The following is a 144,179-nucleotide window of genomic DNA, read 5'->3' as shown; positions in this document are numbered from 1 at the left end:
TCTTGCCTCTTTGTTTCCTGGTGCACGAGGAGAGGGGATTAAGAACTGCTTAACGGAGCACCAGAGACAGGAGAGAGACGCGGCTGTCAACGTGGACCCCACATACGGGCATAGGATGCTAAGGCTGCTGCTGCCGCCACAAAGAAGCCTGTGTGCGAGCACAGGTCACTCTCCACACCTCTCTTCCGGAGAGCCTGTGCAGTCAGCCACTGCCAGAGTCCCGGGGTCCAGGGACAACTTCCCCGGGAGAGCGCACGGCGCACCTCAGGCTAGTGCAACATCACGCTGGCCTCTGCTGCTGCAGGCTGGCCGGGAATCTGCACCCCTCCCTCCCCCTGGCCTGACTGAGCCAGAGTCCCTGAATCAGCTGCTCCTTTAACCCCGTACTGTCTAAGCAAAGAACAGACGCCCTCAGGTGACCTACATGCAGAGGCGGGGCCAAATCCAAAACTGAAACACGGGAGCTGTGAGAACAAAGAAGAGAAAGGGAAACTTCTCCCAGCAACCTCAGGAGCAGCGAACTAAATCTCCACAATCAACTTGATGTACCGTGCATCTGTGGAATACCTGAATAGACAACAAATCATCCCAAAATGAGGAGGTGTACTTTGGGAGCAAGATATATTATTTTTTCTGCTTTTCCTCTTTTTGTGAGTGAGGATGTGTATGCTTCAGTGTGAGATTTTGTCTGTATAGCTTTGCTTTCACCATTTGTCCTAAGGTTCTGTCCGTCCGTATTTTGTTTTCTTTTTTTTTCTTAATAATTATTTTTTCTTTTTTATTTCAATAATGTTATTTTATCCTTTCTTTCTTTCTTTCTTTCTTTCTTTCTTTCTTTCTTTCTTTCTTTCTATCTTTCTATTATTTTTCCCGTTTATTCTGAGCCATTTGGATGAAAGGCTTTTGGTGCTCCAGCCAGGAGCCAGTGTTGTGCCTCTGAGGTGGGAGAGACAACGTCAGGACACTGGTCCACAAGAGACCTCCCAGCTCCACATAATATCAAACAGTGAAAATATCCCAGAGATCTCCATCTCAACACCAAAGCCTAGCTTCACTCAATGACCAGCAAGCTACAGTGCTGGACACCCTATGCCAAACAATTGGCAAGACAGGAACACTGCCCCAACCATTAGCAGAGAGGCTGCCTAAAATCATAATAAGGCCACAGACACCCCAAAACACACCACCAGACATGGATCTGCCCACCAGAAAGACAAGATCCAGCCTCATCCACCAGAACACAGGCACTAGTCCCCTCCACCAGGAAGTCTACACAACCCACTGAACCAACCTTTGCCACTGGGGACAGACACCAAAAACAATGGGAACTACAAACCTGCAGCCTGAAAAATGGAGACCCCAAACACAGTAAGATAAGCAAAATGAGAAGACAGAAAAACACACAGCAGATGAAGGAGCAAGGTAAAACCCCACCAGACCTAAAAAATGAAGAGGAAATAGTCAGTCTACCTGAAAAAGAATTCAGAATAATGATAGTAAAGATGATCTAAAATGCTGGAAATAGAATAGAGAAAGTGCAAGAAACATTTAACAAGGACCTAGAAGAACTAAAGAGGAAACAAGCAATGATGAACAACACAATAAATGAAATTAAAATTACTCTAGGGCTTCCCTGGTGGTGCAGCATTTAAGAATCCACCTGCCAATGCAGGGGACACAGGTTCGAGCCCTGGTCTGGGAAGATCCCACATGCTGCAGAGCAGCTAAGTCCGGGCGCTACAACTACTGAGCTTGCACTCTAGGGCCCGCAAGCCACAGCTACTGAGCCCATGCACCACAACTACTAAAGCCTGTGCGCCTAGAGCCCATGCTCCACAACAAGAGAAGCCAGCGCAATGAGAAACCCATCGACACAACTAGAGAAAGTCCGCGCACAGCAACGAAGACCCAACGCAGACAAAAATAAATAAATAAATAAATAAAACGTAAAAAAATTACTCTAGAAGCGATCAATAGCAGAATAAATGAGGAAGAAGAACGGATAAGTGACCTGGAAGATAAAATAGTGGAAATAACTACTGCAGAGCAGAATAAAGAAAAAGAAAGAAAAGAAATGAGGACAGTCTCAGAGACCTCTGGGGCAACATTAAATGCACCAACATTCGAATTATAGGGATTCCAGAAGAAGAAGAGAAAAAGAAAGGGACTGAGAAAATATGTGAAGAGATTAGAGTTGAAAGCTTCCCTAATATGAGATCGGAAGAAGTCTAGGAAGCACAGAGAGTCCCATACAGGATAAATCCAAGGAGAAAAACGGCAAGACAAATATTAATCAAACTATCAAAAATTAAATACAAAGAAACATATTAAAGCAACAAAGGAAAAACAATAAATAACACACAAGGGAATGCCCATAAAGTTAACAGCTGATCTTTCAGCAGAAACTCTGAAAGCCATAAGGGATTTGCAGGGCATATTTAGAGTGATGAAGGAGAAAACCTGCAACCCAGATGACTCTACCCAGCAAGGATCTCATTCAGATTTGATGGAGAAATGAAAATCTTTACAGTCAAGCAAAAGATGAGAGAATGCAGCACCACCAAACCAGCTTTACAACAAATGCTAAAGGAACTTCTCTAGACAAGAAACACAAGAGAAGGAAAAGACCTACAATAACAAACCCAGAACAATTAAGAAAATGGGAATAGGAACATACATATCAATAATGACCTTAAATGTAAATGGATTAAATGCTCCCACCAAAAGACTCAGACTGGCTCAGTGGATACAAAAACAAAACCCATATATATGCTGTCTACAAGAGACCCACTTCAGACTTAGAGACACATACAGACTGAAAGTGAGGGGATGGAAAAAGATATTCCATGCAAATGGAAATCAGGAGAAAGCTGGAGAAGCAATTCTCATATCAGACAAAATAGACTTTAAAATAAAGACTATTCCAAGGGACAAAGAAGGACACTACATAATCATGAAGGGATCGATCCAAAAAGAAGATATAAAAATTGTAAATATTTATGCACCCAACATAGGAGCACCTCAATACATAAGGCAAATGCTAACAGCCATAAAAGGGGAACTTGACAGTAACACATTCATAGTAGGGGACTTTAACACCCCACTTTCACCAATGGACAAATCATCCAAAATGAAAATAAATAAGGAGACACGAGCCTTAAATGATACATTAAACAAGATGGACTTAATTGATATTTATAGGAAATTCCATCCAAAAACAACAGAATACACATTTTTCTCAAGTGCTCATGGAATATTCTCCAGGATAGATCATATCTTCGGTCAGAAATCAAGCCTTGGTAAATTTAAGAAAATTGAAATTGTATTAATTATCTTTTCTGACCACAACGCTATGAGACTATAACAACTACAGGAAAAGATCTGCAAAAAATACAAACACAAGGAGGCTAAATAATACACTACTTAATAACGAAGTGATCAGTGAGGAAATCAAAGAGGAAATTTAAAAAAATACCTAGAAACAAATGACAATGGAGACACAATGACCCAAAACCTATGGAACGCAGCAAAAGCAGTTCTAAGAGGGAAGTTTATAGATATACAATCCTACTTTAAGGAACAGGAAACATCTCAAATAAAGAACCTAAACTTGCAACTAAAGCAATTAGAAGAAAGAAGAACAAAAACCCCCAAAGTTATCAGAAGGAAAGAAATCATAAAAATCAGATCAGAAATAAATGAAAAATAAATGAAGGAAACAATAGCAAAGAGCAATGAAACCAAAAGCTGGTACTTTGAGAAGATAAACAAAATTGATAAACCATTAGCCAGAGTCATCAAGAAAAAAAGGGAGAAGACTCAAATTAATAGAATTAAAAATGTATAAGGAGAAGTAACAACTGACACTGCAGAAATACAAAAGATCATGAGAGATTACTACAAGCAACTCTATGCCAGTAAAATGGAAAACCTAGAAAAAATTGACAAATTCTTAAAAATGCACAACCTGCCAAGATTGAATCAAGAAGAAATAGAAAATATGAACAGACCAATCACAAGCACTGAAATAGAATCTGTGATTAAAAATCTTCCAACAAACAAAAGCCCAGGACCAGATGGCTTCACAGGGGAATTCTATTAAACATTTAGAGAAGAGCTAACACCTATCCTTTTCAAACTCTTCCAAAATATAGCAGAGGGAGGAACACTCCCAAACTCATTCTATGAGGCCACCGTCACCTTGATACCAAAACCAGACAAAGATGCCACAAAGAAAGAAAACTACACGCCAGTAACACTGATGAACATAGATGCAAAAATCCTCAACAAACTACTAGCAAACAGAATCGAATAGCACATTAAAAGGATCATACACCATGATCAAGTGGGGTTTATTCAAGAAATGCAAGGATTCTTCAATATACACAAATTAATCAACGTGATACACAATATTAATAAATTGAAGGAGAAAAACCATATGACCATCTCAATCGATGCAGAGAAAGCTTTCGACAACATTCAACACCAATTTATGATAAAAACCCTGCAGAAAGTAGGCATAGAGGGAACTTTCCTCAACATAATAAAGGCCATATATGACAAACCCACAGCCAACCTCATCCTCAATGGTGAAAAACTGAAAGCATTTCCACTAAGATCAGGGACAAGACAAGGTTGCCCAGTCTTGCCACTCTTATTCAGCATAGTTTTGGAAGTTTTAGCCACAGCAATCAGAGAAGAAAAGGAAATAAAAGAATCCAAATCAGAAAAGAAGACGTAAAGCTGTCACTGTTTGCAGATGACATGATACTATACATAGAGAATCCTAATGATGCTACCAGAAAACTACTAGAGCTAATGAATGAATTTGGTAAAGTAGCAGGATACAAAATTAATGCACAGAAAACTCTTGCATTCCTATACACTAATGATGAAAAATCTGAAAGTGAAATCAAGAAAACACTCCCTTTTACCATTGCAACAAAAAGAATCAAATATCTGGGAATAAACCTACCTAAGGAGACAAAAGACCTGTGTGCAGAAAATTATAAGACACTGATGAAAGAAATTAAAGATGATACAAATAAACGGAGACATATACCATGTCCTTGGATTGGAAGAATCAATATTGTGAAAATGACTCTACTACCCAAAGCAATCTACAGATTCAATGCAATCCCTATCAAACTACCACTGGCATTTTTCACAGAACTAGAACAAAAATTTCACAATTTTTATGGAAACACAAAAGACCCCGAATAGCCAAAGCAATCTTGAGAACGAAAAACAGAGCTGGAGGAATCAGGCTCTCTGACTTCAAACTATACTACAAAGCTACAGTAATCAAGACAGTGTGGTACTGGCACAAAAACAGAAAGATAGACCAATGTAACAGGATAGAAAGTCCAGAGATAAACTCATGCATATATGGTCACCTTATCTTTGGTAAAGGAGGCAGGAATGTACAGTGGAGAAAGGACACCATCTTCAATAATTTGTGCTGAGAAAAGTGGACAGCTACATGAAAAAGTATGAGATTAGATCACTCCTTAACATCATACACAAAAATAAGCTCAAAATGTATTTAATATCTAAATGTAAGGCCAGAAACTAGCAAACTCTTAGAGGAAAACATAGGCAGAACACTCTATGACTCAAATCACAGCAAGATCCTTTTTGACCCACCTCCTAGAGAAATGGAAATAAAAACAAAATAAACAAATGGGACCCAATGAAACTTCAAAGCTTTTGCACAGCAAAGGAAACCATAAACAAGACCAAAAGACAACCCTCAGAATGGGAGAAAATATTTGCAAATGAAGCAATGGACAAAGCATTTATCTCCAAAATTTATAAGCAGCTCATGCAGCTTAATAACAATAAAACAGCAACCCAATCCAAAAATGCACAGAAGACCTAAATAGACATCTCTCCAAAAAAGATATACAGACAGCCAACAAACACGTGAAAGAATGTTCAATATCATTAATCATTAGAGAAATGAAAATCAAAACTACAATGTGATATCATCTCACACCAGTCAGGATGGGCATCGTTAAAAAATCTAGAAACTATAAATGCTGGAGAGGGTGTGGAGAAAAGGGAACACTCTTGCACTGCTGGTGGGAATGTGAATTGGTGCAGCCACTATGGAGAACAGTATGGAGGTTCCTTAAAAAACTACAAATAGAACTACCATATGACCCAGCAATCCCACTACTGGGCATATACCCTGAGAAAACCGAAATTCAAAAAGAGTCATGTACCAGAATGTTCATTGCAGCTCTATTTACAATAGGCAGGAGATGGAAACAACCTAAGTGTCCCTCATCGGATGAATGGATAAAGAAGATGTGGCACATATATACAATGGAATATTACTCAGCCATAAAAAGAAACGAAATTGAGCTATTTGTAATGAGCTGGATAGACCTAGAGTCTGTCATACAGAGTGAAGTAAGTCAGAAAGAGAAAGACTAATACCGTATCCTAACACTTATATATGGAATTTAAGAAAAAAAATGTCATGAAGAACCTAGGGGTAAGACAGGAATAAAGACACAGACCTACTAGAGAATGGACTTGAAGATATGGGGAGGGGGAAGTGTAAACTGTGACAAAGCGAGAGAGAGGCATGGACATATATACACTACCAAACGTAAAATATATAGCTATTGGAAAGCAACCGCATAGCACAGGGAGATCAGCTCGGTGCTTTGTGACCACCTAGAGTGGTGGGATAGGGAGGGTGGGAGGGAGGGAGATGCAAGAGGGAAGAGATATGGGAACATATGTATATGTATTACTGATTCACTTTGTTATATAGCATAAACTAACACAGCATTGTAAAGCAATTATACTACAATAAAGATGTTTAAAAAAAAAGGAAAGGAAAGTAAACTTAACTGGGAATCAGAATATCTAGGTGTCAGTGCCAAGTTTGTCATTCACTAACTGCTTGAACAATTTTTCCATGTCTTTGGGTATCATTTGTAATCTTTAAAATAAGGGTGCTGGATTAGATCAAGAATTTTCAAGCTATTATGAGAAGCCCGCTCAAGGGTTGCCTTAATGTGGGCAAAAGGTTAGAATCTTTATTCTTCCTCTTTCAATCAGAGCAACTCTTCAAATATTTATTTTACATATTGAGCTATTGTAAGTGTGTGTGTGTGTTTGTGTGTGTGTGTGTGTGTGTGAGCGAGACAACACAGACAGTAGGGAGTTTTGTATTTAGTTTTCTGGAGTTTTTAGATAATCCATCTAGATTATCTCTGTGGAATTTTATGATGTCCTAGAATTCTACAATACCTAAACTTAGAAAGCAAAGACCTTCCAAGAGCTCACAATGTATCCTCCCTTTTTTTTCCTCTATCACATTTGTTGCTATTGTTGTCATATACTTCTAAAAGCCCTCCATTTCCATCTTCCTGAGCCTGAAGTCTTAAGACATTGCCTAAGGAAGGAGCACTGGCTCCTATTTGTAAATGGACCCTGATGCCCCCACAGGACTTACTTTAGACCTAAACAGATCCAGGAATGCCTAGGTAGTAAAATTTTGAGGAACTAGGATAGGAGGGTCAAATCCTTGTCCCATAGGTATCTGGATGAAGCTTGAAAGTCTTTTTTTTCCAGAGAATAGAACCTGTTGTTCCACACTGGGAATTTAGGCTTATCGTGCAGACCCCTATGGAAGAACGAACACTGACATATTTGCAGTCAGTTAGAAATGACTCTTGTACAACATGTTATATATGAAAGTTGTTAAAAGAGTAAATCCTGAGTTCTTAGCAAAAGGAAAAAGTTTTTCTATTTATTTAATTTTATAACTATATGAGATGATGGATGTTCACTAAACTTGTGATAATCACTTCATGATGTATGTAAATAAAATCATTATGCTGTATGCTTTAATCTTAATACAGTTTTGTCAACTATATCTCAATAAAACTGGAAGAAAAAAAAGAAAGAAAAGACTCTTGTCTGAGATCAAGCTTTTTTTTTTTTTTTTTTTTTTTTGTGATACGCGGGCCTCTCACTGTTGTGACCTCTCCCGTTGCGGAACACAGGCTCCAGACGTGCAGGCTCAGTGGCCATGGCTCACAGGCCCAGCCGCTCCGTGGCATGTGGGATCTTCCCGGACTGGGGCACGAACCTGTGTCCCCTGCATCGGCAGGTGGACTCTCAACCACTGCGCCACCGGGGAAGCCCTGAGATTAAGCTTTTTAAAAAATTTTATTGGAGTATAATTAATTTACAATGTTGTGTTAGTTTCAGATGTATAGCAAAGTGAATCAGTTATACATATACATATATCCATTCTTTTTTTAAAGATTCTTTTCTAATATAGGCCATTACAGGGCACTGAGTAGAGTTCCCTGTGCTATACAGCAGGTTCTTATTAGTTATCTATTTTATATATAGTAGTGTGTATATATCTATCCCAATCTCCCAATTTATCCCTCCCCCCATCCCCTGGTAATCATAAGTTTATTTTCTTCATCCATGACTCTACTTTTGTAAATAAGTTCATTTGTACCTTTTTTTTAGATTCCACATATAATTGATATCATATGGTATTTGTCTTTCTCTGTCTGACTTACTTCACTCAGCATGACAATCTCTAGGTCCATCCATGTTGCTGCAAATGGCATTATTTTGTTCTTTTTTATGGCTGAGTAATATTCCATTGTATATATGTACCACATCTTCTTTATCCATTCCTCTGTTGATGGACATCTGGGTGGCTTCTATGTCCTGGCTATTGTAAATAGTGCTGCAACGAACATTGGAGTGCATGTATCTTTTTGAATTATGGTTTTCTCCGGGTATATGCCCAGCAGTGGGATTGTTGGGTCATATGGTAGTTCTAATTTTATGTTTTTAAGGAACCTCCATACTGTTATCCATAGTGGCTGTATCAATTTACATCCCACCAACAGTGCAAGAGTGTTCCCTTTTCTCCACACCCTTTCCAGCATTTACTGTGTGTAGATTTTTTGATGATGGCCATTCTGATCCGTGTGAGGTGACACTTGACTTATGCTACCTCATTTCTTTCTCACAACAATCTTATAAGGTAGGTGAATTACCTATTGCAATTATAAGGACTCCATTATTTCTAACTTATTCTCATTACCATTACAAATATTATTATTGAAAGGGACTAGAATGGGGAAACTAGAGAAACAAATTTCACCTACTGCACAGTCCTGCTGTCATACTTCCTTAACGGCATAGAGTCACCTCTCTCTTTCAGGTAGTACCCTATTCTCTGCCAATATTACACTCTCTTGGGTGGGGGTGGGAAACTACTGTATCTACAGCATTTGCTGTTGAAACCTAACCCCCTTCAGTGACTCTTCCACAAAAGCTCCCACTGGTCTCACTACACTTCATTGTAGTAGGAGATACTGTGCATTAAGCTTAAAAAGTTACTGTTTCTCTCATCCAACATTTATAGCATGATTTGTCTTTAAAAAGCATTTACTATAATTTCCTCCATCAGAAATAAAAAATTAAATCAAAATGCTGTAATGTTTCTCAGGCACTTGGAAAAAGTCAGGCAAATCTTTTTCTTCTTTTAATATGTCCATGTAGAACACGAAACTGTCCCCTCCCAGCAGTAAGCACTAACAGTGTGTGTGGACTCTCATCTCTTATTTTACATTTAAACGGTGCTGTTAAGTAATCAGAAGGGATTTATTACAAGTGTTAACTATATTGGCAAAAAATAAATCTTTACCCCACCCCAACGTTATACGTGATGATTGATTTTTTACAATTGTGCTGATTTTTTAATAAAAAGAACATATAATAGTAGAGTCTTTAACTACTTACCAAATCTTTTCACCTCCTTTTAATCCTCATAACAGTCCTCTGATATAGTTGGAGCAAGTGTTGCTATCCTCATTTTCTAGGTAAGGACATTGATACTCGGAGAAGCAAAGTGCCTTGCCAGGCATTTAGTGAGTGGATGAGTTGGAACTTTATTAAAACACAAATCTTCTCATTGCAAATCCTCTGCTCTTTCTAGCTCTCTTTCTGCCTGTTTTACTGAATGAGTTGCTCATGTAACAGAATTAAAACAGTTTTATCTCGACACAATTACAATAAATGAAAAATTCTTTTAAAGTCCTCAGGAGACAAAACTTTCTCCCCAGCTCTTCTTCAAGTAATGACTTTATAAAATGGTACCTTCCATTTACAGCCTCTAGAATTCTTGGTCTTTTCCCCCTTATTTGTGTCCCTCACTATTCTCCCGCTGCCATCATGTTCTGCACCACTTCTCTCCCTCCACTTTCAACGTTTCACTCTGCTGTTTTAATCACCCTGGAAAAAGCAAAGGGTAGTGTTTAAGGTAGGGTTGCCATGTAAAATACAGAATGCCAGGATGCCCAACTAAATTTGGATTTCAGATAAATTAATAATGTTTTTAATATAAGTGTGTCCCAAATATTGCATGGGAATATATTTATGCTAAAAAGTAATTTGCTGTTTTCCTGAAATTCAAATTTAACTAGACATTTAAATTTTTTTATATGCTAAATCTGGCAACAATAGGTTAACAAAAGAGTTTCTGATGTCACAATGACTTGATTTGAATAATGACTCTTACTCTGAATAGCTGTAGGATTTTAGGCAAAAAAGTTTTAAGTCACTTTACTTTAATTTCCTCCTGTCTAAAATGAGGATAATGATATTACTTATCTAATAAGATTGTTGAAATAAATAAGATATGTGAGTAAAGTTCTTAGTAGAGTGCCTATCATATAATAGATACTCAAAATGGTAGCCATTGATATTACTAAATGACAATAACTAATAATAGCATTCTTCCTGTTAGGTAGATGGACATTTAACAGGTAATAAAATCTTCAGTTACATGGATAAAGCTCTATAGTAGAAATTTAGAGAACTTCACATAGACAGCCAGTCTTCTCAAGGCATAGACCTTTTTTATACTTAAGCTTTAAAGTACAATTCCTCCATGTCCAAAACAAAAATACCTGTTTTGTTATGACGCACAATGCAATATCAGTAGCTTTTAGGTCTGAGACAACATATAAAACTGGGGTAATAGAAAGTAGAATATTCAAGGTAATCAACATCTGACACCCAAGACATGGTCCTCTCTTTTGTGTCTTGAGTCACTTGATCTGGTCAACAGATGGCAAGCAATAATTTCATAAGTCACCCTCTATCTTGTTAGTATATCAAGAAGCAAATGACCTTAGAGAAGAACACAACAATAAAGATTCAAAGCAAGGCAAGAGAGAATCAAAGAAAATGACTAACAGTAAGGAAGGCCCAGTCAAAAGATTCGGTGTTCATGAATATATCGTCACTTACTTAAGAGTTGCAAGAAAAAAGCAGAGCCCAAGTATAGGAATAATAGTGTTACTGAGTGGGTTTTGTAACAGGAATCTCAATATTGAAGTAGGTACAAGCAGAAGTGAAGGTCAAAATATTTAATAACTCATATGAATAGGAAGTGTAGTAGGCAGCATTAGAGCTGAGTATTAAAGGCCTTTCATTTGTCTGTTTAGTTGCTGAATCATAAGGAGATACAAGCGTCCAGAGGGAGGAGTCAGAGTCACTAAGGTAATTATGGGGGCGGTAGGACTTGGAGGGGTAGCAGCTTCATACCAGTTGGTACAGAAATATTTCAACATGTTTAATAATCAGCAGAGGTACACTGTTGGATGACAACCAAATAGCAGCCCTGGATACAAGATTCAAACTAGAGTATGAATAGGCCAAGCAGGCAGAACTATGAGCAGAGATTATCTAGAGCTATATGTTATAACGTTCATGACCCTAAATTTGTATTGTGGTGGTTTACTTTTGTTCTTTGGTTCTATATCAACTGATCTGTAAAGTAGTAATGGTATCATTTTGTTCATCATTTGTCAGGATTGCCTATCACAGTGCTTAATAAATATTTGTTTAATGAATAAAGAGCCAGTCAGCTTCTCCAAGTGCCTGGAGTGCCCTGAGGATAGATCGTTCTAAAGGATGAAAAGCTCTGAGAATTAATTCTGACCTTGAACTGGACTTGGAGGTCTGCTCAAGACATAAGCTGGTCCCTATCATTTGAACTCTTGGATATCAATTCCTAAGGCTCACCTAAGGAGAACAATACCAGGGTGCTCTACAATTACATGGCTTCCCTAAAGCAGAGCTGAATATTTAAAGGAGAGGGGCAGAACCCAACAAGTCACTGGGATCCTGACCTATTTCTTAAACATTTTCAATTCCACTCAAAAGTCTATTTAGCAAATATGGGTCCAGTTTACAATGATAGAGAGAAATAAATTTCAGGAAAGAGCCTACTTTTGAACTTCAGTCACTCTCAGCTAAACCAACGTCTTATGACAATTTATGTTTCCCATGATAAACTGCCTCTATTCATTTGGGGAAGTAAAAACCAGAACTATACTGCAATTTTGTAAGCTAGAAATTTCTCAGCTTTAAATAGAAATAGCAGAACAATTCAAAGAATTAGCTGCCCATAGCAATGATTCAGTATTTTTAATTGATGTCAATAAACCTTATTTGGCTCTCATCATTTTTATAGATATGCTCATAAATATAATTATTAAAAGGCTATTTCAAACCCACACACATATGGTCACCCAATATATGACAAAGCAGGCAAGAACATACAATGGAGAAAAGACATTCTCTTCGATAAGTGGCGTTGGGAAAACTGGACAGGTACACAAAAAAGAATGAACTTAGAACACTCCCTAACACCATACACAAAAATAAAACTCAAAATGGATTAAAGACATGAATGTAAGGCCAGACACTATAAAACTCTAAGAGGAAAACATAGGCAGAACACTCTTTGACATAAATTGCAGCAGGATTTTTTTTGACCCACGTCCTATAGTAATGAAAATAAAAACAAACATTAACAAATGGGACCTAATTTAAAACTTAAAAGCTTTTGCACAGCAAAATAAACCATAAACAAGACCAAAAGACAACCCTCAGAATGGGAAAAAATATTTGCAAACGAAGCAACAGACAAAGGATTAATCTCCCAAATATACAAACAGCACATGCAGTTCAATAACTAAAAAGCAAACAACCCAATCAAAAAATGGGCAGAAGCCCTAAATATATATTTCTCCAAAGAAGACACACAGATGGCCAACAAACTCATGAAAAGATGTTCATCACTAATTATTAGATAAATGAAAATCAAAACTGCAATGAAGTATCACCTCACACCCCTCACAATGGCCATCATTAAAAAATCTACAAACAGTAAATGCTGGAGAGGGTGTGTAGAAAGGGAACCCTTTTGCACTGTTGGTGAGAATGTAAATTGATACAGCCACTCTGGAGAACAGTATGGAGCTTCCTTAAAAAATTAAAACTAGAGCTACTATATGACCCAGCAATCCCACTACTCGGCATATACCCAGAGAAAAGCATAATTCAAAAAGACACATGCACCCCAATGTTTATCACAGCACTATTTATAATAGCCAGGACATGGAAGCAACCTAAGTGTCTATCAACAGAGGAATAGATAAAGAAGATGTGGTATATATATATATATATATATATATATATATATATATATATATATACACAATGGAATATTCCTCAGCCATAAAATGGAATGAAATTGGGTCATTTATAGAGACATGGATGGACCTAGAGACTGTCATACAGAGTGAAGTAAGTCAGAAAGAGGAAAACGAATATTGTATAATTCCGCTTTTATGTGGAATGTAGAAATTGATATGGATAAACTTGTTTGCAAAGCAGAAATAGAGACACAGATGTAGGGAACAGACATATGGATACTGTGGGGGGAAGGGGAGGGTGGGATGTATTGGGAGATTGGGATTGACTTATACACTATTAATACTATGTATAAAATAGATAACTAGTGGGAACCTACTGTATAGCTCAGGGAACTCTACTCAGTGCTCTGTGGTGACCTAAATGGGAAGAAAATCCAAAAAAGAGGGGGTATATGTATACATATAGCTGATTCACTTTGCTGTACAGTAGAAACTAACACAACTTTGTAAAGCAACCATATTCCAATAAAAATTAATTATAAAAAATTAAAAAAATAAATTAATCAAGAAAAAAATAAAGGCTATTTCATAAAATTTCAAGTGGTGCTGTACATTTACACCATAATAAATATAAAACCAAAATTTTTACAAATTTCTACTAAACCTTGAAGAAAAGTACACTACATGAATGGGAATCAAAAGTCCCAAATTTCCAATGAACATTTTTCAAAAGGACAGTTATCTTTATTTTCTCATTATGAGAACATTTTTTGCCATAATTTCCTATTTTGCTTTCAAATATTATTTTGTTTTTCACAGATTTTCACACATACATAGATAATTGGCTAATTTTCCATGCAAATGACTAGTCATGAAAACTTTACAGTTTTCTTTCCTTCCTGTACTAACTGAAAACAATTGCCCACTTAACTGCATAATTATTCCAGTTTATTATACATACTAATTCTCATCAAGCCACCCCTCCACCCTTCATCCAAACACACATTATTTAGTAATGTTATATTAGTCAGATTACCTGAAAAGTAATTCATTTTATTTTAATATAAACATATATGTGTGTGTGTGTGTATATATATATATATATATATATGTATATATAAAAAAATAAAGATCTACTCTACCCTTGCCCTAAAGCAGCCCCACAAAAAGGATAATTGCAAGTGAAAAGATATCCCTAGAGAACTATTTATTTTGTTTCTTCACTTCCAAAAGCCAGTTTTAATAAGACCTAAATGTTAAGGGTAAGATTGGAAAGAGCCAGAAAGTCTGCTTACAACTTTGAATGGACCAGATTAGTATTATCTCTGGTCTTAAACCTCTGGGAAAAAAAAAAAAAGAACCTGAGGGAGACTGGTTTCTTTGGGCGACTAACCCATGAGACAGAGAGATGTAGCCTAAAAGTTCCAGGAGTCCAGTATAGTCTATCTCTTGAATTGCTTTTAATGATTTAAGGATGTTCCTGACAGAAAATTACTCGAGACTGGGTCAAACCCATTCTGGGCCCTATAATAGTGACCTGAAATCCAAATATGGGATATAAATTAAACTGACCTATACAGGTAGGGAGCAACATTATATTGGGCATCATTCTTAACCTGTTGAAATTCTTCCCTACCCAGAAGTGATGATCCTCCCACACTACTGAATCAATAACATTCTCCATTTTCATAGAAGCACAAAAGTAATACTTTCAACTCCCAAAAAAAGTGAGACAGAAAGAAATTTATCATTCCATACATTTTAAATAACATTTTAAAATGGAACTGCATGTCATGTAAGTGAAACCCATGATGAAAGATAGAATGAAGAATGTCTACTTAGGATCCAAACATGCTAAACCACAACCCCTTATGCATATTTCACCCAAGCATTGAAGGCAGCAAGTATGAGGTCAAGATGAAAATAACACTAAATTTATTATATTTCCTTGCTTAAATATCGCATTGAATTCTTAGGCTGTTTTAACAGTAAGTGAGTAATCTTTAGAAATTAAGAATTTTGATGACATAAGCAAGAGGGAGAAAATTGAAATATTAGAGTAATAATTAAATGCACTTCTAAATTTGGTACTAGCTAAATATTGTGTTTTTTAATATAATACTATGTAGTCTTAATACTATTATGAATATATCTTCTTTGTAAAGTATTAATACATATTACAATCTCTAAGAAAACTTCACACCAATAATGTTGCCCAATGACGTTTAATTCACTTTAGAAAAGATAAAGTTTAACATTAATATTTTATCATTTTGGTAACTCATATTAAAATGTACAAATTTAGCAATATATAAAACAATATGCACACAACTGTTTTTTCTGTATCTATAAGACATTAAGTCAGTTGTTCCAAAACCCTTATCCATTGTCTCTTCAGAATCAAATATCAGAATGGTGGAAATGGATTGGGAGGCTTATTGGAGAAGATGTTGGAGAAAGGACTGATAAACAGGAAACAAATCAGGGGTACTTATTATTAGATCATAGAAATTTGAAGACACTGAAAATAAACTAAAGATTGTGTGATCAAAAAGAGCAAATTGTAAGGGCATCTGGGTAATTTATTCTTTAAAATTTAATCAAAGACCAAAGAGATAATTGGAACAGAATATGTGAGTACTAAGGTACAAATCTTATTAATATATAATGCAACCATAACAATTCCATAACATAAATTCATACCATTTCATTTTACAAGCAAAATACATGTCAATCATTTTACTATACCTGGGAGAGAAGTGTGAGCTATAAAGTATAGGGTCTTGTTTCCAAGTCTGCAGTAAACTATACCATTCTTAGGTATGTTTTGTTAATTAATTAATTTAATTTAATTCCAAAATTGCTATAACTCCCTGCTTTTATCCTAAGCCAGGATCTTGATTGAGGATAATCTGAGAAATGTAAATATTGCCAGGAGATCCTCTTCATTTCTAGATGGTGGTTCTCTATGCACTTTGTTCACTCTACGTATATGCTTTCCTTCCTCCCATCGCTGAAAACCACCATGCATGACAGAGTGATATATAATAGTTGATGCTTGTCCCAAGAAAGTTCAAAAGCATCAAGTTCAATTGCAAATCTTAATGGCAAATTCTCCATTTTTCCTTAAGCCCTCCTTCCACATTTCTTTCAAATATCATTTAAATCCAACTTTTGTTTGAAGAATTTCTGATTGTCAGATTCTGTATGTTGAAAATAAAAAGAAAGATATTTAAGCACTACTCATATGTCTTTAAACAGTTTTATGGAGAAAGAAATGTCCCTGTCTGATACAGTTTCTAGTTGTCTTTTCAGTATCTGAGAGCAATAATTCTCTCCTCATCTCACTTTTATTTAATCACTTTTGTGGTAAATAAATCTGATGAGTGAGAGTGAGGTAATCAATTTGGGATGCTGCTGGCAATTAGATAAGCATATATGGAATATACAAACTTGAATGTAGCAAGCATTAAAGATGTCAAAACAATTAAAAATATGGTCATAAAACTCAATCATTTAAATTGTCATCTACAAGAATTCAGATGTACCATTGGTCAAATAATTTCTCGAAAAATGTAATAACCACAGCACAAAGGGGTCTTATGTGATACAATAAGCCAGAGAAGACTGCTGTTACTCCAGTCTCATAAGCTAGTCCAACCAACCTACAGTTGGTTCTTATTGCAGATGTAATACAAGTTCCCTACTTCTCTGGTTTGAAATTTGTAAGTTAGGAGTGCTAAATTCAGAACTATTTCCGTGGGAAATGTTACAGGGATTACATCTTGCTAAAGAATGTAAGAGAAATTCCCGAGCTTTCGATGCCTCTGTGTTCTGCTCTTGAGAGATTTGAAGACTAATCTGATTTACATTATTCATTAACAAATTAGAAGCCATAAGATTGGTTATGGAGCAGCACCTAGTGAGATTTTCTTCCAAAAACTGTTTGTAGAGTTCGTCCACTTTTTTCTCCATATAACTATTAAGCATAGAATTAGAGAGGGGCTGCTTATGAAACAACATACTTTTTTCTTGAATTTCATCCCCATTCAAAAGCTTTGAGGCAGGTAATTTCTCTAGAGGTTCACTGATGGGAGAATGACCCAATGGTACATCTACTGAAAGTAAAAGAGGACCGTTAAAAGCATCATCACGTATGTGTTCCACAAAGCAGCCGGAATCATACATGTTACCCACGTGGTCTCCTCCAATCTGCAGGTCCGGATAATTCTGGCAGATACTTGTGCATGAACAAGATCGGTATAAATCTAGTTGTTTTTCATCATGTTCTCTCTTTGGAATGGGTAACGCAGCAGACACATTTCCTGGAAGGGATGCACTTTTGCATTTTGCTACAGTTACCTCATCCACAGATTTTATTTTATTTTTATCATTACTTTGCTCTGTTAAACTTTCTTTCATGACCTTATTTTGATTTTCCATTTTATCAGGGGAAAGTGACTTATCTTCTATATCTAAAAGCTGCTTTTTCCAAGTTTCCTTTTCATCATTTGAGGTTTTCTTACATGTAAGTGGTTTTTTGTATAGGAGTTCAATTAGGAAGGCTTCTCCAAGCATTTTATTAGACAAGGTTTCTAAAGAGAAGAGTGCAATATATTCCTGTAATATAAAAAAAAACTCATTAAGGCAATGTACATTAAAATGTCTAATCAAGATTTAACTCCTACATGAAAACACAAATGATTTAGGGAGGCACTATTGCTCAAAGGATAGAGAATAGGAACAGGAGTAAGGAGACTTGGGTTCTGACTCTGTCATTAACTATTTACCATAAGGTAATTTATTTATTATTCCTGGGAAAATTCCTCAATTTTCCTATTAAGTAAATGGTGATAATAATGCTCCCCAGACTTTTTCACAAGGTTATTTTCAGGATATTATATGGTATACAAATGTTTTAAAAGTACAAACTTATACAAATGTATAATTATTTTAATATATTCCACTGTCATAAATGATTTATTTTAAAATTATTAGTTAAAGTGCTTAACCCTTTATCTTCAAATAGTCTGCTAAAAATCAAGTCTGTTTTCAAGGAATTGGTCTTAACTGTGTTTTAATTAATATTGTTTGAGTCATATTGAAAACAATTACTATACCTTAGAATGTGTTTGAGAGATGAATATTTATATATAGTTTGGATTTATGCAAACTGATTTAAACTATTAAGATACACACTGATTTTTCAGTAATCTAAATGCAAATAGGTTTGTCAAATTCACTACCATCCTTTTTTCTTTTTATTTTCTTTCCCTTCCTCTCTTCCTTCCCTCTTTCCTTCCTTCTGTTCTTTTCTTTTGGACTTAAAACTTAGTTCCCAAAGCACTTATGTCAGTCTTTTGCATTAATCTTTAGTACAATTTTAAGACTTCCAATTTTCCCTATAAACTCTACAAGAGTACAAAAGGAAAAAGTAGATTTGATTCAAGACACAAATTTCCTTTAATAGGTCTGTCGTGTCTACTATAAATGTTTCCAGGAAACCTACTTATTCATATTTAAAGGCTTTTGAGTAGAAAATAAAACAATACAAACTAAAATACATGAGAATTTAGACTTACCTTTTCCGAATGTCAGGATACCTAAAGAAAGATTCAGTCTTCTGAGATTTCAACAGTCCAAACACAGGAAAAGTCCCTTTTGGCTTGTTTTTTCTCAGTTCTTGCTTATACCTCAGAAAGATAACTTTAACCACACAAAATGAAACAGTTCTGCTTTCCATTCATACCTTAGGGCTGAACCAGCTAATAGGAGAATAATGTGGGTTGATCACATATATGGTATGGTAATGATCACATACTAAAAGAGGATCTTGAAAGTGTTTATTCAAGATGCAAATGAGAACGACAGTGGGAAATGTTAACAGCAATAGCTTTCTTCATTCAAATGAAGATAGAGACAAGCATATTTTAATTTTTTTAAGTAGAAAAAAGCAGTATGGTAACCAGCATATTTTGTAACACTGAATAATTAAAAATAACTTAAATGGCCATCAATAAGACAATGGTTAACTTATGATATATCTATTGTATGAAATACTAAACTGAGGATTTTTAATGATGGAATGATATTAAAAATAAGGAATTACTACATAACAGTCATTCTAAATGTTCTACATATATGACTTAATTTAAAACAGAAATTATTATCTCCATTTTACAGAGGAAAAAAGACAGAGGAAGGTTATATACTTATTGAAGTTCACAAAGTTAGTAAATGGTGGAACTAGGATTTGCACCAAGCAATTGGATTCAGAATCCATACTCAATCACTACACGATATTGCCGCTATGTTTATTGATGGAATGCAAGTTGCAGAACCATATAAACAGTACGATTCCATCATGTGTTGTGTGTGTACTATGTGCCAAACTCTTTTCTAAATAATTCACATATACTAATTTAATCCTGTTAACATCTATATAAAACAGATATGATAATTACCATTTATCTATGAAGAAACTGAGGGACAGAAAAGCTAGATAAGATGTCCAATATCACACAGTTCTAAGTGGTAGACTCTGGGTTAGAACCCAGGCAACCTGGCTTTAAATACTGTGTGCTTAACTTTCCTGCTACAACAGATTTTTTCTCCCTTTTAATTGACTTAATATATGTAATCATGTTTGTGGAAAAGAATACAAATCAAACTGTTAACCGTGGTTTCCTCTGGGAGGGGGTTGGCAGGGAGAAGTTGAAGGGTTAATTTTATTTTTTACTCCCTATACTTCTATACGGTTTGAATTATTCTACAATGCACATGTATTCGTGTATTATTTACATGATTGAAAAATTGTCCACATATATAAAAGGACAAGAAAAAAACAATGTTAATTTCTTTGAATGTATTTTCTCAATCTCACAGGAGTTTGACCCATTCTTTAGAATGATTTTAAACCCAGATACAAACTGCCAAAGTAGATTGGAAAGCATGAACAAAATTTCTACATAGTTGATGCTTTCAGCTATAATTATCAATACAGCTTTTGTTTTACAAATAATTATTTCAAAATAGTTATCACAAACATCCTACAGAATAGGTTAATTCTAATTTTGTATACCATACCAACCACTTTTTCTTAGGTTGTCAAAGACAACCTCTTGTAAGAAATAGTGTATTAATTTAGCATGGATGCGAGGGAATGGCTCACAGCAAAATGAGAAAATATTTCACAACCCCACACCAGAAAGATAATGGAAACAATTGTAAAAAAAAAATAGATTTTTCTACCACTGCTATCACAAAGGAATAGTAAAAGAAAATGGAGATCTCAAATTGTTTCTAACCTAAACTCCTTCACTTGTTACACCCCATTTCCTATGCCTTACTCATCTCTATATCTGGCTGATCCAAATTTTAGCAGTCCTCTGTCCTAAATATCTCTGACTTTCACTACTGTCATTTTGTTATTGGATTCTGCAGCTGCTTCCAATCTTGCCCCCTTTCAAATCCAGTTGACATGTTAGATTTATCCACCTTTTGCACAAACATGCTAAGTCCTTCAATGGCTTCTAATGGATTAATAATAAGAATAGATACAATATGTTGAGTGTCTCATAAGTGAAAGATGCTTTTAGGCAACATCTGCACTTATTTAATCTTCTCAGCAAATCTGCAAGTCATGATTTTCTATGTTTTTACAAAACAGAAAACAACCTGGAAAATGCTAAAAATCAAAAATCTAACATGAAACCTAAAGGTCTATGTGCTTTTCCCTGTTTACTTTCTTAACCTCTATTCCTCCACTTGCTCCCCAAAGTTGCAATTACCATGTTGCTTCATGACTTTTCCTTCTACCTAAAATTCCTTTATTCTTATAACTACCTTGCAAATTATACATCCTTCAGGTCAGTTTAGCACTCATTTCTTCAGATCCCTCAAGTGCCTTGACCCACCTAGCTTGGTTTAGATTTTTCTACAATGCATTTACCTCATCTCATCAGTTATCACTCTCGGAGTTCCTTGAAGGTAAATGTTTTTTTTCTTATTCATATTAATGTGTTTGTTTCCAAGCAGCATGCAAAGAGTCTGGCACTTATTATCATCAATAATTATTATCATTTTCTGAACTACCTGCTTGTCAGACCATATGCTAAACACTTTTACACACTCAGTTCATTTACTCCTCACAGATGATGCTGTCATGTAGGCATCACCTTTCTCACTTTAACAACAGAGAAACTGACATTCAGGGGAAATAATTTGCCCGAGACCCATAGTTACGAAGTGGAATCCAAATGTGCCTAACGCAAAAGCTGGTTCTGAGGTTTTTTGGCACTTCACTCTCAATTTTCATTACCCATTTTTGGCAAAGCCAAAAAATCCTGTAAATATTATCCTGATCTTCAACTACTGGAAAATATTAAAATGAGAATAAAGGTTGGAATACTGAGCTACAAAGGTATTGAAGGGAAAAGGGACATTAAAATGCGAGGTCATCTTTTTACACAGGGGGAGAGGAAGTGCTAGGACAGTCAGGGACTATTGCACCCACTAGCACACAAACCAAAAGGTTAATTCCCAGAAGAAAGGGGTGCCCTGCAAAGCACATCCTCGAGAAGGAGGAAAGAAAAAGTTAAAAAAATTGCTATGGTGGTCCAGTCCCGTCCAGGTAAGCATTGGCACCCTTTGCTCTGTTCCTACAAACCCAAGCAACATGAGTTTTAATTTATTTGTTTTCTTCACACTTCATTTTATGTTTTGGTCATTTTCTCCCTCAGGTGTCTTGGCCCTTCATTCGTGGCCGCCTTTGCCAAGCACTCACCACCATTCCTAAGCAAGGAGGTGGGAGAATGGGCAGCAGGAATGCAGAGTCCTTTGGCTCTTCCTGCCACTCCTCCCGTGAGCCGTGCAGATGAAGGAAGAGGCCTTAACTAGAGTTTATCCTCCTTGAGAGTTCAGCCCCTCCCCACAGGCCGGGCTGGGTGGGGGGTGCTATAGCCTCCTAGTCACTAGGCGCCCAGAGTTCCCAGAATGGGCGATCGCTTGCGCCACAAGGGCACTTGTTTACAAGCCAATCCTGAGCGCAGGGCCCCTGGCGCTTAGCAACAGCCCTGGAGAAGGGCCGGGCGTTGGGACACAGCTTCTAGCATTGGTGAGCAGGACGCAACGGTGAAGTGGCTGACTCCGGGTTACTTCTGCAAAGTAGCCTCGGAGTGAAAACAATGAGCTCCGTTAAAATCTATTACACCAGCGTGTTAGGGTGTAGGGAGGTGAGTGGAAAGAGAAAGGGCCTCAGCAGGCAAAAAGGACTAAAGTGAAGAAATTCCAGTTGGGGACTTCAGGATTGTGCTAAGACATTACCATCCCCTTCATGCCTTTCATTGTTCAGCTCCCTCCTCTAGGTTTTCGGGGTGGGAGGTGCAGGGGAGAATAGAGAATGTGGTTAACACCCTCACTCAGTTTGTGCTCTAAGAACTGATTGATCTTGGAGGTTTCTGTGTCTTGAGCTCAACTTCAGGGCTTCCAATAATTTTATGGATGTTTCAAATGGAAGAGGTAAAGAAACTTGTTTAGGATGAGAGGGGGGAAATGCCAGTGAGTGAATGGCCAAAATCTTCAGAGAAGTCTGGGCAACCCCAAAAAGAAAAACTGATTAATTTCAAAGAAGAAGGTGTATTTGCATAGATCAGACATTTCTTAGCTTAATTAGAGCTTAGATGAATTATTTTGACCAAGATGTAGGAAATATTATAGAACAATGTTTTCCAACAGCAATATATTGTGAGCCGCATATGTAATTTTAAATTTTAAGTAGCCACTTTTAAAAAAGATGAGATTAATTTTAATAGATTTCATTTAACACAAAATAGACTAAATGTTATCAATGCAACATATAATCAATATAGAAATAGAAATATTATATATTTTTTCATATTAAGTCCTCAAAATTCAGTATGTGTTTTGCATTTATTACACGTTTCATTTTGGACTGGCCATGCTTCAAGTGCCCAGTAGTCACATGTGGTTAGTGGTTATCACATTAGACAGCTCAGTTATAGAGCTGGCTAAAAATGGCTAAAACTTTCATTCAGCAAAGTTTTTGGAGAAGCATGAAAACTGATTTGTAATTGATTATATATGGTTGACAAACATTCATCACACTCCTGCTGTGTGTCAGATACCATGATAGGTGTGAGGAATGAGATTTGATCTCAGCCTAGAAAGAGTGGTTTGCTTTTCATAAAGCCTCATCAGGTAGATTAGGGATTTCAACTGGGTACTAAGAAACAATAGCAAGAAGTAGTTTAAAAAAGAAAATTTTATGGGCCATTTGACTAGTTTTTTTTTAAACAATGTGAATTATGTTATTGGATATGTTACTGAGTCTGTAAGAGGGAGTGAAATCCATAAGGACTACAGTGGATGGAGTAAAGGACTCACCCAAGTGTTGATCTGTGTCACTCAAACTGTAACATAAAAATAATCTAGAGGGTGTATTAAAACATTCCTGAGACCCACTCCCAGAGATTTTGACTCTGTAGTTTTGGGGTGAGGTAAGCCTGATGCTGCTAGTGTTATGAACCACACTCAGATTGGCACTGGTCTAAGCAACTGTTCTTCTCTTAATGGGTTCCTCTGAAAAGGTTTTAAAAAACCACTATAAAAATGTGAAAGTCACATGCACCATGCTTTTGCAATTTTAAAAACGAATGAGCCTCAGAAAGTGAAAATGTTGCATTTGGGAATTTCAGAAATTTCTCAGCAGTTGGAAATAAGCAGGGTTTTCCAAGCATGACCAGATTATATTTTCAAGTCATCAAACAAAAAGCCTACTCACATGCACTTTCACAGAAATCCCATTTGAATAAACTGGGGTTTGTACTTGTCAAAATGCTTTCACGTAAGTTTTCTAAGTCTAACATCACAGGTTTTATGTGACAAAAATGCCCAAGACTGTCATATGAAAATGTAGAAACCTCAAAGTTTAATACTTATGTTATAGCCATTAACAAAAAGTTGTAATTATAAAATATGCTTAAAAGATAACCAACTATTACAATTTTACTTTAGCGGTAATCTGTGTTTTGGGGGAAAAGACGATGTGGGGAAATACAGTACAGTAACAGATGACATAAATCTAACTGTTCATATGAGAGGACATAGCAAGAACTGGCCACTTTTATCCACTCACATATTTGTAATTTTAATCCCCTGGTGTATTTATTAATTTTGTCTCATGGATTATCTCTAAATTTAGGCATAGTCTGTGATTATAGTTTTATTTTATTGTTTATTTAAGTATAGTTGATTTACAATAATATATTAGTTTCAGGTGTACAGCATAGTGATTCAGTATTTTTTTTTTTTTTTTTTTTGTGGTAGGCGGGCCTCTCACTGTTGTGGCCTCTCCTGTTGCGGAGCACAGGCTCCGGACGCGCAGGCTCATCAGCCATGGCTCACAGGCCTAGCCACTCCGCGGCATGTGGGATCTTCCCGGACCAGGGCACAAACCAGTGTCCCCTGCAGTGGCAGGCAGACTCTCAACCACTGCACCACCAGGGAAGCCCCATGATTCAGTATTTTTATACATTATACTCCATTAAATGTTATTGCAAGTTAATTGCTATAATTCCCTGTGTTATAATTTCTTGTTACTTATCTATTTTATAGAGTGGTATGTATTTCTTAATCCCATACCCCTAATTTGCCCCTCCCCCTTCCCTCTCCCAGGTGGTAACCACTAGTTTGTTTTCTATATCTGTGAGTCTGTTTCTGTTTTGCGTATTTATTTTATCTGTATTATTTTTTAGATTACACATATGATTGATATCATACAGTATTTGGCTTTTCTGTCTGAGTTATTTCACAAACCATAATATTCTCTAGGTCCATCCATGTTGCTGAAAATGGCAGAATTTCCTTCTTTTTATGGCTGAGTAATATTCCACTGTGTTTATATCTATATATTTATATATCTACATATATATATATATGCCACATTTTTTACATTCATCTGATGATGGACATGGGTTGCTTCCATATCCTGTCTATTGTAAATAGTGCTATTATGAATATTGGGGTGCATGTATCTTTTCATATTAGTGTTACTCTTTTTTTTCGGGATATATACCTAAGAGTGGAATTACTGGATCATGTGGTAGTTATATTTTTAGTTGTTTGAGGAAACTCCATACTGTTTTCCATAGTGGCTGCAGCAATTTACATTCCCACCAACAATGTATGAGGGTTCCTTTTTCTCCATATCCTATCCAACAATGGTTATTTGTAGACTTTTTGAATGGCCATTCTGACAGGTGTGAGGTAATATCTCATTATTTTGATTTGCATTTCTCTAATAATTAGTTATGTTGAGTATAATTTCATGTGCCTGTTAGCCATCTATATTTCTTCTTAGGAAAAATGTTTATTCAGGTCTTCTGCCCACTTTTTGATAGGATTGTTTGGGATTTTCGTTTCATTTTTTTTGGTATTGAGTTGTATGAGCTGTTTATATGGAATGTTAACCTCTTGTTCGTCATACCATTTGCAAATATTTTCTCACATTCTGTAGGTTGCCTTCTAATTTTGTTGATGATTTCATTTTCTGTAGAAAAGATTTCAGTTTCATTAGGTCCAATTTGTTTATTTTTGCTTTTATTTCTTTTGCTTTAGGAGACAGATCCAAAAATTATTGCTATGATTTGTGTCAAAGAGTGTTCCACCTATGTTCTCTTCTAGGAGTTATATGGTTTCAGGTCTTGTGTTTAGGTCTTTAATGTATTTTGAGGTTATTTTTGTATTTGGTGTTAGAGAATGTTTTAATCTCGTTGTTTTACATGTGGCTGTCCAGTTTTCCTGGCACTACCTTTTAAAGAGACTGTCTTTTCTCCATTGTATGTTCTTGCCTCCTTTGTCATAGATTAATTGACCATAGGTGTGTAACTTTATTTCTGGGCTCTCTGTTCTGTTCCATTGTTCTAGGTATCTGTTTTTGTTCATGTACAATACTGTTTTGATTACTGTAACTTTGTAGTATAGTCTGAAGTCTGGGAGGGTGATACCTCCAGCTTTGTTCTTTTCTCAGGATTGCTTTTGCAATTCTGGGTCTTTTGTGTTTCCATATGGATTTTAGGATTACTCTAATTCTCTGAAAAAATGTCATGGGTATTTTGATAGTGATTTCCTTAAATCTTTAGATGTTTGGGGTAGTATGTCAGTTTAAACAATATTAATTCTTCCAATCCAAGAGCACAGGATATCTTTCCATTTCCTTGTATCACCTTCAACTTCCCTCATCAATTTTTCTAGTTTTCAGTGTATAGGTCTTTCACCTCCTTGATTAAGCTCATTCCTATGTATTTTATTATTTTTGATGCAATTATTTGAATTTTATTTTATTTATTTTTTTATACAGCTGGTTCTTATTAGTTATCTACTTTATAAATATTAGTGTATATATGTGAATCCCAATCTCCCAATTCATCCCACCACCACCAACTCCAGCCCCCACCCTACTTTCCTCCCTTGGTGTCCATACACTTGTTCTCTACATCTGTGTCTCTATTTCTGCCTTGCAAACTGGTTTATCTGTATCATTTTTCTAGATTCCACATATATACATTAATATATGATATTTGTTTTTCTCTTCCTCTTTCTGACTTACTTCACTCTGTATGACAGTTTATAGGTCCATCCACATCTCTACAAATGACCCAATTTTTTCTTTTTATGGCTGAGTAATATTCCATTGTATATATCTACCACATCTTCTTTATCCATTCATCTGTTGATGGGCATTTAGGTTGCTTCCATGACCTAGCTATTGTAAATAGTGCTGCAATGAATATTGGGGTGCATGTGTCTTTTTGAATTATGGTTTTCTCTGGGTATATGCCCAGTAGTGGGATTGCTGGGTCATATGGTAATTCTATTTTTAGTTTTTTAAGGACCCTCCATACTGTCGTCCATAGTGGCTGTATCAATTTACATTCCCACCAACAGTGTTAGAGGGTTCCCTTTCCTCCACACCCTCTCCAATATTTGTTGTTTGTAGATTTTCTGATGATGCCCATTCTAACTAGTGTGAGGTGGTACCTCATTGTAGTTTTGATTTGCATTTCTCTAATGATTAATGATGTTGAGCGTTCTTTCATGTGTTTGTTGGAAGTCTGTATATCTTCTTTGGAGAAATGTCTATTTAGGTCTTCTGCCCATTTTTGTATTAGGTTGTTTTTTTCTTTTTGATACTGAGCTACAAGACCTGTTTATATATTTTGCAGATTAATCCTTTGTCCATTGATTCATTTGAAAATATTTTCTCCCATTCTGAGGGTTGTCTTTTCATCTTGGTTATGGTTTCCTTTGCTGTGCAAAAGCTTTCAAGTTTCATTAAGTCCCATTTTTTAATTTTTGTTTTTAATTTCCATTTCTATAGGAGATGGGTCAAAAAGGATATTGCTGTGATTTATGTCATAGAGTGTTCTGCCTATATTTTCCTCTAAGAGTTTTATAGTGTCTGGCCTTACATCTAGGTCTTTAATCCATTTTGAGTTTATTTTTGTTTATGGTGCTAGGGAGTGTTCTAATTTCATTCTTTTACATGTAGCTGTCCAGTTTCCCCAGCACCACTTATTTAAGAGACTGTCTTTTTTCCATTGTGTATCCTTGCTTCCTTTGTCACAGATTAGTTGACTGTAGGTGCATGGGTTTATCTCTTGACTTCCTATCCTGTTCCATTGATCTATATTTCTGTTTTTATGCCAGAACCATATTGTCTTTATTACTGTAGCTTTGTAGTATAGTCTGAAGTCAGGAAGTTTGATTCCTCTAGCTCCATTTTTTTCCCTCCTGTCTTATTCATGAATTTAGAGGAAAGGCTTTCAACTTTTCACCCTTGAGTATGATGTTGGCTGTGGGCTTGCCATAAAAGGTCTTTAATATATTGAGATATGTCCTTCTATACCCACTTTGATGAGTGTTTTTTTGATCATGAATGGATGTTACATTTTTTCAAATGTTTTTTCTGCATCTGTTGAGATGATCATGTGATTTTTATCCTTCCTTTTGTTAATGTAGTGTATCACATTGATTGATTTGCAAATGTTGAGCCACCCTTGTCATGATGGAAAGAATCCAACTTGACCATGTTGTATGATCTTTTTATATACTGTTGGAGTCAGTTTGCTAATATTTTGTTGGGGATTTTGACATCTATATTCATCAAAGATTTTGGCCTGTAATTTTCTTTTTTCGTAGTGTCTTTGTCTCGTTTTGGTATCAGAATGATGGTGGCCTCATAGAATGAATTTGGGAGTGTTCAGTCTTCTTTAATTTTTTGGTACAGTTTGAGAAGGATAGGTATTAGTTCTTCTTTATATGTTTGATAGAATTCCACAGTGAAGCCATCCAGCCTTGGACTTTTGTTGATGGGAGTTTTTTTTTTTTTATTACAAATTCAATTTCACTACTAGTGATCAGTCTTTTCAAATTGTTTCTTTCTTCTTGATTCACTCTTGTCGGGTTGTATGTTTCTAGAAATTTGTCCATTTCTTTGAAGTTGCCCATTTGTTGGCATATAGTTGTTCATAGTATTCTTTTATTAATTTTTTGTATCTTTGTGGTATCAGTTGTTATTTGTCCTCTGTCATTTATTTTGTTAATTTTAACCCTCCCTCTTTTCTTCTTGTTGAGCCAGCCTGAAGGTATATCAATTTCGTTTATCTTTTAAAAAAAAAAAAAGCAGCACTTGGTGTCATTGATGTTTTCTATTGCCTTTTTTGTTTCAATTTTATTTATTTCCTCTCTGATCTTTATTACTTTCTTTCTTCTGCTGAATTTGGGCTTTATTTCTTCTTATTATTCTAATTTTTAGGTGATAGTTCAGGTTGTTCATTTGAGATTTTTCTTGTTTTGTGGAAGGCCTGTATAGCTGTAAACTTCCCTCTTAGAACTGCTTTTGCTGCAACCCATAGATTTTGGAGTGTTGTGTTTCCATTTTCACTTGTCTTGAGGTATTTTCTGATTTTCTCTTTGATTTCATCATTGACCCATTGGTTTTCTAGTAGCATACTTTATAGTCTGTGTACTTCCCTGTGTAAGTCTTCCCTGTGTAAGTGTCTATGGCTCAACTCAGATGCGGCCCATGGTCATGTCTTTTCCCTGATCGTGATTGTCCCAGTTCCAGTGCCACATTGATGCAGTCTGAGCAGGGCCAGAGTGTTTGCTCAGCTCAGGCTGGGGCTCACTGGGCTGGGGTATATGGTGAGGTGGTTGCTGGAAACCCAGCAGCCACTAGAGCAGACCTCTCACTGCCCTGCCTCAGGGGCAAGACCCCTTTGTCTCTCACAGATGATCACTGTCACCAGCTTCCACCACTCTCTATATGATGTGGCACTGCTCCACAGGGGAGCCAGACATTATGTGGTTTCTCTGTACGCATGGGGTGGGGGTGAGCTGTGACCAAGTGGTTACCATCAAAAATTTTGGCTGCTTCTGGGGCACCACTTTAGTAAGCAATAATGACCACCACGGCCCTACCTGGGCTCTGTCCTGGGACTGGGTCAACTCTGAGTTCCAAGTTTGAGTCTTTTCCCTGGTCCTGACCTCCCCAGATCCAGTACCACACTGTAGCATGGAGAGAGTGGGACTAGAACATTTGCTGTGCTCAGGGTGGGGTGTGTGGTGAGACAATTGTAGGAAACCTGGCAGCCACTAAAGTAGACCTTTCTCCACCTTGCCTCAAGGGCAAGTCAGCACACCTGATCACTCCTCACAATGGGTTCCTGGCTTCTCCTGCCTTTCTATCTGTCCCAGTGGTCCTTTAACCAGACAAGGGTGCTTGTCTCTTCCACATAGGACCCCAGGACCAAGAAGTCCAGTCTATAGCTCGACCCGCTCACTCCCCAGGGTGTGTTTCTGCTTGTGCAATCTTCCTTTTACACTGAGTCCCGTCACAGGGGCACAGGTCTTAACCTGATCACTTTTCTTCTCTTCCTACCCAATTAGGCATGTATCTTTCTTATAACCTTGGTTGTACAGGATTCCTGCCAGTTTCCAGTTAGTTTTCAGTGAGGATTGTTCTACATGTAAATAGATGTATTTTGGATGTGTTTGTCAAGGGGAGGTGAGTGCCACATCCTCTTACTCCATCATTTTGATCTCCACCAGCCTGATTATGGTTTTAGAAAATGTATTAACTTTCCCTCAAATTTAAAAACCTGGTATCGTGTCCATTTTCTACACAGAGTTACCACTGATATTAACATGAATTAATGCAGTGATGAATTCAAAAGCCTGCTTCAACTGTTAGCAGAATGTTCATACCACTTCATGCACAGTCTGAAAACAATCTGGTAAATATTTACAACCCATTAGAGATTTTCAGCCCCCACTGACACCTTACTGTAATTCTTCATATACATATTAAACATATTTATATATTACATACATACTGTGTGTATCTCTCTCTCTCTCTCTCTCTCTCTCTCTCTCTCTATATATATATATATATATATATATACATAAAACAAGAAAATTACTTAACTTTTGCTCCTCAAAAAATATTATACCATTAAAAGCTGTTCCTCATCCATAGAATAATGGACAGGGAAAATAAACATAAAACACTGAGATCAGTTGATTAATATCTTTCTATATCTTTGTCTATCTAAGTGAAATAGAGACAGGAAGAAGTTACCAGAATTTTAAATACTTACAAAATAAAGTATGAATTAATAGACATTTCTGTCAGTTTGAAAGTGCTTCAAGAAATGAGGATGAAGGTTTCCACCCCTAAGACTCTACATCTCAGATATTCAATGTCCAAGAATATTGTGGAGTAAGAATAAATATCCATATTTATTTTATTGTGACTTCATATTTTAAGGTCATGTACATGGGGAAATAATACATTTATGGGGTATGAAGAGCAGGTTTATCCCTTTGTGGAATAACTTAATTATGTTCCTGGAGACAAGGCACTTTGTACTTTATTACGAAAACATCATAAAAGGAAATTTTGTCATGCTGCTTGTTTTAGGATACTTATGTGGTATTTTTCATCATACATTATAGTATGAAATGACTGCTACTCTGAGGAGAATTTTTTATCAAACTTAGCTGGCAGCAGTTTGTGAAGGCCCAGGCAAGATAATTAACAAACTCACCTAGACACTTAAGTTTAGTGACTTCATAATTGGGAATTATCAACATTGATATTATAAGTTAATTTTAATTCTTTTTAGGATTTTGAAATGTTTCACAAGGCAAAGGAGAACAAAGAGATTCTGAAATTCCTGAAGATGGAATGAACGGGCAGCAATGACACAAAAGATGTTTACCAAGGTGGATCTACGTATACTTCCACATACATCAGTTACTTCTAATTATGACAATAGAACTGTTTCATTAAAGTTAATTGCTACCTAGACTAATTTGTAATCACTAACATGTGAGTCTTTCTATTTCCATCATGCATTAAAATCACTCTATTACATTGTGAACATTTTATAAAGCTGTGCAAAAACAAAAACTGTTAAATATCTATCAACATCAAACTTTTCTTTTAAGTCACTAATAGCTGTCAATTTATAGTCATGAAATAGACTTTTAATGTAATTTTCAATTTACTTTCAGTATTATTTTTTAACTGTTTCTCAGTATATTTAACAAAGGCCTGCATACTGTACTGGGGCTGTTTAAAAAAATAAAAGAAAAAAAAAAGATCACTGGACTCCATTCCAAATCCTCTCAAATGGAAATAAGGAGGGAATAAGAATTTGTATTGTTAACAAACTCCCCAGGTGACTTGTTTTGTTTTGGTACACTAAACTCTGGGAACCAATACCAAAGAATAACAAAAATTTTAGGTCATCCCTCCCTTGACTTCCACCTGTGCTATAAGGTAGTCTTCCTCCAAAATTTGTTTCTCCTCCTGTGGTTTCTATCTTGCTGAATGGCACCTCCATTCACTCAAACCCCAACTCCGAATCCTGAGTCATTCTTCTTTTTTTTCTCGGTACACGGGCCTCTCACTGTTGTGGCCTGTCCTGTTGCGGAGCACAGGTTCCAGACGCGCAGGCTCAGCGGCCATGGCTCATGGGCCTAGCCGCTCCGCGGCATGTGGGATCTTCCTGGACTGGGGCATGAACCCATGTCCCCTGCATCGGCAGGCGGACTCTCAACCACTGCGCCACCAGGGAAGCCCTGAGTCATTCTTAATATCGCTCACTCCCTCACCCCTGTATGCAATCAATCACCAGACTCTAGATGAGCTAGTCTTAATACCTCAGTTACTTCTCCAGCTCTCCAGCTATTGCCCTTGTTCCTGTCCTCATCACTCTTGTCATGCCATTGCAGTAATATCTTAACTCCCTACTTCCAGTTTTAATATTCTAATATCTGCCCTTTGCATTGCTGCTAAGTCAGGACTTTTCAACCTTTACTGAACTTTGGAATCACCTGAAGAACTTGAAAAAACATGTCTGGATCCCACCTTTAATGATTTCAATGTGAACCTAAACTTGTGAACAATAGAATTAGAGAGATCTTTCAAAACATAAGTTTAGTCAAGTCTATGTAGCCTGCAGCAAAATGTTTCTCATAGTTTGGTATAAGAAAACCACATTCCTCAGTATCATCTGGATAACTTAATAAATATGTAGATTCCTGGACTTTTCCCCAGACCTCTAAAGCTGGGCAAAGATATTTGGATTTTATATGAGTAGCTTCAGATACCACACTAATTTTTGAGAAGTGCTTATCTATAGGTTAAAATCTAAACTCCATATTCATTCTCTGAAACAAACTTCTGTAGATCATTCTTTTCACACTTTTTAGTTACATCCAACTCTCTCCACCATTAACCCTACTTACCTGTTTGTAGTTTCCTGGATGTATCAGCTTTGCATTATCTTGCCTTTTTTTTGTACACACCTGCAGGCTTACATCATCCCACCATCTGCTTGACAAATAATTACAGATATTTCAAATAAAACTCCTCTAAGGTGCCTTTTGTGACCTCTTCCTCCCTTAGAGAATGAAACACCATTTTTCTTTATGACCTAGATGACCTACTACCTATTTTATTGCAGCACTAGTAACAGTTTAGAACTTTCACCTCCCTTGAAAGTCATAATTGTCAATACTTCTTCAGTGTTCACAGTGTTCCAGACACTGTTCTAAAGTGCTTTATATGAACTTACCTTATTTAATCCTTACAACTCTATGAGATAGGTTCTATAATCATCCTCATTCTATGGATGAGGAAAATGAGTTTCCAAGTAGTAATTTTCAAAAAGCTACACAGCTAATAAGTGATAAACCTAGATTTTGGAGCCATTGCATTGACGAAGTAAAAGGCTCTTAACAAGAAGAGGATCTGAAAGAAGAGAAGGCAGCAAAAAAGTGAATCAGTGGTGTGGGTCCCTATAAGAGAAGTCCCACAGATTGGCCCTTCTTATGGTCAAAACCCCCAGAGAGATGGGAGATATAGTCCTTAAAACTCCCAGCTAGTTTTAGGGGAACCAGAAAACAGAAAAGAGTGGTAACTCTTATTTCTAAAGTTGAGCCAGAGAATTCTCACAACCTCTCACTGCACCACAACTGGGAAGTTGCAATTCTTAAGTGAGGGTCTAAGGTAATAGGATTGAGCGCAGCCTTGTAAAGCCTTACATTTCCATTACAGTGAGTGAAAGGGCACCCCAAGCTTCCCCATGCCTCTTATGGGAATAAACAAAGACCAACCAAATGAGAACAATTAAAAGTTATTCAGAGATTGCTATAACTAGTAGTCAGCCACCATCACTTACCTTTTTTAGAAGCTCAAAGGCAGGCAAAGGAGTGGGAAGGCTTTATAATGGAAAAATAGGAAGACTTCAGATATGTCCTGATTGGAAGCTGTTCGCCCTGGGGAAGCTGAAAACAGGCTAACTAGAAGCAGGGCATCCTAGATTAAATCTGTTAGGGGGGCATATTTGGTTTCCTCCACTTACTTCCAATTTGTAAGCAGGACCAAAATTAGGGAAGCTGGCAGTTTATCATGTTCTGGTCTTTTTGGACTGATTCTTACAGGAGGTTGTTTGACTTCCTGCACAGTTTACTGCAGAGGTTGGGGTTTGGCTTCCTGAGTTAGCTGTTGCAGGTTATGTGTTTCAGTTCTATTTTTATATGAGGACTGGCCTTTGTCTGTTTGTATATTCAGTTTCACATTCCACTCTAAGATAGGATCAAAGGTGGCTGAGTGTGAGCTAGCAGATATAGAAACCTTCAAATTCAGGAAATGGATGATGAGAGTTGTTATGAATCTGGTGACCAGAGAATAGAGGGATATAGGCATAACATCTGCAGTTTAAAATCAGTTTATTCTTTAAAACAGAGAAAATGCCTATTATGTGAAAAATGTTCTCTCCTTTAACACCTTATTCCTCCAGCTTTCAGGCAGAGACTAAGAAAACTGAGGAGGATTGTCATTCAGCATAACAACATTAACTGGAGCTGCCCAAAGGACTATTAATCTGGGTAGCATAAAAAGTGCACTGATTTTGCAGATACAACACCCTAATATCCATCCCCTGAGAAGGCATTTTTCTCATGTCCCCTTCTAAATCCCCTGTAATGGATTGAATGATGGCCCCTGAAAAGATATGTCCACATCCTATTCCTTTCAACCTATGAATATTAGCTTATTTGGAAAAAGGGTCTTTGTAAATGTAAGGATCTTGAGATGAGGAAATCATTCTGAATTATCCAGGTGAGTCCTAAATGTAATGACAATAATCCTTATTAGAGTGATATTATAGAAAGAAGAGAAGGCACCATGACCACTGAGGGAGAGATTGGAGTGATATGACCTCTTGCCAAGGAATTTCTGGAAACAACAGAAGCTGAAAGAGGCAAAGAATGGATTCTCCCCTAGAGCCTCCAGAGAGAATGCAGACCTGGTAACACATTGATTTCAAACTTCTGGCCTCCAGGGTAGTGAGAAATTAAATATCTGTTTTTTTATGTCACCCATTTTGTGGTAATTTGTGATGGAAGTCACAGGAAACTAATATTATGCCCCATGTGCAATTTCGCAAAATTAAGATAAAAGGGAATAAAACCATCTAGGGTCATGGGTGAAGTCAAAAGAGGAAGAGGTTTCCCCTTACTCCATTAGAGGATGAACACACGGATGCCACCAAGTTCACAATACAAATGAGAAAGCTAGTGGAATAAAGCAAGAGTCACTGCGAAGTTCCAAGTAACTTTTATAAATTCTGCAATGCAGATATTTTGAAAAGGCAAGTGGCTACACAATGAAATTAACATAGATGTATGCCACCAGCATTTCTTAAAAATGAAATAAAACACTAGAAAATACTATAGTGCATGACACATCTTTTTAAAAAGTTTTTAACTCAGGACTCACTCAGGATAGAAAAGCAGTGGGTATTGCTTGAAAACATTGCAAGGTGAATTAAAAGCCCACAGACACCTGGGGCAAAAATTATAATTAAGACATAGAATACATTGCTTAAATCTTCGGAGGAATACCTGAGGAATGAGTTTCTTTGGGGAATTACAGCATTCAAAAGTACCCATGTATACTAGGTAATTTAGAAAGGCAAACAATACCAAGGACAAACAGATGGAAAGTTATACTGTGTTCATGGACTGGAAGAATTAATATTGTTAATTCTCCCATACTACCCAAAGCAATCTACAGATTCAATGCAACCCCTATCAAAATAAGAAGAACAATTTTCACAAAACTAGAACAAATAACTAAAATTTGTATGGAAACACAAAGACCTCAAATAGCCAAAACAATTTTGAGAAAGAAGAACAGAGCTGGAGGAATCATACTCCCTGACTTCAGACTAAAAATGTAAAGCTCCAGTAATCAAAACAGTATGGTACTGGCACAAAAACAGACACATGGATAAATGGAACAGAATAGAGAGCCCAAAATAAACCCATACACTTATACTCAATTGATCTATGACAGAAGAGGCAGGTTATACAATGGAGAAAAGACAGACTCTTCAATAAGTGGTGCTGGGAAAACTGGACAGCTACATGTAAAAGAATGAGATTAGAACATTTTCTCATACCATATACAAGACTAAAGCCAAGTGGATTAAAGACATAAATGTTAGACCAGAAACCATAAAACTCCTAGAAGAAAACATATGCAGAACACACTTTGACATAAATTGTAGCAATATTTTTTTGGATCTGTTTCCTAAAGCAAAAGAAATGAAAATAAAAATAAACAAATGGGACCTAACTAAACTTAAAATCTTTTGCACAGCTAAGGAAGCCATAGACAAAATGAAATGAAAACCTATCAAATGGGAGAAAATATTTGTTAATGATATAACCAATAATGGGTTAATATCCAAAATATATAAACAGCTCATATGACTCAACATCAAAACAAAACAAAACAAAAAAACACCCAATCAAAAAATGGGCAGAAGGACTTCCCTCGTGGTGCAGTGGTTGAGAGCCCACCTGCCGATGCAGGGGACATGGGTTCGTGCCCCGGTCCGGGAAGATCCCACATGCCGCAGAGCAGCTGGGCCTGTGAGCCATGGCTGCTGAGCCTGCACATCTGGAGCCTGTGCTCCACAATGGGTGAGGCCACAACAGTGAGAGGCCTGCATACCACCAAAAAAAAAAAAAAATTGGGCAGAAGACCTGAATAGTCCTTTTTCCAAAGAAACCATACAGATCGACAACAAGCATATGAAAAGATGTTCATCATTGTGAATCATCAGGGAAATGCAAATTAAAACCACAGTGAGATATCACCTAACACCTGTCAAAATGGCTGTCATCAAAAAGACCACAAATAACAAATGTTGGTGAGGATGTGGAGAAAAGGGAACTCTCATACACTGTTAATTGTTAATTGGTGCTACCACTATGGAAAACAGTATGGCGGTTCCTCCAAAAACTAAAAATAGAACTAACATATGACCCAGCAATTCCACTTCTAGGTATACATCTGAAAAAAAAAAAAGACACATGCACCCCAATGTTCATAGCAGAATTATTTACGATTGTCAAGATATGGAAACAACCTAAGTGTTCATCAACAGAGGAATGGTTAAAGAAGATGTGGCATATAGATATAGATATAGATATAGATATAGATATAGATACAATGGAATATTACTCAGCCATAAAAAGAATGAAATTTTTCCATTTGCAGCAACATGGATGGACTTGGAGGGTATTGTGCTAAGTGAAATAAGTCAGAGAAATACAAGTAGTGTATATCACTTATATGTGAAATATTAGAAAAGAAACAAACTAGTGAATATAACAAAACAGAAACAGACTTAGAGATAGAGAACAAATTAGTGGTTACCAGTGGGGAGGGGGAGGGGGGAGGGGAAATTTTGGAGTAGGGGATTAAGTGGTAAAACAATTATGTATAAAATAAATACTATACAAGGATATATTGTACAAAACAGGAAATATAGCCAATATTTTATAATAGCTATAAATGGAGTATAACCTTTAAAATAGTGAATCAATATATTGTACTCCTGTAACTTATATAGTATTGTACATCAACTACATCTCTATTTAAAAAGAAGCCAGAAAATCATAAAAGAGAAAAACCACCTTCACCAGATAAACAAATGCTGAGGAATTTTGTTACCAGTAGACCTACCATACAAGTAATGCTAAAGGGGTTCATTCATGATAAAATGAAAGGACACTAGACAGTAATTCAAAGCCATACAAAGAAGTAAAGAATCACAGCATTGGTAACTACACAGATAAATATAAAAGCCAGTATTATTTTATTTTTGTTTGTAACTCCTCTGTTTATTTCCTATGTGAATTAAAAGATAATGCATAAAAATCTGTGTCATTGGTTACATAATAAAGATGCAATTTGTGATTAAAAAAAACAACATATAGGGGTGTTTGAAAAAGCTGTATAAGAGCAAATTTTTTATATGTTATTTCAGATAAGGTGGTATCAATTAGAAATATAGAAGGTCAATAAGGAAAAAGGGGACTTGAATAACAATATAACCTAAGCATATAAAGGACTCCACCCAACGGCAGCAGAGTACACCTTCTTCTCGAGAGTATATGGACTATTCTCTAGGATAGACCAGATAGGAAGAATAGAAAAACAAGAGAGCATCAATGGAACCAAAGTTTGGTTCTTTGAAAAGATCAACAAAATTTATAAACCTGTAGCTAGACTGACAAAGAAAAAAGCCTCAAAATATTAAAATAAGGAAAGAAGATGGAAACATTACTATTAATTTTAGAGAAGTTGAAAGAATTATAAGAGAATACTATTAATGATTGTAGAACAACAAATTAGATAACCCAAATGAAATGGGCAAAAATCTGAGAAACATGCAAACTACCAAAACTGACTCAAGAAGAAATTGAAAATCTGGAGAGAACTATATAAAGAGATTAAATCACTCATCAAAATTTTCCAAACAAAGAAAAGTCCTAGACCAGAAAATTTTAATGGTAATTTCTGCCAAACATTTGAAAAAGAATTAAAACCAATCTTTCTCAAACTACTCTGAAAAATAGAAAACAATGGAATGCTTTCTAACTCATTCTATGAAGCCAGCATACCCTCAAACCAAAGCTAGATAAAGACATCACAAGAAAGGACAATAACAGCCCAATATCTTTTATGAATATAGGTGTAAAGATATTCACAAAATTACTTGTAAACTGAATGCAACAGCATATTAAAATGATTATACACCACAAGTGAGACTTATCTTATGAATGTGAGTGGTTCAACATAAGAAAAGCAATTATTGCTATACACCACATTCACAGAAGGAAATAAAAAAACACATAATCATTTCAATTGATGCCAAAAAAGCATTTGACAAAATCCAATACCATTTCATGATAAAAAAAAAAAAACTCTCAGTAAACTAGGACCACAAGGGAAATTCTCCAAAATGATAAAGGGAATTTATTAAAAACAACAACAACACATTGTTAACATCATTCTAAATTGGTAGAGACTGAAACCTTTCTCCCTAAGATCAGAAACAAGACAAAGATGTCTGCTTTCTCCACTGCTATTCAACAATTTACTGGAAGTTCCATCCATAGAAATTAGATAAGAAAAAGAAATAAAAGGCATCCAATTTGGAAAAGAGGAAGCAAAACTATTACTACTCACAGATAACATGATCTTATATATAGAAAATCTCAAGGAATCCACAAAGAAGCAACTAGAGCTTATATTAATTCAGCAAAGTTGCAGGGTAAAAGATTAACAGACAAAAAGGCAGTTGTGTCTCTATAAAAGAGCAATGAAAAATATGAAAAAAAATTAAGACAACAATTCCATTTACAGTAGCATCCAAAAGAATAAAATAACTAAGCATAAATGTAACCAAGGAGATGAAAGACTTATACACTTAAAACTGCCAATTACTCATGAAGGAAATTAAAGACCTGAATAAATGGAAAAACATCCTGCATTCATGGAATGGAAAACTTAATGTTAAAATGGCAGTACTGTACCCAAATCAATCTACAGATTCAATTCAACCATATCACAATTCCAACAGCCTTTTCTTGCAGCAATGGGCAAATTGATCCTCAAATTCATATGGAACTGCAAGGAGCCCCAAATAGCTGAAACAATCTTGAAAAAGAAGAACAAAGTTGGAAACTCACAATTCTCAACTTCAAAACTTACTACAAAGTTACAGTAATCAAAACAGTGTGGCAATGGCATAAGGGTAGACATATAGACCAATGTAATTGAATTGAGGGCTCAGAAATAAAACCTATATATCTATGATCAATTAATTTTTGATGATGGTACCATGACTATTCACTGGGGAAAGAACAGTCTTTTTTTTTTTTTTTTACATCTTTACTGGAGTGTAATTGCTTTACAATGGTGTGTTAGTTTCTGCTTTATAACAAAGTGAATCAGTTATACATATAAATATGTTCCCATATCTCTTCCCTCTTGTGTCTCCCTCCCTCCCACCCTCCCTATCCCACCCCTCTACGTGGTCACAAAGCACCAAGCTGATGTCCCTGTGCTATGCAGCTGCTTCCCACTAGCTATCTATTTTAGGTTTGGTAGTGTATATATGTCCATGCCACTCTCTCACTTTGTCACAGCTTATGCGTCCCCCTCCCCATATCCTCAAGTCCATTCTCTCGTAGGTCTGTGTCTTTATTCCTGTCTTACTCCTAGGTTCTTCATGACATTTCTTTTCTTAAATTCCATATATATGTGTTAGGATACGGTATTTGTCTTTCTCTTCCTGACTTACTTCACTCTGTATGACTCTAGGTCTGTCCACCTCATTACAAATAGCTCAATTTCGTTTCTTTTTATGGCTGAGTAATATTCTGTTGTATATATGTGCCACATCTTCTTTATCCATTCATCTGATGATGGACACTTCAGTTGTTTCCATCCCCAGATCATTGTAAATAGAGCTGCAATGAACATTTTGGTACATGATTCATTTTGAATTATGGTTTTCTCAGGGTATATGCCCAGTAGTGGGATTGCTGGGTCATATGGTAGTTCTATTTGTAGTTGTTATTTTTTTTATTTTTTATTTTTTTTGCGGTACACGGGCCTCTCACTGCTGTGGCCTCTCCCATTGCAGAGCACAGGCTCTGGATGCGCAGGCCCACCACCCATGGCTCACGGGCCCAGCCGCTTCACGGCATGTGGGATCTTCCCGGACTGGGGCACGAACCAATGTCCCCTGCATCGGCAGGCGGACTCTCAACAACTGCTCCACTAAGGAAGCCCTATTTGTAGTTTTTTTAAGGAACCTCCATATTGTTCTCCATAGTGGCTGTACCAATTCACATTCCCACCAGCAGTGCAAGAGTGTTCCCTTTTCTCCACACCCTCTCCAGCATTTAATGTTTCTAGATTTTTTGATGATGGCCATTCTGATTGGTGTGAGATGATATCTCATTGTAGTTTTGATTTGCATTTCTCTAATGATTAATGATGTTGAGCATTCTTTCAGGTGTTTGTTGGCAGTTTGTATATCTTCTTTGGAGAAATGTCTATTTAGGTCTTCTGCCCATTTTTGGATTGGGTTATTTGTTTTATTGTTATTGAGCAGCATGAGCTGCTTATAAATTTTGGAGATTAATCTTTTGACAGTTGCTTCATTTGCAAATATCTTCTCCCATTCTAAGGGTTGTCTTTTGGTCTTATTTATGGTTTCCTTTGCTGTGCAAAAGCTTTAAAGTTTCATTAGATCCCCTTTGTTTATTTATGTTTTTATTTCCATTTCTCTAGGACGTGGGTCAAAAAGGATCTTGCTGTGATTTATATCATAGAGTGTTCTGCCTATGTTTTCCTCTATGAGTTTGATAGTTTCTGGCCTTACATTTAGGTCTTTAATCTATTTTGAGCTTATATTTGTGTATGGTGTTAGGGACTGATCTAATCTCATACTTTTACATGTAGCTGTCTAGTTTTCCCAGCACCACTTATTGAAGAGGCTGTCCTTTCTCCACTGTACATTCCTGCCTCCTTTATCAAAGATAAGGTGACCATATGTGCGTGGGTTTACCTCTGGGCTTTCTATCCTGTTCCATTGATCTATCTTTCTGTTTTTGTACGAGTACCATACTGTCTTGATTACTGTAGCTTTGTTGTATAGTCTGAAGTCATGGAGCCTGATTCCCCAGCTCTGTTTTTTGTTCTCAAGATTGCTTTGGCTATTTGGGGTCGTTTGTGTTTCCATACAAATTGTGAAATTTTTTGTTCTAGTTCTGTGAAAAATGCCAGTGGTAGTTTGATAGGGATTGCATTGAATGTGTAGATTGCTTTGGGTAGTAGAGTCATTTTTACAATGCTGATTTTTCCAATCCAAGGACATGGTATATCTCTCCGTCTATTTGTATCATCTTTAATTTCTTTCATCAGTGTCTTATACATTTCTGCAAACAGGTCTTTTGTCTCCTTAGGTAGGTTTATTCCTAGACATTTTATTCTTTTTGTTGCAATGGTAAATGGGAGTGTTTACTTGATTTCACTTTCAGATTTTTCATCATTAGTGTATAGGAATGACAGAGATTTCTGTGCAGGCCAATATCACTGATGAACATAGATGCAAAAATGATCAACAGAATACTTTCAAACAGAATCCAACAACACATTAAAAGGATCATACACCATGATCAAGTGGGGTTTATTCCAGGAATGCAAGGATTCTTCAATATATGCAAATCAATCAACGTGATACATCATATTAACAAATTGTAGGAGAAAAACCATATGATCTTCTCAATAGATGCAGAGAAAGCTTTTGACAACGTTCAACACCCATTTATGATAAAAGCCCTGCAGAAAGTAGGCATAAAGGGAACTTTCCTCAACATAATAAAGGCCATATGTGACAAGCCCCCAGGAAACATCTTCCTCAATGGTGAAAAACTGAAAGCATTTCCACTAAGATCAGGAACAAGACAAGGTTGCCCACTCTCACCACTCTTATTCAACATAGTTTTGGAAGTTTTACCAAAGTAATCAGAGCAATAAAGGAAATAAAAGGAATCCAAGTCAGAAAAGAAGAAGTAAATCTGTCACTCTTTGCAGATGACCTGATACTATACATAGAGAATCCTAAAGATGCTACCAGAAAACTACTAGGGCTAATGAATGAATTTGGTAAAGTAGCAGATACAAAATTAATGCAAATAATTGTCTTTTAAAGAAATTATGCAGGTACACCTGTCTATCTACATGGAAAATAATTAATATGGACCTCTATCTCAAACCATATACAGGTACAGAAATTAACTGAAAATGGACTAAAGACATACGTGTAAGATCAGAAACTATAAACCTCTCAGAAATAAGCATAGAGTTAGATCTTTGTGTCTTTTGATTAGGTAGTAGTTTCTTGCACCAAAACAGAAGCAACCAAACATAAAAAATAATTGGATTTCATCAAAATTAAAAATATTTGCACCTTAAAGGAGACTATCAAGAAAGTGAAGAAACAGCATACAGAATGGGATAGAATATTTGTAAGTCTTGTATCTGGTAAGAGTGGAGTATCTAGAATATATAAGGAACTCATAACTCAAAAACAAAGAGACAAACAATCCAATTAATAAATGGGCAAGGACTTGAATAGACATGTTTCCAGAGAAGATATACAAATGGCCAACACACAGGTAACGATGTTCAACATCATTAGTCATTTGGGAAATGCAATTGAAAAGCACAATAAGATACCACCCCACACCCATTAGGATGGCTATTATCAAAACAAAAAAAACAAACAAACAGATATTAACAAGTGTTGGAGAGGATGCGGAAAAATTGGGACTCTGTGCACTGCTGGTAGAAATGCAAAATTGTGTAGCCCTGTTGGAAAACAGTTGATCAGTCCCTCAAAAATAACATAGAATTATCATATGACCCCAAACATATACTCCTAGATATATATACATGTACTCACATGTTCATTGTAGCCCTAATCATAATAGCCTAAGGTGAACACAGCCCAAATGTCCATTAACAGATGAGTAGTTAAATTGGTATATACAAACAATAGAATGTTATTCAGTCATAAAAGATTAAAGTACTGATACGTGCTATATCATGAATAAATCTCCAAAACATTATGCTAAGTGAAAGAAGCCAGACACAAAAGGTCACATATTGTACGATTCCATTTATATGAAATGTCAAAAATAGATAAATCTATAAAGACAGAATGCAGATTTTTGGTTGCCTGGTGCTTGGGGGAGTTGGAATGGGAATAAACTGCTTAATGAACAAGGAGGTTTAATTTCATAAAATAAACAAATAAGGAAACAAACAAAAAGCTGCAGCATTACCTCCTATCTGAGTTTCTAGATTGCCAATCTGCTCTACAAATTCCAGACTTTCCAGTCACCATTATCGTGTGAGTCAATTCCTTAAAATAATTAATATATATTTATAATTCAGATATAAAATAATTCCTACATATATATAGGACATATATATATATCCTAGATATGCATATATATCCTATTTGTTCTTCTGTTCTGTTCCTCTGAAGAACCCTCACTGATAGAGATTTTGGTACCTAGAGCGGTTTTACAGGAACAGAACCTTAAAGATTGAGTTTTTTCTCTTTTGTTTCTGAGGTTTCTGCAATTGTCTCTCTAAACTTATCAGATTTAAATGCATTAATGACTCTATTTTCAATGGTAAAATAGGAATCAATAGTCCAGGAATTATGTGTTAATAGAGAAATGCAAAATATTGCCATTGGAACTCCTAATAAAATACTTATAAAAGGCAAGGTTCTGGGTGACTATGTATTTGATGCCTTAGAACATTTTTGTCAAACTCACAAATATAATGAGATTGGTAGACTCTTCCTAATTGCATTAGAGAAAGTGGGGAAAGGAAAAAAATACTCTTTTGTAAAATTTATTTTCCAGTTATAAACATATATGGAGAAATTGATTACATGTATATAAATGTGTATATAGAGAGATAGGTGTAGACAGAGGTGCATACACATATACATGTGTATTCATTTATTTATTATCATGATTTAGGATGTGTGTGTCACTGGAGATCATAACCAACAAAGTTGGAAAGCCATTATTGTAATGGGTTGAAACAGATGACCCAAACCTAAAATTAAGGCTTTTTTACATTCTTTTTTTAAAAAAATATACATTTTTTCAGACTGTGTGTGTATGTGTGTGTGTGTGTGTGTGTGTGTGTGTGAGAGAGAGAGAGAGAGAGAGAGAGAGAGAGAGAGAGGGAGAGAGAGTTAGAATATATCTCAAGTTAGTTTTTAAAAAACAGAAGTATTGTGTATAACATAGCATAAGTAAGCAAGGTATATTTCAATAATCTTACCTTACTTATACAGAGATAGTCTCCTATAGCAGCTTTGACCTGATTTAATTATCTAATATGAAGTCTGTTTATTAAATCAAGTACATTATAAAGATGAGTCATTAATAATTTGTTGGAATAATTTGGGGAGATAATCGATACATCAGTCTATGAGCCTTTGTGTTAAGAAAAGATATATGGTATCTGAGATGTGGAAATATATTGTAAAGTATGAATATATACAGTTAATAATTCCTTAGGCATAAATACTTGTTCCTCTAGTGCAAAGGCTTTCAAACTATTCTTGTTAGAATCTTAGGAGTTCCCTAGAATTATTTGATGTTTGGCAGAGTACGGGGGAGAAAGTAGAGCCAGCATGACTCATATTCCCCCAAATACAAATATAAACACACACCTATTTTAATCAGAAAAACTCCACGTGCATGTCTTCCATACCAGGCACCTACTTCATATTTACCTTGAAGAAAAAGTTTTACCGATCAGCTTTAAAAAGCACTAACTGGTGATTGCTTCGTAACCAGAAGTGATCAGTATTGGAAATAGAAATGCATGTTTTTGAAAAAAATATTGAAGTATGCCCTTTATAATGATTTTTTTGTCACTTCACCAACTTCTTTTTCAAGATGACCCTAAGAGAGGCATAGTAGAAACATCACTGGATTGAGTAAGAAACCCTAGACTCTTGAATACGTAACTTGCAAAATATTCTTATTTTGCAAGTTACCAGCTTTGTGTCCTAGGGTAAATCAATTGAGTTTTCTGGATTTCAATTTCCTTTTTGGTAAAATGAGGTTGGTTTAGAAAAGATTAAAGTAGCAAATAGGTTTTAACTCTTGTGCCAAATCTGGTGAGTGTTATTGCCTTTCTAAAGTAATGTGTTTAGAAGGATTCTGATGCACAGTAGGAAAGAGCACTATGATCCTTTAACAATATTTTCCATGGACAATGGAATGGGTAAGGAAAACTTTTGGGCAATTTATTTAACATCCCTGGGCTACACGATCTCTTAAAATCCTTTCCAATCTTAAGGAATGTAACATTTTTTTAAAAAAGTAAAAAAGTACATCAAGTAAAATGTAAAGCATATGAGTAAATGAGTAAATGCAATAAATTTCTGAGCAGATAGAAAATCGAATGACTTGAATGGGGCAGGGAGGGAGGGATGAATAGGTGGAAGAGAAGGGACTTTTAGGGCAATGAAATTATTATGTTACTGTAATGTAATGTAACATTATAACACTCTAATGGATATGACATTACACATTTGTCAAAACGCATAGGATTGTAAAATACAGAGTAAAGCCTAATGTAAGCTATGAACTTAAGTAAATAATAATTTATCAATATTGGTTCATCAATCATAACAAAATATACTCCAATAATGCAAGATGTTAATAATACTGGAAACTGGGAGATGGAGAGGAATATGTGAGAACGCTCTGTGCTTTCTGCTCAATTTTTCTTTAAACCTAAAACTGCTCTAAAAAGTAATCTATTAATTAATTTTTAAACTGAAAAAAATTACATGCACCACTCATTACAAAAGCAGACTGCCAAATAATGGCAGTAGGAAGTTTCAAAGAAGAATAAAAATATATTAAAGGGATTTCCTTGGTGGTCCAGTGGTAAAGAATCCGCCTTCCAATTCAGGGGACATGGGTTTGATCCCTGGTCCCAGAACTAATATCCCACATGCCGCCGCAGAGCAACTAAGCCCGCGCACCACAACTACTGAGCCCACATTCCTCAACTAGAGTGCCTGCGTGCAGCAAACTACACAGCCCGTGTGGTCTGGAGCCTGCACACTGCAACGAAAGATCCCACGTGCTGCAACTAAGACCCAACGCAGCCAAAACAAACAAACATATATATATAAGACTTGCCTACCTCCCTAGCTTCTTATCACAAGCACCCTCACATTTGTAATATGTGTGCTGACCACGGATAGTCTCTACCTTAGCCATGCTGATGTACTTACAGTTTCTTTAATGCTCCATGATGTCTCTCGCATCCAAGCCGGGGAACACACTGCTGCACTCCCCTTACTTTTATACCTAACTCCTTCTTAGCCTCTATGTCTTAGTTTATATATCACTTCCTATAGGAAAGTATGCCTGATCACCTCCTACATACAACACATAATGAGGTATCGCTCCTAAATCTTCTCTTAGCACCACTTACCTTTCTGTATTAGAAATGCCTAGCAATTTGTACATCATCCCACACTACACTATTAGTTTCTTAAAAGTAGAGATAATGTCTTGTTCATGGCAGTATTCTCACCCCTAAAAATGTGCCTGCTATCAATATACAGTATGTGACTAAAAATATGGGTTGAATGATTAATTATAATTACCCCTCATAGTAGCACCTTAAAATTTAGACATTATAAAATGTAGAGAAAAAGATTTTTAAAACAAAGTTCTTTGATGACCAGGAATGCATTTTTTATTTCCTCAGAGCATATCAAATCCATTGCAGCAAACAAAATATGTAGAATGGAGTTGGAAAGGCTATTTGCCATCAGCTACGTAGACTGATGTACCACTTGCTGAGGTGTCAGTCACTATACCAGGTGCTTACTTTGTGGTTTTTCCCACCTCCACTTCAAGCTAGTTATTATAAATTTAATGCACAGTCTTCTCCAATGCTTTCACTTAATATTTTACTAATACTTAGAAATAGCTAAAACCACATGTGATTTGCATATGTTTCCTCTATTGAGAGTAAAATGAAAAGAAATGGAATTATCCATAATTTATCCCAAGCTCCATCTATATGAACAAACCTGCTTGTTTTGACTGACTTAATCAATTGAAGTCAGGCCAGAAGCTGTCAATCCAATACCTTATTTGACTTTTTCACCTGAGTGAGCTGATAAAGTCAGCATAAGAATCAAAATGCTTTGTGAGTGAAGAGACAGATTTAAATTGGACAAGCAAAATCGTTGAAGTAAAATCTATACTTCCTCTTTGTTTTTCTAAATTGCTTGCATGTATTTGCCTCAGAATTCCATTTCACAGCTCAGACTTTATGCTGTCATAGCAACAGCAATATTCAGTAGGACCAGGATTTAATTTTTAAATGTAAGTAAATTTTACAAAAGTATTCAAGCCCCAGAATTTGACTTTATAGTCAATTTTTCAGAAATGTATTTATTTCATATATGGGCCCTAAGAGTAGAGATGGGCAGAAAATGAAGATTCCTTTCATGATAATTTTTAGGGTGACGAAAAACTACAGATGTTAGAGTTACTAGGACTTAGGTAACTACCATTTCCCAGCTGTGTGACCCAAGCAAGTTATAGAACTTCAGTTTTTCCATAAAAAATATGGAGATAATAATATCTACTGTATTAGTTAGGGTTCTCCAGAGAAACAGAACCAATAGAAAAAACACATACATCCATTTAAAATAATTGGTTCACGTGATTGTAGTAGTTGGCAAGTCTGAAAGTTTGAAATTTGCAAAGCAGGACAGCAAGCTGGAAATTCCAGCAACAGTTGATGTTGCAATCTTGATTCCAAAGGCAGTCAGGAGGCATAATTCCTTCTTCCTCAGGAGGTCTAGATCTTTTTCTCTTAAAGCCTTCAACTAATTGGAAAAGGTCTGCCCACAGTATGGAGTGTGACCTGTTTTACTCAGTCTGTTGATTTAAATGTTGACCACATCTAAAAAAATACTTTCATAGCAACATCTAGACTGGTGTTTGACCAAATATCTGGGAATTTTAGCCTAGCCAAATTAACACATAAATTTAACCATTACACCTACTTCTCATGACTGTTGTGAAGATTAAGTAAAATTATGTAGGCATATGACCTAGCAGAATGCCCAGAGTTGATTCACAGCCTTCACTATGCCCAGTCACAATCTAAATAATTAGGATTCAAGTGAAGAAAAAAGTGAAGAAGGAAAAGGTGCTCTATATGCTCTGTAGCTCTTTTTTCTTTACTTAAAAGTGGGAGAGTAGAAATTAAGTTGCTAAAACAAGTACCCACTTCTGTCTCTCTGTCTCTTCTCCTACATTAATTCAGCAGTAATGCAAAGTAATTACTCCAGTAGTAATATGAATTAATAACTCAAGGTCTTCAAGAATCTCAATGACTTGAACAATTTCTGAAATTGAGACCTTTTCTTTGTCCTTTCATTTTTAACTTTGGTCATGAGGTTAACCTTCCCACAGTATATTTTAATAAGAAACCTAGGAAGATCACCTACTTTTAAGGCTGTGTCATTTTGCTAAAACTTTGAGGAAACTTATTTTTCTCATAAATCCCATGGCATGATAGGTTGGAGGGACTGAAGGCATACTATATTTCCATGTACATTCCAAGCATGTTAGAGCCAAAGCAAACTAATGTTAAAATGTTTTAACTTGTGGAGGAAATGAGAAAATGAGATATATTTTATCATGAAAAACAATCATGCTGTGCTTTTGTAATGGTGTAGTAAGGAGTATGGCAGAAATTCCCCCATCAAAACAGCAATTTGACTGAAGAAAATTCAAAAGTAACTGAAAGTTCTGGAAGTTGTCCTAAGGGCATATAGCTATACTGGAATAAGAAATGACACCAGATGTTAACTTAATTCCACAGGAAGAAATAAAGAGACCCAAAATTATAAATAAGGTTAATATGCATATAAAACCCCTCTGTATTTATACAGTCCTCTTCCTTGGGGTACTAACATTTATCCCTTTGCATATAAGACCCCTCAACTGCAGGGTTTTTAGATCCTTTTTTTTTGTCCAGAGGAATCCCCTTTATATTTCATATAGTGGTTTTAAAAAATGAAGCATAAAGGTTATGGGGTGTCATAACAAGGGGACTGAAGAGCACTTCTTCTAGTACAAGTGACAGAAGTGGGATGGGAGAAACGCTTAGTGGTCTGTCATCTTATGCTGAAAATAATCTTAATTTAAAAGGCTGCCTAGCAGAGTAAGATGCCTGCTCCCGCTCTCCAGATACTTCTTGCATGATCACCATTAGGTTCCATAATCTGGAAGCTTGAATGAGCCATTAGGAAATGAAGGCATTTCCCACACCAGCTAGAATAGTCACGTGATACAAGGAATTCCATTCAATCCTGGGGTTCCTGCCTGTCAGGAGGAAGTTAGGAATTTTTCTCCCTGCTTCCAAAAACCTTTTCCCTTATAGGCATTTCTGGAAAACCTTAGTAGAGCAAAAAGAATTTTGCAATCCTGCTTAACTCCCTAACATACCCCAAGAGTCATAGTAGATGGTGCTGTGTGAATATATATATATATATATATATATATATATATACACACACACACATATACATACATATATATATATATACACACATATACATACACACACACACATCTGTATCTATATTGGTTTAATTTCATACATACAAGTAGATGGTTATATATTGTTCCCTAAATACTACTACTACTACTACTAATGAAGCTGTTTCTAAAGCTTCTTGTTTCTTGGTTCTGGAAACCAAGAGAGCTTTAACAGTGGGGAACCATGCTACTACCCTGCTTAGTGTGCTGCTTGGTAATTGGAGGGAACAGAGCAGACCAGCACACCGATGGAGGTGGAGACTTTGGGGAGTAGGTATCTCAGAAAATGAGTATACACTCCCAACCTCAGAAAGTTGAATCAAGAGCAATCTAGGAAAGCAGGGGCTCTGTTGCTCATGGAATACCAGAGACCCAAACCCCACCTTCCCGCTGCTTTGCTTTCAGGCTTGTGTACTGGTTTCACTGGCTTAGTTATTGCAGCTTCCTACTATCTCTTGGAGTTTAGTGTGTCTTTAGGACAGTGCAACATCTTTAGTCCTTCTTAAAAGAGGCCTCAGGGTCTTCCCTGGTGGCGCAGTGGATAAGAATCTACCTGCCAATGCAGGGGACACAGGTTTGATCCCTGGTCCGGGAAGATCCCACATGCTGCAGAGCAACTAAGCCCACGTGCCACAACTACTGAGCCTGCGCTCTAGAGCCCATGAGCCACAACTACTGAAGCCCACACACCTAGAGCCTGTGCTCTGCAACAAGAGAAGCCACTGCAATGAGAAGCCCGTGCACCACAACAAAGAGTAGCCCCCGCTCACAACTAGAGAAAGCCCATGTGCAGCAATGAAGACCCAACACAGACAAAAAATGAATAAATAAAATAAAAATTTTAAAAAGTGGGGGGGGGGCCTCAGCATAGCCTTGAAGGCAGCTCTCTAATATTCAGAATTTCACTTGCTTTTCTTGTATCTACAGGACATATAGTATTCAGCTGACAAAAAGAAAGATTTCAATTTGGCAAGACTCAATAAAACATTTTACTTTAAATATACATATATGCTAATTGTAAGGTATAGTCTAGTAGATATACACATCTCAAAAATGTCATCTGTTTTTAAAGAATGTCTATTTTTGACAGTGTTAACTTATTTGATATTAAAGTAAAAATGCCCACATAAAATATTGCAAGTATCATCATCTGCATTTGATATAGCTCAGGAGAAAATATTGAAAAATGTTTTAGCATTTTCCAGAATTTATTACAAGATACCTTGTTTACTTTAGAGTTCTCCATAGCATATTTTTGTACACAAAAAAATGGATTAGTTGTTTGATTCTAGTGTGTATTGCAAAATTCAGAGTCCTAAATAGGAAATTTAGAAAGTTTATTCAAATTGTTTTCTTTCTATTATTTTCTCTTTTCTCCTTCCCCACCATCTAAAAAATATATTACCCTTCTAAAATTATTATTACACTATTTAGAAACTCCATGAACACGAACACAAAAATTATGTTTCTGACAGTACTGAGTTTATTTTAAAGCATTGCATCATGTTTGAATCTCAGTAAACAAAGCCATGTCTTCATTGTATATTGATTTTGGCAAAGAGCACAGACTTGCATACATCAAATGATATGATAAAGTAATTTAAAGTAAAAGGTGTTTGCTTTTAGTAATGTGAAACTAAAGTACAATATTAATGTGGAACTAAAGTACAATATATGTGTCTTCTGGGTGATTTAGGCCATAATGTTTCTTATCTTCTTAGAAGTTTTCAAAATTAACATTTTTTAAATTGATCCTTTTATCTGATATTTACGCTATTCACTGGAATAGAGGCATAGAAAAGATTTTCTCTGCTTAGATTAATGTACTCATACAATATATGCCTAAGCTGAAACCAAAAGATCAAATATCTCAGAGATAGTGGCATTCGTGATCACAAGTGGTTTTAAAAGGGGAAAAATGAGTTCCAACCTATTTTAAAATATTTAATTAAAAGTCTGAGCTCTGGGGCTTCCCTGGTGGCGCAGTGATTGAGAGTCCGCCTGCCGATGCAGGGAACATGGGTTCGTGCCCCGGTCCGGGAAGATCCCACATGCCGCAGAGTGGCTAGGCCCATGAGCCATGGCCACTGAGCCTGCGCGTCTGGAGCCTGTGCTCCGCAACGGGAGAGGCCACAACAGTGAGAGGCCCACGTACCACAAAAAAAAAAAAAAAAAAAAAAAAAAAAAAAAAAAAAAGTCTGAACTCTTTGCAAAAGGATGCCGTTTTTAACTTTTTTGCCATCATACTTCCATAGCATACATATGCATATTTCACTGGGGCAAGCAACTTAGTAACATGATTGCATCATAGCTGTGTAGTTAAGCAAGAAATTTGTCAACTGAATACATCTTTATTTTGGTGGGAGGTCATCTGTTCCGATCACTGAAACATGCAATGAAAGGCTACATTTAGAAGCCTAGAAAACCTGTGGTTCAGTACATAGAAGTTTTAACTACAAAAGAATGTAAATGTTATAATTACCATCAGAAATTACAATGTCTGACATATCATAAACATTATCTGCAACTACTTTTTAATCACAATAATTTCACATCAAAAAGGTACATATTTTTGTTCACTAAAATTGAGGCAATTTGGGAACAAGAGACAGATTCTTTCTTTCTCACTCATCTTTTAAAGTTACTTAATGTAGAGTTACAGATATACTTAAGCTGCAATAATAATATCAAAAAAGGGAACAGGTGTTTGCTTTTTAAAATCACTGAAGTACATAAAATGCCTTAGCAGACAACAATACTATTCCATGACACCTCTTAAAATTTTAAGTTCATCTCCCATTCTCCTCATCATAATGTTCACATTTTAATTATGTATTCATTTTGATTGTTTGCATGTGAAAACAACAACTATCTATTATTTCAACATTAAGCCTATTTCTTTTGAAGCCAAGATAATTTTGCTATTTTATAAAAAGCAGTGGAGACTCCTTTGTCAGGATGCTTAAGGCAGAATGTTTAAGGTTCATGCTTGCTGCTTTGCCTGAGCTTCTGCTTCCTGAAATGAAAAACAAACAACACAGATTTAAATATCACAAAGCAGGCATCCGTGTGTATTTTGGTTAGACTATATTACCTCAAATTGCTAAGAATATTCAAAATCAGAAAAATAGCCGCCAGAAAAGACTGCTTAAAAATTCTTAATAGAAAAATTAAAAAATAGAAACTTCTGCCTAGAAACAGATGTCATAGAGGACTGTCTATAATTCCATAAAAGCAAGTGATTTACAATTATAGTTGACATTTTATTTAAAAGTAGCTAAGTTCCATTTTGAATGATTTTTCACAAAAATTAAGTGTTCAAAAACATTGTCACCTATAGTTACAGTCACGTGAGTTTTGTTTAAGGATTAAGCTACTTAGAAAATGTGTTATTTGCCAAAGTATTGTTGCTTTTAAATTTCATGGCAGTAGGCTCGAAGAGGTAAGGTTGTCTTTCTATTCCTGTGGATGGTGAGTACTTCTAGCATAGGAACTCTGACCTATAGGTGTGCTCTGGCACTTAACATAGTACTTGACACAAAATACACGTCAAGGAAAGTTTCTGGAAATAAGGATGGGTGGCAAGAGTGACTCTGGTGAAAGAAACCTCAGACTTGAGCTGTAGAAATCATGTATGCTAGACAATGTCACTCTAAACATCTGTCACTAATTGAGTACTTGACAGTCTCAGGAGGAGTGACAGCAGCTGCATATTCCAAAATAAGCCTCTAATGCTAACCCCAGAAGAAGGGGAAAAAACAAACAAACAAAAAGATGCTATATTTTTACCAAAAAAAAAGAGAGAGAGGTAGAAATGATAGAAAGAAGGAAACCAGAGGACAGTGTAATTCATTCTTAATACATCCTTAACAAAACATATGTAATACACTACTGACTCACCTTCCAAAACTCTTAGTCAAAAACCAAAAACAAACTTCCCTAAGCTCTTTTGAAATTTCTAACATGGTGTTTGGCTGTCTAAATGAATATATCTTAGACCCACATTATGTATTTTGTTTCATTTTATAGAACAAGCTTCCAAAAGCTTCCTCACACAACACAGTGAATTTTATACTAAAACCCCTCAGTGGGGCTTTCCTGGTGGCACAGTGGTTAAGAATCCGCCTGCTAATGCAGGGGACACGGGTCCGAGTCCTGGTCCAGGAACACCCCACATGCCGTGGAGCAACTAAGCCCATGCGCAACAACTACCGAGCCTGTGCTCTAGAGCCCGCAAGCCACAACTACTGAGCCCACGTGCCACAACTACTGAAGCCCGCATGCCTAGAGCCCATGCTCCGCAATCAGAGAAGCCACCACAGTGAGAATCCTGTGCACCAAAACGAAGACCCAACACAGCTAAAAATAAATAAATTAATTAATTAATATAAAAAATAAAAATAAATAAAACCCCTCAATAGCATAGCATATATAGGTGGGGAAGCAGTGGTATAAAAATGTGAACACATGATAATGTGAAGTCCTTCTTCTTATGAGCACGTAATGCCTCTGAGTAACTAGTATTTTGGAGACAGCCTAGTTCCCTAAAGTTACACTTATCAATCTTTGTTGTAATTTGTCATAAATTCCTTAGCTCTCACTTATCCTTTTTAATGGAAGAAATTACTAGCATAAAAATCCAAAACAAAAGGCAATTCAAACTTCTTTGTAATTTGTATTTAAGAATACATCATATTTAAATTATTTACTTTTCTAATTGTGTTTTATTCATCAAATATGTAAATTGTGCTACAAGCTTTATTATTATCTAAAAGTCAGTAGTCAGTATTTATAGTATCATGAGTTATTTAATCAACCAGAGAGCTCTAGAAACAGGCATATGATGTGTTCTCACCCTCTACTCCCACTATATACATCATTCTATAAATGCATTGGTTTTGAGTTAGATAATCCCGGGTTCAAATTCCATATCTGCTACTGAATTATTATGTAGCCTTGGACAAATTACTTAAATTATCTAATCATTAGTTTCCTCCTCTGTAAAATGGTATTGAGGACACCTAGCTCATAAGGACGAAGTAAAGATAAAATGAGATGAATGTGAACTGTGTAGCTCAATGCTTAGTCCATTGCAGGTATCCAGACTTCTTTCCTAACGTTTTCCTTTCCACTTTCTGCCTAGTCACTAAGACCAACACCACAGCTAAGTGTTATTAACATACAGTTTCTCTTGGAGATGCAATAAAATGGGATGGGCTTACTGGAAATAGGAATGCTTCAAATCTCACAGCAGAAGCAGATTTTCATGGCCCCTCCCTAAAGCTAGGTGGTTTAACCAAAGCCAATAAGAACACTTCTTTAACCAGCATGTTCTATACCCTCAACCTACTAGTGAACACGGCTTTTCCAGAGGAGTGGTATTCCTCTCAACATGAATATCACTGGATTTTTATTTTTTAGTAAAAATATATCAGTTAGAGAATGGAGAGGAAGATGGCGGAAGAGTAAGACGCGGAGATCACCTTCCTCCCCACAGATACACCAGAAATACATCTACACGTGGAACAACTCCTACAGAACACCTACTGAAGGCTGGCAGAAGACCTCAGACCTCCCAAAAGGCAAGAAACTCCCCACGTACCTGGGTAGGGCAAAAGAAAAAAAGAAAAAACAGAGACAAAAGAATAGGGACGGCACCTGCACCAGTGGGAGGGAGCTGTGAAGGAGGAAAAGTTTCCACACACTAGGAAGCCCCTTCGCGGGCGGAGTCTGCGGGAGGCGGAGGGGGGAGCTTCGAAGCCGCGGAGGAGTGCACAGCAACGGGTGCGGAGGGCAAAGCGGGGAGATTCCCGCACAGAGAATCGGTGCCGACCGGCACTCACCAGCCCGAGAGGCTTGTCTGCTCACCCGCTGGGGCGGGCGGGGCTGCGAGCTGAGGCTCTGAGGCTCGGGTTTCGGTTTCAGACGGAGCGCTGGGAGAGGACTGGGGTTGGCGGCTTGAACATAGCCTGAAGGGGTTAGTGCACCACGGCTAGCCGGGAGGGAGTCCGGGGAAAAGTCTGCACCTGCCGAAGAGGCAAGAGACTTTTTCTTCCCTCTTTGTTTCCTGGTGCGTGAGGAGAGGGGTTTAAGAACGCTGCTTAAAGGAACTCCAGAGACGGGCGCGAGCCGCGGCTAAAAGCACGAACCCCAGAGACGGGCGCGAGCCGTGGCTAAAAGCGCGGATCCCAGAGACGGGCGGGAGATGCTAAGGCTGCTGCTGCCGCCACCAAGGGGCCTGTGTGCGAGCACAGGTCACTCTCCACACCCCTCTTCCGCGGAGCCTGTGCAGCCTGCCACTGCCAGGTTCCCGGGATCCAGGGACAACTTCCCCGGGAGAACGCACGGCGGGCCTCAGGCTGGTGCAAAGTCACGTCGGCCTTTGCCGCCCAAGGCCCGCCCCGCACTCCGTGCCCCTCCCTCCCCGCAGGCCTGAGTGCGCTAGAGCCCCCGAATCAGCGGCTCCTTTAACCCCGTCCTATCTGAGCAAAAAACAGACGCCCTCCAGCGACCTACACGCAGAGGCAGGGCCAAATCCAAAGCTGAGCCCCTGTGAGCTGTGAGAACAAAGAAGAGAAAGGGAAATCTCTTCCAGCAGCCTCAGAAGCAGCGGATTAAAGCTCCACAATCAACTTGATATACCCTGCATCTGTGGAATACCTGAATAGACAACCAATCATCCCAAATTAAGGAAGTGGACTTTAGGAGCAAGATCTATGATATTTTTTTCCCCTTTCCTCTTTTTGTGAATGTATATGTGTATGTTTCTGTGTGAGATCTTGTCTGTATAGTCTTGCTTCCACCATTTGTCCTAGGGTTCTATCCGTCCATGTTTTTTTTTTAATTTTTTTTCTTAATAATTAATTTTAATTTTAATAACGTTATTATATTTTAACTTCGTTCTTTCTTTCTTTCTTTCTTTCCTTCCTTCCTTCCCTCCTTTAGACAACGAATCATCCCAAATTGAGGAGGTGGTCTCTGACAGCAAGATTTATGACTTTTCCCCTTTTACCTCTTTTAGTGAGGGTGTATGTGTATGCTTCTGTGTAAGATTTTGTCTGTATAGCTTTGCTTCCAACATTTGTCCTAAGGTTCTATCCGTCCCTATTTTTTTTTTCTAAATAAGAATTTTTTTAATTCAATAACTTTATTATACTTTATTTTATTTTTACTGTATCTTCTTTCTTTCTTTTTTCCTTCTTTCCCTCCTTCCTTCCTTCCTCCCTCCCTCTCTCCCTCCCTTCTTTCCTTCTTTTTTTCTTTCTTCCTTCCTTCCTTCCCTCCTTTCCTTCTTTCTTTCCTCATACTTATAATAATTCTCTCTACTTTTTCTCCCTTTTATTCTGAGCTGTGTGGATGAAAGGCTCTTGGTGCTCCGGCCAGGAGTCAGGGCTCTGCCTCTGAGGTAGGAGAGCCAACTTCAGGACACTGGTCAAAAAGAGACCTCCCAGCTCCACATAATATCAAACGGCAAAAATCTCCCAGAGACTTCCATCTTAACACCAGCACTCAGCTTCACTCAACGACCAGCAAGCCACAGTGCTGGACAACCTATGCCAAACAACTAGCAAAACAGGAACACAACCCCACCCATTAGCAGAGAGGCTGCCTAAAATCATAATAAGGCCACAGACACCCCAAAACACACCACCAGACGTGAACCTGCCCACTAGAGAGACAAGATCCAGCCTCATCCACCACAACACAGGCACTAGTCCCCTCCACCAGGAAGCCGACACAACCCACTGAACCAACCTTAGCCATTGGAGACAGACATCAAAAACAGCGGGAACTACGAACCTGCAGTCTGCAAAAAGGAGACCCCAAACACAGTAAGATAAGCAAAATGAGAAGACAGAAAAACACACAGCAGATAAAGGAGCAAGATAAAAATGCACCAGACCTAACAAATGAAGAGGAAATAGGCAGTCTACCTGAAAAAGAATTCAGAATAATGATAGTAAGGATGATCCGAAATCTTGGAAATAGAATGGACAAAATGCAAGAAACAGTTAACAAGGACCTAGAAGAAATAAAGATGAAACAAGCAATGATGAACAACACAATAAATGAAATTAAAAGTCCTCTAGATGGGATCAATAGCAGAATAACTGAGGCAGAAGAACGGATAAGTGACCTGGAAGATAAAATAGTGGAAATAACTACTGCAGAGCAAAAGAAAGAAAAAAGAATGAAAAGAACTGAGGACAGTCTCAGAGACCTCTGGGACAACATTAAACGCACCAACATTCGAATTATAGGGGTTCCAGAAGAAGAAGAGAAAAAGAAAGGGACTGAGAAAATATTTGAAGAGATTATAGTTGAAAACTTCCCTAATATGGGAAAGGAAATAGTTAATCAAGTCCAGGAAGCACAGAGAGTCCCATACAGGATAAATACAAGGAGAAATACGCCAAGACACATATTAATCAAACTGTCAAAAATTAAATACAAAGAAAGCATATTAAAAGCAGCAAGGGAAAAACAACAAATAACACATAAGGGAATCCCCATAATGTTAACAGCTGATCTCTCAGCAGAAACCCTACAAGCCAGAAGGGAGTGGCAAGACATACTGAGAGTGATGAAGGAGAAAAACCTACAGCCAAGACTACTCTACCCAGCAAGGATCTCATTCAGATTTAATGGAGAAATTAAAACCTTTACAGACAAGCAAAAGCTGAGAGAGTTCAGCACCACCAAACCAGCTTTACAACAAATGCTAAAGGATCTTCTCTAGGCAAGAAACACAAGAGAAGGAAAAGACCTACAATAACGAACCCAAAACAATTTAAAAAATGGGAATAGGAACATACATATCGATAATTACTTTAAATGTAAATGGACTAAATGTCCCACCAAAAGACACAGATTGGCTAAATGGATACAAAAACAAGACCCTTATATATGCTGTCTACAAGAGACCCACTTCAGACCTAGAGACACATACAGACTGAAAGTAAGGTGATGGAAAAAGATATTCCATGCAAATGGAAACCAAAAGAAAGCTGGAGTAGCAATTCTCATATCAGACAAAATAGACTTTAAAATAAGGACTATTAAAAGAGACAAAGAAGGACACTACATAATGATCAAGGGATCGATCCAAGAAGAAGATATAACAATTGTAAATAATTATGCACCCAACATAGGAGCACCTCAATACATAAGGCAAATACTAACAGCCATAAAAGGGGAAATCAACAGTAACACATTCATAGTAGGGGACTTAAACACCCCACTTTCACCCATGGACAGATCATCCAAAATGAAAATAAATAAGGAAACACAAGCTTTAAATGATACATTAAAAAAGATGGACTTAATTGATATTTATAGGACACTCCATCCAAAAACAACAGAATACACATTTTTCTCAAGTGCTCATGGACCATTCTCCAGGATGGATCATATCTTGGGTCACAAATCAAGCCTTGGTAAATTTAAGAAAATTGAAATTGTATCAAGTATCTTTTCTGACCACAACGCCATGAGACTAGATATCAATTACAGGAAAAGATCTGTAAAAAATACAAACACATGGAGGCTAAACAATACACTACTTAATAATGAAGTGATCACTGAAGAAATCAAAGAGGAAATCAAAAAATACCTAGAAACAAATGACAATGGAGACACAACGACCCAAAACCTATGGGATGCAGCAAAAGCAGTTCTAAGGGGGAAGTTTATAGCAATACAAGCCCACCTTAAGAAGCAGGAAACATCTCGAATAAACAACCTAACCTTGCACCTCAAGCAATTAGAGAAAGAAGAACAAAAAATCCCCAAAGCTAGCAGAAGGAAAGAAATCATAAAAATCAGATCAGAAATAAATGAAAAAAAAATGAAGGAAACAATAGCAAAGATCAATAAAACTAAAAGCTGGTTCTTTGTGAAGATAATCAAAATAGAAAAACCACTAGCCAGACTCATCAAGAAAAAAAGGGAGAAGACTCAAATCAATAGAATTAGAAATGAAAAAGGAGAGGTAACAACTGACACTGCAGAAATAAAAAAGATCATGAGAGATTACTACAAGCAACTCTATGCCAATAAAATGGACAATCTGGATGAAATGGACAAATTCTTAACAATGCACAACCTGCCAAGACTGAATCAGGAAGAAATAGAAAATATGAACAGACCAATCACAAGCACTGAAATTGAAACTGTGATTAAAAATCTTCCAACAAACAAAAGCCCAGGACCAGATGGCTTCACAGGCGAATTCTATCAAACATTTAGAGAAGAGCTAACACCTATCCTTCTCAAACTCTTCCAAAATATAGCAGAGGGAGGAACACTCCCAAATTCCTTCTACGAGGCCACCATCACCTTGATACCAAAACCAGACAAGGACGTCACAAAGAAAGAAAACTACAGGCCAATATCACTGATGAACATAGATGCAAAAATCCTCAACAAAATACTAGCAAACAGAATCCAACAGCACATTAAAAGGATCATACACCATGATCAAGTGGGGTTTATTCCAGGAATGCAAGGATTCTTCAATATACTCAAATCTATCAATGTGATAAACCATATTAACAAATTGAAGGAGAAAAACCATATGATCATCTCAATTGATGCAGAGAAAGCTTTTGATAAAATTCAACACCCATTTATGATAAAAACCCTGCAGAAAGTAGGCGTAGAGGGAACTTTCCTCAACATAATAAAGGCCATATATGACAAGCCCACAGCAAACATCATCCTCAATGGTGAAAAACTGAAAGCATTTCCACTAAAATCAGGAAAAATACAAGATTGCCCACTCTCACCACTCTTATTCAACATAGTTTTGGAAGTTTTAGCCACAGCAATCAGAGAAGAAAAGGAAATAAAAGGAATCCAAATCAGAAAAGAAGAAGTAAAGCTGTCACTGTTTGCAGATGACATGATCCTATACATAGAGAATCCTAAAGATGTTACCAGAAAACTACTAGAGCTAATCAATGAATTTGGTAAATTGGCAGGATACAAAATTAATGCACAGAAATCTCTGGCATTCCTATATACTAATGAGGAAAAATCTGAAAGTGAAATCAAGAAAACACTCCCATTTACCATTGCAACAAAAAGAATAAAATATCTAGGAATAAACCTACCTAAGGAGACAAAAGACCTGTATGCAGAAAATTATAAGACACTGATGAAAGAAATTAAAAATGATACAAATAGATGGAGAGATATACCATGTTCTTGGATTGGAAGAATCAACATTGTGAAAATGACTCTACTACCCAAAGCAATCTATAGATTCAATGCAATCCCTATCAAACTACCACTGGCATTTTTCACAGAACTAGAACAAATAATTTCGCAATTTGTATGGAAACACAAAAGACCCCGAATAGCCAAAGCAATCTTGAGAACGAAAAAAGGAGCTGGAGGAATCAGGCTCCCTGACTTCAGACTATACTACAAAGCTACAGTAATCAAGAAAGTATGGTACTGGTACAAAAACAGAAAGATAGATCAATGGAACAGGATAGAAAACCCAGAGATAAACCCACGCACATATGGACACCTTATCTTTGATAAAGGTGGCAGGAATGTACAGTGGAGAAAGGACAGCCTCTTCAGTAACTGGTGCTGGGAAAACTGGACAGGTACATGTAAAAGTATGAGATTAGATCACTCCCTAACACCATACACAAAAATAAGCTCAAAATGGATTAAAGACCTAAATGTAAGGCCAGAAACTATCAAACTCTTAGAGGAAAACATAGACAGAACACTCTATGACATAAATCACAGCAAGATCCTTTCTGACCCACCTCCTAGAGTAAATGAAATAAAAACAAAAATAAACAAATGGGACCTAATGAAAGTTCAAAGCTTCTGCACAGCAAAGGAAACCATAAACAAGACCAAAAGACAACCCTCAGAATGGGAGAAAATATTTGCAAATGAAGCAACCGACAAAGGATTAATCTCCAAAATTTACAAGCAGCTCATGCAGCTCAGTAACAAAAAAACAAACAACCCAATCCAAAAATGGGCAGAAGACCTAAATAGACATTTCTCCAAAGAAGAGATACAGACTGCCAACAAACACATGAAAGAATGCTCAACATCATTAATCATTAGAGAAATGCAAATCAAAACTACAATAAGATATCATCTCACATCAGTCAGAATGGCCATCATCAAAAAATTTAGAAACAATAAATGCTGGAGAGGGTGTGGAGAAAAGGGAACACTCTTGCACTGCTGGTGGGAATGTGAATTGGTTCAGCCACTATGGAGAACAGTATGGAGGTTCCTTAAAAAACTACAAATAGAACTACCATATGACCCAGCAATCCCACTACTGGGCATATACCCTGAGAAAACTGAAATTCAAAAAGAGTCATGTACCAAAATGTTCATTGCAGCTCTATTTACAATAGCCCGGAGATGGAAACAACCTAAGTGCCCATCATCGGATGAATGGATAAAGAAGATGTGGCACATATATACAATGGAATATTACTCAGCCATAAAAAGAAACGAAATTGAGCTATTTTTAATGAGGTGGATAGACCTAGAGTCTGTCATACAGAGTGAAGTAAGTCAGAAAGAAAAAGACAAATACCGTATGCTAACACATATATATGGAATTTAAGAAAAAAGATGTCATGAAGAACCTAGGGGTAAGTCAGGAAGAAAGACGCAGACCTACTAGAGAACGGACTTGAGGTTATGGGGAGGGGGAAGGGTGAGCTGTGACAGGGCGAGAGAGAGTCATGGACATATACACACTAACAGACGTAGTAAGGTAGATAGCTAGTGGGAAGCAGCCGCATGGCACAGGGATATTGGCTCGGTGCTTTGTGACAGCCTGGAGGGGTGGTATAGGGAGGGTGGGAGGGAGGGAGACGCAAGAGGGAAGACATATGGGAACATATGTGTATGTATAACTGATTCACTTTGGTATAAAGCAGAAACTAACACACCATTGTAAAGCAATTATACCCCAATAAAGATGTTAAAAAATATATATATATATATCAGTTATTTTATTCCATATCAAAACTATCAACTATACTGCAATATAAGAAATGCTAGTGCTATGAAATTATCTTCTGTATTAATAGAAGAGTAAAGAGCAAATATTTATATACCATGTTTAACTGCATCTAATATACAAAAGAATAAAAAAAATTATTTGTCTTACAGAGGATTCCTTGCCTTATAGAAATATTTGCCATTGGGTACTTTTAAATCAAGCTTTCCAGTGCACTGGCTTTCAATAATTTTTAAATGTAAAGAGAATGTATTCTAATTATTTGGAAAATAAATAAATGGAGAAAAAAGAAAAACATTCATATTATTAGCTATGGTTCCTTTCAGTCTCTTTTTGTCCTGTACATAGATTTTAAATGTAATTATCAATAGAATGCTAATTACACAGTAAAAACAGTTCTGTAGCTCATTATAATGTATCTTTTCACAAACTCTCATTTTTTAATGAGAGCATGAGTTCACTCAGTGGATAAATCATTTCTGTTGACCCTATTTTTAGACATTTAACTTGTTTTCAAATTTTTTAAGATTAAAAATAACATTTTGATTTATTTTTTTATCCATAAAGACTTTTCCATGTATGAATTATTTCATTAGGCCTTACTACCCAGTACAATTACTGGATGAAGAAGTATAAACATTTTTGAGGTCCTTGATATATATTTGCTATTTTGGTTTTCAAACAGTAGTACCAATTTATATCATCACCAGTAATATATGAGAGAATATGTTTTAATGCACACTTCTCAGCACTGAGCATTATCACTTTGTTTTATCTTTGTTAACTTCACAGATGAATATTGTATCTCATTTTATCACATTTCTTTTTATTATGAATGCACTTTTCCAATGCGGGTTAATTAGTTGTATTTCTTATTGTGTATACTTTCTTTTCAGCCAGTTCTTTCTGGAAGACTTATTGTCCTATTAAATTAAAGGGGAAAACTCTGAAAGCTGAGCTGAAGGATAGAAAAATCATCCTTCTGATATCAAATTTATCACTTTTAATCTTGGGGAAAACCTATTAAATACTAACATTCAAAATCTCCCTATTACCAATCCACCCTTCAACTCCACTGTCAATTCCAGACCTCTTTTCTTTATCCCGATCTATCAGCTCCCTCTAGTTCAATCCTTGATAACATCTGCTGTCCTTTTACTCTATTCCTACTTCTAGGGTTAAACAAGGATGAAAAAAAAAAAAAACACTGTAAACAAGCTGACTGGTTCCACTGTGGGCTCATCAACTCTAACTTCAACAGGGAATTTTATCTTGCTCAGCCATCCTTCCATTCATGATCTTCGCCTACTCTTTAGCTTATTTTCAGCAAATGCATCTTTTCAATTCTCAAATTTCCCATCACTCCTAGCAGATGATCATTCTTCTTACCTCATACTAAAGATAAGACATTTTCAAATGTGAACTTCCCTAACCTCCCCACACATTAAAATTTCTATTTTTATCCTTCTCTCTTCATTCCATCCAGTCTCAGAAGAAAACTGCATGCCCTCTCTTTTCCAAGACTAACTCCTCCCTTGGATCACTCACTTTTCTGTTTCCTCCATGACTTTTGCTTCATTTCCCTATCACCCAGGTTAGAAGCCTCAGAGATAGCTTCAATCCTTCCCAGTTCTTTCCATACATAAACATCTCATAAATTGCCAAATCCTATCACAAGTGATTTTTCTGTGTCTCCTAAATCCATCTTTTCCTTTCTGTAACTGCAGTCCCACTTTAGGCCTTCTCCATTGCTTTTCTGGACTCTTAAGGAACACTCTAATGGGTCAGCCCATCTCTAATATCTCATTTCTCCAATGTTTCACAATCCACACATCTGCCAAATTTATTTTCTTGAGACATAGATCAAATCACATCTTAAAATACAAAGATAATCACATCATTGTCTTCTCTCATTCCCTACCATGGCTTTTAGATGCCTAGAGAATAAAGCCGAAAGTATCTAGCACAGTATTCATAATCTGGCCCCACCCTACCTAGCCAATATTACCTCCTAATGCATCTCCCTTATTTAATATGTTCTATAGTAGATTCATGTTGCATTATACTCTGCTCCCTGAACATACCATTGGGTGCAGGTACATCCCAATGCAGTGGTTCCTATTGCAGCCACTGTGAAAGACGCCTAGTGTTACTTCAGTGTTTTAGAATCCGTAACAGCTCAAATGCCAATTCCTCTGTGGAACCTTCCCCAAACTCCTTAGTAGTAATTTATGATTATTTCCTTTGGATGCTTACTGTACTTTATTCATACCAACCATACAAAATTTACCATACTATATCATAATTATTTGTAGACATATTTGTTGTATAATTATTCATATACATGTTCCTCACTAGGTTATAAACACTTTGAAGGTAGAGATTATGTTGTATTCTCCGTATTTGCCCTATCATCAGTATCAAGTCAATGTTTGACACTCAGTAAATATTTATTGAATGAATAAATGAATGAATGGCTCATACTTTTCACTGAAGGAAAGAGAGTCATCAGTCACAGAAAACAGACTATCTTTCCTTTTATACTTCCTCCAATATGCACTGAAATCAATGACTTAACTTGGGTTTTACTAACTTGTTTAAATAAAAATGCCTTACCTAAGATTTCCTACAACTTAAATTATACAAAGCCTAAAATAAGACATTTTATCCATGGGAAAAGAAAGTTTGGCAAGAAAACAGAATTTCATAGTGACTCAGACAACAATGCCTCTAAACAGTCTCTAGTGAAAATACAGACAATAACACAGACTCTCAAAACTGGAGAAGGAGCTGGAGTTAGAAGAATCTGTTTAACAAAAATTAGCTTCTGAGAACAAAATGTAAAATGATAGAGCAGGGGACATACACTTTGATTAAACCAGCCTTTGTGGAGAAGAAATATGGTAAAAGGCAAACGTATATTTAAAGTCCATAGCTCTGAGACATTTTTTTAAACAGGCAACTTAATTTTTTATATTTTTCTTTGTATGATCTTCCCTGGGAACACCACCACTTGAAAAATTAATTTGTTGTTGGCAGGGGAAAAGCTCCAAATTCAGCCAGCAATTTAGTGATGAGTTTTGATACTCAAATGCTCTTAGTTAATTTGAATAGGTGACTCTAGCATTTGATGTCACACAAGGACAATAGATACTGACAAGAAGATTACTTTGAACTAAGATGCTTTCTGTCCACGTAATACCATACATGGCAACTGGAATAATGGTGTCTTTAAAATTGTTAACCACTTATTTGTGAATGGGTCAATGAGAAATTTGCTGCCTTGGGCAGCTTGATAGGGAAGTCACTCGGCCTACCTTCTATCCACATACTTTATGTATTTAATTATGCACATCTGTCTTCCCTACTAGGGATTAAGTGAATGCGGAGCAGGGACATTTCCTTTTAGCTATGTTGCACTGCCTCTGGCTTAATCTGAGTACTTAATAAAGTGCAAATCTTACTGATTAAAAAAACCCAGAAGCAATAAAATGGCCTATAAAGAAGGGGAAAAATGAATCATACCTTTGAACCAGGTGGGGCTGTCAAGCCTAAAAAGGCATACACTGCATTATTTTCTCTGGCTTCAAAGAAGGCATCATAGTCCTTGATAAAAGAAGGCAACAAGAATTAGCAATATACAACCAACAAAGGAAAGAAAAGGGGAAATTAATTCAAAATTATCTGACTGGTCAATATCTTTGAAGGCAAACAGGCTAGCTAACTTCAATAATGCTAGAATTCTGGAAGGCGTAGTAAAGAGTCAAGGCTCATTGGATCTCAACTAATGTGGGTTAGAAGATATGCTGATCTGTGAGACAGAAATAGCAAAAGGACTTATTTCATACTGCATAGAACTTAAATCTGCCTCAGGGCAAGCAGCTTTCTCCATAGCCCAAAGCAGCCAACTATTTGCCAGTAAGATGTTGCTTACTTTTGGGAGGAGGCTATTGTTCCAGTTTGCCATTATTTCTCTTGCATTATTCATTAAGGTAGAGATGCCCTCAGAACCTACAGCAGACCAGATTTTAGCTATCCCATGGCCATAAGAATAGTAAATCTGTGCTGTGTTCAGAGGAAGGGTATGAGATTTTCATGAAATATGGCTGGAAGAGCAAACAATCCGGGGATCCAATAAAAGCTTCACGTGACTAAATTCAGTTGGGCTTCCCATTGTCATCCTCTAAACCACCATGCACGCTCCAAAAGTAACAACCGAACTGCCTACATTTGACTATGACATATAATAAATAGCAAATATACTTAGAAAACACAGCCATTGTCTATACCTGGCCTTAGTTTGTTTGACTTAAAACACACAGAGAGGGACTTCCCTGGTGGTCCGGTGGTTAAGACTCTGCCCTTCCAATGCAGGGGGCACAGTTTCTATCCCTGGTCGGGGATCCCAAATGCCTCATGGCATGGCCAAAAAAATTTAAAAAATTAAAAATTAAAAAAATAATAAAGTGTTTCAAAATTTCTCTAAAAAAACGCAAAAACACAGAGATAAGCTTGGTATTTTGGCTGAGTTATTAGAGGTAAAATGAACTCATAATTTGCTGGCTTCTGTAGAGATTGCCTCACCAACAGATCACCAATTACAAGGTTCTTTTCTAGCATATATAGTTCCTGGTACTTGGAGGATCTGGAGGTATAAAGTTTACGGCCTCTCAAGCCATTGATGACCCTAAATCTGACCCCTAACTCAAGAAACATCAGAATTTCTCTCATTTAGGGACTCTTTTAACACAGTCAGTATTGTTTAGAGCCACAGAGATCTCCTCAAGGATTGTCTCAAAGCATCTTTTTGTGTACCCTAGATGTTGACAAAGGATTAAATCATAAACAACAGGCATTTATGACCAGCCTCCTATATTCTTTAAACTCACTATTCAAAAGTGAAACTAACTGGATCTTGATACAAAATCCATACTGAGACACATGACCTATAAGTTACTCAAGGTAAACAAGCAATATACATCATATCTATACTCAGCCACTTGGAAGTAACCTCAAAATGCTAGTTAAAAGAACGTAACAGTTATACAAGAGACATTTCTTACTATAATCAAATCAATAAAAACAGTCTGTGTCAATCTTTAAACTCATGTGAAAGAAAGTAGATCTTCAAATACATTGAAATCTGATCATAAAATACTATGTAGGGTAATCTAGTTATCTCTGCTTCAGGTGTTTGGGGAATCACAGTACATTATTTGTTGGCCCTGAACTTAGCACACAGAAACAGATTTGTAGCTCTGAGAGAAAAGAATATCATCTTCTCAATTAATCAGGATTAATTAATTTATTGTACAAATATGTATTGAGCACCTACTACATGCCAATCACTGTTCCTGGTGCTAAGAATACAAGAGTAAACAAAACATAGTCTGCTTCTTCTATAGGAATTCTCTTGAGGAAAATATACTTTATTTACATATTTGGGATTCCAATAACATTAATCCAGAATGTATTCTACCATATATTTGTATCATATTAATTATTTCATGAAAATGTGCTTTAGTTCTTCATATACACAGCATAAGCTCTTTCAGAACATAGATTACCCTTAAAAATTTTGTATCGTTTATAGCAGAGCTTCATTTATGTTGGCAGGGTAATTGTTTCAGTTACATCCTAATCTGGAAATAGAACCTAAGCTATAGCTCAATGATTCTAAAAAAGGAGGTAATTTTCCCCCAGGGATGTCTCGCAAAATCTGGAAACATTTTTGTTTTTTCACAACTGGGAGGGTGCTACTAGCACTCATGGATAGAAGCCAGGGATGCTGCTAAACATTCTACAATGCACAAGGGAGCCCCCATAAACCCAACATATCAGTATTGCCAAGGTTGAGAAACCTTGGGACAGTTTAAACAAGGGAATTTAATATGAAGAACCACTTACAAAAGATTAAAGAGCTGAAAGGCAGACAGGAGACGGTGAGGCAGCCCAGAGACTAGAAATAGCAGGAAGCTGCTACCACAGCTACTGCTGAAGGGAAAAGTGGAGAAGGTAGTATTACAGAGCTGGTACCACAAAGGAGATGTAGCCACTGTCATGGACACCTCCAGAAAAAGGGGGGATACCTTGGCTTTTCCTCTCCTCCTGCCCTCCACTCATCCAACCAGTGCATCCTATTACCGGCCAAACCTAATAGGCAGCCAGTTGGCAATGGACACTGGGAAATATAATTTGCTGAGGTCAGCCTCCCACAATACAGAATGAAACAAGAAAAGAACGAAGATGGGATCTTTGAGTAAACAGGAAAATTAACAGCACAGTGGTTTAATAGAATGAGTAAGAACTTCAGAATAAGACAGATCTAAGTTTAAATTCTAGCTGCATCACTTAATAATTGTATGATTTAGGAAGTTAGTTAACCTCTTCTAGGCCTCAATATCTTCATCTATGAAACAGGAATAACAATATCTACACCTCATGAGATTAGTATGAGAACTGATTAATATAGTACACATAAAGTATGTAGCACAATAGCTGACATATAATATGCTTTCTATGAACGGTTGCTATACACTTTTCTCCCTAACGTCTGTATAGGGACAAATCTTAATTATTGTTATGAAACTCCTAACTCAGTGCCTGGCACACAGCAGGCACTCAATAGAAAATGGATTCCTTTTCCATTAACAAATATTTGTTTGATTTGCATCTCACCTCCTGCACCTTCCTTTTCATCTTCCCATTTCTCAGTGATACTTGCCTTTTTTTCCATAACATACTCCATTCCCTTATAGTATGGCTTCCGAGGGAGAAATAAACCAGGTAAATTTGGCTTCTCAAACATCACCCTTATAACCCAAAATGTGTTTCTTTTAAAAAGTCAAACAAATTGAAATTCCTGCTTCAAAAAGGAGAGATTAAGACAATATATGCTGGCTTAGGTTGGACTGGATGACCTCTGAGGCCTGTTTCAGCCCCTGAGAGTTGACAATTTGCAGAAATTTCAAATATAGAAGCACTGAGGTTTCACCATCTAAATGAATAGCCTAATTGTCTTTTCCTTATCTACATAATATGTCTTTACACATTGGCCCTGTTTGCAGCAGCAGAAGAAATCTTCTGGCCCCTCCTCAGAAGTGACAAATTCAATTCACAGAGAAAATATTTTATGCTAATGAACTTCTCAATTTTGCCATACCCTCCCCTAGGTGTTCTCCTTCTCACTCCCATATAAACACATGAGTTAGAAGATTTGGATTGCTGGCTCTAAAAACATTTGTTCCTCAATTATGCTAACTCTGAGGACACAGCAAAGCAAACAGTTCTTTACTGGAAATTCCTATAGCCCTTACATATGCTTTCTGTACCATGTCATCACATGGATGTGGCCTCATAACCACTCTCTCTGTTTCAGGTGTGTTTGATTCTACCCACACAACACTCCCAATCAGCTCTTTAAGAAAAGAGGCTTTGTTTTATACATACTTGTACTTGCCATGGTACCTAGAGTGGCCACAGGCTACAAATGTTACTTAAATACACAGTGAATGAACATTGAAGGGAACTACTTCATGGTTTAAATGAAGGCTAACCAAGATGACAAACTTGAAAGCACCAGTCAAAAAGTAAAAACTCTACTCCTGTTTCCCTCATCCATACATTAGTTCAATTAGCTAACTCAAAATTTTAAGAAAATTCATTAATAATACTCAAATAAAAGTTTTACTACCTTGAAGCAGAAACTGAGATATTCCTCTTTTTAAACTAATTTTAATCTAAATAAGTAAAACAGCTCACCTGTTTTCAGTGGCTTCTTCATGGACATACCAGAAATAATATAAATGCTCTGGTCTGTACTTATACATTCACAGATAATTTTTTGGTGAATGACTCATCCATTTGCCTTCTAGTAGAAGGCAAAATACCCTAGCTGCCTAGGATGGATGTAGAGGATGAACAGGAGAAATGACTGTATGTAGATATGGGGTGGGAGTAAAAGAAAGTGGATGGGTTTGAGGCAATCCATTTTAAAAAAAAAACAAGAATTTTAATTGGTTCCTTACCCCACGGTACTGGCTTTCATTGAAAATTTGAGGTGGCAAGGGGTACCCTGTGGCTGGTCGACTGTTTTCAGGTACATTTTCTCTCATCCACTTCCGATTCTCTTCATTGGCTGCAATATCTTTTTCTTCAAATCCTATTTTGTTAGCTTCTAAGAAACCAAGCACATCTTGCTGTTTCTTCTTAATCTAGGGCCCAAAGGACAAGAAGTTATATTGTTGAACAAACAGCTTTTATTATTTTTATCATATTCAACAAAAAATGTGTTAATGAACTAGCAGAAATGAATTCAGACATGGATCAAGATTTGTGGTTTAACAGAAGATATATAGTTTTCCCTCTATTATTTTGTTGTTAATGTTGTCTCACAAGTGGATTGAAGAGCTTTCAGTTCACAGATCCTTTTATCAACCCAATTTTTCCTTTTTTTCACTGAAATGCTCACATCTAATCATGAAGAAGAAAAGATAGCTGATACATAGCAATAACCTCAAGTGCAATTAACTCAAAAGTTTGAGTAGTGGCAAGGTGTGTTTCCCGATTATCTACAAGCCTCTCTTAATTTTAGCCTTTGTTGAAAGTCATTCCAAACGACCTGAGTCTACTTCCTGTCTTAATAAGCATCATACAGTTAACAGAAATGAATATTTCCCTGAGAATGTTACAAGACTCTATGTGTCAATTTTCATCATTTGGAACAGAAACTGAACAAGTAAACAAGAGTCTTTTTCATGAAAGTGCTGAGCTACAACAACACATTTAATCAAGATGGGGCTTTGTCTTGTTTTATAATCAACCTGTCGCATTTTCTCAGCTAACACTTTATTGAAGATCAACAGAGGTTCCAACTGTGATGCACTAAAATCTAAAATGATTGTCCGAAACTGTATTTAATAGCTATTCAACAATATTTCTTTGGTGCCTCTTAAGTATGTAAGAAATTTATCAGGTTCTTTAAAATGTCTAAAGAAAAATAGCAGATTCCCTCCTAAAATTACAATCTAGAGGGAGGTATTAGACATAGATATATTAAAATTTTCAATTATAACATGGTATTTAAATATGAAGCTAAGGTGGTCAGGTGAGAGGAGTCAAGTGAATGACAAAGCCAAGAGTGCAAGGAACTTAAAAGAGAGAGCAAGTGCTTATTGCTATGAGTGATGCCACTTAGACTAAGCTTAATACTGACAGCACACATGCTGCATACTACATCCATCTATATTGCATGCAGTCTATGGTTTTAGTGAAAGCATGATATACTTAGTAAAGTTTAATATAATTGTCCAGCTGTGAAAAATGAGCTCACAAATATTACAGCATATTGAACTAGAACAATAAAGGTACAGTATTACAAAATAAACTTGGAAACTTTCTAAATGGATGCTCATAATTTCTATGACTAAATTCTTACACATAATTGAAGTCTCTAAATGAATAAACACTTGTGTGGGTGTGTATTTTGTCTTTTTAAATAGGTTATAATTTGTGACCCAGTCAACTTCTGCAAAGAGAAATTCAGATATATAAATTCCTTCCAATTGGTTCTGTTTGTTTCAAATGCTGCCACAAGAAGGGCTACACTAATTTGTAGTTAAATAATAAGACTGTCTTTGCCTAGCCAGTGCCTATCGATTTAAGAATGGGGTGAAGGAAGCATGAACAAATAGAATTTAAAGCTGCCTTTTCAGTCTTTTACTAATCTACTTACAAAATACACCCAAAAGGAAAATCAAGTCTGAATCCCCAGTTAGTCTGTTTGGCACTAGACTACTGCAGTGTTGCCACTGTGTAGTCATTTGGTAAACAAAGAGATCTGTGTGCATTTTAAATGAATACTGTCATGAGTCCTTAAGCCACTGGCTTCCTACTGCTTAATCTAATGGTATAACCACAGCAAGAAACACTTGTTTTCAGCTTGCCTGTTTTGAAATATTTTAAAAAATGCTTTGGTCACAATCAGCCATGTAAAGCTTGTAATTCACATCTCTTTACCAACAAGTCTACAACAAATCTAGGGTAAGACTATTAAGAATTTTCTTGTTGATCTCCTATCTCTACCCCTAGCTCCCTGGAGTTCTCCTGACAGATGTTCCAAGATGTGGCAGCATAAGAGCACAATGTAAGGTTTGCTATTTTACCGCTGTCTGCCTCCCCAAATACTGTTATTACTTTCTTTTTCAGTTGCAATTCTACCACATTATGTCTAGAGAGATGTTAAGGCTCAAGTAATTTCAGTAGAGCCTTGTGTGAAAAGAGGAGTGTAGATATTTAAAGGTAGTTTCTCAAAAACAGCTATGTCTTAAGGTGGTCACAGTAAAGAAAGTACAGTCATGCCTAATTTTCTGGGTTAAAAAGGCTTTTCTTTATCAGTTCTGAAAAATCTCATCTATCCAGCCCATTCTTTTAAAATTTTATCTTTATTGGAGTATAATTGCTTTACGATGTTGTGTTAGTTTCTGCTGTACAACACAGTGAATCAGCTATATGTATACATATATCACCATATCCCATCCCTCTTAAGCCTCCCTCCCACCTTCCCTAACTCAACCCTCTAGGCCTTTGCAGAGCATCGAACTGACCTCCCTCTGCTATGCAGCAGCTTCCCACTAGCCATCCATTTTACATTTGGTAGTGTATATATGTCAATGCTACTCTCTCACTTCATACTAGCTTCCCCTTGCCCTCTGTGTCCTCAAGTCCGTTCTCTACATCTGTGTCTTTATTCCTGCCCTGTCACTAGGTTCATCAGTACCGTTTTTTTTAGATTCCATATATACGCGTTAGTGTACGGTATTTGTTTTTCTCTTTCTGACTTACTTCACTCTGTATGACAGACTCTAGGTCCATCCACCTCATTACAAATAACTCAATTTCGTTCCTTTCTATGGCTGAGTAATATTCCATTGTATATATGTGCCACATCTTCTTTATCCATTCATCTGTCAATGGACATTTACATTGCTTCCATGTCCTGTCTATTATAAATAGTGCAATGAACATCAGAGTGCATGCATCCTTTTGAAGTATGGTTTCCTCTGGATACGTGCATAGGAGTGGGATTGCTGGGTCATATGGTAGTTCTATTTTTAGTTTTTTGAGGAACCTCCATACTGTTCTCCATAGCGGCTGTATCAATTTACATTCCCACCAACAGTGCAAGAGGGTTCCCTTTTCTCCACACCCTCTCCAGCATTTATTGTTTGTAGATTTTTGATGATGGCCATTCTGACTGGTGTGAGGTGATACCTCACTGTGGTTTTGATTTGCATTTCTCTGATAATTAGTGATGTTGAGTATCTTTTCATGTGTTTGTTGGCCATCTGTTTCTCTTTTTATGGAGAAATGTCTATTTAGGTCTCCTGCCCATTTTTGGATTGGGTTGTTTTTTTTGATATTGAGGTGCATGAGCTGCTTGTATATTTTGGAGATTAATCCTTTGTCAGTTGCTTCATTTACAAATATTTTCTCCCATTCTTAGCGTTGTCTTTTCCTCATTTATGGTTTCCTTTGCTGTGCAAAAAGCTTTTAAGTTTCATTAGGTCCCATTTGTTTATTTTTGTTTTTATTTCCATTTCTCTAGTAGGTGGGTCAAAAAGGATCTTGCTGTGATTTATGTCATAGAGTGTTCTGCCTATGTTTTCTGCTAAGAGTTTTATAGTGTCTGGCCTTTCATTTAGGTCTTTAATCCATTTTGAGTTTATTTTTGTGTATGGTATTAGGGAGTGATCTAATTTCATTCTTTTACATGTAGCTGTCCAGTTTTCACAGCACCACTTATTAAAGAGGATCCAGCCCTTTCTAATCTGGAGCTTTTTCCAGAGTCAGAAGGAACTGCAGTCTCTCTCCATTTCCTTCAGACATGGCTGTATGTGTAGACCCAGGAGGCTGTGAAACAAGGAGCACTGGGAGTACCATCTACCCTAAAATTCAATTCTTCTAATGCTTGAAACTCTACCATGACCGGTTTACCAGTTTGGTCTTCATAGAAAGGGCAGTCAGTGTGCATATTTGGAGTGGAGGGAGGGATTGCCTAGAGAGAAGAAAGGCAAGGAAACAGTGACGTTTCTTTGTCTGCCTTAGAATTTTGCCAGAGTTGTCCCTATATAATTCTAATAGAGGGGTACACAAAATGTGTACCAGGAATGGCCTCCCAAGATAATCCCAAGAGGAAATTTCCAAGCCTTATTATATGTTAGTACTGGGTTAAGATTTGTACCAGATAAAGACCTTTAAGGAGAAAGGGAACTAAGACTTGTTGAGTGCTTGCTGAGTACCAAACTCTTTGTGAGGCTATGTACATATATCCCCTGAAATGCTCATAACAATTCTGAAAGGTTAGTATGATTATCCCCATTTTACAACAAAGGAAATTGAGGCTTAGATAGGTTAAGATACCTGCGCAAGAAGAATGATCTCTTAATTGCCTGTACTAAATTAAAAATATAAAGCTATCTGACTGCAAAACCCTGTTCTTTTTCAATACATGCAGTACATATTAGAATTCCCAATCTTGCTGGGGAAATAAGACGGAAATATATGGAAGAGTTCTTCTAAACTATGTGATACAAAATAGAAAGACAACAAAAGCTGAGATATCTTATGTTCTCTTCCAAATAGCCTAATTTACTGAATTTGATTTCCTAGTTATTATGGTCTCTTTCCCCTTGACCAGTCTAAACTGAGTTCCTAAGCCCACCAACTTGTGGGCTTGCTTGCACATGGGCAGCATGCACACAGAAGAACTGAATGGAATGTCATGAGGCCTCTGGTTTGTTGCTGACTACACTGAAAACAATGTAGCCCATGTCTCCCCTTTGTCAAGAGCTCGGTCACTTAATAGTTCTGAGTGGGCAAAGCTGGTATAGAGGCGTATTTCTGTACTTTAAATTTACAGAGAAACAGATGAGAAAGTGCAAGGGCATCAGACCCCTCCCATTCTTTACTTTTTTAAAATAAGCAATGTACCCATCACTTTAAAAAAAGAAAGTCTAACAACCTTTTCAAAGAGCAAAATTATCTGAACACAATGCACTACTCACTTGAAAGTAAAAACAGGGACTTCCCTGGTGGAGCAGTGGTTAAGAATCTGCTTGCCAATGCAGGGGTCATGGGTTTGAGCCCTGGTCCGGGAAGATCCCACATGCCGCGGAGCTACTAAGGCCGTGCACCACAACTACTGAGCTTGCGCTCTAGAGCCTGCGAGCCACCACTACTGAGCCTGTGTGCCACAACTACTGAAGCCTGTGCACCTAGAGCCCATGCTCCACAACAAGAGAAGCCACCACAATGAGAAGCCCGTGCACCACAATGAAGAGTAGCCCCCACTTGCCACAACTAGAAAAAGCCCGCACACAGCAATGAAGACCCAATGCAGCCAAAATAAATAAATAAATATTTTTTTTTAAAAAAAAAGAAAGTAAAAACAAGCTTTTACTGAGTCAGTAACAGCAGGACTAAAGTTCCTTCTGACTCTGGGAAACAGTATGGACAGAGAAAAGTGCCAGGCAAGAAAGGTATTCAGGAATCATTCCCAAATTCTCATTATCTTATAAAGATGAGATTATTCAGAACTGAAATTTCATTTAGTCAAGAAAAGCCCTTTTAATTCAGAAAATGAGCATGACTGTACTTTCATCTCTTGCAGGTGAATTTCATCCCCACATAGTCTTATCAAATGTACATGCCAAGTGAAGTGTTAGCAGATTAATAAATAATAGACAAATTTGACAAAAGGTTGAAAGCCACAGAATCAAAACATATACTGTAATCCTACTGCTGCTACACTGGTTCCCTGTGGCCAGTTTCAACCTCAACCCCTACTGCTTAACTTTCAAGGTTCTGCATAATGTTCTATCTTCTCTAAAAATATGCATTCCCTGGGCGCCCCACAACATATCAAGCTGCCTTTATTTTTCCCTGAGTTTGCTGTGCCCAAGACCTTAGTGCTTTTCTCTTTGTTACCTTCTACTGCAAGTCTCCCCTCTTTCCACTGATACAATTCTAACTTATTCATCCAGGTGCACTCCCTCTGTGAAACCCTTGGTGGCCACTCCAGTCTTCTCCCTCTGACCTCCTACAGTCAGTATCACCCAGTTTGGAGCTTAATCAAATAGTACCAATGATTGCTAATCTTTTCACATGTCAAAGTCTCATCTCTTCAAGTAGTTGCTAAACCACCTGAAGGTAGGGGCCATGCCTTTTGTTTAAGCTTTCCTACATAGTGCTCACCTCATAGGCTGGACACAAAGTAGTTAATACTGATTGATCTAACAACTTCATTTTAAATCCAGGACCTCCAAAATGCTTGTTTTTAGTTTTTTATTTTAATAAACTTCAATTTTGGAATAATTTTAGATTTACAGAAAATTTGCAGATATAATATAGAGAGTTCCCATATAACTGTCACTGTTTCCCCTATTGTAACACCTTACCTCACAGTGGCACATTTGTCACAGCTAAGAAACCAACACTGATACATTGGTATAGTACTATTAGCTAAACTCCAGACTATTTGGATTTCACCAGTTTTTCCACTATGGTGTTTCTTTGTTTCAAGATCCCTTCCAGGATACCACATTACATTTAGTCATGTCTCTTTAGTCTCCTCTGGCCTGTGACAGTTTCTCAGACTTTTCTTGTTTCCCATGATCTTGACAGTTCAGAGGAGTATTGGTCAGGTATTTTGTAAAATGCCCCTCAATTCAGGTTTGTCTGATGTTTTTTGGATGATTATATTTCCACACTCTATGTTTTGGAAGCAATTCAATAAATCAATTATACATCAATAAATCTGGAAAAAAATAACTCCAGCTATATAAAGCAAGAAAAGTGTCTCTTTTTAAAACTCTTACAGCATACTGTGAATCTGACAATACTTTCTAAGAAAGTTTCAAAAGAGTCAGGGAAGTTTGAGAAAAGTAGGTAGCTATAATCTAAAACCTATTAAAGCCTATTCTAAAGTAATATACATTAGTCTTTGTGGCTGACTGGGCTGGATTTCTCAAAGATTAAGTGGTATCTGGAAATATGTCTTCAAAAGAATTCCCAGGATTAAACATTTCGTGCATCATATTAGATTGATGGGTTCTCCAAAAGGGATTGGAAAAAATGCCATTTAATGGTGGGTTTTAGTTATGTTTTAGCCACTGTTTTCAATATCAGATATTTCCTGAACCCTTGAAGTACTAATGACTGGAATGTACAATATGACAATATAAATTCCAATTACCTAGAATTTGAGTGCAGGGAAATATTGTTGGTTATTACTGTTTGCACATAGACTCTCGTTCATCCCTAACTAGCAAAGTAAGTCTTTATTCTCCAAATTACCACTTGGCAATCCAAGAACAAAGCTGATTATAAAATACAGCCTTCAGAAATCTCCAGACCCAAACAGAGCACCTCATTGCTAGCACATTCCATGGTAGGGAGATAGCAGCTGTTCTAAGCAAAGCTTAGAAGAATTAAAGCTCAAAAATTTCACAAGATTTAGAGCTTTTGGACTCAAAGAAGCTATGGGTTCATCCAGCATATGTTGGGGTATCAGAAGGTATTCAGGAATTATTCCCAAATTCACAGGAATTTTGAGTACAGACAAGACTGGGAGACAGATATTGTCTTATTATTCATACCAGTTATAGAAGGCCAATTAAGTGACAGCTGCTAAAGCAGGTGTTTTGATACATTATTTAACTTAATATTCATAATAACTCTGTAAGGTAAATATTATTACCCTCATTTTATAGATTAGAATATTGAGGCTCAAAAAGGTTAAGTAAATTTACCCAAAGTCACAAAGTTAGTCAGTGGCAGAGCTGGTATTCAAACCTAAATGTCTCTAACTCCAATGATTAAGTTTGTTCCAATACATTGCCCTGTCTAGCTTCAAGATATTTTGCATGGATATTTTTTCTTAAGAGATTTTTATATAAGGTTGACAAGCTCTTACAAAGAGTAATACCACTTTTTGATGTGTTCTTACTATATAATTTAATTCTAAATTCTACTTACCAGACCGTGATTTTGTTCCCATTATCATCCAAGTGAGTATGCACACAATCTAATCAATCTTCAAATTATTATGAGCAAAAAGTGACTGGAATACCCAATTCCAACTCTAGGATCCTCTGCTGCTAGGAAAGGATTAGTGTCAGACTCCTGCCTAGGTGATGTTAGACACTACCATTCAGTCAGGAATGCAGTTCATGGACTGACCAAGATGACAGAGTAGGAAGACTCTGAGTTCACCTCCTCCCTCAGGTACACCAAAATTACAACTATTTACAGAGCAACTGTCAATGAGCACAACCTGAAGACTAGCAGAAAAGGTCTTCAACAACTAAAGATATAAAGGAGAAACCACAGAGACAGGTAGGAGGGATAGAGATGAGGTATAGTCAAAAGACCTATACCCCGGGGTAGGTGACCCACAAATGGGAGGATAAATACAATTGCAAAGTTTCCTCCCAAAGAGTGAGGGATCCAAGATGCACAGCAGGCTCCCTAGCCCCAGGGTCCTGCACCAGGAAGATGACCCTTCAGAACATTTGGCTTTGAAGGCCAGTGGGGCTTACTTTTGGAAGAACCAGAATGCTGTAGGAAACAGACACTCCACTCTTTAAAGGGGTACACAGAAGCTCACACACTCTGTGACACAGGGCAGAAGCAGTTATTCGAAAGAAGCCTGGGTCAGACCAACTTTCTGATCTTGGAGAGCCTCCTGGAGAGGCAGGAGGCAGCTAGGAATCACACTAGGACACAGACTCTGGCAGTAGCCATTTCTGTGAGCTCATTCTACTTCAAGGACAATGGTGCCAGTAAATTCTTATTTTTTGTTTCCATCTCTTAATTTTTTTTTAAATTTTGTATACAAATTTTAAAGATTATTTTCTATTTACAGTTACTACAAAATATTGGCTATATTCACCCATATTGTACTTCCCATTCACCCGCCCCTGTATTGCCCTTCCCCCCACCCCACTGGTAACTAGTTTGTTCTCTATATCTGTGAGTCTGCTTCTTTTTTGTTGTTGTTATATTCACTTGTATTTTTTAGATTCCACATATAAGTGATATCATACAGTATATGTTTTTCTCTTTCTGACTCATTTCACTTAGCATAACGCCCTCCAAGTCCATCCATGATGCTGCAAACGGTAAAATTTCATTCTTTTTTATGGCTGAATAGGATTCCATTGTATATATGTATATATATACCACATCTTCTTTATCTATTCATCTGTTGATGAACACTTAGGTTGTTTCCATATCTTGGCTATTGTAAATAATGCTGTTATGAACATCAGGGTGTGGTATCATTTTGAATTAGTGTTTTGGGTTTTTCTGGATATATACCCAGGAGTGGAAATGCTGGGTCATATAGTAGTTCTATTTTTAGTTTTTTGAGAAACATCCATACTGTTTTCCATAGTGGCTGCACCAATTTACATTTTCACCAACAGTGTACATGAGTTCCTTTGTACACAGAAAAAATAGAGTTTAAAACACAGAATTGGAAGATATAACAATTGTAAATATATATGCACCCAATATAGGAGCACCTAAATACATAAAGCAAATATTAACAGACATAAAGGGAGAAACTGACAGTAACACAATAATAGTAGGAGACTTCAACAGCCAACTTACATCAATGGACAGATCATTCAGACTGAAAATCAATAAGGAAACACAGGCCTTAAAGGACACAATAGACCAAACGGGCTTAATAGACATATATAGAACATTCCATCCAAAAGCAACAGAATACACATTCTTTTAAAGTGCACATGGAACATTCCCCAGGATAGATCACATGCTAGGCCACAGAACAACTCAGTAAATTTAAGAAGACTGAAATCATATCAAGCATTTCTCTGACCATAGTGCTATGAGACAAGAAATAAAATATAAGATAAACAGCTGCATTTTCTTTCTTTCTTTTCTTTTTTGTGGTACGCAGGCCTCTCACTGTTGTGGCCTCTCCTGTTCCAGAGCACAGGCCCCGGATGCGCAGGCTCAGCGGCCATGGCTCACGGGCCCAGCTGCTCTGCAGCATGTGGGATCTTCCTGGACCAGGGCATGAACCCGTGTCCCCTACATCAGCAGGTGGACTCTCAACCACTGCGCCACCAGGGAAGCCCCCTATTTTCCTTTTTTTTTTGATTAATTTTTATTGTAGTAGAGTTGCTTTACAAAGTTGTGTTAGTTTCTACTGTACAGCAAAATGAATCAGCTATACATATACATATATCCCCTCTTTTTTTGATTTCCTTGCCATTTAGGTCACCACAGTGCATAAGTAGAGTTCCCTGTGCTACACAGTATGCCCTCATCAGTTACCTATTTTATACATGGTATCAATAGTGTATATATGTCAATCCCAATTTCCCAATTCCTCCTGCCCCTCTTTCCCCAATTGGGAGATTGGGATTGACATATATACACTACCCTGTGTAAAACAGATAGCTATAGGAACCTGTTGTATATCACAGAGAGCTCAGCTCACTGCTCTGTGGTGACCTAGATAGATGGGATGTTGGGGAGGGAGGTCCAAGAGGGAGGGGATATATGCATACATATAGCTGACTCACTTCATTGTACTGCAGAAACTAACACAATATGGTCAAGAGACTATACCCCAATTTAAAAAAGAAAGCTACAAAAAATAAAAGACAAACACATGGAGGCTACACATTATGTTACTAAACAATGAATCACTGAAGAAATCAAAGAGGAAATAAAAAAATACCTGGAGACAAATAAAAACACAATGGTCCTAAAACTATGGGATGCAGTGAAAGTTGTTTTAACAGAGAAGTTTATAGCAATACAAGCTTATCTCAGAAAACAAGAAACATTTCAAATAAAAGTCTAACCTTACATCTATAGGAACTAGAAAAAGAAGAACAAAGTTAGTAGAAGAAAATAAATAATAAAGAGCAGAGCAGAAATAAATGAAATACTGAAAAAAAAAACAATAGAAAAAGAAACAATGAAACTAAGAGCTGGTTCTTTGAAAACATAAACAAAATGATAAACCTTTAGCCAGACTCATCAAGAAAAAAAATAGAGAGGGTCCAAATCAATAAATCAGAAATAAAAGGGTAAAAGTTACAACCAACACAACAGAAATGCAAAGGATCATAAGAGATTGCTATGAACTATTATACATTAATAAAATGGGGAACCTAGAAGAAATGAACAATGTCATAGAAATGTACAATCTCCTGAGACTGAATCAGGAAGAAATAAAAAATATGAACAGAAAGATTACCAGTAATGAAATTGAATTAATAATTTAAAATACTCTCAACAAACAAAAGTCCAGGACCATATGGCTTCACAGGTGAATTCTAACAAACATATAGAAGAGTTAAAACCTATCCTTCTCAAATTATTCCAAAAAACTGAAGAGGAAGGAACTTCCAAACTCATTCTATGAGGCCAGCATCACCCTGATACCAAAACCAGACAAAGATCTCACACAAAAGAAGCAAATTACAGGTCAATATCACTGATGAACATATATGCAAAAATCTTCAACAAGATATTAGCACAGCAACTCCAACAATATATTAAAAGGATCATACACCATGATCAAGTGGGATTTATCCCAGGGATGCAAGGATTTTTCAATATCAGCAAATCAATTGATGTGATCCACCACATTAACAAATGGAAGGAAAAAACCCATATGATCATCTAAATAGATGCAGAAAAAGCTTTTTATAAAATTCAACATTCAATTATGATAAAAACTCTCCAGAAAGTGGGCATAGAGGGAACACACCTCAACATAATAAAGACCATATATGACAAGCCCACAGCTAACATTATACTCAATGGTGAAAAGTTGAAATCACCTCCTCCTAGATCAGGAACAAGACAGGGATGCCCACTCTCACCACTATTATTCAACACAGTATTAGCAATCCTAGCCACAGCAATCAGACAGAAAAAAAAAGAAATAAAAGGAGTCCACATTGGAAAGGAAGAAGTAAAACTGTCACTATTTGCAGATCACATGATACTACATATAGAAAATCCTACAGATGCCACAATAAAACTATTAGAACTCGTCAATGAAGTTGGTAAAGTTGCAGGATACAAAATTAATATACAGGAATCTGTTATATTTCTATACGTTAAAAACAAACTATCAGAAAGAAAAAATAAGAAAACAACCCTATTTACTGTCACATCAAAAAGAATAAAATACCTAGGAATAAATCTAAGTAAGGAGATAAAAGACCTGTACTCGAAAAACTATAAGAGACTGATAAAAGAAATTGAAGATGACACAAACAGATGGAAAGATATACTGTGTTCATAGAGTAGAAGAATTAATATTGTTAAAATTAACATACTATCCAAGGTGATCTACAAATTCAACGCAATCCCTACCAAAACACCAATGGCATTTTTCACAGAACCAAAACAAATAATTATATAATTTCTATGGAAACACAGAAGACCCCAAATAGCCAAAACAATCTAGAGAAAGAGGAACAAAGCTGAAGGTATCAAAGTCCCTGATTTCAAACTCTACTAAAAAGCTACAGTAATCAAAACAGTATGGTACCAACACAAAAACAGACACAGATTACTGGGACCGAATTGATAGCCCAGAGGTGCACCCATTATATGGCCTATTAATCTATGACAAAGGAGGCAAGAATATACAGTGGGGAAAAGAAAGCCTCTTCAATAAATGGTGCTGGTATAACTGTACAGCTAAATGTAAAAGAAGCAAACCAAACTACTTTTTCACACCATATACAAAAATAAACTCAAAATGGATTAAAGATTTAAATGTAAGACCTGAAACCATAAAACTTCTAGGAGAAAGCATGTGCAGTATGCTCTTTGACATCAGTCTCAGCAATACTTTTTAGATATGTCTCTTCAGGCAATGGAAACAAAAGAAATATAAACAAATGAGTCTACATTAAACTAAAAAGCTTCTTGCACAGTGAAGGAAACTAAACAAAATGAAAAGGCTGTCTACTTAATGGGAGATTACAAACAATATATCCAATGAGGTGTTAATATCTAAAATACACAACAAAAAACAACTAACATCAAGAAAAACAAGCTGATTAAAAAGTGGGCAGAAGACCTGAATAGACAATTTTTCTAAAGAAGACATACAGATGGACAGGCACATGAAAAGATGCTCAACATCACTAATCATCAGGGAAATCAATACCAAAATGAGATATCACCTCATACCTGTCATAATGGCTATTATCCAAAAGACAACAAATAACCAGTGTTGGCAAGGATATGGAGAAAAGGAAAACCTCATGCAGTAACACTGCAAATATAAACTGGTGCAGCCACTATTTAAAAACAATACTGAGTTTTCCAAAAATATTAAAAATAGAACTACCATACAATCCAGCAATTCCATTCTTGTGTGTTTAGCCAAAAAAAAATGAAAACACTAATTTGAAAAGAAACATGGTCACCTATATTCATTGCAGCATTATTTACAATAGCCAAGATATGGACGCAACCTAAGTGTCCATCAATACATGAATGGAGGGGCTTCCCTGGTGGCGCAGTGGTTGAGAGTACACCTGCCGATGCAGGGGACACGGGTTTGTGCCCCAGTCCAGGAAGATCCCACATGCCATGGAGTGGCTGGGCCCATGAGCCATGGCCGCTGAGCCTGCGCATCCGGAGCCTGTGCTCTGCGACGGGAGAGGCCGCAGCAGTAAGATGCCCACATACAGCAAAAAAAAAAATAAAAATAAAAAAAATACATGAATGGATAAAGAAAATGTGATATATATACACACTGGAATATTTAATTTTTTTATGTTGTGTATTTTATTTATTTATTTTTAACTTTTTGGGGTGCATTGGGTCTTCATTGCTGCAAACGGGCTTTCTCCAGTTGTGGCGAGATGGGGCTACTCTTTGTTGTGGTGAGAGGGCTTCTCACTGTTGTGGCTTCTCTTGTTGCAGAGCACGGGCTCTACGCACTTGGGCTTCAGTAGTTGCAGCACAGGGACTTAGTAGTTGTGGCTCATGGGCTGTAGTGTGCAGGCTCAGTAGTTGTGGCACACAGGCTTAGTTACTCTGTAGCATGTGGGATCTTCCAGGACCAGGGACTGAACCCGTGTGCCCTGCACTGGCAAGTGGATTCGTAACTACTGCACCACCAGGGATGTCCCTACACTCTGAAATATTACTCAGCCATTAAAAAGAATGAAATCTTGCCACATGTGACAACATGGATGGCCCTAGAGGGTGTTATACAAATGAAATAAGTCAGACAGAAAAAGTCAAATACTATATGATATCACTTATATGTCAAATCTAAAAACAAAACAAATGAACAATCATAACAAAAGAGAAATAGAGTCGTAGATAAGGAGAACAAACAGGTAGTTGGCAGAGGGAAGGGAAAGCTGGGGAGGAGAGAAATAGGTGAGGGAGATTAAGAGGCAGAAAGTTCTAGTTACAAAATAAATGAGTTAAGGGTATGAAATGTACAGTGTGGGGAATATAGACAATTATTATGTAATATCTTTGTAAGGTGACAGAGGGTATCTAGACTTATTATGGTGATCATATTGAAACATATAGCAATATTGAATTACTGTGCTGTGTACCAGGAACTAACATAGTGTCATAGGTCAATTATACTTCAAAACTAAACAGTAAAACAAACTCATAGAAAAAGAGATTACATTTGTGGTTACCAGAGGCACAGGTTGGAGGGAGGGGAAATTCAATGAAGGTAGTCAAAAAGTACAAATTTCCAGTTATAAGATAAATGAGTGCTAGGGATGTAATGTACAACTAAGAAATATAATTAAAACAGCTATATACTATATATGAAAGTTGTTAAAGACAGTAACTCCGCTGCGCGGCCCAGAGGCTGTTGGTTCCGTCCTGCCCGCGCCTCACAACACTGCAGGGCCCAGCATCCCACTTTGGCTGGATTGTTGTTCAAAGAGACCACAAATAGGCTCCTTGGCTCCAAGAAACCAACAAAAAGCGATGTTTTGTTTGATTTTGTTTTGTTTTGTTTTTTCTCGCCATGTTTGGGAAGAAACATCATCAGCCTGAATTGGAATGGTGGAAACGGGACTCGAACTGAGAGTCCTGAAATCTGGATTCCTGCTTACTAATTTAGATACACCAGAAATACATTTACACGTGGAACAACTCCTACAGACCACCTACTGAACGCTGGCAGAAGACCTCACACCTCCAAAAAGGCAAGAAACTCCCCACGTACCTGGGTAGGGCAAAAGAAAAAAGAATAAACAGAGACAAAAGGATAGGGACGGGACCTGCACCAGTGGGAGGGAACTGTGAAGGAGGAAAAGTTTCCACACACTAGGAAGCCCCTTCGCGGGCGGAGACTGCAGGTGGCGGAGGGGGAAAGTTTTGGAGCCAAGGAGGAGAGCACAGTAACAGGGGTGCGGAGGGCAAAGTGGAGAGATTCCCACACAGAGGATCCCTGCCGACGTGCATTCAACAGCCCGAGAGGCTTGTCTGCTCACCCGCCAGGGTGGGTGGGGATGGGATCTGAGGCTCGGGCTTCGGTGGGAGAGCAGGGAGAGGACTGGGGTTGGCGGCGTAAACACAGCCTGCAGGGGGTTAGTGCACCACGGCTAGCTGGGAGGGAGCCCAGGGAAAAGTCTGGACCTGCCAAAGAGGCAAGAGACATTTTCTTCCCTCTTTGTTTCCTGTGCGCAAGGAGAGGGGATTAAGAGCACTGCTTAAGGGAGCTCCAGAGATGGGCATGAGCTGTGGCTAAAAGCGTGGACCCCAGAGACAGGCATGAGATGTTAAGTGTGTTGCTGCCGCCACCAAGAAGCCTGTGTGCGAGCACAGGTCACTATCCACACCCCCATTCAGGAGAGCCTGTGCAGCCCGCGACTGCCAGGGTGCTGGGGTCCAGGGACAACTTGCCCGGGAGAACGCATGGCGCGCCTCAGGCTGGTGCAACGTCACGCCGGCCTCTGCTGCCGCAGGTTCTCCCCGCACTCCGTACCCTTCCCTCTCCCAGGCCTGAGTGAGCCAGAGTCCCCGAAGCAGCTCCTCCTTTAACCCCGTCCTGAGCGAAGAACAGACGCCCTCCAGCGACCTACACGCAGAGGCGGGGCCAAATCCAAAGCTGAGCCCCGGGAGCTTTGAGAACAAAGAAGAGAAAGGGAAATCCCTCCCAGCAGCCTCAGAAAGAGCGGATGAAAGTTCCACAATCAACTTGATGTACCCTGTATCTGTGGAATACGTGAATAGACAACGAATCATCCCAAATTGAGGAGGTGGACTTTGAGAGCAAGATTTATGATTTTTTCCCCTTTTCCTCTTATTGTGAGTGTGTATGTGTACACTTCTGTGTGAAATTTTGTCTGTATAGCTTTGCTTCCACCATTTGTCCAAGGGTTTTATCCGTCCTGTTTTTTTCTCTTCTTTAAAAAATTTTTTTTTCTTAATAATTATTTTTTATTTTAATAACTTTATTTTATCTTACTTTATTTTATCTTATTTTATCTTCTTTATTTCTTTCTTTCCTTCCTTCCCTCCTTCCTTCCTCCCTCCCTCCCTCCCTTTCTTTCTTTCTACTTTTTCTCCCTTTTATTCTGAGCCATGTGGATGAAAGGCTCTTGGTGTTGCAGCCAGGAGTCAGTGCTGTGCCTCTGAGGTGGAAGAGACAACTTCAGGACACTGGTCCACAAGTGACCTCCCAGCTCCACATAATATCAAATGGCGAAAATATCCCAGAGATCTCCATCTCAACAAAAGCACCCACCTTCACTCAATGACCAGCAAGCTACAGTGCTGGGCAACCTATGCCAAGCAACTAGCAAAACAGGAACACAACCCCACCCATTAGCAGAGAGGCTGCCTAAAAGCATAATAAGTCCACAGACACCCCAAAACACACCACCAGACGTGGACCTGCCCACCAGAGAGACAAGATCCAGCCTCATGAACCAGAACACAGCCACTAGTCCCCTCCACCAGGAAGCCTACACAACCCACTGAACCAACTTTAGCCACTGGGAACAGACACCAAGAACAACGGGAACTACGAACCTGCAGCCGGAAAAAAGGAGACCCCAAACATAGTAAGATAAGCAAAATGAGAAGACAGAAAAGCACACAGCAGATGAAGGAGCAAGAAAAAACCCACCAGACCTAACAAATGAAGAGGAAATAGGCAGTCTACCTGAAAAAGAATTCAGAATAATGATAGTAAAGATGATCCAAAATCATGGAAATAGAATAGACAAAATGCAAGAAACATTTAATAAGAACCTAGAAGAACTAAAGATGAAACAAGCAACGATGAACAGCCAAACAACTGAAATTAAAAATACTCTAGATGGGATCAATAGCAGAATAACTGAGGCAGAAGAACGGATAAGTAACCTGGAAGATAAAATAGTGGAAATAACTACTGCAGAGCAGAATAAAGAAAAAAAGAAATAAAAGAACTGAGGACAGTCTCAGAGACCTCTGGGACAACATTAAACACACCAACATTCAATGTTTAGGGGTTCCAGAAGAAGAAGAGAAAAAGAAAGGGACTGAGAAAATATTTGAAGAGATTATAGTTGAAAACTTCCCTAAGAAGGGAAAGGAAATAGTTATTCAAGTCCAGGAAGCACAGAGTCCCATACATGATAAATTCAAGGAGAAATATGCCACAACACCTATTAATCAAACTGTCAAAAATTAAATAAAAAGAAAACATATTAAAAGCAGCAAGGGAAAAACAACAAATAACACACAAGGGAATCCCCATAAGGTTAACAGCTGATCTTTCAGCAGAAACTCTGCAAGCCAGAAGGAAGTGGCAGGACATATTTAAAGTGATGAAGGAGAAAAACCTGCAACCAAGATTACTCTACCCAGCAAGGATCTCATTCAGATTTGATGGAGAAATTAAAACCTTTACAGACAAGCAAAAGCTGAGAGAGTTCAGCACCACCAAACCAGCTTTACAACAAATGCTAAAGGAATTTCTCTAGGCAAAAAACACAAGAGAAGGAAAACACCTACAATAATAAACCCAAAACAATTAAGAAAATGGGAATAGGAACAAACATTTTGATAATTACCTTAAATGTAAATGGACTAAATGCTCCCACCAAAAGACACAGATTGGCTGAATCGATATGGAAACAAGACCCATATATATGCTTTCTACAAGAGACCCACTTCAGACCTAGAGTCACATACAGACTGAAAGTAAGGGGATGGAAATAGTTATTCCATGCAAATGGAAACCAAAGGAAAGCTGGAGTAGCAATTCTCATATCAGACAAAATAGACTTTAAAATAAATACTATTAGAAGAGACAAAGAAAGACACTATATAATGATAAAGGGATGGATCCAAGAAGAAGATATAACAATTGTAAATATTTATGCACCCAACATAGGAGCACCTCAATACATAAGGCAAATACAAACAGCCATAAAAGGGGAAATCAACAGTAACACATTCATAGTAGAGGACTTTATCACCCCAATTTCACCAATGGACTGATCATCCAAAATGAAAATAAATAAGGAAACACAAGCTTTAAATGGTACATTAAACAAGATGGACTTAATTGATATTTATAGGACATTCCATCCAAAAGCAACAGAACATACTTTCTTCTCAAGTGCTCATGGAACATTCTCCAGGATAGATCATATCTTGGGTCACAAATCAAGCCTTGGTAAATTTAAGAAAATTGAAATTGTGTCAAGTATCTTTTCCGACCACAACACTGAGACTAGATATCAATCACAGGAAAAGATACATAAAAAACTCAAACACATGGAGGCTAAACAATACACCACTTAATAACAAAGTTTCCACTGAAGAAGTCAAAGAGGAAATCAAAAAGTCCCTAGAAACAAATGAAAATGGAGACACGATGACCCAAAACCTATGGAATGTAGCAAAAGCAGTTCTAAGAGGGAAGTTTATAGCAATAAAATCGTACTTAAGAAACAGGAAACATCTCGAATAAACAACCTAAACTTGTACCTAAAGCAATTAGAGACAGAAGAAGAAAACAACCCCAAAGTTAGCAGAAGGAAAGAAATCATAAAAATCAGATCAGGAATTAATGAAAAAGAAATGAAGGAAACGACAGCAAAGATTAATAAAACTAAAAGCTGGTTGTTTGAGAAGATAAACAAAATTGATAAATCATTAGCCAGACTCATCAAGAAAAAAAGGGAGAAGAATCAAATCAATAGAGTTAGAAATGATAAAGGAGAAGTAACAACTGTCACTGCAGAAATACAAAAGATCATGAGAGATTACTACCCGAAACTCTGTGCCAAGAAAATGGACAAATTGGAAGAAATGGACAAATTCTTAGAAATGACAATCTGCCAAGACTGAATCAGGAAGAAATAGAAAATATGAACAGACCAATCACAAGCACTTAAATTGAAACTGTGATTAAAAATCTTCCAACAAACCAAAGCCCAGGACCAGATGGCTTCACAGGCGAATTCTATCAAATATTTAGAGAAGAGCTAACACCTATCCTTCTCAAACTCTTAAAAATATATAGCAGGGGGAAGAACACTGCAAAGTTATTCTAGGAGGCCACGATCACCTTGATACCAAAACCAGACAAGGATGTCACCAGGAAACAAAACTACAGGCCAATATCACTGATGAACATAGATGCAAATATCCTCAACAAAATACTAGCAAACCAAATCCAACAGCACACTAAAAGGATCATACACCATGATCACGTGGGGTTTATTCCAGGAATGCACAGATTCTTCAATATATGCAAATCAATCAACGTGATAAACCATATTAACAAATTGAAGGAGAAAAACCATATGATCATCTCAAAAGATGCAGAGAAAGCTTTTGACAAAATTCAACACCCATTTATGATAAAAACCCTGCAGAAAGTAGGCATAGAGGGAACTTTCCTCAACATAATAAAGGCCATATATGACAAGCCCACAGCCAATATCATCCTCAATGGTGAAAAACTGAAAGCATTTCCACTAAGATCAGGATCAACACAAGATTGCCCACTCTCACCACTCTTATTCAACATAGTTTCAGAATTTTTAGCCACAGGAATCAGAGAAGAAAAGGAAATAAAAGGAATCCAAATCGGAAAAGAAGAAGTAAAGCTGTTACTGTTTGCAGATGACATGATACTATACGTAGAGAATCCTAAAGATGCTACCAGAAAACTACTAGAGCTAATCAATGAATTTGGTAAAGTAGCAGGATACAAAATTAATGCACAGAAATCTGTGGCATTTCTATACACTAATGATGAAAAATCTGAAAATGAAATCAAGAAAACACTCCCATTTACCATTGCAAAGAAAAGAATAAAATATCTAGGAATAAACCTACCTAAGGAGAAAAAAGACCTGTATGCAGAAAATTATAAGAAACTGATAAAATAAATTAATGATGATACAAATAGATGGAGAGATATACCATGTTCTTGGATTGGAAGAATCAACATTGTGAAAATGACTCTACTACCCAAAGCAATCTACAGATTCAATGCAATCCCTATCAAACTACCACTGGCATTTTTCACAGAACTAGAACAAAAAATTTCACAATTTTTATGGGAACACAATAGACCCCGAATAGCCAAAGCAATCTTGAGAAAGAAAATGGAGCTGGAGGAATCAGGCTCTCTGACTTCAGACTATACTACAAAGCTACAGTAATCAAGACAGTATGACACTTCTACAAAAACAGAAAGATAGATAAAGGGAACAGGATAGAAAGCCCAGAGATAAACCCACACACATATGGTCACCTTATCTTTGATAAAGGAGGCAGGAATGTACAGTGGAGAAAGGACAGCCTCTTCAATAAGTTGTGCTGGGAAAACTGGACAGCTACATGTAAAAATATGAGATTAGATCACTCCCTAACACCATACACAAAAATAAGCTCAAAATGGATTAAAGACCTAAATGCAAGGCCAGAAACTATCAAACTCTTAGAGGAAAACATAGGCAAAACACTCTATGACATAAATCACAGCAAGATCCTTTTTGACCCACCTCCTAGAGAAAGGGAAACAAAAATAAAAATAAACAAATGGGACCTAATGAAACTTCAAAGCTTTTTCACAGCAAAGGGAACCATAAAGAAGAACAAAAGACAACCCTCAGAATGGGAGAAAATATTTGCAAATGAAGCAACTGACAAAGGATTAATCTCCAAAATTTACAAGCAGCTCATGCAGCTCAGTAACAAATAAACAAACAACTGAATCCAAAAATGGGCAGAAGACCTAAATAGACATTTCTCCAAAGGAGAGATACAGACTGCCAACAAACACATGAAAGCATGTTCAATATCATTAATCATTAGAGAAATGCAAATCAAAACTACAATGAGATATCATTTCTCACCAGTCAGAATGGCCATCACAAAAAAATCTAAGAACAATAAATACTGGAGAGGTGTGGAGAAAATGGGACACTCTTGCACTGCTGGTGGGAATGTGAATTGGTACAGCCACTATGGAGAACAGTATGGAGGTTCCTTAAAAAACTACAAATAGAACTACCATATGACCCAGCAATCCCACTACTGGGCATATACCCTGAGAAAACCAAAATTCAAAAAGAGTCAATCACCAAAATGTTTATTGCAGCTCTATTTACAATAACCCAGAGATGGAAACAACCTAAGTGTCCATCATCAGATGAATGGATAAAGAAGATGTGGCACATATATACAATGGAAAATTACTTAGCCATAAAAAGAAACGAAATTGAGCTATTTGTAATGAGGTGGATGGACCTAGATTCTGTCATACAGAGTGAAGTAAGTCAGGAAGAGAAAGACAAATACCGTATGCTAACACATATATATGGAATTTAAGAAAAAAAATGTCATGAAGAACCTAGGGGTAAGATAGGAATAAAGACACAGACCTACTAGAGAGTGGACTTGAGGATATGGGGAGGGGGAAGCGTGATCTGTGACAAAGAGAGAGAGTGGCATGGACATATATACACTAACAAACGTAAAATACATAGCTAGTGGGAAGCAGCCGCATAGCACAGGGAGATCAGCTCGGTGCTTTGTGACCACCTAGAGGGGTGGGATATGGAAACATATGTATATGTATAACTGATTCACTTTGTTATAAAGCAGAAACTAACACACCATTGTAAAGCAATTATACTCCAATAAAGATATATATAAAAAAAGGCAGTAAATCCCAAGAGTTCTCTTCACAAGGAAAATGTTTTTTTCCTATTTAATTAATTTTGTATCCGTATGACATGCTGGATATTCACTACATTTATTGTAGTAATAATTTCATGATTATGTAAATCAAACATTATGTTGTACACCTTAAACTTATACAGTGTTGTATGTCAATTATATCTCAGTAATACTGGATAAAAAATAAAGTTGCATCTTTCTGTGAAAAAAGAGTAAAAGAAAGAATGAAGTTCCTAAGTACACACTGGGCCTGAAGGCCATTGTTCTTACCTTAATATCAGTAAAAATAAAATAAGATAGAGATGTTATTTATGGGTTCAAGGAATTTATAAACTATAAGATTATAAATTCCATACTAGCAGGTGATTTAAGCAATGGAATATACCCATCCCTTAATCAAAGACTGGTCTCTTTCTGCTGAAGGGAAATGTGTGGATTAGGAATGGGCTGATAAAAGGAAACAAAGGGACACAGACCCCGATTTAGGGTGTGCTAACAATGGACCGCAGAATTTTATATGTAGCAGGTCCCTCTCTGCTTTGCACCAAATTTACTCTTACTCTAAATTATAGTATAATAATATTATTGACTAAGTGTTTTTTATGGGCCAGGCACTATACTTGCTTACATTATTTAATTATCACAAAAATCTTATGAGCTGCTATTATTTTCATTCCAGATTCACAGATGAAGAAACTAATATTTAAATGGATTAGAAACTTTCTCCTAAGCACACACTTGCCCAAGATCTGTCAAAGTAAAAGGCACCACTTAAACACTAAACATAATGAATAACAAAATATTACCATACTTGTTATCTCATGCTAATTAGACTGTCTGTCAACTTAATGACATCTCCACGAGTGCAGAAATGGCTCATAATTCTTTTGTATCCTTCTTAATTCTAAAGCTTGGTCTAAAGTAAGGGCAAGAAAACCTGTTGATTTTTTTTAAAGTTTAATACACAGGATAGATTTTCCTAGATGACCCCTTCAGTCATTTCCCACTCTGAAGTACTGTGATAATGAAACAAAGAAACATGCCAAAAGCAATAAAAGCCTCCTGGAACTTTAAGACTTGGTAAGAAAAAGTTACCATGAAGAATCAATGATTCATATTAATTCCATTGCTTATACCAAAAGAAGAAAAAGTTATCTTCATTTAAAACTATCATATGTTTGGACAAATAAAATATGAAGTTGAGAACAGTCCAAAGTGTTTCCACAAAAGTATCAGTGACTTGTGACCAAAGGTGCCTATGGGAAATGAGTGCTGAGGGGGAAATAGGGTAACAGGTGCTTGAGGCTGTTCTGGCAGCTTTTGGAGTGTCCTTAAAGCAAAAGCCTTCCTTGAAACAAATCACACTGTTACAATACAATCAAACATCAAAGCTAAATATTTGTGACAATTACTAGTCTAACATAGGTGGATTTTATGTTCCATAAAATTTCAGATTGCTTGCACTAAGAATTTAAAAATAAACGGACCAATTCATTTCAGCTTCCACCTCCCTGCCTTAATCACTATCATTATCAACTCAGTACAGTGAGTTACTATACAGATTTCATTCCTCTTTAGGAGAATTTTGTCATAATAGAAGGAAGGGAATTTGGTATATGAAGAGATATAAAATGAAGAGGTATAAAACGCTGGTAATTTTATAGTCAGCAAAGATGTTCTCCAACTCACCACCTCTCTATGAAACAAATTCTGGCAGTGAGGAAACCTAATTACTAAAACCACAGCTTTCTCCTAAAGCCACACTTCCTGCAAATGCTACAGGGCTTCAAATTCCAGTCAGACAGATTCGCCAGGCAGCCATATAAGGGTAAGCAAAAACACACAAATCCTCCAACAGGCTGATGTAAGGTCACAGGGCAGGCACATGAGAACCAAATATGGTAGTTAAATTCTCCAGCTCACAACAGATACTTAAAAAAAAAAAAAAACCTGCAACCATGAACTCCAAGTTCTTGAATCACAAGAAAAGTAATAAGCAATTAATCTATTTTTATTAGTGCTGACTGGATGACAAATATGATCCAGTCTACCGTATATTACACCAGCTTTGCCTTTTTCATCCTTTCCTTTTCTGCGGCAGGAAAGGCTACTGTGAAATGTGCAGCCGAAGTGGGCAACAGGGTATTACATCTAAATAAACTAGTCCAATCTGCCTACAGAAAGAAATACAGATTTCCCAAGAGCTCCATGAGAATAGTGTCTGCCCCATTGTAAGGAAGGCACTGTCCTACACTATGACTAAGAAAAATATCCATATAAGTGACATCATTTGATACTAAAGATAAGGCCTGCAGGGATCCTTGTCCTCATTTAAACTCAAGAATAGAACAACATAAAGAAAAGATAATTTCCCCTACTTCTCACTACCAAAACCCCATGATTAACAGCAGGTAAGATACTGTCCTTTTTTCCAATGATCATAGAATTCTAATTAGCATTATCAATATGCCTTGGTAATTTTGAAAGCTGCTAATTCAGTCAAAGTCAAATAAAACCAAAAGCATTCTGAGAGGGTGCATCAAGAGCCATGGAAACCTTCATGTTCCTTGATCCAGTAATTTCACTTCTAGATTCCTAGTCTAAGTAAATAATCCAAAAGAGGGTAGAAATTGTGTGCCTGAAGAGGTTATGCAATGTTTTGGTGTGTTTTTCTTGTTTTCATTAATTTGTTTGTTTTTTAGTGGTGGAGAATTGAAAGTTGCCTGCATGTCCAACCATTTATACTTAGTTAAATAAACAGTGATGTGATCATTCAAAAGATTGCTATGAACACATTAAAACTGACCACTGTACAATTATGTAGCAACAAGGAAAAATAGTTATGATATAAAGAGTGAAAAAAGAAGTCTACAGAATCATGTTTTAGCTGTGATTCCAACTGTGAAAAGGAGAACTATGTATGTTTTTAAAAGACTAGACAGGAATTCAAACACAATTATTACAACCTCTTAGAACAGGAGTGAGGGCTTAGCACCTTGCTCAGACGACTAATTAAGCTGTGCTGGGATTATGAGATTATGGGAATTCCCCCTGCCAAACTTTTCCAGTGGTTTTATATAGCTTTACATAATTTTAAAAAAATATTTCAAAAAAATCAATTCATGTATATTGAACTCATAGTAGAGGCAATACAATATAATGGAAAGACCACTGACTATAGCCCCCATGATCCTCACCTCCTGGCATTTACTTCTTTATAGAATCCCTTCCCCTGGAGTGTGGGCAGGAGCTGTTACTTGCTTCCAATCAGTAGAATATGGCAAAAGTGTTGGGATGTCACTCTAGTGATGATGTTATTACACCAGGCTTTATCTTTCTAGCTGACTCACACTAGAGTCTCTCTCTCCTTTGTTGGATACAAAGAAGCAACTGCCAAGAATACAACAGCTTCAAGGAAATGAATTCTGCCAATGACCACATGAGTTTGAGATGGATTCTTTTATAGTAGAGTCTCCAGATGAGAAACCTGTCCTGGTTGACACCTTGATTACAGCATTGTAGGACCCAGCTAAGCTATACCAGGACTCCTGACCTACAGGCACTGTGATATAATAGATGTGTATTATTTTAAGCCACTAAATTTATAGTAATTTGTTAAACAGCATAGAAAACTAATACAGAACTCAAATGACTTGGGTTTGAATCTCAGATCCTTCACTTATTATCTGTGTGACAGAGCAAGTTGATTAACCTCTCTGACTCTCAAATTCCTCATTTATTAATTGAGAGTAATAATACTCGCCTCCCAGAACTGTTGTACAGAAAATTACAGACAACAGAAGCAATGTGCCTTTAAAACTGACTGCCACAAAATATGCTAGATTGTAAATTATAAGGTCTCTGAAGGCTGAAACCTCATCTATCTTGCTTATCATTCTATACAGTGTCTATAATCATATCTGACCCATAGCAGGTGTTCTATAAATATGCACCAAATGAATAAATAAATGAGATAAGCTCTCAAGGAAATGTAGCTACTTTAAATATACATAAGGAACTGTAGTTATACATAATTGAAAGAGAACCCCTGCCTTCAAGGTATTAAAAACAATGAATTGCCCCATAGTGCATCAATCACAATATAGGACAGCCTTTCTGGAGCAGTATGATAGTGAGGATATGCAGATAAGGAGCCAGACTCTGGAATCAAACATAAGAAAATTGTATCTGCACAATTCAATGTAATCTTTCGATAAACTGCTATCAATATCAATAGAAAATATACTTATATGAAGATGATAAAAGAGGTATTTAAATCAAGCAGTGTAGTCACTAGATAGTCATGATGAGTGGTCTGTAAAATGCTGGACTGATGCCTGAACATTTGTAATGTCTAATGACTTTCCTCAGTCACTTCATGGGGCTCTTGAGAAGTAAGGTGGGCTATTTAGCACATCCAGGAAATGTTTGAGGGACCACTCAGAGACTGTAAAATTCTCCATGAGAAACCTCAGAAAGATGCAACTATTTATTGCATTACATCAAAATCCCAGCATTGTGTTCAGAAAAAGTGTCTACCAAAGTAAAAAAAATTACTCTGGTAACAATCCATTAAAAAGTACTTCTAATATAAGAGAATCTAATAGAAAATTGACTGGCAGTTAAATATTGTCTAGCAATACATTCCTTGAGACCTAGTCAATTTCCATTAAAAACATCCTGCCATATTGTAAAATTGTTCTTTTTCATAGATTGGCTTCTTTTCCTGGCATCTATTAAAAGGCTCCCAATTGATAAATAAATCTGAAGCAGTAGAAAAAATTCCAAAGTTAAGTCAACTTGAATCACAAAACTTATACCCACAATACTCAGCTAGTGTTCACTGTAAAAATCCACCAATATTTGTTTCTGTGAAAAAGGGAAGACCAAAAATATTGGTGAACAATGAGTAAGGAAGTCATTGACTCAATCTCTGAAAGTCCCCCAAATCATTTTGTGAAGAAAAACAATAATACTCACACAGACAAAGACACATGCACATTCTCAGAAATGCAATTTCTAATCACTCTAGGTTGAAAGAAAATGATTTCTCCACTTCCTTTTACTTTTTCAGAGGGAAAGGAAGCTGTATTTACATATGACTTACTGAATTTTCAACCCAAAGACATCTCTTTGCTATGACCAAATTCTCCCTCAGTACAATAAAAATATTTTAAGGCAATTACTTTTTCAAATTCAAGAGTCATATTATTGTAGCAATAGACAGAAGGGGAACAAAACATAAAGAATGTTTCAGGGAGGTCTGACATATTGCTAATGGCATCACTCAAAGTAGGCAGAGAATCTCAGTCTAACACCCACTGTGAAGCAAAGCATCAAATGCAGAAAAGAACCATAATCTTTTCACATTGATCAAATTCATGGAAATGGCACAAAATGCTCCAGTTCATCTTCCTTAAATTCAATTTATTTACCCTTAAAATTACTATTTTATCAAATCTGTAATAACAGGAGATAGTGAATCTTTGTATACGTTATCTAATGGGGCAATTTTCACAAATAGTTGTCAGATTTTAGATCACAGGGTCAGCTTTCCAAATAATTAAAACCTTATCTAACTAAATAGCATGCTTTATTACTGTCATATAGTGAGACAAATAGGTATGACTTCACTTTTTTTCATACTGAAAACAAATATAGCCACCCAATTTAAAGCTACCCTCAGTTACAGTCTATTTAAGGTAAAGGACTTTAAGTGGCCTTACACAAACATATGATGATTACATGTTTTTTGCTTTTTTAATGGAATTTGTGAGAATATCCACAAAGAAATGTATATTACTAAATGTTTAACAATCTAAAAGTTTTTTATATGAATGTTTCTTCAGGGTTGTAGGCTCAGTTGGTAGATAATTCTTGGTCTGGTTACCTTCACATACACAAAAAACTGCATGTCCCTGGTCACTCTCTAGACCCTTCTGGGAAAATAACTGCTAACCACATCCAGCTAATGGTGGGTCCATAGCATAATCCTTACACCTAAAGGGCTGCCTGTGATTTCAGAAAACACATAAACAAACAAACAAACAAAACCCAAATACTACCATTTCACACTAACTTCGCTGTAGTACTGATTTTTTTCTTCTATAATTGGTGAGGTGATTAATATTTCATAACAAAGGAAATTCAACACTTTCCTTTCAAGGGAGCATGGCAACTCAGAGCATTCTGTATCCTTGCCCAAACAAATCCATTTGCCATAGGAGAAAAAATTAGTCTGAAGCCTGAACAGTGTGCCCCACATGAACATTCCAGAGAACAATATGAATGTACTCCCAGACTCAAGCCATAAAGCATATTCCAAACTGTCCAGCTGAGAACAATTGCCATGTATTACCTAATTAGTTAAATAAGACTAGGATCAAATGATCCAAGAAATTAACCAACTAGCAAGCTAAGGCTGCTAAAACAAAAGAGGCCTGAGTCAGGTAGTTCTGTGGGCTCATCAGTGACTTTTTGGTGCAATTTAATTGCTACCATTGTTATTTGGACTATGACCATCGAGAACAACAGCATGTCCAGCAATAGGAACTGCTGTCAAGGATGGTGAAATGTCTGCTATTTTTACTCCACTTGCAAACTAATAAGTAAACCTGCCACAGTTTTAAGGATGGTGGCAGAAAACATGAGATTTCTGGGTCATAGCAACAGCAGTAGCCAGAGTATCAGCATTTTCTTGTACCTATTCCCTGATCCTCAATTCTTATAGGGTGACACAGGGTGCCAGGTTAGGGAACCTGGATCTTTCATAATGAGCAGTAAGCAAATCTTCCCTTTGCTTTAGAGACAGACACTATCTCATTTTTTAAGGCTGTTTGCATCCTTGAAAAGATAATACAGAACAAAAAGTCATTGCCTCTGCTTACAAGATGTATGCAAATACAAGAGATGAATGGAAAACTGTCTGCCAGCATCTACCATGTACAACCTATTTGGCTATTATAGAGTTCTCAGCTCTTGTCCTATACATTTCTGAAGGTGAAGCTAATATCAACATTAAATGCAGTTTTGGGTGATGAAATCCTGTAATTTCACCACCTGGCTGAATAGAAAATTGTAGGAGTGAAGTTGTATAGCAATTCAATTAAAAATAGAAATCATGGATTCTGTAAGACTGAACTATTCTACATCCAGGGATAACACATTCATTCAGCAGTCCCTCATAATATGGGTTGTTTATTGGTAAAATCAATTCTTGTGACCAATGTTACATCTTTAACTTCTCTCACTCTAAACCCAAATATCCATATGTGTGCCAAAAGACAGAAACTAAATCATGATCTCATTTTAAAGTCTAGACAAGCTGCAAAGCATTTATTCTCTCTGTAAACATGCTTTTACCCTAAGGATTTTGTTCCTGATTCAGGAAAAGATTTGTTGAAATAAATCTAATACTAGTCAAGTTTAAAAAAGAAAAAAACCCGGCAGTTATATTTACAGAATTCTTATTGAAAGTAAAGTATATGAAAGAAGGATTTTAATGTCTGGTGTTACTACTAAAATGCTATGTAGGATAATTGCTTTCTATTTTGTTCTGTTTTGATTTTAATCAATATTAAAAGGAAGCATAAATTGTAAGGAATATAAATTGCTGAAATTAAAATACTCATTTTACCTTATGATTTTTAAAGTGTTTCACTGCTTACAACAGATTATAGGACATTTTCCATGGGAAGCCAATAAGATATATTCTCTTCATTAAAATTTATACGCACAGGGGAATGAATTATTCCAAGGAATCACCTCATGATCTGATAGTAGATAATTTACTGACATATATCTAATTTCCCTAAGCATCTGACTCACTCATTCTATAGAAAAGACTCACAGGTATAATTAACAGAAAACAAGTATTGAATCCATGCCTATCATGGCCTTTCTAAAATTTGAATGTTACTTATTAACTCTGTGCAATCTACCAAAGCAATAAAATCTCATAATACCTGTTTGTTGATCGGCAGATATGCAGTTTCCTTAAGCATTAATGGAACTTTTAAAAGATCTACATGAGAAGTATTTGTTAATGATTCTTCATCATAGTATCCTGCAAATTTTTAACATTAGGTTTTAGACACATAAACACTTCGGTGACTAGTCTTGTAGGGTAACAGGGAAAAATCACTAAATCTACTTTTCTTAGTGTAAAAACAAGTAAAAGTGTTGAACATAGTTTAAAGAGATTTGCTGCTATACTGTACTTAATTTAAAAATAATTTTAAATATTTTTTCTATTTTCTTCAGTCCATGAAATCTCCCCCCGCCCACCCCAAAATCTTGTAGATAAGTTCTTGTTCCACAGCCTAGCTCTTCAGGGAACATAAAAGGAGAAAACACCATTCCTGTTTTAGAAAAGTTTAAAATTTAGTAGGACACTAAATTCAATTTGCTACACTTCAGTAAAATATTTGTGATAGGTAAATATTTTAAAATATTTATGTCATGTGCTAAATATTACACTAAGCACTTTACATGCATTATCTCATTTTAATAGATGAGAATACAGCTCTTAGAGCAGTTAACCTTTCCCAAGAAGACACAGTGAGATAATGGTGGAATGGAGATTCAAAGTAAGCAGCTTGACTCCAGCTGCTTGAATCCACCACATTATACAAATGGAAGTTAAGTAATTGAGGTATAAATAAGAAAATAATGCTAGTATATTTTAAATAATTAGGAAAGTTTTCATTCTAAGGATTGAAAAGGAGTAAGGTAACCAGTAGTCAATGAAAAAACCAATGGCTTTAGAAAAGTATAAGATTAAAATATAATATTACTTTCTTTTAAGACTTACAGAAACATACTTTAAGCAGTTTTATCCATTTTAGTACATATTTTTGTCTAATACATTTTCCCAGCATTACTTTCTTTTCAAAACTAGAACTAAAATTAAAAATGGATTTAAAATGTATAAAAAGCAAGCAATAACCATACAATTTATTAGATTGCCCAACTTAGTTTCTGATAAAAAGGAGAGAGCTAGGTGTTCCCTGCTTTGGGAAAGTCCTAGGAAATTTCTTTAATTATGTAGTATTCATTTAAAACCAGCAGGCTTTTTTTTTTGTGAAATATCAGAAATTTAGAGTAAGATCTATGGTATAAGTTAAAACTGTATTTCGTTTCTACTCTCCACCAGATGGTATATTATCGAATATATTTCCCTTGAGGCTGTACTGAATACATTCATTTCTAAATCAACACAGCTGCTGACCAGTTCGGAGAACAATTCTCATTACAACTTCTGATCAGTATGATCTGTGGCATTCATCTAGATGAAGGTGTGTTTAGTGAAGATCTGGAAATTCTGGTCTTTCTTATCGAAACACTGTGAAGTCGTTTGACCAAAAGTTAAGGGTGGCATATTTTTTTGTAACTACTACATGTGCAGACACAGATGGAATTTATTTGCAATGTTAAAATTTTCCATTGAAAGGACAGCTGCAATTATTTCACCCTTTTCTATCAAGATATCTGGTATATCGGAGTAATTTTCCCTCTAGCCTAGCACAGAGTAGGGCCCTCACCAAATCCTCCCTCATGGCAAGAGAACTGATTTATATGGCATGGCCTGGTCTAGAAAGGAGATACCCATAATTTCTGTTTATTCAGAGGGGGCAGCAGGACACAGAATGAAGGTCTCTAGCTCTTCCATCCAGCAGAGGGAAGGAACACATTTGCATACATTCAATACATGATTCTAATAAATCTACTCGTACAATTGAAAAAAAGATATGCTTGTTTGTGAACACCATTTAGTGAGGGGAAAAAAAGCTTAAATTAAGGTCTAAATTCTGTATTTTTAATGCACATATGGCTCCCCTTATGAAGAACCACAATTTGGCCCTGAAAATTTGTTCTTTAAAGGAAAAAAATTTAGCTGAAGTTTGTAAACTTTATATAAATTAGGCTATTGTATACCAATGAATGCAAACTTTCACCAACCATACCAAAAAATTAATTTTAAAGGAGGAGGAGGAAAAAAGAGACGAGGAAGAGGAAGTACAACACCAAATTTGCATTATAGAAGGTATTATGACTTAGATTAGAATAATCACAAGTCCATAATTCTAAAGCATGGAGACCAGAATGCTGCTTAGTAGACTGAATTTTAAAAGTTAAAACCTCTACTATAGGGAATTCCCTGGCGGTCCAGTGGTTAGGACTCCATGCTCTCACTGCTGAGGGCCCAGGTTCAATCCCTGGTTGGGGAACTAAGATCCCACAAGCTACGTGGTGTGGCCAAAAAACAAAAACCTCTACTATATTAAAAATATTTTTAATTTATTTTTACTTATGCACTGTGAAATTCACTCACTTGGTATGCATTTCTATGGATTTTCACAAATGCATAGAATCATGTAACCACCACCACAATCAGAAAATTCTCTGACTCCCCCGAAAATTCCCTTGTGCTACCCCCTTGCAGCATTAGTCTTTATAATTAAAATTTCAGTTCACAGATATTCTTCTTAACTACTAGTTACTTACTGGTTTCTCAGTTTCTCTCAACCCTTTTGCTGAATTCTTATTATTAGCTTTTTCACAGAAACAAATGGATAAGGGTCTGTATGTCAGGTCAGCAAGTATTTATGAAACGTTTGTTCTGGGCCCAGCATTGCACTACATTCTCTGGGGACTACAAGAGAAGATAAAAATACTACATAAGAAGGGAGCTCATAGGCATGTGAAACTTTACAGCAGTACAAGACGTTATTTGATGGAATGCTTAGTTGTGAGATTATGAAAGGGATTCTTAACTTAGAACTTAGGGTCTGTGACTCCCCTAAAATGTATATGTGTATGTCTTTGGGAGGAAGCTCCAGAGCTTCCATCAGGTTATCAGGGTGACTACAGTGAAAGATCCATAGGTGTTTTAGAAAGGAAATAACAATGGAAGAGGCAGGATGGAAATGATTGCTGGTAAATCTTACAATCCAATAAGCAACAGAAAGACAACCTTCACATAGAACTTTAAGCTTTTACACCCATTACTTTCATTTGAACCAAGAAGCATTTGGAGAAGGTTCTTAAGCCATGAAATGAGATGAGGGAAACAGTGTTTGAGGAAAATTAGAATAGCAGTAGTATGCAGGATGGATGAGTTGATATGGATGAGTTGAAAACAGACTATGGGTAAGAAGTTATTGTTTAGGTTTAAAGGGTACAGGGTCAGTTGGAAGGTGTGAGCTGTAAAAGTGCAGAGGAGAATCTAAGAGACATTATTAAAAGAAAAATTGATAGGCTTCACTGATGGATACGTTGGGAAAGTTTAAGGAATAAGATTTATTTAATCAATCACTCATTTAACATGTATTTATTGAGCCGAGTCTATTAGGTTCCTGGCACTGGTTCTAGGCATCAGAGAAAGAGCAATAAACAAGACAGACAAGGAAGGTTTCTTCCCCCACAGAGTTTATAATCTAATGAGAGGAAACAGTTTATAATCTAATAATAGGAAAACAAATTAATAGACAAAATAATTTCAGACAGTGATTAACTGATAAATTCCATAAGTTATCAAAGTATCAGTATGAAAGATGACTTCCAGGATACAAAGGGACAAGTGCAAGGGAACTAAATATGTACTAATTAATGGACTAGGCTTTTTAAGACAAATTATCTCATTTAATTAAAAGATGATACTTACAATAACATGGAACCATTGGCAAACACAGGACATTGTGAAGGCAGACCTTCGATATGTATGTGTATTGTATATGTTGGGGGGCAGTATATCTAAGAAGGGAAGAATGGTGAGGGGAGTGGCAGAGAGTAAAGACGATGAGTTAAGTTTTAAATAAATTGAGCTAGAAGACTTCTATTTTCAGGAGGAAACAACCCATGAGTATGATAACAAATGTACTATCAGAATTTTTTTAAAACTACCTTGGTACAGCAAAACAAGATGATATATTCAGTAAATGCTATCTTTACAAGTGAAGAGGTTTCAGTTTATTATAAACATATAATGGCTATTCACAGTAGAGAATGAAGAATTGGTAAATCAATTCATTGTGCTTCTCTTTTGCTTTCTACTCTCACAGTTAACTGTTGAGAAAAAGCACGCTTGCTCATCCTACTAGTCCTTGTGTGGAAAAAAAATTCTGAAAAAAATATATACACATATTAACATATAAGTCTTGTTATCCTTACTAGATTACAATCTCCTCAAGGGCAGGTTACATACCTAATTTATGTTTGTGTCCCTCAGAATACCAAACAGAATGCCTTATACATTGCTAGTACTCAATAAATACTTTTAAGTAAAGACCCCTTCAAGATCTTATTTAAAACATAATGCATCACTTTGATGGTTCTCCTGTCCTGAGAATACTAACTGGATTTATTCTATTGGCACTGTTACCACTGTAAGCAGTATTTTCATTTTTTAATCAAAGCCTGTTTTGGTCTAATTCTAAATAAGAAGTAAAGGAACTCAAGAAAAGCAGAATATACGAACTTTTAGGCCCAAGAACTAAGCCAGAAAAGAGTCAGGCAAAGGAGTGAAGTAAGTAAAAATGCTTTGCTAACATCTCTGACTACTCCTAGGATTTTATTTTCCTCTCCCCAACTCCTAAAATGTCCTCTGTTTGTGGACAGTAAAGACTCTTTCTTAAAGCTGTTAACCAAATACTTGATGTATGAGCCACTAGAAGAGCTATCTAGAATTGGTTAAAGTTCAAAGATTACTATATATACACAACTGTTTTTTGCTCTCTCCCTGTCTATTTTGAGAAGGGAAACAATTCAAAGATGAAAAATATACCTTTGAGCTACAGGCATGAAATTATGTGCTGCGTATAGTCATAATTCCTCAAGGTTCATAAAAGATGAGGCTCAGTTAAAATTTTCATGTTGATCAACACTTTAAAATTAGGTGGTGCCTTACTACTTATCTACTGTATCACAACTGATTGGCAGAGATGGCTTCATGAACATAACTCAAGTAAACATGACCTGTCCAGTTCTGTAATTTATGTGTCCTTCCACCACTCCTTTTTCTTGGCTTTTCTCACACTTTTTTTTTTTCTTTTGGTCTGTTTCATAGAGTTATGCGGGTCTACATAGGAAAGGCACATATGTTAAATATAAAGATTTTAGAAGTCAGGATGGGAAACCAATCTTTGACAGACAAAAATCACTCAATAAGAAAGAGGATCAAAATGAATTAATATATATAAAGTGCTTTAAACAATGTCTGACACATATGATTCAATTAATGTTAAGTTGTTGTTATTACTGAAGTTATTATTATATCCAGAGGTGAGAGAGGCAGTATTGGTGTATTGGCAATAATACTGGACTTTGAGTCAGAAAGCTTGTTTAAAAATTTGTCTATTCTACCTACTAGATATGTAATCATAAGCAAGTCACTTAAATTTCTGGGCCTCTGCTTCCTAATGTCCAATAGAGTAACATGGGTGCTTACACTTATAAGTTATCATGAGTATTACTGCAAATGTATGTGAAAGAACTTTGAAAATATAATCAAATAAAGATGTAATTCAATATAATCATCCAACTTTTCTTTCACTATCGTACTCCTCACTTAAGTCTATCTAATTCCCATGGTCTCAAAGTCTCCAGGCTGTGTCTGCTTTCTTACTATAGGTTCCCTGGTACTTCAAAGCCATATCAGTAATTCTTTGCACTATTATCCTATTCTCTCTCTCTCTCTCTCTCTCTCTCTCTCTCTCTCTCTCTCACACACACACACACACATACACACACACAACCACAAAACTTACTGGACTTCAGATCAGTTTCCTTCCTTTTCTCCTAAAATCCTATGTATTATATCTCGGTTGGTTCCATGGACTGAGACTAATTTCAAACACTGCCACTTCTTTCAGAAAGTCAGTATTCATTCTCCAAATTATGTAGTTTTTACCCCTTTAAAAAACAGCTGGCTTTGTCTTCCCAGGTCCTCAGCTCTGTAGTCTTATTATACATAGCTACTTGTTGCTTTTTGACACTGTCCCTGTTGCTCAAAATGCAGCTTCTTGAGTCATATTCCCATAGATTCTAATTCAATAGGTTTACAGCATCCATGAATGAAATTTTGAACAAGCATCCTGTGAAATTTCTGAAGCAGGTGATCCCCATATACACTGTGAGAAACAATGAAATGTTTATTGAACACCTGACATTGAGTCCCCTAGTCATATCTTTGCTCTTACTGTTGCCTCTCTCAGGAATGATCTTTCCCTTTCTCTAATAATGAAAATATTGCTTAGTTTTTGAGATCCAGCTCAAATGCAGCCTCCTGGTCCATTTCCCCCATACCCAGCAGATGTGCTCTTTTCTATTGAACAAGCTATGGGACATTATCAGCACTGGGGTACAAGGAAGTGATGATAGGGTCTTTAGATTTTATAAGCTGAAGTTTTACATCTGAGTCTGTGCCCTTGAGTTAAGTTTGCTATAAAGCCTGTAAATTGGGTAGACTAATAGAAAAGTAAAAAATACTCAGCATCTGATTGGTCAGGGTAGTAACTCAAACCACATAGAAACTAGAAAGGAGGGCTGTCAGCCATGTCAGGACCAACGATTGAGAATGAGAAATAAACAAATAAAAATAGCTGTCAGCTAGAAAATTGTACAAGTTCAGTAAGGATTAGTCAAGTGATAACATCTCAATGGTCTCAGGGAAAAAGATGGCTAGTGCACAACTGCCTAAGTGAGTTTGTATGGTTGGTGTAGGTTATAAAATAATAAGGGGAAAAGAAGGGAAAGAGGGAGCTAAGAGCAGAGATGGCAGGGACACTTGAGAAGGATGGAAGCCATGAGTATAGTTAATAAGTGGCAAAATAGAGATATGAACCCAGATCAATCTGATTTCTCTGTACTAATGGATTTTCAAACCTTAATGTGACTTGGAATATAATTCAGGAGTTCTAGACATGGCCCAGGGATCTGCATTAAAAAACACCCCTCTAGGTGCAAGTGAGCAGTGTGTAAATCATGTATAAGAAACTGAACTACTGCTTCTCAGTTTGCTTGAGGCACTATTTCTCTCCTTCTCCCTATTTCCACTTCAGCCTTTCAGAGATACCCAACTACCTAGGAACCCCAAGCATTAAAAAGATAAATTCTCTGACCTCTTTCCCTCTGTCCTCTTTGCCCCATTCTTCCAAGATCTGGGTTTTTTAAATTAGAAACTCCTTTTTCTTTGCAGAAATAGAGACACAGACGTAAAGAACAGATGTATGGATACCAAGGGGGGAAGGAGGGGGTTGGGATGGATTGGGAGATTGGGATTGACATATATACACTATTGATACCATGAATAAAATATATAACTAGTGAGAGCTGACTGTACAGCACAGGGAACTCTACTCAATGCTCTGTGGTGACCTAAATGGGAAGAAACTCCTTTAAACTTCCCAAAGGATAAGGACAACTACGTTTCTGAGACAGCTTGGTAGGTGGTCTCTGACAGGCATACTAGATCCCAAATCCTTAAGCTCATAAACACGTTTACTTTGCTAAAGTTAAACATCATCATCATCCCTTACATTTTATCGTATCCACTACGCACTAGGCACAGTGTGAAGCATATCACATTTTCTCTTAATCTTCAAAAGAAATCTGTAAGGTTGATATTATTATATTTATTTGACAGATAAAGGAACAGAGTCTCTGAGCGGGAAAAGTTGAGTAACCTACTCAAGACAACTGCCAGTAAATGGTGGTTTAAACTACTACATGGGATTTGAACTTATGCAGCCTGTGGAAACACAGGTGTTTCATGACTACTTGCCAGCTCATAAATATCTTCAGTAACTACTGGCATGAGGCAAAGACACTGATGCACAAATTTTAAAGGTAGGGAAAAAGGACACAGTCTAAAGCCCAGAATTAAAATCCTTCATGATATTAAAACATACCTGGTAAACCTCTACCACCAAGTTTTACAATCATGATCAAGTATTTGTGTGCCTCAAGATCCAGAAAGGTTTAATAATTTTAGAGGGAGACAGGATGGGGGAGATACAATGATGAGTAATTCCAATTACATCTCATCTAAAAATTTTGAAATTTCCGTAAAGTCTATTACTATGTTAAAAGTCCTGTATCCTCTGACAATAGAAGAAAGTTCTTCCATGTTATAGGGAAAAAAAACTCAATGAAGAACACTTTGCTGTAACAGAAATCTTAAAATAATGTAATCAACAATCACATCTACTGGCTATCTTTGGATGTAAAATAATCAGAACAACATTGGAAGAAAAGAATCATTGAAATCTTAAAAATAAAAGTTTCAGTGAACTATTCACAAATGCACTTTGCAAAATTAATCAAAGACAACTAAAGAGAAAGTAAGGAAAACCATTTCCTCATGAATAATGCAGAATTGATTTTATACTTCTTGCTTTATTATTTTCAGCAAGTGAGCAAGTTAAGGTATTTCTATTTTGGCGCAACCTATTTGTAATGGGAAGCTACTTCTTCATGTGCAATTTGAGGAATTTAGAGAGTCAATCACAGGACCACTGATGTTTTTATGCCCTGCTTCAGATGGCCTGTTGAAAATAGATTATTCTGGACCATAGAATGAGTCCAGGCAGTAGATTTAAACATTAATAGTAAAGTCAAAGATGAAATAATCTGTTGAATGATAGTCTAGAAACAACATAAGCTTTCTCAACAGGATATTCAAAAACATTGAGGTAATTAAGATGGGTCTGCCAAGTGAGAAAGTACAACTGCTATAATTTCTATGGCCTCCAGGCTTACCAGTTCAAATTCACACTTTCTTTACCAGCATTAACAGTAGCTGACTTCTGCCCTTCTTATTAGATTAACGATAATGTAAAATGCTGGGTATGGATACTGGCTTTGCAAATTTACTGGCTGTAAGTCCTAGGCCAAGTTATTCAAGCACTTTGAGACTCAGTTTTCCTATATGTAAAATGGGCATAATACACCTACTTCCTAGAGATGTAAGGGCTAAATGAGAAGAGGAATATAAAGTGCCTGGCTTTGAGCCTGGATCCCCAAAGGCACTCAATAAATAGAAAGTCTTTCCACACCCATCTCCTCCTTTTGTCCTACTCATTCTTCAAACTCAAGCCTTACCTTCCCTAGAATATATTTTAGGCGCACTGATTTTTCTTAGATCTGAATTCTTATAGCAGTAGTTTTTGATCTGTGGTCCAGAGATCACTGTGGGGAGGGGGAGGGAGAGGGAAGAACAGTTATTGCAAAAAGCCGACAAATCTCTAAGTACACAAAGCATTTTCTAGAGACTAAAAGAATAAGTTTTGCACTAAAACATACAACTCTTTTCTAATATGTATAGATACTGTTGTGTAAATTAAAATACAAATTCATTTCAAAGTGTTAGCAAATTTATGGTAGTTTTTTTTTTGAAATCTTAACATCTTTATCGGAGTATAATTGCTTTACAATGGTGTGTTAGTTTCTGCTTTATAACAAAGTGAATCAGCTATACATATATCCCCATAGAAAGTGGTATAGTAGTTTTTGTTATTTATTTTCTTAGCCAAAGGATAGTAAAAATTTAACTAATATTATGGTAGATTTCCATATTTATACTCTGAAAAAGCTGACTCCCACTATCACGTGTTTCTACTGTTGTATGACATTCTCCAGTTGTTTCGAGCAAGCCTGGACTAGGGTGAAGGAAGTGAGGTACTCACTTCAACTGAAAATTTGAGGGTCACAGAAAAGCTCAGTAATCAAGATAGATAACATGTTAAAGAAATTTTTAATTAAAAATTAATGCAAATATAGATAATGAACAAAATACCAAAATTTTAAATAAGACATGATCTGACAGGGCCAGGATTGTGGGGAGGTAAATGAGATGAGTCAGACAAGTGCAGGGTCAGATTCTGGTTCATAGGCATTTTGAGGATTTGACCCTGAATGTCTAAAGAAGAATCAAATACTGGGCCATTATTTTACAATACACAGTGTTCATTACAGTTTTTAGCTGGATCTCCAAAAGAGTAAGCTAATCCATGCCGAGAGTGCTTTCACAAATAAAAAGTTGCCGTTGGCACACAAAGAACACTGCAAATATGAGAGCTCTGGGGAAGGCATGAAAACAGAGAGAGAGATGGGTATACATGTTGAAAGTCTTAATTTAGTAATAGGAAAAAGAGTTCTGGGAGAGTATCAGTGAAGCAGTAAAAGTCTTACTGTTTGGAAAGGCGACAGCTAGCCTACACTTATTTTCCAGAGGGTAGGAGACATCATCTTCTTTATCATCATCATCATCATCACTACTATTTGATGAATACTTAACGGTATGCAAAACACTACATTAAGAGCTTCATCCTGTTTAGTCATCACAATGATTCTGTGATGTATATGTACTATTACCCCCATTTTATTAACTGGGTTTCAGAAGGAATTAAATGACTTGTATACAGTGTTGAACCTAGTAAAGAAGTTTAGGGACAATATGAATATATCCAGGTATACCTAAAATAATAACAATAATAAAAACAATAATAAAAATAAATAATAACTAATAAAATAATAATAATTTTAAAAATAATTAAAACAATAATATCAAATAACACTGAACAGTTACTGTTTTAAGCACTGTGCTAAACATTTTATCTCACTTAAACTTTATAGCAGCCAAGGAAGTTAGGTTTAACTATCACTGTTTTTACTCTCTGTGTGTCTGTGTGTGTGTGTGCATGCACGTGCGTGCACACACACACACAGTTGACCCTTGCAGAAGGTGGGAGTTAGGGGTGTTGCGTCCCGACACAGTCAAAAATCCCCATACAGCAGGGGAAATCTCTGCCTCAAAAACAAATTGATTGATAAATGACTCACCCACCAGCAGGAAGCTGAAACAGTTTGGATAGAATCAGGATTCAAACCCTAGTTCTTGTGATTCCACATATTGTGATCTCTAATTAAACACTAACTTTTCCCAAACTTAGTTAACTTAAAGATCTGTAAAATGAAAAAAAACAGATACTATATTTATTGAAAATATCCACCTATAAATGGGTCTGTGCAGTTCCAAAACTTGCTGTTCAAGGGTCAACTGTATAGTTGAAATAAATTTCTAGACACAAGATGGAGCTGCTCCTGCCCAGGGTGCCGTGTCAGCAAACCCAAACATAGACCATTTTCATGTCCCTGTAAATATTCCATTTGACCAAAATGCAGTATATCCAGTCAGCCAATCCCCAAACGCCAAGCCAACCCTGGGCCTTCTTACCCCAAACAAGGTTGACTATGTGGTCCCAACCAATTAAGTATTTTCTATTTTTCTCTTCCTTGTTCATTATTCTTTATCTTATAAAAGTTTCCTGCCCTCTGTCCCATTTTGCAGTTCTCTGAATAGAGGCGGCCTGCTTCATGAAGTGTTAAAGTTTGTATCTCCTAAATTGTTTTATCTAATCATTTTTAACCATATATATAGAGATACATAGATAGATAGATACATATATATGTACACATATATATGAACATATATGTAATATATTTAGCATCTACTTTGTGGCAGATTATTATGCTAAGTACCACATACATTGTCTCATTTAATTTCATTTGCTCATGCCCAGAGAATATTGCTACTGCAGTCTTGTACCCAAAGCAGCCATTTTTACAACTGGAGTCCTTCTATCAACTTGGCATTAGTCTTTATCTGACTGAGTTCCATATAGTATAAGGCTCCAAAATGTTCTCATAGAGATATTACTGCTATAACCTACAGAAGCTAATAAGGTTATGAAACCAGAATCAAAAAAGACTCTTGGAATTTAAATGGCAAATATTCACATTCTAATCTCAAAAGAAACTGACCAACATGATTGTGTGGTTTTTCTGACAACTACATGTCATTTTTCTATACCAACAACCAATTCTCCAACACCAACTGGGTATCCATCAATACAGTTCTGACACTACCTGTAGTTAGATGAGATCCCACAAATTAGAGGGCTCAGTCCCACAAGACTGCCCTCAATTCATATGCCAACCACAAGTAGAGTTCCCAGGTGACTCACACTTCTGCCTGGCCAACTACAAATTCAAGCTCCCACAAGCCCCCTTCAGCATCGCTAATTCACTAGAACAACCCATAGAACTCAGGAATGTGCTCTACTTCCTATTATAGTTTATTATAAAGGATACAAATAAGCAACCAGTTGAATAGGTAAATAGGGTGAGGGTTGGAAGGGTCCCATGCACAGAAGCCTCTGTCCCTGTGGAGTCAAGGTGAACCACCCCCTGGAATGTGAATGTAGTATTCACAAACTTGGAAGCTCCCCAGACCCTGTTATTTAGGAGTTTTTAATGGAGGTTTCATGTAGGCATGATTGATTAAATCATTGACCATTGGTGACTGAATTCAATCTCCAGAACTTCTCCCTCCCCGGGGTTGTGGGGGGTAAATGTTCCAACCCTCTAATCTATTGGTTGGTGTCTCTGGAGACCAGCCCCCCAATCCTGGAAGCTATCTAGAGGCCCCACTCTGACAAGAGCCACCTCATCAGCATAAACTCAGGTGTGGTTGAAAGGTGCCATTATGAATAACAAAAGGCACTCCTATCTCTAAGGATACTCCAAAGGTTTTAGGAGTTCTGTGCCAGGAACCAGAGACAGACAAAAAATATATATACACACATATATATATATAATATCACAATGTTATTCAAATACTTAAATTATGAGTCATTTTGAAAACTGCTAGCACACCTTAATCTTACACATATTGGATAATCTCTTTTGAACTTAACTATACTTAACTTTTCAGCAAAAATTTGACTAGTTCTTCACAAAAATTGACAACACAATCATCATTTAACAGATAGCAATTCAGTTAAATTGATAACTATTAGCAGTTGTTAAGAGTTAGGAATCCCCCTTCTAATCAGCTATAGCAACAAGTTGACTGCTTTCTAACAGAGGAAAAATCCCATAATACAGTTTACTACTTTGTTTAGATCCTTAGGTTCAGATAGAAAAGATTATTAAAAGGAAGTGTCCAAAAATATAACCTAATTTTTCTGTTCTAAAAATGACAAACGATATATACTGATACCTTCAAAGGCTAATAATATACACAAAATGAAATTCAACTCTCCTCACTTAAAAAAAAAAAGACACTGTTCTTCACAGCTGTTTTAAATGACAAAAGGAGTTAGGAGTGATAAGTATTTGCTTGCCTCCGAATTTACAAATAAAACTTCATCTGCAAGTCCATCTTTTTAGATATGTCTGGTGAAATGTATTATTTTTGTTGGCAGAAAACTATTTTCATAAAAGATTAAGAGTGAACAATGCTTGTGTTCACAGGCTTCTACTAAAACAATATTTAAACCCATTTCTACTTGAAAATTTTCCAAGGGCAATTCAACATGCTTTTTCTGGTTTCTCTCCCTGAAGAGCCACAGACCACCAACTAGAGAACATATTTGCCTTACTTCAACATATGAACACATTGTTCTAAAAAGCACTGACCTGGGAGTCAGGTGACCTGGAGTCTAGTCCCTGAGCTACAGTTCTTTATATATATAACAAGGAATATGAAATAGCTAATTTCTAAGGACACTTCCTACTCTGCTATGTTGTTGTCCCAAGAAGTCTTCCATTTTAACAACCAGATAATCCAGGTAGGGTAAGGGATGTGCAGTTCTCCCTGAATCTCTATCTCCTCCAGAAACTAGTTGGAAAAGTAAGCCCTTGTTTTACCTGAAAAGTGTTATGTAAAGACGTATACCTTCTAGTGGCCACTCTCGATAGAAGAATTCTCTACTCATTTTACATGAATGAAACTGTTGATGTTACAAACAGCTAAAACTCTTCAACCTAGTATGAAGTAATTAGGAACTCCAAGGAACCAATAATCTCATTTGGGGGAAAGTAATCATGGAAGACACCTAGCATACTTTTGATCTTAAGGCAAGTGAGAGAAATCTGGTTTTCATCCCATTTAGCTCTAAGTACAAATACAGGAATCCACAGGCTTTATCTTCACATGTCGAGTCACTTAAGACCACATATTAAAGGGACGAAAGAACTCAGGGATATTATGTTGATAATAGTGGTGCCACCAATGCTATCACCACTTTAAACTTACAGAAGATTTTAGAGTTCATAAAGTTTGCCATTGTACTATCAAGGCTCTATTTGTTCTATCTTCTGACTTCTACTCCATTTTTATTTCAAATTTTTCAATTTGTTCCAGCTACACCAGGGATTGTCTGTATTCCTCAAGTATGCCAAGCTCATTTCCTCCTCTTGGTCTTTGCAGTTGCTATTCCTCTGCCTGAAATGTTCTTTTTCTTGCATGTCATCTACCAGGTTCTTCCTTTTTTCCTTCAGGACTAAGCTTAATTATCACCTTCACAGTGGGACCTTCCCTGACCACACTACCTAAAGTAAGTCTCTTGTTACTCTCTCATGCTAAACCCTGTCTTCTTCCTTCATGGCACTTATCACAAGTTGTAATTACATATTTATTTATGTGTTTACTAATTTTTCCATCAGAATGTAAGATTAATGAAAGTAGGAGTTATGTCAATCGTGTTCACTGCAGAATCCCTGGGGCCTAATACAGAACCAAGCACATAGAAAATGTTCAAAATATACTTGATAAATGAATATATATTCACTCATTCATTACGATAACCTAATGGAATAGGTAGCACAAGTATTAGTATATTCATTTTTTAGTTGAGGTCACCGAGGTTCACAGAAACTAGGGAAACTATAAGATAGCTATGAATGGTGGAACTAAAACTCAACCTCTGAACTTTCTACTCCAAATCCAGTATATTTTCCACTATACCACATGGCCGGAAACTCTCTAATTACTAGTAACCCCATGTAATTTAATCATTGATACCTCCTCCGTAGCCTCCTAGAAAATGAATTCTAGGCAGCTGAGATGAATATGCATCACAGACTTCCCTAAAAAAGAGTTAACCAATTATCTATGTTCTTTTCAAAAGAGGACCACCATTCCATCCAGGCCACTCAGGATTCCCAAACTTCAGTGGGGCTAATCTTAAAACCTCTAAGTTCTATATGTAACTCACAAGCTATACCTCATGTGTCACACTTCATGTCATTTTGTTGAAAAAAAGAATTTAGAGTTATATACACAAAACATATAAACAAAGTGGATTAGCTATATACTCTGGACTGTTAAAATGGACTGTTCTTGTAAACACATTAACTATCACAAAGAAATGTCTATACATATTTATGTGCAATCACTGTAATCGTATTTTCTAGAGCCCTAGTACCTAAAATTCCCTGCTTAGTGAAATATATGAGAGAACATGAACATATGAACATGGTCACAGTTTATTTTGTAATAACTTCTGTGAATTACAAGAGAGTGCAAATCCATGAAATGAGTGAAATATGTTATCATGTGGGTTAATACTCCAAGCATTATTTCACCATTCATTGTACTCAACCCACTCTTGGTTTAGGCAATTTAATAGCACGTCTAGCTTACAATAACTAAAAAACAACTGATTTTCAAAAAGCCTATGATTTAAAGAATATTTGCAAGTAAAATATTATTATTACTAAAAGCTTAAAAAGCAAATGAAATCATTGTGCCTTTTAGAAACTTATCAAGACAGCAAGTAAAAAATAACTCATTTCTAAAGCAAAAGTGAAAACATAAGACAACTGGTTTCCTTCAAACTAGGAAGCTGTCAACAGTCCCATCTGATAGTTTGTTCAGGAATTATTGTGCATTCTCCACATAGATTCGAGCCTCAAGGGTTTTGTAAGCAATGAGACAGGCTCTCTGTTCTGAAATAGATCAGCAGAGTAAGGGCATATGGCGGTGGGAAATGTACAGAAGAGAACATTTTGGTTGCTTTTAAGCAGAAAAATAAAATAGAACTCTTAAATGAGAGACTAACTGATTGCCTTAGTAATAGCTCTGGAATTTCCTTCAGATCAAAATAAAATGTGGCAGTCTAAAATCCATGAAGTATCTAAAAATTTGCACCACGTTTTTAACTGGTGTTGGGGGTCTAACAACCAATTTCTCATTTGGTCTTTGGCCCTCCATTTTTCATGATGATATCTCTGTTGTAAAAGCCCAAAGCATTTATTTCAGGTACAACTTTACGAATTTCCTCACAACAGGCTTGAATGATCTGTAATATAGGCAATGTTAAATCCATTCTCTTTACCTAAGAGAAACAAAAACATTGACAGAGTTAAGTGACTTGGCCAAGAATATATGACTTATCAATGGCAGAGCTGGGAGTTCTATTAGTTCCTTATGGTCACAAAAAGAAATTACCACCAGTTTAGTAGGTTAAAACAATGCAGATTTATTCACTTACAGTTCTAGAGGTCAGAGTTTGAAATTAGTTTCATGGAACTAAAATCAAGATGGTGGCAGCGCTGGTTCCTTCTGAGGGCTCTAGGAGGGATTCTGTTTTCCTTGCCTCTTTTAGTTTCTAGAGGCCACCTGCATTTCTTGGCTTATGACCCCTTCCTTGCATCACTCTCAACCTATTTCCATCATCATATCTCCTATCTTCCCTTCTGTCATCAAATCTTCCTCTGCTACCCTCTTATAAGGACCCTTATAATTACATTTAGTGCCCACCTAGATAATCCAGAATAATCTCCCTATCTCAAGATCCTTAACTGAATCATAGCAGCAAAGTCCCTTTTTCTGGAACCTGTGAAGTTTACCCTTTTTAAGGTAATCTTCACAGGTTCCAGAAATTAGGACTTGGATATCTTCTAGAAGTTCTATTTACTAACTTAGGAGTTAATAGTAGTAGTTATTAGTATACATTAACCAGAGTTTTCTGACAATGGAGCAATCTATTTGAAGAATTACTAGAAGTATCCATGGAGAAGGTCAATATTTAAAAGGCTGTTAAAAAAACATGTTTGCATTGGGTAAAATGTTAGACAGATTGGGCTATAGGTCCAGTTCACCTAAAAAATTATATGGGTCTTGAATTAGACTTCACTGATAGATACAATTCCTTTCACATAAAATCTTACACTAATGTTGCTTATTTTATTAAGGCAATAACATCACTGAGAAAAGTAATTGAGCAACAAGCATTTACTGAACGTCTCTCTGGGCTAGGGACTGAAGACATATATGATATAGTCTCCATCCTCAGAGACTTTAATGGAGTAATCAGAACATAGCTAACAGTATGATGAGTACCCCTTATGAAACATAGAAAATGAATGCTAAAGGAGTTTAGAGGTAGAGAGAACTGCCTTACTTTAAGTAGCCAGAAAAGACTTCATTAGGGAGGAGGGGTAAAGATGGGTAAGACCAAGGCCTGTGGAATGGGAAAAGAATGATAACTCAGGTGGAGGAAACACTGGAAGCAAAGGCACAGAGGTGATGATATACCTGACACATGCAGGAAGTAGTAAACTCAGATGTCTGGACCAAACAGTGCCTCTAGTGCAGCGCTTTCCATTGATGGCACACAAGGTGATTTTTAGTACCTGATTAAAGATGTTTCTTTAATTGTATGTGTTTATGCTAATGTGTAATAGAAAAAATAGGTAATTAGCACATTAAATCCATGATTTTACTGAAATCATTGTTTGGGATAAATCAAGTGCTTTATTCACACATGCATTCATTTATACATCCACTAAGTCCATAAGCATGTATTCATTACATAGTTCTGGGGACTGGGCACTGTGCTACAGACTGAGAATACAACAGAGGTGCACAAAACAAAGACCCTGAGCCCAAGGAGTTCACAGTCTAGTGGGAAAGACAGATATAAACAGAAAATTATAATACTGGGTTGGCTGAAAAGTTCATTCGGGTTTTCATATGAAAACCCGAACGAACTTTTTGGCCAATCCAATATGCTATGATATAAAAATATGCACAAGGTGCTACTAGATTATAAAAAGACACATAACCTAAGTTGAGGGTGTTTTCTGGAAAAGATTAAAGTATATTTAGGAAGGTTAATATGAGGATCCTGTGTGGAATGGATTGCAGAGGGAGAGACAATTGAGAGAACGATTTTTCTCCCAATAAAAGATAAAGTATCAATTTAAGTCAGCTGGCATTTTACCCTATAGTTCTCAGAAATATATATATTATCAAATGGATGCTAAGATTCCTAATTCATGTCCTCCTATTTCTCAAGATTAATATTATCAACATAACCTCACTCATTATGGGGAAAAAAACTTTATAGGAGCAAAAGGTCAGCTAATATTTATAAATACATCGGTTTCACCAAAGAATATTCAGAAGAACATTGGGCTGAATGCAGATGCCTAAAAATGTGACAAAGGCCTAATTTTAAAAAGAAACTTCATTTTTTTCCAAAGAAAAATTAAATTACTACCCATACTTAGGTTAAGGTACAGCAATCGTCTTTCTGAGGCCTTGACTTTATTTACAATATAATTGGTAGTGGCCCAAATTTTGATTAACAGTCCAACTAGGATCATTATGTTTCCTTACTCTTAATTATATAAAATTAATAGAACTGGTATTGGGGGTGGCAGAACTTTCTTCAGGCTTGAAAGCCTTGAAGAAAGGCATGGGTGTTGAATGAAATATAGTGTCCATTTGTGCAGGGCCTTTAGGAGGATGCCATGTTTACTTAGCTCTACATTTCACTCATCAGGTCATTATCTGATCTATTATCTTCTTTAGAAAAGACAGAAATTGAGTCAGCTTTAAGCAGCAATCTCCAAGAAGAAACTAACACCACCACCCCCTCATGGTTTCTGTAATGACTTTGTTTAAAAAAAAAACAAAACTGGGGACTTCCCTGGCAGTCCAGTGGTTAAGAATCCGTGCTTCCAATGCAGGGGGTAAAGGTTCGATCCCTGGTCAGGAAACTAAGATCCCACATGCCATGAGGTACAGCCAAAAAAATTTTCAAAAAACACAAAAAGCAAAACAAAACTGTGTTCCCAGTCCCAGAGTTGGGGAAAAAGACTGTTGACAAAAAAAAAAAAAAGGCTGAACAAAGGATGATTAGTGGTCCTTTTATTATACTATGTCAAAAAATGGAGTTTAAGACAAATGCAGTGGAATCATAAAGGAGACTCAAAATAAGCTTTTGTATAAAATTAAGTTAGTATATACAAACCATCTTAATCTCACAGATTGTGACCCCCCAAAAAGGCCTTTTAGTGTCTATTCTTGATTCACTCACAGTGGGGTTAAGCACATAACCTGTGCCTCAGCTTGTCTTCCTGGTTCATAAATTTTACTTTAAAGAAGCCATATTTGGGGTATATATAATACGGTTTCACAAAATTTGTTTAAATTTTAGGAAGGTCTTGAGACCGGAACCTATTGTAAATTTGCCTGAAATAGCTGAAAAATACCCAAAGAGAGTAGATTTTTAATATTTTACAAATAAGCATAAGAGCTACTGACATAGATTCAGAAGAAATGAAGGATAAGGAGGAAATCATCCAAAAAGAGTGATTATCAATGAAAAGAATGTGATCATTTTCAATAGCATAAAATTCTCTTTCTAGAACACAATAATATACATTTATAAGTTTTTATATGTGTCAACTCCAATTCGGAAATGTGAATGTCACAAACAGCATTATTAGTCTATTTTCTAGAGTTGAGTTGAAGGTCCTGTATAATCTTTTCTTAGTACCCTTTTCCTAGCTTAAAATGTAACTTCTTCAGGTCTCAACTTTGTTATTAAACGTCACACTCAACTAACTGCATATCACTGTGCATTCTTACAAGGGCATAGAAAAGAATCAGAGAGAGAGGGAGAGAGGAAGGGAGGAAGTGGAGGAAAGAAAAGAGAGAGAGAGAGAGAGAGGAGAGAGACAACATAAAAGTCTATAGTATTTCTCCTTAACAGTTTAGTTAATTTTCTTTTTTTTTTAACATCTTTATTGGAGTATAATTGCTTTACAATGGTGTGTTAGTTTCCGCTTTACAACAAAATGAATCAGTTATATATATACATATGTTCCCATATCTCTTCCCTCTTGCATCTCCCTCCCTCCCACCCTCCCTATCCCACCCCTCCAGGCGGTCACAAAGCACCGAGCTGATCTCCCTGTGCTATGCGGCTGCTTCCCACTAGCTATCTATCTGATGTTTGGTAGTGTATATATGTCCATGCCTCTCTCTCGCTTGTGACAAAGCGAGAGACAGGTTAGTTAATTTTCAATGGAAAAGAATGATAGGTAAAACTCTCTCATGTGCAATATTAGGATTTCAAAAGAAAACAAGGAGTTGAGGTTCTCTTGAAGCCTAATCTTGGACTACTAAAAACAAAATGCAAAATGCCAACTTATAAAAGAAAAATAGAAAAGACCATTCTGCCTTAAGAGTTTTGCCAAAATGTTTCAGGCTGCTAAAGAAAAATCCTTTCCTTTCAAAGAAACTCAAAGTACTTGCTATTCATCACATTTTAAAAAATCTAACATTCATGGGAAGTGGAGATAAGGTCATTTCTTCTATTTTACATGGGGAAAAAAAGCATAGAGATTAATCATTATCCTAACGCCTTTACTCCCTGATCCAAGGCTCCCTTGTTGATTAGTACACTAATGATCGGAAGGATTCCAAACAAATTACTATTAAACAACATTAAAAAATCACAGCCTTCAGTTCAGAGTTCTAAAACAGCTGTGTTTTCTCTACAACAGTAAGTAGTATAATCCATAATTTTATAACAAAATATTTTTCTCAAAATTGAACCTTTTAAAGGCATCACATTAGGTCTTACGTTAGCCATGCCATATGATTTTTTTCATTAATAACACATTCAACTATTATGAATGAACAATGCCCAATACCTGGACTTAGGGGATTATTGATTTTAAAATGTTTTTTCATGATTTTTTTTTTACTCTGATGCTGATTTTGAGATTAGTATAAATTCAATAAATCACATCTCACAAAATAACCAATATATGGGAATATTCTCTTATGGCATGATCTTAGAGTGTACTAATCTACAGGCATGAACAAGGCCCAGAATGCTTCCTAAAAAAGAGAGGGGCAGAAGAGAAGAGGAAAAAAAAATCAGACCTATTTTAAGCTTTCTAAAACAAGGTAGGTTGTAAACTCTTTCAGGATGAATACCTTGTCCCCCACAGAGCTGAATATTTTTATCAGCAGGTATTCAGGAAATATGTGTTGAATTGATTACTGGTGGATCTCTATGTACTGTACAGTGCTTTACTTCCTTTGCTTCCACGGCTTCAAGAATCTAATCTTTCTCTTCACTATACAAAAAGAGGTAAAAAATAACCTTCACTGGTCACCCAGATTTCCACAATCTTAGTCCCAGAGTCTAGAACAACAAGGAATAGAAAGTAGTACTGTAGCATATTATCAAGGGAGGTTGTATATTTCCTTCTTTGGAGAGTTTTCTAAGAGAAAATTGATTACGATCTTTCTGGGACAGTTCACAGGCAGTCATTATGTGTATAGACTGGATGACCTCCTATGATTCCTTCTACCCAGATGCTTTTAATATTTTATTTTTAGCATGTTTGATGCTGAGAAAAATGGAAAAGAGTGAAAGCCATTTTTGTTTTCACAAGGAAGAAGGGACTTCCAGTGTTATACTCTAGGTTTCTTAATAACAAGTGACATTAATCAAAAAATAGATTAATTTTTACCATGCCCTTTCTATCTAGATATAGTTGCTTTAGCCCACTAAAGCACTGTTATAAACATTTGAAAGCCATAATGCTATTTTTTTTTTTTGGCCACCACACGCAGCCTGCAGGATACTAGTTTTCTAACGAGGGACAGAATCCGTGTCCCCTGCAGTGAAAGTGTGGAGTCCTAACCACAGGACCGCCAGGGAATTCCCCATAATGCTATTTTAAGAACAGTCTGGTACTAGGAGAAAATTTATCCACAAGAACAATAAGGCCCAACTGGATTTCGATGCTATTAATCTTGGTAATGGATGGAACCATTTTTGATCAGGTTCAAATGCTTGTGGTGGGGAGAGTTAGAAATATGTTGGGAGGGGGAAGGAGGAGCTAAAATTTTCTTTATTTATCTAATGATTTGGTGGAAACATAAGGAGAAATATTGATTATTTCAGCACTTAGCCTCTTTGCTATATGCTTGACCAAAGGCAAACACTGAATAGCTTCCACACTGGAAAGTCTGGCTCAAGAGATGATCCTTATCAAATTTAGCATAGCAGTGGCATGAGTTAAACCCAAAGTAAATAAAGGGCATTGATACGTAGAACCCTGAACCAAACATTAAACCATATTGTTGGTTTAATCCTATAATCCTTGGGAAAAAAAAGAAACAGCCAAGGAAAACAGGAAGGGAGAATGAACATAAAATGGAAAAGGGGGTGTTATATAAAAAAAAATGGGGTGTTATAAATAAAAGAGTTAATGAATACACCTCAGATTTTTGTAAGGCATAATTGTTTACACAAAAGCTCAAGGTCAGGGTGGTCCCAAAGTGAAGGAATTATAGAGAAAACTAAAAGGCATTTTTCAGATAATGAAAAAGGGGCATAGCATGGTTTGTTCCAGAATCCCAAGGTAACTGATAGAAATAGTTAGGCAATGATACCACAAATCTTTAATTTGTCATCACTGCTACATTTGGCTTTAATCATAACTGTATAATAATCATGCCTGTGTAAAATGTTCACATATAAGAAGAAAGTGCAAATTGTGCCTAGGATCTACTTCCCACACCCTTCTCTAGTGAAATGGCAGGAAAACTAAGTAAAGCTTGAATTGAACTAATAAACTATTGTTGTTTTCAGAATAGTTATTCAAGGAGGAGATCATCATCAGGGTGACTAGAAGGGGTAGACAAAGTACTTTGAGACATTCGTTGGGAGGTAGAATGTTGATTCCTGTGAGACAGCATACCAAATTTCAGGCAAGTAGTTCCTGAGGTACTTCTGCCTTTGAGCCCCTCACATACAACTCCTTATTTGTAGACTGTATAACATAGTCCCTAAAATTGACATCTCCATACTACCTCACATCCTCTGGCTCAGGGAAGAGGCTGAGGAATCTTTATTCCTGGCTTTTTTCCCTTGAGGACCTGGGTCCAGAGTCTAGCCCAGTGGATGGCAATAAATATTTTCTCAATGAATTAATAAATTCGGGGGTGAAAGGAAGAAAATTCCCAACACAGCCTATAGGTCCAGCATTAGCAGGACCTGCCCATATAATTTATTCAAACTGTCTACCCTATGTAAGGCTCTGCACTTGAGCATCTCTGCCAAGTGTTTATATGGTATGTATGTATACATATACTATTAAGTTTGTTCAATGTTTTGACTTGGCTTTAATATCTGTTCTTTTATGTACAGAAACCTGCATTACGTAACTTGAAAACAATTACTATAGTAGAAACAATCTCTATAGCTTGAGAAAATATTTAGAAAAAAAATTAATGCTATTATATACAACAACATGCATCTGTCTTTTTTATCATATTCTTTTACATATAATAAAGGTTCACAACTAATCATATGAAATGAAAATTGCTATACATTTTTATTAAAACAAAATAGACACATAAATTAATGTCCACCATTGCAACTTCAAATATTTTCACGAAGCCTTATAAGGACATCAAATGGTGGTCCTTTTGCAAACATGGGTATAGAATTAGGTCATAATTATCTCACTCATTAGGAAATTGTCTAACTACCTTTCCTTTTAATTGCTTACTGGACAGATACATGTTTTGACAACCCAAAAGTTCAGGTTATGCAATTTTTCTTCCCACAGAATCTCTTAACATAAGCTTTTGCACAATATGGTATTTAATTCTTATAATGATAGCCCCTTTTTAGATGTTCTCTATATATTCCAAGCAATAAGACGTTTACGCACTGTGACCCTAGTTTTATACATTAACCTGAAGGTACAATTCTAATACTTCTCTATTCAACCACGTTATGCAGTGAAAAACTAAAATCCATCTCTGTAAATGAATGATTTTCAAAAAGTAATTAGATATTGATTTATAGTAAATCTACTTAGGTATCCAGACATGAATTATTTAGATAATATTGTGTTAGATGCTTTGTGTTTCAAAACATCACGTGGTACATCACTTTTCATGAAATCTAGAGTCACCAAATTTCTGAAAGAATATACATGCTGTGTGGTTGGTGGGACCTCCCTCACACAGTCCCTGACATTTGGGCAGTGTAAGGATCCACTGGGATGTGTAGCTTTAGTTCAAGGTCAACTTTTCGGTAGAGTCAGACTAAATGCCAAGACAGATATATGCATACACCTCTCTTAAGCCCCCATGCAGACCCTGATCTTAACCATACAATAAAAGGGATACAAATACATACTAAACAAAAATCATTCTTCAATTTGAACTTCAAAGTATAATGATAAGTCCTAATGCAACTGGACAAAGTAAATATTTAGTCACATTATCCTACAATATTTTTATATTTGCCTTTCAACAACTTCTTTTTTAAAAAATCACATAAACTCCAAGTCTGGTATAGAATTGGCCTTATTCTGGATCTTGTCACACTTCCTACTTATACCCTTTAAAACTCACCAGGTGTGGGGGCACCGTCAAGACAGTGGAGGAATAAGTGATGGAGATCACCTTCCTCCCCACAAATACATCAAAACTACATCTACATGTGGAACAATTCCTACAGAACACCAACTGAATTCTGGCAGAAGACCTCAAACTTCCCAAAAGATGCTCTCAGGCGACCTACATGCAGAGGGGGGCCAAACCCAAAGCTGAAACCCAGGAGCTATGAGAACAAAGAAGAGAAAGGGAAATTTCTCGCAGCAGCCTCATGAGCAGCAGATTAAATCTCCACAATTAACTTGATGTATCCTGCATCTGTTGAATACCTGAATAGACAACGAATCATCCCAAAGTTGAAGTGGTAGACTCTGGGAGCAACTGTAGATTTGGGGTTTGCATTCTGCATCTAATTTGTTTCTGGTTTTATGTTTATCTTAGTTTAGCATATAGAGCTTATTATCATTGGTAGATTTCTTTATAGATATGGTTGATCTCTTTCTTTTTTATCTATCTATCTATCTATTTTTCCCTTTTTTCTCTTTTTGTGAGTGTGTATGTGTATGTTTCTTTGTGTGATTTTTGTCTGTATAGCTTTGCTTTTGCCATTTGTCCTAGGGTTCCGACTGTCCTTTTTTTTGTTCATTTTGTTTTTTTGTAGTATGTTTTTTAGCACTTGTTATCACTGGTGAATTTGTTTTTTGATTTGGTTGCTTTCTTTTTTCTTTCTCTCTTTCTTTTTTTATTAGATCTTTTCATTTTTAATTTTAAATATTTTTTTTCTATTTTAATAATATTATTTTATTTTATCAATTTATCTCTTTCTTTCTTCCTTTCTCTTCCTTTCTTCCTTCCTTTCTTCCTTCCTTTCTTTTCTTTCTTTCTTTCTTTCTTTCTTTCTTTCTTTCTTTTCTTTCTTTATTTCTTCTTTCTTTTTCTCACTTTACTTCTGAGCCATGTGGCTGAAACAGTCTTGGTGTTCTGGCCAGGTGTCAGGTCTGACCCTCTGAGGTGGGAGAGCCGAGTTCAGGACATTGGTCCACCAGAGACCTCCTGGCCTCATGTAATATCAAAGGGCAAATGCTTTCCCAGAAATTTCCACCTCAACGCTAAGACCCAGTTCCACTCAATGACCAGCAAGCTAAAGTGCTGGACACCCTATGCCAAACAACTCACAAGACAGGAACACAACCCCACCCATTAGCAGAGAGGCTGCCTAAAATCATAAGAGGGTCACAGACACCCCAAAACAAACCACTGGACGTGGTCCTGCCCATCAGAAAGACAAGATCCAGCCTCATCCACCAGAACACAGGCACCAGTCCCCTCCACCAGAAAGCCTATGGAACCCACGGAACCAACCTTACCCACTGGGAGCAGACACCAAAAACAACGGGAACTACGAACCTGCAGCCTGCGACACGGAGAACCCAAGAACAGTAACTTAAGCAACCTGAGAAGACAGAAAAATACACAGCAGATGAAGGAGCAAGGTAAAAAGTCACCAGACCAACCAAATGTAAAAGAAATAGGCAGTCTACCTGAAAAGGAATTCAGAGTAATGATAGTAAAGATGATCCAAAATAGAATGGAGAAAATACAAGAAACATTTAACAAGGACCTAAAATAACTAAAGAGTAAACAAACAATGATGAACAACATACTAAATGAAATTAAAAATTCTCTAGAAGGAATCAATAGCAGAATAACTGAGACAGAAGAATGGATAAGTGACCGGAAGGATAAAATAATGGAAATAACTACTGCAGAGCAGAAAAAAGAATGAAAAGAATTAAGGACAATCTCAAAGACTTCTAGGACAATATTAAACACACCAACATGCAAATTATAGGGGTTCCAGAAGAAGAAGAGAAAAATAAAAGGACTGAAAAAATATTTGAAGATATTATAGTTGAAAATAGGAAACTATATGGGAAAGGAAATAGTCAATCAAGTCCAGGAAGCACAGAGAGTGCCATACAGGATAAATCCAAGGAGAAACACACCAAGACGCATATTATTCAAAGTATCAAAAATTAAATACAAAGAATAAATATTAAAAGCAGCAAGGGAAAAACAACAAATAACATACAAGGGAATCCCCATAAGGTTAACAGCTGATTCTTCAGCAGAAACTCTGCCAGCCAGAAGGGAGTGGGAGTGGCAGGACATATTTAAAGTGATGAAAGGGAAAAATCTACAACCAAGACTACTCTACCCTGGAAGGATCTCATTCAGATTTGACAGAGAAATTAAAAACTTTACAGACAAGCAAAAGCTAAAAGAATTCAGCACCACCAAACAAGCTTTACAACAAATGCTAAAGGAACTTCTCTAGGCAGAAAACAAAAGAGAAGGAAAATATCTAAAATAACAAATACAAAACAATTAAGAAAATAGTAATAGAAACATACATATTGATAATAACCTTAAATGTAAGTGGATTAAATGCTCCCAACAAAAGACATAGACTGGATGAATGGATACAAAAACAAGAAACACACTTCAGACCTAGGGACACATACAGATTGAAAGTGAGGGGATGGAAAAAAGATATTCCATGCAAATGGAAATCAAAAGAAAGATAGCGTAGCAGTTCACATATCAGACAAAATAGACTTTAAAATAAAGACTATTACAAGAGACAAAATAGGACACTACATAATGGTCAAGGGATCAATACAAGAAGAAGATATAATAATTTTAAATATTACGCACCCAACATAGGAGCACATCAATATATAAGGCAAATGCTAACAGCCATAAAAGGGGAAATCAACAGGAACACAATCATAGTAGGGGACTTTTAACACCCCATTTTCACCAATGGACAGATCATCCAAAATGAAAATAAGTAAGGAAACACAAGCTTTAAATGATACATTGAACAAGATGAACTTAATTGATATTTATATGACATTTCAACCAGAAACAGCAGATTACACTTTCTTCTCAAGTGCTCATGGAACATTTTCCAGGACAGATCATACCTTGGGTCACAAACCAACCCTTGGTAAATGTAAGAACATTGAAACTGTATCAAGTTTCTTTTTCAACCACAATGCTCTGAGACTATGTATCAATTAGAGGAAAAAAATGTGTAAAAATACAAACACAAGGAGGCTAAACAATACACTACTAAATAACCAAGAGATCACTGAAGAACTCAAAGAGGAAATCAAAAAATTCCAAGAAACATATGACAATGAAGACGTTATGAACCAAAACTTAAGGGATGCAGCAAAAGTAGTTCTACAAGGGATGTTTATAGCAGAACAATCCTACCTCAAGAAAAAAGAAACATCTCAAATAAACCACCTAACTTTACACGTAAAGCAATAAGAGAAAAAAGAACAAAAAACCTGAAAGTTAGCAGAAGGAAAGAAATCATAAAGATCAGATCAGAAATAAATGAAAAATAAATGAAGGAAACAATAGCAAAAATCAATAAAACTAAATGCTGGTTCTTTGAGAAGATAAACAAAATTGATAAACCATTAGCCAGACTCATTGATTAAAACAGGGAGGAGACTCAAATCAATAGAATTAGAAATGAAAAGGAGAAGTAACAACTGACACTGCAGAAATACAAAGGATCATGAGAAATTACTACAAGAACTATATGCCAATAAAATGGACAACCTGGAAGAAATGGAAAAAATCTTAGACAAACACAACTTTCTCAGACTGAACAAGGAAGAAATAATAGAAAATATAAACAGACCAATCACAAGCACTGAAATTGAAACAGTGATTTAAAATCTTCCAACAAAAAAAGCCGAGGACAAGATGGCTTCACAGGTGAATTCTATCAACATTTAGAGAACAACTAACCCCTATCCTTCTCAAACTCTTCCAAAATATAGCAGAGGGAGGAACACTCCCAAACACATTCTACGAGGCCACTATCACCCTGACACCAAAACCAGACAAAGATGCCACAAAAAAAGAAAATTACAGGCCCATATCAATAAAGAACATGGATGCAAAAATCCTCCACTAAATACCAGCAAACAGAAACCAACAGCACATTAAAAGGATCATACACCAAGATCAAGTGGGGTTTACCCCAGGAACACAAGGATTCTTCAATATATGCAAATAAATCAATGTGATAAGCCATATTAAAAATTGAAAGAGAAAAACCATATGATCATCTCAATAGGTGCAGAAAAAGCTTTTGACAAAATTCAACACCCATTTATGATAAAAACCCTCCAGAAAGTAGGCATAGAGGGAACTTACCTCAACATAATAAAGGGCAAATATGACAAACCCGCAGCCAACATCATCCTCAATGGTGAAAAACTGAAACCATTTCCTCTAAGATCAGGAGCAAGAAAATGTTGTCCACTCTCACTATTAGTCAACATAGTTTTGGAAGTTTTAGCCACAGCAATCAGAGAATAAAATGAAATAAAAGAAATCCAAATTGGAAAAGAAGAAGTAAAGCTGTCACTGTTTGCAGATGACATGATACTATATAGAGAGAATCCTAAAGATGCTACCGGAAAACTACTAGGGCTAATCAATGAATTGGGTAAAGTAGCACTATACAAAATTAATGCACAGAAAGCTCTTGCATCCCTATACACTAATGATGAAAAATCCGAAAGAGAAATTAAGGAAACACTCCCATGTACCACTGCAACAAAAAGAATATAATACCTAGGAATAAACCTACCTAAGGAGACAAATGACCTGTATGCAGAAAACTATAAGACACGAAAGAAAGAAATTAAAGATGATACAAACAGATGGGGAGATATACCATGTTCTTGGATTGGAAGAATCAACATTGTGAAAATGACTCTACTACCCAAAGCAATCTACACATTCAATGCAATCCCTATCACCAATGGAATTTTTCACAGAACCAGAACAAAATATTTCACAATTTGTATGGAAACACAAAAGACCCCGAATAGCCAAAGCAATCTTGAGAAAGAAAAACGGAATTGGAGGAATCAGGCTTCCCGATTTAAGAATATACTACAAAGTTACAGTAATCCAGACAGTATGGTACTGGCAATAAAACAGAAAGATAGATCAATGGAACAGGATAGAAATCCCAGAGATAAACCCATGAACCAATGGTCACCTTATCTTTGATAAAGGAGGCAAGAATATACAATGGAGAAAAGACAGCCTCTTCAATAAGTGGTGCTTGGAAAACTGGATAGCTACATGTAAAGGAATGATATTAGAACACTCCCTAATACCATACACAAAAATAAATTCAAATGGGTTAAAGCCCTAAATGTAAGGCCAGACGCTATCAAACACTTAGAGGAAAACATAGGCAGAACATTCCATGACATATCACAGCAAGATCCTTTTTGACCCACCTCTGAGAGAAATGGAAATAAAAACAAAAATAAACAAATGGGACCTAATCAAACTTAAAAGTTTTTCCATAGCAAAGGAAACCATAAACAAGACAAAAAGACAACCCTCAGAATGGGAGAAAATATTTGCAAATGAAGCAACTGACAAAGGAATAATGTCCAAAATTTATAAGCAGCTCATGCAGCTCAATAACAAAAAAACAAACAACCCAATCCAAAAGTGGGCAGAGGACCTAAATAGACATTTCTCCAAAGAAGATATACAGATTACCAACAAACCCATGAAAGGATGCCCATCATCACTAATCATTATAGAAATGCAAATCAAAACTGCTATGTGGTATCACCTCACACCAGTAAGAATGGGCATCATCAAAAAATCTACAAAGAATAAATGCTGGAGAGTGTATGGAGAAAAGGGAACCCTCTTGCACTTTTAGTGGGAATATAAATTGATAAAGCCACTATGGAGAACAGTATGGAGGTTCCTCAAAAAACTAAAAATAGAACTACCATACGACCCAGCAATCCCACTTCTGGGCACATACCCTGAGAAAACCATAATTCAAAAAGAGTCATGTAGGGCTTCCCTGGTAGCGCAGTGCTTGAGAATCTGCCTGCCAATGCAGGGGACACAGGTTCGAGCCCTGGTCCGGAAAGATCCCACATACTGCAGAGCAACTGGGCCCGTGAGCCACAACTACTGAGCCTACACATCTGGAGCCTGTGCTCCACAACAAGAGAGGCCGCGACAATGAGAGGCCTGCACAATGTAATGAAGAGTGGCCCCTGCTTGTCACAACTAGAGAAAGCCCTCACACAGAAACAAAGACCCAACACAGCCAAAAATATATTAATTAATTAAACAACAACAAAAAAAGAGTCATGTACCACAATGTTAATTGCAGCTCTATTTACAATAGCCAGGACATGGAAGCAACCTAAGAGTCCATCAACAGATGAATGGATAAAGAAGATGTGGCACATATATACAATGGAATATTACTCAGCCATAAAAAGAAACAAAATTGAGTTATTTGTAGTGAGGTAGATGGACCTAGAGTCTGTCATACAGAGTGAAGTAAGTCCGGAAGAGAAAAACAAATACCATATGCTAACACATATATATGGAATCTAAAAAAAAAATGGTTCTGAAGAGCCTATGGGCAGGACAGGAATAAATACGCAGACATAGAGAATGGACTTGAGGACACGGGGAGGGGGATGTGTAAGCTGGGACAAAGTGAGAGGGTGGCATGGACATATATACACTATCAAATGTAAAATAGCTAGTGGGAAGCAACCACACAGCACAGGGAGATCAGCTTGGTGCTTTTTGTCCACCTAGAGGCGTGGGATAGGGAGTGTGGGAGGGAGATGCATGAGGGAGGAGATATGGGGTTGTATGTATATGTATAGCTGATTCACTTTGTTATACAGCGGAATCTAACACAGTATTGTAAAGCAATTATACTCCAATTAAGATGTTAAAAAACTCACCAGGTGTTTGTCTTATTGCCTGGCCCAGTCTCTATATCACCACCACCACGCCTGAGTGCCCCCTCAATATTGCTCTGAAGATTTAAGTTAAGACATTTATTTCTAAATTTTTTAAGTAGAAACTCATTGAAAAATCTTCACCCCAACCACTTCCGTTTTTTGAGTTCAAAATATTTAGTTGATGTGCAAGACCAATTAATTATGTTTAAATTTCTGAAAGTATGAGATCAGGTTCTACAATTTTCAGTAATAGATTTCCAATGACGATACTTGCAGAAGTTTTCTTCCATAATACTCTTAATTTTATGTCATTTATATTTCACTTGTTAGGGTAATGAGAAACAAAGGTTTAGTGATGTACTCAAATCACACAGACAACAGGACATAACGCATACCTCACCCTAAATCTACATGCTCTAGTTAAAAACTTAAATTCCCTTCCCCAACCAATGTGTCTTATCTACTTTTAGTTAGACTGTCTTACACAAGGTAATTTTCTTATATTGGGATAAAAGTACATGTTCTGCAATCTAACTAATCATATACACTAAGCTATTATGACTTTAATTTTCTGCTCTAAAGAATTTTAAGTTTTTTACATGATGTAACAGGCCACTAGAATTATTCTTGGTACTGCTATAGACCAATTAAGAAGTACTTTTCATGATTTTCCAAGTTCAGAAGAAAAGCAATTTTACAATGACTTTTAAAGTAGTTTCATAGCTACATTCATACTGGGTTATGAATAAATAACACTCAGTAGGCAGAACAGCATAAAGGTTAAGATTATGGGCTCTGGAATCAGACAGACACGAGGGGTGCTTTGCTAGCTCTCTGACATTGCTAGCTCTCTGAGCCTGTTTCCTCTTCCTAAAAATAGGAAAAATAACAGGGGATTAAGAGATGCAAACTACTATGTGTAAAATGTATAAGCTACAAGGATATATTGTACAGCACACGGCATATAGCCAATATTTTATATTAAGTATAAATGGAGCACAACCTTTAAAAACTGTGAATCACTGGTTGTACACCTAAAACATATAATATTGTAAACCAACTATATCACAATAAAAAAGAAGGAAAAAAAGGAAGAAAATAATGGACATAATAGGAATACTGACTTCACTGGGTTGTCACAAGAATTAAATAACACACCTAAAGTTCTTACCACTATGCCTGGCACATTTTAAGAGCTCAAAGAATGATAGCTGTTATTATTATCAACTAAAGCTGACAAATTATTTGCATGAGAAATTAAAGTGCAATGTTTTATCATATTTTTAACATATTAAGTACTTGTCTACACTCATCTTGCTTCCAAATCACACTGGATAGAATGGTTTCTCATAAAATACAGCCATTATTAAATATATATTTACTGTTTTAATTTCAGTGTTGAGAAATATGCTGCACTAATGGTAAAACAATTGGCTGAGTAGTGGTGAAACAAACAGACAAAATTTTCCCATGTTGTAACTCTTAACTGGGATGAACTTTCTCTGGTGTCTAAAAGGTGAAGTTCTTTTTGTCTTGACTCACTGCTGGAAATCCCCTCAGCAAAACTGGCTCTGCTCTAACTCTATGATAGGGTCTTATTTCCAGAAAGGACTAAGCAAAAAGAACAGAACTCAAAGGCTAGAGTCCAGAACCAGAGTTTACAAGCCATAGATGTACTGCTTTCTTGATCAATTCAGATTTATAGAATCATAAAAAGCCACATTTTAATTATGCTGGTCTATAACCACACAAAGATAGTTTTCAGGGAAGAGAACCAAAGTCATAAAAGTTCAATATGTGTCACAAATGCTATTTAAAAATGTGCCCTTGGTTAGGCAATTTTATTTTAAAAAGAACTAAATTGTATATGAAATTGTTGCTACTAACCTATCTCCCTCACTTCCACCTAACTCTCACATGCAGATTATGGATGAAGACACATTTGCCTAGTTAGGCATCATCCAGCCTTTCTCTTTCTTTTCAGGCATCATCCAGTTATTAAATGGCAGTTATAGATTCCCAATCACATGATAAGATTTTAATGTATTATTGACACAATTTCTGTCCAATATCTCTACTCTAAAAGGGAGTGTAAATAGCACAGTGTTTAGGAGCCAGTTCTGGAGTCAGAACAACCTGGGTTCTAATCCCAGTTCTGCCATTTTTAACTGTTTGATCTTGAGCAATGTACCTAGTTTCTGGGTCTTAGAGATATCCCTTCCACTTACATGAAATGGATCTATTACTAGTACTTACCTCAAAATGTTACCACAAGTATTAAACTAATTGAAATAAAGTATGTAAAGCACTGGGTACAGTGCCTGACATACACAATGCATAAATAAATGTTAGGCTTTACTATTACTAAAGTCAAATCTTGATTAGTCACATTAATGAAAAGTAATGAAACAAAAATCTAGCATCACTAATACTGAATACTATTAAATATAATAATTTTTTAATTGGTCATGATATTTTATAGTTTATATTTAACTTTTGCCTGATGTTCTGGCAACCTAAAACAGTTCAAACAAACTAATAAAGCCAGAACGTGAGGGACTGAGCTAGAAAATAATCCCCTTGCTTAGAATTCTTCTCTATTGGCCAAGTGTGAAAAGTCAGCTTTGCTCTCATATTAATAAAAATAGTCATCATAAATGAGCTGCCCCTTCTCTCTAAACATATGTTTGTTTAATTTTGGTCTGCATCAGAAGAAGTAATTAAGTACTGGGTTTAAAAGGTTTTCTGGTGGGTTGCAAATTAGAGCTGAAAGCAAACAGATGGTCAGATAGTCATCAACAAATTGTCAACCTGTTTAATTTTATCGGTAAGAAATGAAACACAACATTCACCCTTGAAAATTCAATTAAAGCAGAAAATATTCCTGTAAAATATATATGTTTTATGGCACAATATATATTTTAGAAAAGAATTTAGAGATTAACTACAGAGAATTAGAACATTCTATCTGATTGTGTCTGGGGCTTCAATTTTTTTTTCCAGCTCAACCTAGGGGGAGGGTTGACCTTACAGTTTATTGATCAAAACCCTTTCCTCAATAGAGTAACTAGTCTTTGAGCAAAAATGAACCTATTTTATCCCTTTATCCTACCAGATTAGGAAACTTTTACTACCCTTCTGCAATATATTCTTTCTTATAACCATTCTACTTTCAAGTACCATATAATCACCATTATTGATAACTGTGTTTCCCAAGCCTCTTTAAATTGGGCCAAAGTATTCCAAAGGCTTTGCCATTGTTGCTGTGTGTTTAAGGAAATCAGTCACCAAATATAGGGCACCAATCTGAAGGCAATGATCTTGAGTTCCCGCATTTGCCATGGGAGAGCTGCCATTGTCCATTGTTCAGGGCATCCAGAAAGCATATCCAAACAGTCATCTCATGAAGAGTTTCTAAGTTTTCTCTTAGTTTATGAATAACTTTACACAGCATTCAAACAAACCTTGGCAGCTACGACAAAGACCATAGCATACATCAAATTGATGTTCAATTTATAAATACAAAGACAGAGAAGCTACCATATATGACAAACCTACAGCTAACATCATACTAATGGTGAAAAGCTGAAAGCATTTCCTCTAAGATCGGGAACAAGACAAGGATGTCCACTCTAGCCACTTTTTTCAACATAGTTTTGGAAGTCCTAGCTATGGTAATCACAGAAGAAAAAGAAATAAAAGGAATTCGAATTGGAAAAGAAGAAAAACTGTCATTGTTTGAAGACAACATGATACTGTACACAGAAAATCCTAAAGATGCTACCAGAAAATTCCTAGAGCTCATCAATGAATTCAGTAAATTGCAGGATACAAAATTAATACAGACATCTGTTGCATTTATATACACTAACAATGAAAGATCAGAGAGAGAAATTAAAGAAACAATACCATTTACCATCACATCAAAAAAAAAATAACAAACTTAGGAATATACCTACCTAAGGAGACAAAAGACCTGTACTCCGAAAACTATAAGATGCTTATGAAAGAAATCAAAGACAACACAGACAGATGGAAATATATACCATGTCCTTGGATTGTAAGAATCAGTATTGTCAAAATGACTATACTACACAAGGCAGTCTATAGACTCAGTGCAATCTCTATCAAATTACCAATGGCATTCTTCATAGAACTAGAACAAAAAAATCTTAAAATTTGTATGGAGACACGAACGACCCCAAGCAACCAAAGCAATCTTTTTTGTTTTTTGTGTTTTTTTTTTTTTTTTTTTGCAGTATGTGGGCCTCTCACTGTTGTGGCCTCTCCCGTTGTGGAGCACAGGCTCCGGACGCGCAGGCTCAGTGGTCATGTCTCACGGGCCCAGCCGCTCTGCGGCATGTGGGATCTTCCTGGACCAGGGCATGAACCCGTGTCCCCTGCATCGGCAGGTGGACTCCCAACCACTGCACCACCAGGGAAGCCCCAAAGCAATCTTGAGAAAGAAAAACAGAGCTGGAGGAATCAGGCTCCATGACTTCAGACTATACTACAAAGCTACAGTCATCAGAGCAGTATGGTACTGGCACAAAAACAGAATTATAGCTCAATGGAACAAGATAGACAACCCAGAAATAAACCCACACAACTATGGCAATTAATCTATGACAAAGGAGACAAGACTATAAAATGGAAGAAAGACAGTTTCTTCACTAAATGGTGCTGGGAAAACTGAACAGCTACATATAAAAAAATGAAATTAGAATATTCTTTAACACCAGACACACAAAAAAACCCTCAAAATGGATTAAAGACCTAAATGTAAGACCAGACACTATAAAACTCTTAGAGGAAAACGTAGGCAGTACACTCTTTGATATAAATCACAGCAAGTTCTTTTTTGATCTATCTCCCAGAGTAATGGAAATGAAAACAAAAATAAACAAATGGGACCTAAATAAACCCCAAAGCTTTTGCACAGCAAAGGAAACCATAAACAAAATGAAAAGACAACCCACAGAATGGGAGAAAAATATTTGAAAACAAAGCAACTGACAAGGGATTAATCTCCAAAATTTACAAACAGCTCATGAAGCTCAATATCAAAAATAAAACAAATAACCCAATCAAAAATATGCAGAAGACCTAGAGACATTTCTACAAAGAAGACACACAGATGGCCAAGAGGCACATGTAAAGACACTCAACATTGCTAATTATTAGAGAAATGCAAATCGAAACTGCATTGAGATATCACATCACACCAGTTAGAATGGCCATCATCAAAAAGTCTGCAAACAATAAATGCTGGAGAGGGTGTGGAGAAAAGGGAAATCTCCTACACTGTTGGTGGGAATGTAAATTAGTACAGCGAGCATGGAGAACAGTATGGAGGTTCATTAAAAACTAAAAATAGAGCTACCATATGATTCAGCAATCACACTCCTGGGCATATATCCAGAGAAAACCATGGTTGGAAAGGATACATGCACCCCAATGTTCACTGCAGCACTGTTACAATAGCCAAGACAGGGAAGCAACCTAAATGTCCATCGACAGATTAATGGATAAATAAGATGTGGTATATATATATAATGGAATAATACCCAGCCATTAAAAAGAATGAAATAATGCCATTTGCAGCAACATGGATGCACCTGGAGATTATCATACTAAGTGAAGTAAGTCAGACAGAGAAATACAAATATCATATGATATCGCTTATATGCGGAATCAAAAAAAATGATACAAATGAGCTTATTTACAAAACAGACTCACAGACTTAGAGAATAAACTATGGTTACCAGGGGGGATGTGGGGGGGATAGATTGGGAGTTTGGGATTGACATACACACACTGTCATATTTAAAATAAAATGCCTTCCCATGAAAAAAAAAGAGACAGAGGAGCAAAATACTCTTCACCTAAATGCAATTACTTTTGAATCATATAGATGAAGAACTGTGGCTTGTTGTTCTACATCCATATTATCCCAATGAAGAAAATACTGCCTAGTGACTAATGATTTGGCAATCGCAAGTGTTCATTTTATTTGCTTGTTTCTATAACTTGTGCACAGAATAATGCCACAGAGGAAAATCACATATATTTCATTTACTATATGGACAATCCAAGCTACAACTAGTTTATGTTTTAGCAGTCATAAAAGAGATCATTTTACAAAAGTTAGACCATAAATAACACCCTCAGAAATATACAATCTATCTATCTACCACAATCTTAAAATTTCTACATCAAGTACACCTAAAATGCATAGAGACTGTGAAATGCAGATTATTATGGATCTGAGGAAAAGAAGTATGGGAAGAAAGCTCCAAACCAGTTATAATTCTCCAAGCTATCATCTCTCTAGCAATCCTGATCAAAGGCCAATGTTGATTTTTGTTAAAAGTTATTGAAATTTATTAAGTTTATTATAGGTTCTGTGCTTACTAGTCTTTTTCCATTAAATGCAAACTTACAGGACATTACAATTTCGAGGAAAAATATGGCGTATATTATTTTGTTACAATAGGTCAAAACATGCACAAACAGTTTTGAACAGGCAGAAATCACTTCCTACTGACAAACAACTTGGGAGGTGCATTCTTGCTAAATGGTTTTCATAAAAAAAAAAAAAGTATTAAGACCTGAATTTTCACCTTGACCTATACTAGACCAGTTCCAAATCTGCATCTTCTCTATCTTCCTGGCCTTCAGTGAATTTAGCCTACTTACTGACATTCACCTTTAGACATGCTATCCCTCCTCTACACTAGCTCCTCATTTTTCTATTCTCCTGTATGTATATGCCCAAGCAATTCCACTTACAGGACTTACTCCCTTCTGTACCTCTCATCTCATGTTCACATTTATCTCTGCACGCCTCCTAGATGTCATGCATCACTGGGACAATGTATTTCTTTAAACATATGTCATTTGGATTCAAACAGCTTGTGTTGAATTCAAGCTCTGTGGCTTACTATTTGTGTGACCTTGAGAAAGTTGTTTAACCTCTCTGAACCTGTATTTCCTTATCTTGAAAACAGAGATAATCATAGTATCTAACTCATAGGACTAGAAATTGCCAAGAAAAAATGAGATTCTACCCGACACACTTAAGTGTTCCTACTTACTAACACTATTATGGCTACTATCAAGAAATCCATTGCAAAAACTAATGTACCTTGGGCTTCCCTGGTGGCGCAGTGGTTGAGAGTCCGCCTGCCGATGCAGGGGACACGGGTTCGTGCCCCAGTCTGGGAAGATCCCACATGCTCTGGAGCGGCTGGGCCCGTGAGCCATGGCCACTGAGCCTGCGCGTCCAGAGCCTGTCTTCCGCAACGGGAGAGGCAGAAAAAAAACAAAACAAACAAAAAAAACCAATATACCTGCTTTCATCTCTAAACTTTTTTTTTTTTTTTTTTTTTTGCGGTCCGCGGGCCTCTCACTGCTGTGGCCTCTCACTGCTGTGGCCTCTCCCGTTGCGGAGCACAGGCTCCGGATGCGCAGGCTCAGCGGCCATGGCTCACGGGCCCAGCCGCTCCGCGGCATGTAGGATCTTCCCGGACAGGGGAACGAACCCGTGTCCCCTGCATCGGCAGGCGGACTTTCAACCACTGTGCCACCAGGGAAGCCCTCATTTATAAACTTTTGAGAAGCAAGTGCTATACCTCTGTATTACGGCAGAGTTGAGTACAAGTTTGAAAAGTTTTTTTTTTTTTAAATTGGTCTATGAAGGAAAGGGAGTCTTAAGGTCACACTAAGTTGCAATCATCATAGATCCTCCCTTGCCTGATACAACATCTAGTATTGGTTATTTTTATGAAAATCACTAGCAGGAGTAAGAAAATAGTCAAAGATTCATAATCCAAAACCAAAAGCTTTCTTTTAAATGCTCTTCAGAAAACTACACTTAGTCACTTATAGAAGCATCTCACTTTGTACAATTGCTGGATTCGTGTTAGGATGTTTGCCCCAAAATTTCTAAACCGTATGTTAAAAACAACATGACAGCTTTCTTAAAGGAAAAAAACCTTAGTATTGCAAGCTGAAGAGTCCCCATTTATGTTACAAAGGAGCTCTTCTGAAGTATACTCATTTTATCCTGTTTTAATATTATTTAAAAGTACTATAAGATTATAATACAATAAGAATTTATTTTGGCAATATGCAGTAGAATTTTGATATCAGGTTCATAGGAACTATAATTACTGCAACAACAAACAAATTTATAATTACCCATAAGAAAAACAATTGAAACAAAACAAAAAAAGCATAAATATTCCTTATTTGCATAGTCTTCAACAATGGAATCTAATAATGTACATAGTAGGAGACAGTAGTCATTTTTAAGGCCCTAAGAAACTTAAGTCTTAACAAAGAGAGAGGTATAGTTGTTCTTATTTGAATAGAAATTCTGAAAGGAGTTTCTTCTTGAATCTGCTTTTCAGGGAGGGGTAGAAGAGCAAGAAAGCAAAGAATAAATAGCAGTACTGAAACTGCACGTCACCCAAAGTGAAATCACCAAAACTAGCTTCCTGATCTGCCCAACCTAATTAGGGATTTAACTAAAGGTATTAAGCTGATGTTTTAAATTTTACAATTATTTTATTGGAATTGAGACTCTGGGCAGCTTTAACATATTTTAAATATCATAATATATATGGAAAATAATAAGGCAAGAGGCTCATAAAGTGAAGTTCAAAGACAATATAAAAAGTTTTCTTTTTTCCAACCTAAACTTGCTCCAAAAGTGTAACTTTAAGTATTCTATTTCAAAACTGTCTAAACACACCCACAAGTGGTAGCCAGAGAAGACAAGTTGAAGGTTCAAACTCCTTGTGATTTCACGCAACTTTCAGTTCTATTCCAAACCCTCTTAGGGGGTAAACAAAACAAAAACAAAAACACAACAGCAACAGAAAACATGGGATAGCTGCTGCTCTGAAGCTCAGAAGAGGGAGGGGGTTCATACATTCTACATTCTGATCCCACACATCTGCTCTTGCCACTGTTGGCTTTTCTCCTGAGCTGTGAAACACAGAGACACTTTCATTTACCATGAATATACACTCTGCTTTCACTCCAGCTTAGCCTATTTCTCCCCACAACTGGTGAAAATTGTTATTCTAAATTAAGAGCACGGGGGATGAGAGAGGGTTTCCCTATCATTTGAAGAAGCCACCACTGGAATCCGCAAATACACAAGAAGGCACTTGTTAGTTCCCTTCCAGTTCTCAATGTATTTGAAGCAGTTAGAAACTGTTTGAAGTAGCATCTTTTGAAAGAAAAGAAAAGGTCAAAATAAGGGACAATATGGAAGGGAAAAACAGGTCCCTTGTTACATTGTTTAAAAAGAAAACCCACAACTTTATATCATTGTTCCCAACTTCTACTCCCATTCTGTCTAGTTCTAACAGACTCTTTAGGCTGAAGTTAAATACCCCCTCCTACACAGTGGCAAAATATAACTATTTGATTACAAGGGTCTCACTCTGTGAAATATAATCACAGTGCCTCAGTAGGCCTCCACTCAGTCATCATCAGTAACAGCATGTTTTACATCCTTTACAGATGTGCACTCCTGCCCCTGCCTCAGTACCTACAGCAAATATGTGAAATGTCCCACTCTTGAAACTTACCAGTGTGAGACTTTCTTGACTTCTTCACCTAACCCCAAAGACCCTATACCACCATCTCCCATTTACCAAAACTCGGTAGCTTTCTTTTTTCTTCAGAGAAGAAATGTGGGACTAACATCACTAGGCAAACAAAGCTAAACTCCATGGAAAAATGAAATCGATGCAACAAAGAGAAGAAAGGGAAGAAGGGGGTGGGGTGGGAAATGCGGTGTCTAACGAAGGAGAAACTGCCAGACTAACTTCTGCAATTTAACGGTTCTGGGGCAGCAGGAGACTGATGTGTAGAAAAACAACAAAGGTGGGCTTCCCACCCTCCTTACCGCCGTGGAGCCAGAGGAAGATGCAATATACACACGGATCACCATCTTGGCTGGGAACAGCGGCTGTAGTTGTTTGAGTCCTGCAAACGCCTGGAAAGCAGCTGCAGCAAAGGCTGGAATCAAGCTAGGGGCCTTACAGAGGTTGGAAAAGAAGGGTGGGGGAAGGTGGAAGGGGAACTCGCCAGAGCCCCGCCTCCTCCCTTGGCTGCTTTCACTGGGCTCAGAGGGCGGCAGTCCCAGCCCCAAACCCCGGAAGGCACAGGCTCGTTTACATCATTTCTAAATTTTTTTTTTTAATTGGGAATCTCGAATAGCACCGCGAGATCTGTTGAAACATTTATTTTTGACCATTCCTTCTCTGAGAAGAGGGAAAGGAGAAAGAAAAAGAAAGAGAGAGCGTTGAATTAAATTAGATTGCGTTGAAGGATATTTTCCCACGTAGACTCAAAGTTCTGCGTGTAACTTCCTGCTCAGAAGTGTATGCAAATAAGATGTCTTCTTTAAAAGAGGAAGTTCTGCGTTGAATCCAGACACTAGTGATAAAGACCAAGTTCTCAAAGCCTTGTGCATTTTAAGACTCCTATTACGTAGTGATTGTTCTGATGTTAGCTGGTGGCAGGAATTGGACTTTGAAGCACTGAGCGCTGCCTTGGAAGGTTTAGGAAAAGTGTCAAGTTTCCCAAAGCCCAGAAACAGCAGGATTGGTTTTCTTTTTGAGTTTTGCTTTTTGTTAAATTACGGAATCCTGCTTCCGTGAGAATTTGCAGGAAACCTGATTGACTGGCAAACTCAAGAATGGAGGAAGAAACTGCAAATCAAAAAAAAAAAAAAAAAAGGAAAATACAGTGTAAGAACGTGAAAGATTTCTGTTACGTTTTGTTTGCTTTCTAACTGACTGGGGAAAGGGAGTTTGTATCATATGTTGCAGGAGATGTGGAAATGGTGAACAGAGAGAGCAAAT

General features: G+C 36.7%; 1 protein-coding gene across 1 annotated transcript; it reads right to left on the bottom strand.

Moving 5' to 3' along the window:
• Window positions 1-52,120: 52,120 nt before the first annotated feature.
• Window positions 52,121-143,489, bottom strand: SH3BGRL (SH3 domain binding glutamate rich protein like). The gene is made up of 4 exons (XM_049705160.1): window positions 143,219-143,489; window positions 71,706-71,891; window positions 67,204-67,284; window positions 52,121-53,676 (listed from the first exon to the last, which is right to left on the bottom strand). The coding sequence occupies exons 1-4, from the start codon at window positions 143,261-143,263 to the stop codon at window positions 53,644-53,646; spliced, it is 345 nt and encodes a 114-aa protein (XP_049561117.1). The 5' UTR covers window positions 143,264-143,489; the 3' UTR covers window positions 52,121-53,643.
• Between the last annotated feature and the right edge of the window lie 690 nt (window positions 143,490-144,179).

The sequence above is a fragment of the Orcinus orca genome, chromosome X (assembly GCF_937001465.1).
Source record: "Orcinus orca chromosome X, mOrcOrc1.1, whole genome shotgun sequence".
In the NCBI taxonomy this organism is placed as follows: domain Eukaryota; kingdom Metazoa; phylum Chordata; class Mammalia; order Artiodactyla; family Delphinidae; genus Orcinus; species Orcinus orca.
Note: the sequence above shows the minus strand (reverse complement) of the source record. Positions and strands in the feature narration are given on the sequence as shown.

Coding starts and splice junctions, on each gene's coding strand:
- SH3BGRL (XM_049705160.1), bottom strand. CDS start 143,263: ATGGTGATCCGTGTGTATATTGCATCTTCCTCTGGCTCCACGGCG. Junction 71,892..143,218: donor CTTCCTCTGGCTCCACGGCG/GTAAGGAGGGTG, acceptor TTTGGGCCCTAG/ATTAAGAAGAAACAGCAAGA. Junction 67,285..71,705: donor ATGAAAGCCAGTACCGTGGG/GTAAGGAACCAA, acceptor TCTTTTATCAAG/GACTATGATGCCTTCTTTGA.